The sequence below is a fragment of the Haliotis cracherodii genome, unplaced genomic scaffold (genome assembly GCF_022045235.1).
Source record: "Haliotis cracherodii isolate W230 unplaced genomic scaffold, xgHalCrac1.p SCAF_9, whole genome shotgun sequence".
Classification (NCBI taxonomy): Eukaryota; Metazoa; Mollusca; class Gastropoda; order Lepetellida; family Haliotidae; genus Haliotis; species Haliotis cracherodii.
This window is the reverse complement of record NW_027266343.1, coordinates 14,314,722-14,436,617: the sequence shown is the minus strand read 5'-3', so window position 1 is coordinate 14,436,617 and position 121,896 is coordinate 14,314,722. Positions and strand designations below refer to the sequence as shown.

The following is a 121,896-nucleotide window of genomic DNA, read 5'->3' as shown; positions in this document are numbered from 1 at the left end:
AGAATGTTCCTGGTAACAAGTTAGGGACCGACCATTTGATATTCTAGGAGAAATTTGGGCCTGAGATTTCATCGACAAAAATGCATTATCCCAGAAAATTCTTGAAACAAATAATTTTGCTTGAGACTATTGAAAAAAGACATTGTCTGCCACAAACGTTACATCTTGCAGGGTGATTTTCATAAAAATAACAATTCAGGATCATAGTTTTAATTGTAAAATATCTGGTTTTAAAATGGTTTTGAAAATAATATCTCATCGCCATACATAATCCCTATCGGTCGATCCCTTAGCGGTTCCGACACACAGGCTGCATGGAGTGGAGGTGGTCCTAAATGAAGTGCAGTGGACGATGTCGCATATGTATGTATCTCTGGGTTGATCCCGGCGTCGCCTCAGAGGACAGATGGACATCGGGGTTACAAAGTGCAACAGGTACCTTCTCTACCATCCACACCCCCACGGCGGGGATCGGTGCTCATGCTGTCAACCACTGGTTTACCCGTCCCGGACTCGAGTATTTACAGCCCCCCCCCCCCCCCCCCCCCCCCCCTCACTCACTGATTTAGTGGAACCGTACCCCGACTGTATGGGACGTCATTCTTAATGTCAATCATTGGGTTTTCTGGTCCAGACGCGGTAATTTCCATGCTGGCGTCACATAGCTTGAATATTGTTGGGGCGGGTTAAACAAACAAGTGTTACCAAGACTTTGCAAATCATATATTTTGTAACATCAACAAATCAATCGATTATTACATATACATGGTAGTGGTATGGTAGTGCGTCCACCCGGAGAGCGGAATGTCCGGGGTTCGAACCCCGGCCGCGTCATACCAAAAGATGTTAAAAGATAGTACTTCTTGTTACCCTGCCTGGCGCTCGGAATTAAGGGGCTACAACAAGGACTGGTCGGCTCGGAGTCAGGATACGGTTTCTCATTGGGTTATTCATGTTAAACTGCGGCATGGTATCTCTCAGTTGGCTAGCACTATAAAATCAGCATCAGTCCGGACTAGTACACACACACACACACTAACACTAACACACACTAACACACTAACACACACACTAACACACACACAGACTTGCATGCATCTTGGCCGCGACGTTAAATTAGGTTTGTCAGCACCATACCCGTTCTCATGTGTTTCACCGAAGTGGTAAACGTCTGAGACCTGCATCACTTCGGGCTTTCCTCCCACATCAAGTTGACACGCCGTGATATAACTGGAATACTGTTGAAAGCGGCGTTAAACCCAACTCACTCACTCACTCACTACAACTATAGTGCATGTTTGAGTGCTCTGGCAGTAAAAGCTTTCTTCCGGTAGGCTCATGCCCATGCGCATCGTGCACACTAGCCGTTGCCATGGAGTGTATATTTAATTCCAACGTTAAGAGTGAGTGAGTTAGGTTAAACGGCGCTTTTAGCAATATTCACGACGCGTGCGAATCGAACGCGTGCGTAACGAGCGAATTGTTTAACCACTAGGCAACTCCACCCCACCCCAAACCGTACTGGGGCGGTCGGGTAGCCTAGTGGTTAAAGCGTTTGCTCGTCACGCCGAAGACCCGGGTTCGATTCCCGATATGGGTACAATGTGTGAAGCCCATTTCTGGTGTCCCCCGCCGTGATATTGCTGGAATATTGCTAAAAGCGGCGTAAAACCATACTCGCTCACTCCCAAACCGTACTGAGACCACAAGTGACGATGACGAGGCGGAGACAGACGAAAGAGTGGGTGAGTGAGTGAGTTGGGTTTAAAGCCGTATTTCGGTTATATCACGGTGTGTCACCTTCATGTCTGTTTTTTGTTTAACGCTGCACTCAGCAGTATTCCAACTATATGACGGCGGTCTGTAAATAATCGAGTCTGGACAAGACAATCCAGTGATTGATATCATTAGCATCGATCCACGCAATTGGTATACGGTGACATGCATAAACCAAGTCAGGGAGCCTGACCACCCGATACCGTTAGTCGCCTCTTACGACAAGTACAGTCGCCTTTTACGGCAAGCATGGGTGGCTGAAGACCTATTCTACCCCGGATCTTCACGGGTATCTTTACTGGACTGCTGTTTTTAGAGTTACGTATTTCGAATCGGACTCAAAACGAAATGGGTCGGGGGTATTATCACAATAGATGCAGATGTTTTACCCTGAAATGTCGAGGATGGTAGATGATGGATGTTTTTCTTTTATCTGAGACTAGGTCCATTGGCGTAAACGTCTGAGACGTTATGTCACCTGTGACAAATACTACTGGTTGGTACGTTCTGTTACGCCTTCATATGGCTGAAATGTTACTGAGTGCGTCGAAGTGATCTCGTACGTATACCAATATACCACGGGGATGGGGTTGGCAAACCAAGAATCACGACTGTGATCATTGTAATAACTAACGGTTACCTGTGCTCACCTAACGGTTACCTGCCCACACCTAACGGTTACCTGTAAACACCTAACGGTTACCTGTGCTCATAACGGTTACCTGTTCTCCCAGAGGCGGGGTTACAGTTAATATTTTGCCATAAGCAGGAGGAGGGGGTTTTGAGTGTGTTAAACAACATCGGCGAGTTGCTGAAGTGGCCATCACGTGACCTCCGTAAGAAACACATTGGCCTTTTCAGTCAGTAACAGGCTGGTTCAGCGTATCAAACAAACATTTGCGTTTTCGAAATAAATATTCTTCTTTGTTTCTTTTTCAATTCCAAGGTGCAGTCCTCTTCAATGTGACAATTCCTGTAAGAAATTTTGAGCTTATCTAGGAAAATGTACAACAAATGAATGACCAGACATGTTTTAACATTGGTGATATTCCGGCACCATTACCTCATTATAGCGCGATGCAGAGAAGTCAGAAGATAGGAAGTTTGAGATTAGCGCTTCGCCACATCCCTCCATATACGGCTTCTGTTTAGGCCTGACTTTAATTATGTGAATAACACGTTCAGTGATAAAGAAGTCTCTACATCTGCCATTGTACGTAAGAGTATTAAGAAAGAGTCCAGCAGAGAAGGGCGCCCCACGTGTGACGCGCCAGGTGGTACAGATTGGCGTAAAGAGTATCACCGCCTTATTTCGGGGAGGGATGGTTGAGCCGCTTCTGTCTTCCCGTCACCAGTCTTCCCGAGAAACAAATCGGATGATGAAGATGAACTGTGACAAAGCCACTTACCTTGTTTCGTTAAAGAGGTGATGGTTCAACAGTGATGTAAATATCTTTGTCTGCGCTCTGGTGAAGAATTGCCGGAAATTGTTCTCTGTGTAAGCAGTCGGTCAGCCGCCGCGCGAAATAATCATCTCCAACCTCAACACTGTCGTCTGCTGCAAACGTAAAGCCTCGCTTTCGTTCCAAAGCCTAATGAATGACTTTAGGCATTAATAATCTTGAGTAATTAGTGACCAATATTGCCTCTCACACTGATGAGGTCTTTTCCTGCACCTTTGCCACTTTTGGAGAATCCTTTCGACATTTTTCATTGATCGAAGCCATAATTACGGCACTGTCGCTTCCCTCGCTTATCGATCTTCTTAGGAACAAACGCTAGATGGATGATGCTCTCCCTCATACGTCATAGATCAGCACATTGCAGCAATGCCACCAAACTGAGCTATCTGAACACGACTTACCAAGAACATCTTTACGCAGTCTCGCGCACATGACCTTGACCCGAGGTTACAGTTAAGACTGAGACCGTCAAAATGAGCGGGGTTTACACTGCTGTGCACAGATTGCTCGTGCAATGGGTTTAACGTTTGAGGAAGTGATGCAGACGGTATGCCATTTAGCAGAAACCCACAACGAGGCACGGCGTGGACCTGACAGGGTTTCGAACCCGCGAACGGTCAAAGCGCCTCAATAACCCCTTTGCCACCCATGCCCCTATCAAATCCCAAAACAACAAAACATTATAAACATCAGTTATTAACATACCTTAACTCCCTTGTTCATCATACCAAATCCAAATACCACTTTAAGAAACATTTGGTTGTGTCACATTCCGACAATGTTTATATATCATACATAAAAGTTTTAACATACAAGTGGTCACCCCACAATGTGTCATATCAAATTGTTATAACATGCCCGTGGTCACCCGACCAAGCGTCATATCAAATTGTTATAACATGTCCGTGGTCACTCTACAATGTGTCATATCAACATGTTATAACATGCCCGTATTCACCCCACAATGTGTCATTTCAAATTGTTATAACGTACCTGTGGTCACCCCACAATGTGTCATATCAACATGTTATAACGTGCCCGTAGCCACCCTATAATGTGTCACATTCTGATGTTATAACATTCCTGTGTTTAACAATGATGAACTTATTGACGTAGCTTGAACAGTGGCATGAATGAATATTTTTATCAGCAAAAACATGACGTATTAGTTTTTAAAGGCGTGCTCCTCCCATTGAACGACGGTCCGCCAGTTTCATGTCCCGCACATATATATGATCATCTCGTGTCCGTCCGGAGGCAAGCCTTATGTCGGTTACGGAGACGCGCGAGTGGATACATACGGCTTGTTATGACACCACTAGTGTTCCAATTACTGTGAATCGAATCCGCGCACTTACAAATATCACAGGTCGCCATGTACGATTCATTATCCCATTAGAAATCACTATTTGTGCTCTTACCGACTGCACGCAGTGCATCATGGGACACGCGCTGTTTCCGTCAGCTTATCAACATCGACATAAAGAGCTATTCAAACAATTTAAAGGGCAAGTTCACACGATAGCTAAACCTATTTTTCTTGTACTGTTTCATCAAGACAAGTATATACCTAGTAGTTTCAGAGGCAAAACAATACAAATATCACAAGTATCTAAGTTATTTTATTCATTAAATCGGTTAATAATTTTCACATTTACCGAGTTATATTTCCATAATAAACACACCATGGCCTGTACCCCTTGCGATATGACGTCATTGGTGCCAATTGATAAAGGAATGACGTCATAAGACTATATTACTCGTTTCACGTGGTGTAGGTACATGTGTGCGACACTTATTGTGAGTTTCCTACTTTCACTGTGAGAAAAATGAGTATATTTTCAAACACTGAAACTAAATAAATTTATTCTAAAATTGCGTTTGGTATAAAATAAGAAAGAACGTGATTTATTGTGTGTACACTTCCCATTGATTTGACAAACAAGGACTGGTCGGCTCAGAGTCTGTGTACTGTGTCTGAGTGGGGCACCCATGTTAAACCGCCCCATGGTATCTCTGTGGGCTAGCACATAACCCGCAAGAAATGTCTATTCGATCGACAGGTTTGTTTGTTGTTTAACGCCGCACTCAGCAATATTACAGCTATATAATGGCGGTCGATCGATAGGTACCTCACAGTCGTGTTTGGGCCTTGCGTTTGCGATGTTTCAGCGACTATTTTCTGCCGAGTAAAATCCAATTTCAAGTGTACACTTTCATTTGCCCGGCATCCTTACAACAGTGCGGGGGCACGGGTGGCCCAGTCGTCTAAGGCGCCGCGATTCGCTGTACAGAGTTGCGTCCCTTGGGCACGCCAGAAACCTATGATTGTGGGTTCGAATCCCGATTCGCCCCGATTATGTTTCTAGGTTTGTCAGCACCATACCCGTGCTCGTGGGTTTCACCCAAGTGGTAAACGTCTCAGACCTGCACCACTTCGGGCTTTCCTCCCACATGAAGCTGACACGCCGTGATATAACTGGAATACTGTTAAAAGCGGCGTTAAACCCAACTCACTCACTCACTACAACAGTGCAACAATATATTCAAATGAGAGAGAGAGAGAGAGAGAGAGAGAGAGAGAGAGAGAGAGAGAGAGAGAGAGAGAGAGAGAGAGAGAGAGAGAGAGAGATTGTATTCTCCCGCTCAGAAATGTATTTCTCTCCCAGATGCGGTACGTAGTGTTTTATCAAGACCACGTGAAGCAATCACTCTGTCCACTCTGAGGTAACACGAAAAGCTTTAGCACTGCACGCAGCTCTAACTGTCGAGGATAAAGGTTGAATTCGGCTTTCAGTATGAGGCGCACCTAAAATCTCTCTTCAGGACACAAGTTTCGTGGAACAGACACATGCCTCTTCTCAATAAACGGTCCCACCCGTGAAGATCCCATGTTTGTCGTAAGAGGCGACTAACGGTGCCACTAATTAATATCATCTTAGAATCCTGAACCCGACCTGGTACTTTTCAGAGTTATCTTTCCAGATTTGTGATATTATAAGAAGTTAATGAACACCCGATTCTTTCATATTACTATAGTTAATCAATTATGCCATGACAAATTTTGTTCGTCTGTTATATATTAGTCTGATATGACCTTTTCCAAACGAGGAACTGCTGGGTTTTTCATCAATATGTGTTCAGTTTAAACGTAGTCTTGTATGACACCCGGGTCATTTTAATTTATTTATTAGGAAGCAGTTCAAGATGATTGTATTCGCATACAAGGAATCTTGTGTTAAAGTCTTTGAATCAATGTTACTTCACACACAGGAGCTGACACGGGCTGTAAAGTTTGCTGTGCAGAGTTGCGTCCCTTAGGCATGCCAGTATCCTATCATCACACCCTGGTTATGTTTTGGTATATAAGTATCATACCAAAATGGTAAACGTATAAGACTTGCATCACGCCGACTATCCACGCCGTGATATAACTGAAATATTGTAAACTGAGTGAGTGAGTGAGTGAGTTTGGTTTTACGTCGCTTTTAGCAATATTCCAGCAATATCACGGCGGGGGACACCAGAAATGGGCTTCACACATTGTACCCATGTCGGGAATCGAACCCGGGTCTTCGGCGTGACGAGCGAACGCTTTAACCACTAGGCTACCCGGCCGCCCCTATTGTAAACTGGTCAGTGGTGGTGGTTTGAGGGCAAGTCGCAGTCCCCTTTGTGCAACAGGATACCGATCGTGTGTCCGTGACTTTAGGAATTGGTTACGTGTCGATTCCCAAATTGAAACAATGTTATTCCAGAATTCTGTAGTAAATGAACTTGAAGTGAAATATTTAAACAATGGGCTGGAATATAAAATGGCTGTCCCCAATTTTAATTTTGTTGCACTTTTTGTGAAATTAAGAGACGGGAAATTCGTTGACCAAGGAATAAATCCACCTGAAATCGATTTAGGTTCCGTCGGATAATTAGCATCACCCTCCACAGTGGATGGAGAGACACACAGTCAACATGTCCGACATTTCATCGACTGGAGCAAATCGGTACCACCCGTTTTCACACTCTGTGACGAGTCTAGTCTGTCTTGTTTAGAAGTCGTACATTGAGGATGGGCTTGAAGGTTAGTAAATGTATGTGAGTATAAATCTGGTTTTGTGTTCGATCCGAAAGACCAATCACTCCGTGACTGCAATGTCCTTGGTTTACCAGGAGAGTGTGGAGTCGTAGCTTACGTTGAGCGTGACAGCGCGGGAAGACAATACGTTAGGTAACTGTAGTAGGGTCCAAATAAACCCCAAACGCTGTTACGACACCGGTTCCTGTAAAAATACAATTTCCTTACAAACAAACAAACAACACCAACAACCTCGTCGTGTGCGAGAGCAATCATATGATAAGTTAGATTTACTTTTGAAGGTATCCCGACTACAAAGCATTGGTTGCAAATGGGTCCGAGGTATTTATCCTACTCGAATGGAGCTATAGTACCCTGGAAAATCGAGGATGAGATTATTGGTCAAGTATTGATAATAAATATCAAACAAATTACTGAAATAACGGTGGAATATGAAAACAAAGAGAACTTTCAAAATATGTTATCGAATACTTTACTCTCACGCGAGCATGTTGTCTTTCATTTTTTAATTCACCTTACACAAAAGTACTTGCAAACATAAACGCGATAATTCAAATTATTTCCATTTCCATCTTCCTGAGGCAATGGAGTTAGCTGACTATAAAAGTCCAGTTTCCTCCCTTGCCGAACTAGGCTGGTATTTTTTAGATACATTGTGGCTGGACTAACGAGTCTATGCATAGTCCAATCAAAATAGCGCAATGACATCGAATTCCGGCTCGTAAACTGTCGTACAGATTTCGGTCGATTGCAGGATTTGCAAAGCATGTGTACCGCCAACTTGGCATCAACAGATATTTTCATTTTCTTTATGTTTTGAATCAAGGTGCTCACGTGATTTGATGCACTTCGCGATGTAAGACCCGTTTTATCACAATATAGATCTTGATAATCGATCAGACCGTCTTGACTTGGCGCCTCTATTTTGTTTGAATCAAATGCAAGTGATACGAGAGGTTGAATCTGATTAGTCTATAGAATAGGCATGGCAGGGACATAACTCGTCATAGCCACAGGTGGCGCTACGATCGAGCCCAGGAATTCCAGCCTAGTTCGGCAAGGGTGGAAAATGGACTTTTAAAGTCAGTTAACTCTCTTGCCTCGGGAAGATGTTCCATTTCTGACTTGAATCAATATTTGGAAAAGCATGGAGATAAAACTAAGACGTCTCAGGTCCGAGAGTAACATTGATGTATGCCTTCAACGCGTCATTTGTAAATGGCGCTCTAAGTGAAATATACGTGGTAAAGGCCAAGCGGTTACATGTATGACCAAGGACCGAATATTTTGTTCTTTGTTTGCTTGTTTGTTTGCACAACTCACACGGCAGTATTTCAGTTATATGACGGCGGTCAGTAAATAATCGAGTCTACGCAATTGGGATACGATGACATATATAAACCAAGTCAGCGAGCCTGAACACCCGATCCCGTTAGTCGCCTTTTACGACAAGCAAAAACCAATTCTACCCCGGATAGTCCCGGGATTAATCATCACGTATTAAGAATTATAACTACACATAGAAATATATAACGTAGGGAATCTCCTGCTAAAACACTATAAATGATAAAATATGAGCATAAAAAATGTTTGTTTGATTATTGTTTAAAGCCGCGCTCAGCAATATTCCAGCAATATGACGGCGGTATGGAATGTTGCGTTGTGGAAGCTGTCTTCTAATATAATTATTCTTGTGAACTATTCCTTGATATCCCAGACAACTAAAGGCAGACGTCGTTTTCTTACCGTCATTTTTATTATCTCCAACCTTCACCTTTCCCCAAGGGCAGATAATCCCAAACGTCATTTCATTTCAAACCGCCAGAAAATAAATATAACATGTTTTTCTCTTTGTGAAATTCACATTGAAATTTACTACTAAATGTACTCCCTTTTGGTACACTAAAGTAAATAATCGAGTCTGGCCCATACAATTCAGTGATTGACATCAAGAGCATCGATCCAGGCAATTGAGATACGAGTCAGAGAGCCTAATGGCCACCCGATTCCGTTAGTCGCCACTAACGGAATAAACAGTAGTCGCCTTTTACGAAAAGCATGGGTAACTGAAGACCTATTCCACCCCGGATCTTCACGGTTCAGCATAAAAACTGAACAAATAATCAACCGAAATGAAAATGTAGAATAATACTTGAACACTAACTCAAATATTAACATCAAAACTAAATATAATATCTGGCTGTTGACATTACCACGAAGACCGTCATTATCAGAGATGAATCCCAATGTTTTTACAGAGGCACTGTGTGCAGCTGGATATTTGTCTATTATTTGTCGCTTCTGAAAATCGGTTTGTCTATCCAGTCCAACACAGCCCGACATGACCACCGCTAGGCCGCGCATGCGCCATGACTATTCTTTTCCACAACGGATTGCCCAGAGACGAAAACTAAACATATTGAACTGAACATATTTTGGCGTGGCCAGTGTTTACAAACAAACTTTAGGAAACAATACAACACACACGACACCTGCTTCGAGACCTTCAACTAAGGGGCAGGTATTCAGGGGACCAATACGTAATAATTTAATTACGTTCACACTTCCCTTGACCTTTGCTGGTACAACAGCGGACTTAATGAAGTAGCGGGTTTTAAGAACAATTTACACATACTACCGAGGTTTGTGCTAACATCAAGGAGTGTACACAGCACGAGGGGCGATGGAGTCCATCCACGACGTTGATTTACCGTTATCTAAGCTGATCATCCGGGGCTATTTGCTTCACGAAAACACACGAATCACTGGTTCCCCGGAGTCGGCACGTTCCGGCTGGTCATTTTGTCGGCGGCGGGATTAAAGCAGCATCGACCATCAGCCTCCCGTGAGAGACTTAACACTATGTCATGAGCGGCCTTCGAGTGAACCATAGTACACTTATGTAACCGGAAACAGAAATATTTTAGTTAAAATTGATGAAATTTCATTCGATTGAACAGAGTGAATTAGACTTAAATTGGTTTCTCTTGAAGGTAAAGCCAAATATAAAGGGAGGTTATTCAAGGTAGAGGGCGCTAACGGAAGAGGTATATATAGGAGTTGTAAAGCCCGGGTAGTTTATCTATCCTGTGGTGTCGCCGTTACAGTGCGGTCTGTTTATTAAATGTTTATGTCCCGTGCATTATGGTTATGCTCATTTTCTGTTGTCAGGTGTTGGCAGTCTTGCTGCAAGACAGATGTCGTCACAGTGACGACTATGGTTCTGAACCACAAGGGGGGACGGGTGGCCCAGTCGCCTAAGGCGCCGCGATTCGCTGTGCAGAGTTGCATCCCTTGGGCGCGCCAGAAACCTATGGTTGGGGGTTCGAATCCCGCTTCGCCCCGATTATGTTTCTAGGTTTGTCAGCACCATACCTGTGATCGTTGGTTTCACCGAAGCGGTAAACGTCTGAGACCTGCATCACTTCGGGCATTCCTCCCACATTAAGCTGACACGCCGCGATATAACTGGAATACTGTTAAAAGCGGCGGGGTGGGGGTGTTTGGACCTGTGACGCCAATTGGTTCTTCTGGATATGCTTCCGAGTATGACCGTGTCCTCTCCGGAGTGTAGGTTGGACGAGTTGGGCGAGTCGGGAGTCTTGATAGGGCGAGTCGGGAGTCTTGATAGGCCGAGTGTGGGTCTTGATAGGGCGAAATTAATGTGAAAAGAGGGTATGACGTACTTGAATTTGAGCATTGAAGTTCACGAACCTGTGGAAAACTGTAAAACATGACATTCTAACATCTCATTGATGCCTCACTGTTGTTATTTTTCCGAAAACGGATCAGGTATCTGTGTCATTTTGATGATAGGTGGGCAGGTTCTGCAGTGTAGTGAGGAATGAATGTTATCATCTTTTGGTGAATTGACACAGTAAATATTGAATGTAAGCAAAACTCTATGAAACAATAATTCTTATCTGAAAAACACGGAAAGTTGACGGTTCACGTCTGATGTCAACTGTTTTGTCCTGCTGGTTCAGATGAAGCCCATCGAAGGCGTTGACGTCTCGAATGAGTGAGTTTGGTTTTACGCCGCTTTTAGCAATATTCCAACAATACAACAGCGAGGGACACCAGAAATTAGCTTCACACATTGTCGTGACGAGCGATCGTTTTCACCACTGGAAACCCTACGCCCCGGGCTGCATGTAGTCAGGATGGCCTATGTACACTAGTCCTTCCGTTGCAGTTGAAAGGTACCCGAACTCTCGATTCAGTGGTAATCATTCTTGTTCAGGGTATCGTGGTTGAAAAGGCCCTGGTTCCGATCTCACGGAGTGATTCCCGAAAGGATCATAGCTCAATGCAAACATAAAGCTCTAAGACACTATTTACACCCAATTATAGCTAAAATGGATAGAATTATCATAAAAACGCCCGCATGTTATCAGAAATGAGCGGGCCACTGTAACTTGATAATGCCTTCATATAACTTGACGACGGGCCATTATCACGCCCGTTGTTAGGTGACGTCATAGGATAGGGATAGGTGACGTAACGTGCAATAGTGACGTCATCTTGTTTGTTCTATGACGTTTCCATATTTGTGAAAGTGGGTCAGTGACATTCGTGTTGATTGCAGTAAATGTTTCAAAATCGACATTGTTGTTTCTTTTTATTTGATAACAAATTCCATCCATTTTAGCTATAATAACGGTAACGCTATTTTTCAGGGCATTATCATTTGCAGAAGCCCTCGGTCTTTTCAACTGCCCTCCTTCGTCGGGCAGTTAATGAAAGACCTCGGGCTTCTGCAAATGATAATGCCCTGAAAAATAGCGTTACCCTTATAGTAGTACTGTTGCCGATGTGGCGGTCAAACAAATCGGACTACGTCAACAGGTTGGCGTCAACTGACAACGCTTTGGACCATGTGTGACGCTACATGAGGAGGGGCTGTCGGGTAGCCTAGTGGTTAAAGCGTTCGCTCGTCACCCCTGAAGACCAGGGTTCGATTCCCGACATGGGTACAATGTGTGAAGCCCATTTCTGGTGTCCCTCGCCGTAATATTGCTGGAATATTGCTAAAAGCGGCGTAAAACCATACTCACTCACCCTCTACATGAGGAATACACTCTCAGAGCCGTTATCACATATGCAAATATCGGATTGTGCATGACAGGTGATAATATTAAAAATTAAATTTGTTGACAAACCGTGGGCCCCGTTCCGTTACCTCGGACAATAGGGCGTCAAAGGCTTGTTTCTGCATCCTTGGCATGTAGGCGAGGCCATTGATCGATACGTGGACAATGACGAACTGAAAACAATGTTTAAATACCGCTCACCCCGTGTTGTTTTTGTCATACATGTCTCCTTGACTGTAACAGCGGATACGATTTTTTGGAAATATACAGTTTACCTTACAAAAGGTACCCGGTGTCCGGACCCCTGTGTCCCAGTCGTCTAAGGCTTCGCCATTGTGGTGCCTCTATGATTGCGGGTTCGAATCCCTGTTCGACCCGATCATGTTTCTAGGTTTGTCAGCACCATACCCGTGCACGTGGGTTTCACCGAAGTGGTAAACGTCTGAGACCTGCATCACTTCGGGCTTTCCTCCCACAACAAGCTGATCCCGTGATATACTAGTAACTGGAATAAACATTTGAATGTAACGTTTGCATCAAACAGAAAATGGTCCTGTCACGTAGATAACATAATTCAATCAACATCAAAAATGATAAATTTAATGAGAAAATTAAGATTCATATTGAACAGAAATACATTAAACAAAGTATATACAGTTTTCATAAAACCCCATTTCGAATATGCGTGTGTGGGATGGGTGTAATGTAGAATTATCAACTCAGTTAGAAAATCTCCAACTAGAAGCTGCAAGAATGGGCTCCCAAAGTATACTTCGCACAAACATCTGTATTATGAAACAGGATGGGAAACGTTAATAGAACGAAGGAGGAAACGTAAGCTATGTTTGTTCTACAAAATACAAAGTAATATTGACCCAACGTATTGAAACAGTCTGTTTTAACCTACATTCGGCTTGTCCCGGAATGGGACGAGTTGGTAACGAATGCTCGCGATGCCGCAGAGGAGACTGATATTTGACTGACGAGTGCTTGTTACATGTTCCCTGTTGAATGGAATTCTCGTGTTCATGTGATATTTCGAGGGGCGTTACTCGTTTCTGATTCCAGTAACAAATAACACATATTAAAGCTACACCATAGCGATCTGTGGTCCGCAATATAACACCTACATGAACAATGTATGTAACGTACATGACGCTGGTGGTGTCGGACGATGTATGTAACGTGCATGACGCTAGTGGTGTCGGACAATGCATGTAGCGTGCATGACGCTGGTGGTGTCGGACAAGGTATGTAACGTGCATGACGCTGGTGGTGTCGGACAATGCACGTAACGTGCATGACGCTGGTGGTGTCGGACGATGTATGTAACGTACATGACGATGGTGGTGTCACACAACGTATGTAGCGTGCATGACGCTGGTGGTGTCGGACGATGTATGTAACGTGCATGACGCTGGTGGTGTCGGACGATGCATGTAACGTGCATGACGCTGGTGGTGTCACACAACGTATATAGCGTGCATGACGCTGGTGGTGTCGGACGATGTATGTAACGTGCATGACGCTGGTGGTGTCGGACAATGCATGTAGCGTGCATGACGACGGTGGTGTCGGACAATGTATGTAGCGTGCATGACACTGATTGTGTCGGACGATGTATGTAACGTGCATGACGCTGGTGGTGTCGGACAATGTATGTAACGTGCATGACGCTGGTGGTGTCGGACGATGTATGTGACGTGCATGACGCTAGTGGTGTCGGACAATGTATATAACGTGCATGACGACGGTGGTGTCGGACAATGCATGTAACGTGCATGACGCTGGTGGTGTGGGACAATGTATGTAACGTGCATGACGCTGGTGGTGTCGGACAATGCATGTAAAGTGCATGACGCTGGTGGTGTCGGACAGTGCATGTAACGTGCATGACGCTGGTGGTGTCGGACGATGCATGTAACGTGCATGACGCTGGTGGTGTCGGACAGTGCATGTAACGTGCATGACGCTGGTGGTGTCGGACGATGCATGTAACGTGCATGACGCTGGTGGTGTCGGACAGTGCATGTAACGTGCATGACGCTGGTGGTGTCGGACGATGCATGTAACGTGCATGACGCTGGTGGCTGTACGTTGTATGTATATAACGTTCATGGTATCCAAACTGCACTTGAAAAATAGATTAGAAACCACTTGAATAAGTAATCAAATCGACCTGTTTTCGCTTTTATATAGATACAACCAGCCGTTCCATCCACAAGCTTCAAGAACGATCAAGTTTGCCATGTACATGTACCCAACAAGGGCCGGTAACTCTAAGTGTGGTACAAAACCATTCCGGAAAGCTTCATGCTGTGACTGCTGTTCAACTAATGATGCCGGCACTAGTCGTTCAATCGTTTGCTGCCACTGACAATTGCCACAAATATAGACCGCCTCCATGGTCTTGTGGTAGAGCGTCCGACCTGAGAGCGGAAGGTCCGGGGTTCCAACCCCGGTCGCGTCATACCGAGATACGGTAAAAGATGGTACTTGTTGCTACCTGTCTGGCGCTCGGCATTAAGGGGATAAAACAAGGACTTGTCGGCTCGGTGTGTTGTCTCAGTGACCTAGTATTATAAAATTGGCATCAGTCCGGACTAGTACAAGCAGTCACACACACACAGACACACACACACACACACACACACTTGGAGGCATGTCGATATATAAGTGCAATAATCTTGGACGCGACGTTAAATCCCATTTCACCTCACCTAACTAAAAATATACTACCAACAGATTCTAGCACCACTAGATTTACTTACATGAAACAAATGAAACATTAGAAATTGTTAACTTGTCTACACACTCACACAACTCACACAAACAAACCTAGCATAGGCACGCACGCACACATACACAAACAGGCATACATGCATATACAGGCACACAGACACGCATACATACACATGAACGCACACGCAAGCATACTCACGCACACACACCTCACCCTTGGAATATTGCTAACCATGGCAAGAAACACCCCTCACTCGTTCAGCCTTTGTTACGAATGACATATGTATGAACGTTGGATGTCATTGTCAATGTATGACAGTTGATCAAGAAACTGCCCTGGTTGATTTACGGAGGTAGTGGCGGGTGGGGAGGTGGGTGGGCATGGGGCTGGGGGTAGTAGGGGACTGTGATTTTATCGAAAAATATAAATTGACCCCGATAATTCTTGATTCTGGTTTTGCAGCTATAGCTAATAATTATATTCCCGATCCCCGATACAAAATCCACAACTAAAAATAAACTCACCTTTCTGATACTCTGGTCATTAAACCTCACCCGACTAATTTGAAACTCCACCTGTCTGATATTCGAAACTCCATGTTTCTGATATTCTGTTGATTAAACTTCACCTGTTTGATGTTCTTATATTTGAAACTCCACCCCTGTGATATTCTGATATTTATTGGGTATGAATGTATTTTGCTTCCTCTGCCCGGGCATTCGCGAATAAATATGTCTGCACATTGTTGACATGGGAGCCATCGTTGTAACCCCCTTTAAATGTCGGGGGTGTTTGTCCTCCTACAGCTTCCGCCACTCGGCAAACACCTCTCCGCGTCCAGGGCCGTCAACGAGGGAGATGGGAATGTTGTAGAGATGATGACCGCATCGACATCTCCACCACCGGTGTCGACTTGACCGACAGCTCTCGGTGCAGCAGGGGACTAGCAGAAGGAAGACCTATTTGCTTCAAGCGCAGTCTGGGCAGGTGTGTCCTTCGGGCCTCACTAACTAACTGAATCCAGTGCTACGCTGCGAGGTGCTCTGGACACCACGTGTTTACAATGCATTAACAGACCGATTGTGTTATTGTATCCCGATGACGTAAATCGGTGCTCATGCAGTCAACCATTGGCTTCCCAGATTCTATTATTCAACGCCGACGATATATAACAAAACTACCAGGCAAAAGGAAGTATACAGCCATGTTTGAAGGTGAATAGAAGAAAGTATACACCCATGTTTGATGGTGAATAGAAGAAACTACACACCCATGCTTGATGGTGAATAGAAGAGAGTATACACCCATGTTCGATGGTGTATAGAAGAAACTACACACCCATGCTTGATGGCGAATAGAAGAAAGTATACACCCATGTTTGATGGTGAATAGAAGAAAGTATACACCCACGCTGGATGGCAAATAGAAGAAAGTATACACCCGTGTTTGATGGTGAATAGATGAAAGTTAACACCCATGTTTGATGGTGAATAGAAGAAAGTATACACCAATGTTTGATGGTGTTTAGAAGAAAGTTAACACTCGTGTTTGATGGTGAATAGAAGAAAGTATACACCCATACCTGATGGTGAATAGAAGAAAGTATACACCCATGTTTGATGGTGAATAGAAGAAAGTATACACCCACGCTGGATGGCAAATAGAAGAAAGTATACAACCGTGTTTGATGGTGAATAGATGAAAGTTAACACCCATGTTTAAAGGTGTATAGAAGAAAGCATACACCCCGATTTGATGGTGAATAGAAGAAAGCATACACCCCGATTAGATGGTGAACAGAAGAAACTATTCACCCATGTTTGATGGTGAATAAAAAAAATGTATACACCAATGTTTGATGGTGAATAGAAGAAAGCATACGCCCATGTTTGATGGTGAATAGAAGAAAGTATACACCCATGCTTGATGGTGAATAGAAAACTATACACCCATGTTTGATGGTGAATAGAAAAAAAACATACACCCATGTTTAAAGGTGTATAGAAGAAAGCATACATCCCGATTTGATGGTGAATAGAAGAAAGCATACACCCCGATTTGATGGTGAACAGACGAAACTATTCACCCATGTTTGATGGTGAATAGAACAAAGTATACACCTATGATTGATGGTGTTTAGAAGAAAGTATACACCTATGATTGATGGTGAATAGAAAAAAGCATACACCCCGATTTGATGGTGAATAGAAGAAACTATACACCCATGTTTGATGGTGAATAGAAAAAAACATACACCCATGTTTGATAGTGAATAGAAGAAAGCATTCACCCCGATTTGATGATGAATAGAAGAAAGCATACACCCCGATTTGATGGTGAATAGAAGAAACTATTCACCCATGTTTGATGGTGAATAGAAAAAAGTATACACCTATGATTGATGGTGTTTAGAAGAATGTATACACCTATGATTGATGGTGAATAAAAAAAAGTATACACCTATGATTGATGGTGTTTAGAAGAAAGCATACACCCATGTTTGATGGTGAATAGAAGAAAGCATACACCCATGTTTGATGGTGAATAGAAGAAAGTATACACCCATGTTTGATGGTGAATAAAAAAATGTATACACTCATGGTTGATAGTTAATAAATGAAAGTATACACCCATGCTTGATGGTGAATAGAAGAAAGTATACACCCATGTTTGATGGTGAATAGAAGAAAGTATACACCTATGTTTGATGGTGTTTAGAAGAAAGTATACACCCATGTTTGATGGTGAATAGAAGACAGTATACACCCATGTTTGATGGTGAATAAAAAAAGGTATACACTCATGGTTGATGGTTAATAAATGAAAGTATACACCCATGCTTGATGGTGAATAGAAAAAAAATATACACCAATGTTTGATGGTGAATAGAAAAAAGCATACAACCCGATTTGATGGTGAATAGAAGAAAGTATACACCCATGTTTGATGGTGAATAGAAAAAAACATACACCCATGTTTAAAGGTGTATAGAAGAAAGCATACACCCCGATTTGATGGTGAATAGAAGAAAGCATACACCCCGATTTGATGGTGAATAGAAGAAACTATTCACCCATGTTTGATGGTGAATAGAAAAAAGTATACACCTATGATTGATGGTGTTTAGAAGAAAGTATACACCTATGATTGATGGTGAATAAAAAAAATGTATACACCAATGTTTGATGGTGAATAGAAGAAAGCATACGCCCATGTTTGATGGTGAATAGAAGAAAGTATACACCCATGCTTGATGGTGAATAGAAAAAAAATAGACACCAATGTTTGATGGTGAATAGAAAAAAGCATACACCCCGATTTGATGGTGAACAGAAGAAACTATACACCCATGTTTGATGGTGAATAGAAAAAACATACACCCATGTTTGATAGTGAATAGAAGAAAGCATACGCCCATGTTTGATGGTGAATAGAAGAAAGTATACACCCATGCTTGATGGTGAATAGAAAACTATACACCCATGTTTGATGGTGAATAGAAAAAACATACACCCATGTTTAAAGGTGTATAGAAGAAAGCATACACCCCGATTTGATGGTGAATAGAAGAAAGCATACACCCCGATTTGATGGTGAACAGACGAAACTATTCACCCATGTTTGATGGTGAATAGAAAAAAGTATACACCTATGATTGATGGTGTTTAGAAGAAAGTATACACCTATGATTGATGATGAATAGAAAAAAGCATACACCCCGATTTGATGGTGAATAGAAGAAACTATACACCCATGTTTGATGGTGAATAGAAAAAAACATACACCCATGTTTGATAGTGAATAGAAGAAAGCATTCATCCCGATTTGATGGTGAATAGAAGAAACTATTCACCCATGTTTGATGGTGAATAGAAAAAAGTATACACCTATGATTGATGGTGTTTAGAAGAATGTATACACCTATGATTGATGGTGAATAAAAAAAAATTATACACCAATGTTTGATGGTGAATAGAAGAAAGCATACGCCCATGTTTTATGATGAATAGAAGAAAGCATACACCCCGATTTGATGGTGAATAGAAGAAAGCATACACCCGAAGTAGACACACTTGAGTGTATGAGTGGAGGGTTGGGGAAACTGAACATAGTCACGTGATAAACCCATCATTTCACGAACATAAATACGAAAAATATTGCCGTATCAGTATTTGTAAAAGGCGTATTTGCCTTTAAAGCCTGGTTCTGGAACTCTGCGGATTGAGTCGGTACCGTTGCGACTCTGCGTGAAAACGGCACTTTGACAGATAGGCAAAATTGAATCGATTTTTTTCGGTTTCAGAGATAATTTTACTCCGAACAAAATGGCATTTGAACTAAATACTAAGATTAAAGTTGTCAGGTTGACGGAAGGTAATGCTGCCTGAAGGGAGCAACGGAGAAGCGGTTAACGATTTTTGATTAAATTATGGCAGACTTTTGTTTCCATTAATTTTGATATGTCCACGTGACTCCTTTATCAGCTGTACTGAGAGAGGCGGCCGCCATTACGCGGGGAGGCGGAGAGTCTGATCACCCCCACATGTATCCCGCTCTCGGCTGAAGGTGCGTTCATGCGAGCCACTCTCAAAACAGTAATAACCGTTCTTCTATTACATGCATACCCCAAGATTATGGTGAGCTTAAATAGCTTGTTAATTTTGTGAGTTACAGGCAACATTGATATTAATTTTAGCAGAAGTAATAAAACTAAGATGTGTCAAGCAGGTCGTTTATCAATCGTTTGAAATAATTTTCACGCTTGAATCTAATCTTGAACCAGAGACAATTTGTCCTCTGATTAAGCCTATAGCTTTCTGTTATAATGTGTTCAATATTTCCTGTCATGATATATTTCCTCAAATGAAATCATCCATAACACCTTAATTACTAAATTAAAGTTAAAATGATTCAATATTTAAAATTTATTCTCAGACTCATCACAACAGGAAACGTCAACCAACAAAGCTCAGTTTGAGTCGCTATGGCAACCCAGAGATCCGACACCAGATTTTGGCGTATATGGTTTCTGAGCAAGCCCAAGAGAAAACATGGAGAATTCTCCCAAACGCAACCTCCACCAGAAGTCTCCAGTTCTTGAGGGAGGCAGGGTTGAGTGGAAACAATACAGTTAGCAGCTTGAGTGATGCTCAGGGCTGAGAAGGAAACGGTAGCGGGGTCGGGATGCCGATGGTATGACGGTCAAGCGCGGATACACGCTATGGATGGAGTGCAGGTAAGACCAAAAACGTGCAATATCAGACAGATGGAAGATGGGGTTGTGTAATCTGGCTAGACTATTCTTTAAAGAGTAAGTGAGCCGAATATGTGCTGTCTTATCTCATAGACGGCGCTCCATACAAGAGGAGACTTTTAATTTAGGTATAATGCTGATTAGAGTCCAAATCGTTACTTGTTAGTAGATCGGTGCTTATGTTTGAGGTGGCCGCACATGTACTGGCTCGACCTATGTCGCTTGGCAGAGCAATGTAGACATATTTGTGCGTTGATGGTAATTTAATAAGATCTGGAACCGCTTGAATTTAAGCAGGGGGATTCGCGTTATAACGGGGAGCCATTGGAACTGATGCTTTGATATGTAAACACAGCGTTAAGAGCATCTGTTGGTGTCGTCTGCGTCTGAAGCTACTTCTCTCAGAGATTGCTCTTGCCTTATAACATTTGTCAGTCAATATGTTTCCCTAAAAAATATCTTGGCAAAAAGCTCCCGCGATCTCGCACATGATACGATGTAGCAGCGCTCTGTAGTGAGGTCAAGTCGGATGGTGCTGGGGGGTTATGTGTACTGTTGGCTCACTGGTTAACACGTGCCCTGAAGTAGACGGTCAGCACCTGTACGCCCTCTCGGCCTACTGTGAAACAAGATCGTGCTACCAGGCGTCGACGCCACGTTGCTTCCAGATGGGCGATATAGCTCGCCTGCAGTGAAGTGCAGCCTCCGACATGCTCTTCATTCTCTTGCACCATGACCGCTGTCAGACATTATCTAGCTTACTTCTCAATGACATAACCCAGACTGTATTAAGACTCAAGTAGGAATATAGAAACCACGTCAACATGGTGAAATGTCAGAATGAGGTCACATAACATCTTGGGAGTAATTGGTTGAACAAAACGTTTGTATTAGCCTGAATTGAAATAACAACCATTCATTGGAAAATGCGGCAAGCATTGGCTTGTGAACCTAGTGCTTTGTTTGCGCGTGAAATCATTTCCGCACATGCGTTGTCTGGGTATTTGTTTAAATATTTGTTCGCTTAACAAGCAGTGATGGTAAACATGTGTGAGTCGCCCTGCGGTTTGGGACAAAGTGTTATATAAGTTTGTGATACCGGCACACACACCGTCTACGCTTCAGTAAGACCGTTTCTTGAGGTAACACTAGCCTTGCTCCAATGCTGTATTGAAAGATAAGTGTTGTAATTCTATCCTCCTGACAGGCAAGTCTAGATATGTGGTCTATGGACACCAGTCTCTTATAGGGACAACTTGTTCTTATTATTTACATAATCTAGAAATTTTGATTTAAACTAATAATTATTGCCATAGAATCTTGTGCAAGTCTAAGATAACACTTACAGTAAACAGTCTAACTGATTTAGTAGAGAATTGCATCATTTCAAATTGTAAGCGTACTGGTAGACTAACTTAGTCTCTGAAATAAACATATTTTACAGAAAAAAAACATTGTTTAATTATAGTTATAAAATATAATAAAAAGGAGCATAGAGACTTCCTTCGCGACACTGCAGTAATCTAGACTTGCCAACTATATTCTAGACTTGCATGGGCTGTATTGGATATATTTGTTTCAGGGTTTTGTATGACTGACTAGTGTACTGGCAATGTCACATGATAGTACTTGTATGTTTGACGTACGTTGTGCGTTTTTCATTTTACTTTGTGAGTTTAAATTGTGTTACAGTATTAAATGAGTGTATTATTCTCATGACGTATCAATCATGTGATCACCAGTCTACCATTCCTCCCATGTACATACCGGTCTCTAACCTGAGTGTATGCGATAGACATCTAAACTGACCAAGAGTACCTCCATGTTTAAACTCTTCTATATTGTTGATGTAGGATTCCACGCCCCAAAATGGTTGAACATTGCGAAGGCAATCTGATTTAACAATTTCAGAGATGTTCTAAAAACTCCATGGTGCGTGTTTTTACAAAAATGTAACGCACGATTAAAACGTGTTTTTTTAAGTTATTAGTTTATTTCACATTAGGTGCCACGATTTTACACCAGACCCTACAGGATCACGTAGCTGGCCTAACGGGTCGCAGTATGTGCAGATTTAGTAGACTTTGTTTGAGCAGAGGTTCAGATTTTCGCTGTCAATAGACGGTCCATTTTCTGATGTTTGTTTATTATTTGTACATGAAACTCAAAGTCCTTAACATAGTTATTAAATGTAGAGATCTTTTCAAGAATGTTACATGTATACACAAACTATTTTGCCGCAAGTAGAAGATCAGTGAGAATCGTTTCATCAGTTGACACTCTTTTTCACTCCAAATAATACTGTATCTCTAATTTTCAAATATCTTATAATTTATGTTCAGTTTCATCCATTTAAAAACATGTGACCCAAAATGGAAAGGCTGTTGTACAGTAAAACAAATGATGTTGTATTGTGTCCGACACCCACATCTGTCACTGGTTTGAAGACAAGTTACCTTAGCTGGAGACTTAACTTACTTCGCGGAGAAAACAAGCACGTGCAAAACGAGGCAAATCGGACTTACTTGAGTTAAGTTCAGTTTGGTTTGATATCTCGGCTCGATAGGACGTACATTCGTCAAATTGGCATGTTATGTTGTAGCGATAGGACGTATAATTCAACAATTTTGTTTTATAGCTCGTCAAGGCTGGACGTTGTAGAACATGTTAGTTAAGGCTGTCGCGATAGGACGCAACAATGCTAGCCAAAATAGGGCTAGACTGATAGGTTGATAGCAATAGATTTTGAGAACCATATTTAGTAAATTTTTCACATTTTTTCATCATTTTTAAGAAGAGATTCACGTTTTGTTCCTCGAATTTATCATATAAGGGGACACGGGTGGCCCAGTCGTCTAAGGCGCCGCGATTCGCTGTGGAGAGTTGCGTACCTTGGGCACGCCAGAAACCTATGGTTGGGGGTTCGAATCCCGGTTCGCCCCGATTATGTTTCTAGGTTTGTCATCACCATACCCGGGCTCGTGGGTTTCACCGAAGTGCTAAACGTCTGAGACCTGCATCACTTCGGGCTTTCCTCACACATTAAGCCGTGATATAACTGGAATACTGTTAACAGCGGCGTATAAACCCAAATCACTCACTCATCATATCAAGAGAGTCATGTTTAGTTTAGTCAGTAAGGGAATTCGCATTTTGGTAATAGTTTATATTCCACTGCGCAAAAGTCAAATTTATTACTGGTGTTGATACTATTTTTTGTAAATATATTGAAAATATAGCTGCAAGCAGCGATTTCGGGCTTCGTGCGTTACTGCTTTGTAGTAGCGGATCCTGGTTTACATTCCAGGAAGTCCATTCACAATATCCCACTTGGGATACACAGAGAACTAGAACAATGAAACCGAGTTCTTAATGGCCGTAGGTAATGAAGCATTTCCAGTTGTCTTATAAGTCACTTCTGGTATCAGGGAGGATATGTGCACTACTGTATCTGATTATTATATGGTTTTTATTAGCAAAATCATATTTAAGTGGTCCGTTTTGAGTGAGAAAAAAATTGTCCGTTTTGGCGATGTTCCATGTTTGGCATTTTTAAATGTGGTAACTCTATTTGCCCCCTTGACAATTGAAGACCGCACTGACCGACAGTATCAACAGCTGTAGCCGAGAATAGTGTGTGGGCTGTTATGCACTACATGGGCAACAACGTTATGTACCCGGCGCAGTCTGTTTCTAGTCATGAATCTTTGTATACACATCAGGAATACTCTAAATTAGTGCCTAATGCTATAGAGGGAGTTTCTATGTTTGTATTTGTTTCCGTTTCCACGGTCATATGTTGTATTTGTGATTCAATATTCCAAGATGGAAATGTATAAGCATATCACATACCATACAGCCCTTTTTGGATTCGTGGTTAAAATAAGTTCCCCTGAAACCTATGCTTTTTAGCAGGGTTGACTAAATCAGAACTGGGTGACAAAGTAACAATACAGTCATGATAAACAAACAAAGCCACATATATAAGTTCAGGCATTGTTCATATATTCTATTTTCTCATGGAATAAGAATTGAGGGTTTTGCAAATATAATATGTAACATTGCTATCAAATGCAAGTTAATGTATTGAAAAGTACCATCATTTCCAACTCACGTCATTGGATTTGTGTTTGTTCGTTGTTTACATATATACTATGTTGTGAATTTATGCATATATTGAAAATGGCGGGGCTATTGACGACTTTGTGTTCTCGTTAAAGTCAAGCTCCACACTGTCTCGAAAATATTGACAGCTATTACTATCTTGACCTTATTATGTTCACTACTTGTAAAGCCAAAGCTGACAGATATCAACCAGAAAGGTGCATATACTATCTTACAGAACTGAATCATTCAACGGGCCACAATTAAACTTAAAAGGTAATTCAACTTTGGGACCTGATCGGCTTATCACTAAATACTACCTTCAGAATTACATGTTGCAATCATTATCAAACGAGATGGACATTGTTTCCAATATATACTTAACACAATTAGTTACAATACTAGTGCCGTTAAGATAATAGTGTATTATATTTAAATAAAGTAGGATTGGAAGAGTAATAAATAGGTAATATTTATTTCTTAAATATCTGTAACATGGACAGAAAAGCATAAAATAAAACTCATCTTATATTTCCTGTAAATTAGAAAATCTGCACTGCCTATTACAGTACTGTATACCGCATCTTCTACCTAAGTTTACCATCAATGGTAACTCACCAACTCTTAACAATCAAAACATAAACAGATCAGACATTGCTGATCCGAGTTTGGTTGAAATGGCCCATGGGTAAACTGTTTATACATGGAAATACTGCATTAGATCCATGCATTCTGTTGTACAAGTTATCTGGTTCTGTTATGCGTTTTTCACACAACTGGAAAGTCCATACAGAAACAGACTATAGAAATTGCTTACGTCGAAACATGAAGTGAACGTAAAATCGGTCTGTTGTTGCCTTAAGTCGTTGTAATGAAATTATGACAAGTACGTGAAAAGATAGAAAAATTATCGGAGAGTACAGCGATATCAAACTTTTAGTCACAAACTCACCTCAAATCCTAGAGTCTGAAAATGATTTATGAAGGAGATGTTCTCCGGCGAGATGTAGGTCATGTTTTGCCTGTAGGACGGACCCCCACGCGCAAAATCATTAACCCGCTACAGCGCTTCTGCTGTCTCACTTTTCCCTTACCGTGGCTCAAGCTCCAATATGCACTCGACTGACCCATCCACATGGGTCAAAGGCAAACTGACACGCTGCGAAGTCAATCACATGCATGCGCTATTCTTGGTTTATTTCACGATGCTTCCCTATTGAGAGTGTGTATTGTGAATTCGCGCCAATTTCTAAAATGCAGATATGATATGACATGATCAAGCTACTTCTGTCGCGCGCGAGACAATCACCTTGTCGCCATGCCGAGAATATTACGTTCAGCGATAGCCGAATCCGACAAAATGCGGGCACGTGATTTCTATAGTCCGTTTCTCCATGTTGGGCGCTTTGCACTATATATTCACAGTTTGTATCGGTCGAGAGGATGATGGGCCACACAGCCAATACACGACCTGGGAAACAATACAGTTTACTAAGGATATCGCCTGATGTCAGTTTCCGCGCTATAGCGCTACCATTGCCTCGCCATATCGTTACCGTGACTCGCGCACCAGTGTACCCCAATTTACCCATCCCTATTCAATTAGGGAAGCAGATAGACTATATCGTCAAGGTGTGTATTGCCAAATGGGGTCAGGCAGTCAGCGCACGACCTTGCATTAGTGCCGGGATTTCAACTTTTAAGGACAACCGAATCAGTATGTTGACACGTGATTTCTATAGTCCGTTTCTGCAAACGTTAACTTCTGGCCTTAGGCAGTAAGTCTCTGCTGACATCCGTAAACCATAGCGATAGAACACAGTTGCAGTTCACCAGGAAACAGGGCACAACAATCACATCACAGACCGCACGGGGTCGGTATTAATTCAAGAAATAAGTATGCCTATTGGAATAGGCCCTTCCTAGCACGTTCATTAATATTGATTGAAATGCGGTGAACGGGGCTTATGCCGATATTTTACTGCAGCTTCTTTCACTTCTTTCTTAAAATATATTTCTATAGTCCGTTTCTGCTTGCGTTGTTTATCCTCAGTATGTGCACTCTATTTCACTGAGAATGACAAGTGATCTCGGTAGTCGATAGCGGATAAACACATTCGCAGTTCACTGAAAATTATACCCAAAGACCACGTACTTATTTATGAAATCGACAAACCTACACCACAGGTTTACAGACAATGCTATATTATAGCGTATAGCGCGAAGAGCAAGGACGGTTCTTTCATCGTCTTTCCTGAACATGTTTGAAGTGTCGTAAAATATCACTGTTTTCCCCACAAAATGACATTCGCAGAGTCAGATCACAGTTTGGTGTATTGTGATTTTGTGAATGCATATCAATATCGAACTGCATGTATACTAAAGAGTGCCTCGTTTGACAGCTATTGGATGGTCCGGTGAGGTACAATAGGTTTAAGTATGTTGTTATAGATGAATTCTGTTTCATTTATCTTTCCGTAGCCTTCAATTCTATGTCGCTAGAATTAAACGTGGCCATGGACAAGCCCAGTGTATACAAACACACGAAGTTTGGTCGAAATCGGACCAGTTTTAGCCGAGTTACAAGTGTTTAAAGTTCTGCTATATGGCAAGCTTATGGACGGGTGTCAAAGAGTTCCCTCTTTAAAATGTTGTAACATCCTTCTCAATTGAGCTACAGTCAAACAGTTTAGTGTTCTGTATTCGTCAGGAGATAGGCTACCAGAATAGCACATGATAATGCATGTGTAAAAGCTTGAATCCAATATGGCTGCCAAACGGTGCGTTTTAGCGACATTGTCCGTCGAGGCAAAATTGATGGGCATCTGATTGGGCTGCCGCATGCCAAATTTGGTAGTCATTGGACTTTAAGTTTCGGAGATATTTGCTGCTGAAATTGAAATTTTTGAAATTGTTTTGAGTTGTCTGCCCTTTGCCATTGCGCCTATGGCCTTGCATTTTTGCTGGTATCTGCGTCACGTTGGTGCCGATGTTGCTGTCGATTTTGGAGCGATTCTGCCCACTGGTTCTCTTTGCAGTTCTGGTACAAAAAACGGCGGAATAATAAATAATAATAATAATAATAATAATATTTGCAATTACAATAGGGCTTCTGCTTTGCAGGCACGAAGCCCTAATTAAAAATCGTTATTTGAGCGATTTTGGCAGTTTTGACACCGGAATCGGGTAGCAAGACAAAAAACATTTCGAAAAAACCAAGGTCACCATGGTGACGGGGTCAAGGTCATTTGTGTACTTTTTTATGCCTTTTGGGGGCGAGCTGAAACGTGACTGTAGTTGAATGTATGGTGGTGGCGATTGGTGTTTGTGCTTAACCCCGACTTGATGTATCATTCGTATTATTCAGATTTGGAGAATATTATGTCCGCCGTCCGTCCGCGTGTCTGTCCGCCAAAAACGTTTTTTTAGCATTACTCATAAACCGTTCAATGTACAGTGCTGTAACTTTGTAGAATTCTTTATATGGTCTGTATCTACTCATGCTGTGAAAATCAAGCCATTTGGTTTTCAAGTTGTGTTTCCATGGCAACCTGAAAGAAAAAATCTTAAATCCAAGATGGCGGCCAAACGGTTGAATTTATCAATTTTTAGTCTAGGGGGTAAAATGATCAGTATCATATGACGGTGTCGCATGTAAAATTTGAAAGCTATTGGGTCCATAGTGTCTGAGATATATGCTGTTTTATGCCGTTTTTAATCAATTGATGCATTCAATCCAATATGGCCGCCAAATGGCTCAACTTTTGACAAGCCACTAAGAACAAAACTTGTTCGGCTTGCTATGCTGATGCGTCATGTCACTTTTCAACGTTGATTCACGAAGAACTTGGGCAGATGTGCTGTGTGCAGATAAATTTCCAGAATCCAATATGGCCGCTAAACTAATTACATTTTGACATGCATGTAAGAACAAAATATGTGCGACAAAAAACAGTTATTATATACTGCCAATTTACAACTATGTCTATGCGAAACCAATGACGATATATTCTTTTTTAAAAAATATTTAGGACAGTATTTTCATCAGAAGCAAACTCTTATATTTCCGTAACAAATTGAGATATGTCAAAACGGTTCTAGAGTGTTGACGTTTGAACTATGGACAAAATATGTGCAAATTTTGAAAGTACTGTGGCTGATACAGGCAGAGAAAATGATTGCGGAAGAGGCGAACCCAGCACAAAATGACAAATCCGCTATCAACATGTTCAATCCAATATGGCCACCAAACCACGTGACTTTTGCCATGTGTTCAAGAACAGAAAATGTTCAGCGGCCAATGGCAAGATAGGAAGCAGTTGCTGCAACTACTTTGCATGATAAGATTCCATGTAAACACGTAATTGCAAAGTCATGCATTATGTTGGTGACAAATTTCGGCCGGAAGTAGCATTCAATATGGCGGCTATTAAAGCAGATATCAAAATTTCGCTAAGAAAATTTGTAGTGTGGTGCATAGAGACCAAGCATGCAAAGTTTTGAAGCCTTTGCTCTGGTAGTTTCAGAGGAGATAGATTTGGCGGCCAAGTGGTGAGAAAGTGCTAAAATGCATGTGTAAAAGCTTGAATCCAATATGGCTGCCAAACGGTGCGTTTCAGCGACATTGTCCGTCGAGGCAAAATTGATGGGCATCTGATTGGGCTGCCGCATGCCAAATTTGGTAGTCATTGGACTTTAAGTTTCGGAGATATTTGCTGCTGAAATTGAAATTTTTGAAATTGTTTTGAGTTGTCTGCCCTTTGCCATTGCGCCTATGGCCTTGCATTTTTGCTGGTATCTGCGTCACGTTGGTGCCGATGTTGCTGTCGATTTTGGAGCGATTCTGCCCACTGGTTCTCTTTGCAGTTCTGGTACAAAAAACGGCGGAATAATAAATAATAATAATAATAATAATAATATTTGCAATTACAATAGGGCTTCTGCTTTGCAGGCACGAAGCCCTAATTAAAAATCGTTATTTGAGCGATTTTGGCAGTTTTGACACCGGAATCGGGTAGCAAGACAAAAAACATTTCGAAAAAACCAAGGTCACCATGGTGACGGGGTCAAGGTCATTTGTGTACTTTTTTATGCCTTTTGGGGGCGAGCTGAAACGTGACTGTAGTTGAATGTATGGTGGTGGCGATTGGTGTTTGTGCTTAACCCCGACTTGATGTATCATTCGTATTATTCAGATTTGGAGAATATTATGTCCGCCGTCCGTCCGCGTGTCTGTCCGCCAAAAACGTTTTTTTAGCATTACTCATAAACCGTTCAATGTACAGTGCTGTAACTTTGTAGAATTCTTTATATGGTCTGTATCTACTCATGCTGTGAAAATCAAGCCATTTGGTTTTCAAGTTGTGTTTCCATGGCAACCTGAAAGAAAAAATCTTAAATCCAAGATGGCGGCCAAACGGTTGAATTTATCAATTTTTAGTCTAGGGGGTAAAATGATCAGTATCATATGACGGTGTCGCATGTAAAATTTGAAAGCTATTGGGTCCATAGTGTCTGAGATATATGCTGTTTTATGCCGTTTTTAATCAATTGATGCATTCAATCCAATATGGCCGCCAAATGGCTCAACTTTTGACAAGCCACTAAGAACAAAACTTGTTCGGCTTGCTATGCTGATGCGTCATGTCACTTTTCAACGTTGATTCACGAAGAACTTGGGCAGATGTGCTGTGTGCAGATAAATTTCCAGAATCCAATATGGCCGCTAAACTAATTACATTTTGACATGCATGTAAGAACAAAATATGTGCGACAAAAAACAGTTATTATATACTGCCAATTTACAACTATGTCTATGCGAAACCAATGACGATATATTCTTTTTTAAAAAATATTTAGGACAGTATTTTCATCAGAAGCAAACTCTTATATTTCCGTAACAAATTGAGATATGTCAAAACGGTTCTAGAGTGTTGACGTTTGAACTATGGACAAAATATGTGCAAATTTTGAAAGTACTGTGGCTGATACAGGCAGAGAAAATGATTGCGGAAGAGGCGAACCCAGCACAAAATGACAAATCCGCTATCAACATGTTCAATCCAATATGGCCACCAAACCACGTGACTTTTGCCATGTGTTCAAGAACAGAAAATGTTCAGCGGCCAATGGCAAGATAGGAAGCAGTTGCTGCAACTACTTTGCATGATAAGATTCCATGTAAACACGTAATTGCAAAGTCATGCATTATGTTGGTGACAAATTTCGGCCGGAAGTAGCATTCAATATGGCGGCTATTAAAGCAGATATCAAAATTTCGCTAAGAAAATTTGTAGTGTGGTGCATAGAGACCAAGCATGCAAAGTTTTGAAGCCTTTGCTCTGGTAGTTTCAGAGGAGATAGATTTGGCGGCCAAGTGGTGAGAAAGTGCTAAAATGCATGTGTAAAAGCTTGAATCCAATATGGCTGCCAAACGGTGCGTTTCAGCGACATTGTCCGTCGAGGCAAAATTGATGGGCATCTGATTGGGCTGCCGCATGCCAAATTTGGTAGTCATTGGACTTTAAGTTTCGGAGATATTTGCTGCTGAAATTGAAATTTTTGAAATTGTTTTGAGTTGTCTGCCCTTTGCCATTGCGCCTATGGCCTTGCATTTTTGCTGGTATCTGCGTCACGTTGGTGCCGATGTTGCTGTCGATTTTGGAGCGATTCTGCCCACTGGTTCTCTTTGCAGTTCTGGTACAAAAAACGGCGGAATAATAAATAATAATAATAATAATAATAATATTTGCAATTACAATAGGGCTTCTGCTTTGCAGGCACGAAGCCCTAATTAAAAATCGTTATTTGAGCGATTTTGGCAGTTTTGACACCGGAATCGGGTAGCAAGACAAAAAACATTTCGAAAAAACCAAGGTCACCATGGTGACGGGGTCAAGGTCATTTGTGTACTTTTTTATGCCTTTTGGGGGCGAGCTGAAACGTGACTGTAGTTGAATGTATGGTGGTGGCGATTGGTGTTTGTGCTTAACCCCGACTTGATGTATCATTCGTATTATTCAGATTTGGAGAATATTATGTCCGCCGTCCGTCCGCGTGTCTGTCCGCCAAAAACGTTTTTTTAGCATTACTCATAAACCGTTCAATGTACAGTGCTGTAACTTTGTAGAATTCTTTATATGGTCTGTATCTACTCATGCTGTGAAAATCAAGCCATTTGGTTTTCAAGTTGTGTTTCCATGGCAACCTGAAAGAAAAAATCTTAAATCCAAGATGGCGGCCAAACGGTTGAATTTATCAATTTTTAGTCTAGGGGGTAAAATGATCAGTATCATATGACGGTGTCGCATGTAAAATTTGAAAGCTATTGGGTCCATAGTGTCTGAGATATATGCTGTTTTATGCCGTTTTTAATCAATTGATGCATTCAATCCAATATGGCCGCCAAATGGCTCAACTTTTGACAAGCCACTAAGAACAAAACTTGTTCGGCTTGCTATGCTGATGCGTCATGTCACTTTTCAACGTTGATTCACGAAGAACTTGGGCAGATGTGCTGTGTGCAGATAAATTTCCAGAATCCAATATGGCCGCTAAACTAATTACATTTTGACATGCATGTAAGAACAAAATATGTGCGACAAAAAACAGTTATTATATACTGCCAATTTACAACTATGTCTATGCGAAACCAATGACGATATATTCTTTTTTAAAAAATATTTAGGACAGTATTTTCATCAGAAGCAAACTCTTATATTTCCGTAACAAATTGAGATATGTCAAAACGGTTCTAGAGTGTTGACGTTTGAACTATGGACAAAATATGTGCAAATTTTGAAAGTACTGTGGCTGATACAGGCAGAGAAAATGATTGCGGAAGAGGCGAACCCAGCACAAAATGACAAATCCGCTATCAACATGTTCAATCCAATATGGCCACCAAACCACGTGACTTTTGCCATGTGTTCAAGAACAGAAAATGTTCAGCGGCCAATGGCAAGATAGGAAGCAGTTGCTGCAACTACTTTGCATGATAAGATTCCATGTAAACACGTAATTGCAAAGTCATGCATTATGTTGGTGACAAATTTCGGCCGGAAGTAGCATTCAATATGGCGGCTATTAAAGCAGATATCAAAATTTCGCTAAGAAAATTTGTAGTGTGGTGCATAGAGACCAAGCATGCAAAGTTTTGAAGCCTTTGCTCTGGTAGTTTCAGAGGAGATAGATTTGGCGGCCAAGTGGTGAGAAAGTGCTAAAATGCATGTGTAAAAGCTTGAATCCAATATGGCTGCCAAACGGTGCGTTTCAGCGACATTGTCCGTCGAGGCAAAATTGATGGGCATCTGATTGGGCTGCCGCATGCCAAATTTGGTAGTCATTGGACTTTAAGTTTCGGAGATATTTGCTGCTGAAATTGAAATTTTTGAAATTGTTTTGAGTTGTCTGCCCTTTGCCATTGCGCCTATGGCCTTGCATTTTTGCTGGTATCTGCGTCACGTTGGTGCCGATGTTGCTGTCGATTTTGGAGCGATTCTGCCCACTGGTTCTCTTTGCAGTTCTGGTACAAAAAACGGCGGAATAATAAATAATAATAATAATAATAATAATATTTGCAATTACAATAGGGCTTCTGCTTTGCAGGCACGAAGCCCTAATTAAAAATCGTTATTTGAGCGATTTTGGCAGTTTTGACACCGGAATCGGGTAGCAAGACAAAAAACATTTCGAAAAAACCAAGGTCACCATGGTGACGGGGTCAAGGTCATTTGTGTACTTTTTTATGCCTTTTGGGGGCGAGCTGAAACGTGACTGTAGTTGAATGTATGGTGGTGGCGATTGGTGTTTGTGCTTAACCCCGACTTGATGTATCATTCGTATTATTCAGATTTGGAGAATATTATGTCCGCCGTCCGTCCGCGTGTCTGTCCGCCAAAAACGTTTTTTTAGCATTACTCATAAACCGTTCAATGTACAGTGCTGTAACTTTGTAGAATTCTTTATATGGTCTGTATCTACTCATGCTGTGAAAATCAAGCCATTTGGTTTTCAAGTTGTGTTTCCATGGCAACCTGAAAGAAAAAATCTTAAATCCAAGATGGCGGCCAAACGGTTGAATTTATCAATTTTTAGTCTAGGGGGTAAAATGATCAGTATCATATGACGGTGTCGCATGTAAAATTTGAAAGCTATTGGGTCCATAGTGTCTGAGATATATGCTGTTTTATGCCGTTTTTAATCAATTGATGCATTCAATCCAATATGGCCGCCAAATGGCTCAACTTTTGACAAGCCACTAAGAACAAAACTTGTTCGGCTTGCTATGCTGATGCGTCATGTCACTTTTCAACGTTGATTCACGAAGAACTTGGGCAGATGTGCTGTGTGCAGATAAATTTCCAGAATCCAATATGGCCGCTAAACTAATTACATTTTGACATGCATGTAAGAACAAAATATGTGCGACAAAAAACAGTTATTATATACTGCCAATTTACAACTATGTCTATGCGAAACCAATGACGATATATTCTTTTTTAAAAAATATTTAGGACAGTATTTTCATCAGAAGCAAACTCTTATATTTCCGTAACAAATTGAGATATGTCAAAACGGTTCTAGAGTGTTGACGTTTGAACTATGGACAAAATATGTGCAAATTTTGAAAGTACTGTGGCTGATACAGGCAGAGAAAATGATTGCGGAAGAGGCGAACCCAGCACAAAATGACAAATCCGCTATCAACATGTTCAATCCAATATGGCCACCAAACCACGTGACTTTTGCCATGTGTTCAAGAACAGAAAATGTTCAGCGGCCAATGGCAAGATAGGAAGCAGTTGCTGCAACTACTTTGCATGATAAGATTCCATGTAAACACGTAATTGCAAAGTCATGCATTATGTTGGTGACAAATTTCGGCCGGAAGTAGCATTCAATATGGCGGCTATTAAAGCAGATATCAAAATTTCGCTAAGAAAATTTGTAGTGTGGTGCATAGAGACCAAGCATGCAAAGTTTTGAAGCCTTTGCTCTGGTAGTTTCAGAGGAGATAGATTTGGCGGCCAAGTGGTGAGAAAGTGCTAAAATGCATGTGTAAAAGCTTGAATCCAATATGGCTGCCAAACGGTGCGTTTCAGCGACATTGTCCGTCGAGGCAAAATTGATGGGCATCTGATTGGGCTGCCGCATGCCAAATTTGGTAGTCATTGGACTTTAAGTTTCGGAGATATTTGCTGCTGAAATTGAAATTTTTGAAATTGTTTTGAGTTGTCTGCCCTTTGCCATTGCGCCTATGGCCTTGCATTTTTGCTGGTATCTGCGTCACGTTGGTGCCGATGTTGCTGTCGATTTTGGAGCGATTCTGCCCACTGGTTCTCTTTGCAGTTCTGGTACAAAAAACGGCGGAATAATAAATAATAATAATAATAATAATAATATTTGCAATTACAATAGGGCTTCTGCTTTGCAGGCACGAAGCCCTAATTAAAAATCGTTATTTGAGCGATTTTGGCAGTTTTGACACCGGAATCGGGTAGCAAGACAAAAAACATTTCGAAAAAACCAAGGTCACCATGGTGACGGGGTCAAGGTCATTTGTGTACTTTTTTATGCCTTTTGGGGGCGAGCTGAAACGTGACTGTAGTTGAATGTATGGTGGTGGCGATTGGTGTTTGTGCTTAACCCCGACTTGATGTATCATTCGTATTATTCAGATTTGGAGAATATTATGTCCGCCGTCCGTCCGCGTGTCTGTCCGCCAAAAACGTTTTTTTAGCATTACTCATAAACCGTTCAATGTACAGTGCTGTAACTTTGTAGAATTCTTTATATGGTCTGTATCTACTCATGCTGTGAAAATCAAGCCATTTGGTTTTCAAGTTGTGTTTCCATGGCAACCTGAAAGAAAAAATCTTAAATCCAAGATGGCGGCCAAACGGTTGAATTTATCAATTTTTAGTCTAGGGGGTAAAATGATCAGTATCATATGACGGTGTCGCATGTAAAATTTGAAAGCTATTGGGTCCATAGTGTCTGAGATATATGCTGTTTTATGCCGTTTTTAATCAATTGATGCATTCAATCCAATATGGCCGCCAAATGGCTCAACTTTTGACAAGCCACTAAGAACAAAACTTGTTCGGCTTGCTATGCTGATGCGTCATGTCACTTTTCAACGTTGATTCACGAAGAACTTGGGCAGATGTGCTGTGTGCAGATAAATTTCCAGAATCCAATATGGCCGCTAAACTAATTACATTTTGACATGCATGTAAGAACAAAATATGTGCGACAAAAAACAGTTATTATATACTGCCAATTTACAACTATGTCTATGCGAAACCAATGACGATATATTCTTTTTTAAAAAATATTTAGGACAGTATTTTCATCAGAAGCAAACTCTTATATTTCCGTAACAAATTGAGATATGTCAAAACGGTTCTAGAGTGTTGACGTTTGAACTATGGACAAAATATGTGCAAATTTTGAAAGTACTGTGGCTGATACAGGCAGAGAAAATGATTGCGGAAGAGGCGAACCCAGCACAAAATGACAAATCCGCTATCAACATGTTCAATCCAATATGGCCACCAAACCACGTGACTTTTGCCATGTGTTCAAGAACAGAAAATGTTCAGCGGCCAATGGCAAGATAGGAAGCAGTTGCTGCAACTACTTTGCATGATAAGATTCCATGTAAACACGTAATTGCAAAGTCATGCATTATGTTGGTGACAAATTTCGGCCGGAAGTAGCATTCAATATGGCGGCTATTAAAGCAGATATCAAAATTTCGCTAAGAAAATTTGTAGTGTGGTGCATAGAGACCAAGCATGCAAAGTTTTGAAGCCTTTGCTCTGGTAGTTTCAGAGGAGATAGATTTGGCGGCCAAGTGGTGAGAAAGTGCTAAAATGCATGTGTAAAAGCTTGAATCCAATATGGCTGCCAAACGGTGCGTTTCAGCGACATTGTCCGTCGAGGCAAAATTGATGGGCATCTGATTGGGCTGCCGCATGCCAAATTTGGTAGTCATTGGACTTTAAGTTTCGGAGATATTTGCTGCTGAAATTGAAATTTTTGAAATTGTTTTGAGTTGTCTGCCCTTTGCCATTGCGCCTATGGCCTTGCATTTTTGCTGGTATCTGCGTCACGTTGGTGCCGATGTTGCTGTCGATTTTGGAGCGATTCTGCCCACTGGTTCTCTTTGCAGTTCTGGTACAAAAAACGGCGGAATAATAAATAATAATAATAATAATAATAATATTTGCAATTACAATAGGGCTTCTGCTTTGCAGGCACGAAGCCCTAATTAAAAATCGTTATTTGAGCGATTTTGGCAGTTTTGACACCGGAATCGGGTAGCAAGACAAAAAACATTTCGAAAAAACCAAGGTCACCATGGTGACGGGGTCAAGGTCATTTGTGTACTTTTTATGCCTTTTGGGGGCGAGCTGAAACGTGACTGTAGTTGAATGTATGGTGGTGGCGATTGGTGTTTGTGCTTAACCCCGACTTGATGTATCATTCGTATTATTCAGATTTGGAGAATATTATGTCCGCCGTCCGTCCGCGTGTCTGTCCGCCAAAAACGTTTTTTTAGCATTACTCATAAACCGTTCAATGTACAGTGCTGTAACTTTGTAGAATTCTTTATATGGTCTGTATCTACTCATGCTGTGAAAATCAAGCATTTGGTTTTCAAGTTGTGTTTCCATGGCAACCTGAAAGAAAAAATCTTAAATCCAAGATGGCGGCCAAACGGTTGAATTTATCAATTTTTAGTCTAGGGGGTAAAATGATCAGTATCATATGACGGTGTCGCATGTAAAATTTGAAAGCTATTGGGTCCATAGTGTCTGAGATATATGCTGTTTTATGCCGTTTTTAATCAATTGATGCATTCAATCCAATATGGCCGCCAAATGGCTCAACTTTTGACAAGCCACTAAGAACAAAACTTGTTCGGCTTGCTATGCTGATGCGTCATGTCACTTTTCAACGTTGATTCACGAAGAACTTGGGCAGATGTGCTGTGTGCAGATAAATTTCCAGAATCCAATATGGCCGCTAAACTAATTACATTTTGACATGCATGTAAGAACAAAATATGTGCGACAAAAAACAGTTATTATATACTGCCAATTTACAACTATGTCTATGCGAAACCAATGACGATATATTCTTTTTTAAAAAATATTTAGGACAGTATTTTCATCAGAAGCAAACTCTTATATTTCCGTAACAAATTGAGATATGTCAAAACGGTTCTAGAGTGTTGACGTTTGAACTATGGACAAAATATGTGCAAATTTTGAAAGTACTGTGGCTGATACAGGCAGAGAAAATGATTGCGGAAGAGGCGAACCAGCACAAAATGACAAATCCGCTATCAACATGTTCAATCCAATATGGCCACCAAACCACGTGACTTTTGCCATGTGTTCAAGAACAGAAAATGTTCAGCGGCCAATGGCAAGATAGGAAGCAGTTGCTGCAACTACTTTGCATGATAAGATTCCATGTAAACACGTAATTGCAAAGTCATGCATTATGTTGGTGACAAATTTCGGCCGGAAGTAGCATTCAATATGGCGGCTATTAAAGCAGATATCAAAATTTCGCTAAGAAAATTTGTAGTGTGGTGCATAGAGACCAAGCATGCAAAGTTTTGAAGCCTTTGCTCTGGTAGTTTCAGAGGAGATAGATTTGGCGGCCAAGTGGTGAGAAAGTGCTAAAATGCATGTGTAAAAGCTTGAATCCAATATGGCTGCCAAACGGTGCGTTTTCAGCGACATTGTCCGTCGAGGCAAAATTGATGGGCATCTGATTGGGCTGCCGCATGCCAAATTTGGTAGTCATTGGACTTTAAGTTTCGGAGATATTTGCTGCTGAAATTGAAATTTTTGAAATTGTTTTGAGTTGTCTGCCCTTTGCCATTGCGCCTATGGCCTTGCATTTTTGCTGGTATCTGCGTCACGTTGGTGCCGATGTTGCTGTCGATTTTGGAGCGATTCTGCCCACTGGTTCTCTTGCAGTTCTGGTACAAAAAACGGCGGAATAATAAATAATAATAATAATAATAATAATATTTGCAATTACAATAGGGCTTCTGCTTTGCAGGCACGAAGCCCTAATTAAAAATCGTTATTTGAGCGATTTTGGCAGTTTTGACACCGGAATCGGGTAGCAAGACAAAAAAACATTTCGAAAAAAACCAAGGTCACCATGGTGACGGGGTCAAGGTCATTTGTGTACTTTTTTATGCCTTTTGGGGCGAGCTGAAACGTGACTGTAGTTGAATGTATGGTGGTGGCGATTGGTGTTTGTGCTTAACCCCGACTTGATGTATCATTCGTATTATTCAGATTTGGAGAATATTATGTCCGCCGTCCGTCCGCGTGTCTGTCCGCCAAAAACGTTTTTTTTAGCATTACTCATAAACCGTTCAATGTACAGTGCTGTAACTTTGTAGAATTCTTTATATGGTCTGTATCTACTCATGCTGTGAAAATCAAGCCATTTGGTTTTCAAGTTGTGTTTCCATGGCAACCTGAAAGAAAAAATCTTAAATCCAAGATGGCGGCCAAACGGTTGAATTTATCAATTTTTAGTCTAGGGGGTAAAATGATCAGTATCATATGACGGTGTCGCATGTAAAATTTGAAAGCTATTGGGTCCATAGTGTCTGAGATATATGCTGTTTTATGCCGTTTTTAATCAATTGATGCATTCAATCCAATATGGCCGCCAAATGGCTCAACTTTTGACAAGCCACTAAGAACAAAACTTGTTCGGCTTGCTATGCTGATGCGTCATGTCACTTTTCAACGTTGATTCACGAAGAACTTGGGCAGATGTGCTGTGTGCAGATAAATTTCCAGAATCCAATATGGCCGCTAAAACTAATTACATTTTGACATGCATGTAAGAACAAAATATGTGCGACAAAAAACAGTTATTATATACTGCCAATTTACAACTATGTCTATGCGAAACCAATGACGATATATTCTTTTTTAAAAAATATTTAGGACAGTATTTTCATCAGAAGCAAACTCTTATATTTCCGTAACAAATTGAGATATGTCAAAACGGTTCTAGAGTGTTGACGTTTTGAACTTATGGACAAAATATGTGCAAATTTTGAAAGTACTGTGGCTGATACAGGCAGAGAAAATGATTGCGGAAGAGGCGAACCCAGCACAAAATGACAAATCCGCTATCAACATGTTCAATCCAATATGGCCACCAAACCACGTGACTTTTGCCATGTGTTCAAGAACAGAAAATGTTCAGCGGCCAATGGCAAGATAGGGAAGCAGTTGCTGCAACTACTTTGCATGATAAGATTCCATGTAAACACGTAATTGCAAAGTCATGCATTATGTTGGTGACAAATTTCGGCCGGAAGTAGCATTCAATATGGCGGCTATTAAAGCAGATATCAAAATTTCGCTAAGAAAATTTGTAGTGTGGTGCATAGAGACCAAGCATGCAAAGTTTTGAAGCCTTTGCTCTGGTAGTTTCAGAGGAGATAGATTTGGCGGCCAAGTGGTGAGAAAGTGCTAAAATGCATGTGTAAAAGCTTGAATCCAATATGGCTGCCAAACGGTGCGTTTCAGCGACATTGTCCGTCGAGGCAAAATTGATGGGCATCTGATTGGGCTGCCGCATGCCAAATTTGGTAGTCATTGGACTTTAATCGGAGATATTTGCTGCTGAAATTGAAATTTTTGAAATTGTTTTGAGTTGTCTGCCCTTTGCCATTGCGCCTATGGCCTTGCATTTTTGCTGGTATCTGCGTCACGTTGGTGCCGATGTTGCTGTCGATTTTGGAGCGATTCTGCCCACTGGTTCTCTTTGCAGTTCTGGTACAAAAAACGGCGGAATAATAAATAATAATAATAATAATTAAAGCTGCAAGCAGCAATGGCGGGCTCCAAGTGACACTGTGCCCAAACGTCCCTGTTCGAATCCTCAAACGGTTTCCTTGAACCAAATCCGTCAAATGTAGGCACCACTTGCAGGGTATTGTTGCAAGGAAAATGGCGTGTGCCAGGGTGTCCAGGTCTGTTCTAAAACCATTTCCGACCTCGAACATGTTCGAATCCATAAAAGGCTGGCTTGTTCCAACTCTGTCAAAAGATAGTCACCAGAAATCGCCGCTACGAAATTGGCGTGTTCCAGGGGTGTCCCAAATATAAATCAAATATTACCACCAAGCGGTGTTACTTTTAGCATACAACCAACAACAATAAATGAGATGCATATTGCACACTAACTTCATGTAAACTTGCAATAGTTTCTGTGGAGAACCTTACAAAATTTCGTTGAAAAAAATGATCAAAATCAAAATTCAATACTTCCGTAACAAAAAAAGAATTCCAAAATCGGCTATTAAAGTTTGATGTGTTATGTATGGAGACAATTATCAAAAAGTTTGAAAGCATTTCATGCAGTGGACTCGGAGTTGTTTGCGTTTAAAGACAGGTACCCAATAAACACTGCGGAAACCTTGAATCCAAAATGGCTGCCAAACCATGTGACCAATGACCAAAGTCAAAGAACAAAAAATGAGGTACATATAGCACACTTACTTCATGTAAAACAATCAATAGTTTCTGTGGAGAACCTTACAAGATGTGATATTTATAGTAAAATTTCAATGAAAAAAAATGATCAAAATCAAAATTCAATACGGCCGTAACTAAAAAGAATTCCAAAATCGGCTACTAAAGTTTGATGTGTTATGTATGGAGACAATTATCAAAAAGTTTGAAAGCATTTCATGCAGTGGACTCGGAGTTGTTTGCGTTTAAAGACAGGTACCCCAAAAACACTCTGGAAACCTTGAATCCATAATGGCTGCCAAACCACGAGACCAATGACCCAAGTCAAAGAACAAAAAATGTCAAGCAGCTCAAGCATCAGATACATGCAAGGTTTCAAAGTAATCGGATAAGCGGTTGCTGAGCAATAGGGCGAAATACATCTTCAAAATATTCTGTTCTTTTAGTTATCTGCCCTTGGCTTTTGGGCCTACGGCCTTGGATTTTTGGCGGGCACTAGTACCCAAAGGTCCACATACACACACAAAATGTGAACAAAATCGAGCCAGTGGTTATTTTTCTAGCCCTGGTACAAAAATCAGCGGAATAATAATAATATTAAATCAAACGCTGACACTGGGACTCTTCAGCCTTTCGGCTTGGTGACTCTTTAACAGGCCGTAACTTCTTTGTCAGTTGGGCTCCAGTCAAACGGATTAGCGTTCTGCGTTCGTCCGGGCCCCGGGTTCCTGTCGCATTGCTGAGGTAAAGTGCTAAATCTGTTTCCCACCTCGTTCATATATTCGAATCCTCAAAGGGTTTACCTGTACCAACGCCGTCAAATGTAAAGAACCTCTTGTGAGACATCACCACTACTAAATTGACCTGGGTGTCCCAGGATGTTTTAACCAATTTCCAACTTCGACCATGTTCGAATCCTGAAATGGTTTGTTAGTACAAACGCCCTCAAATGTAATGAACCGCTTGTGAGACATCGCAACATGTGTCCCAGTGTGTTCTTAACCCATGTTTGACTTCGACCATGTTCGAATCCGCATATGGTTTGTTTGTACCAACGCCATCAAATGTAATGAACCGCTTGTGAGACATCACCACACGTGTCCCAGTGTGTTCTTAACCCATGTTTGACTTCGACCATGTTCGAATCCGCATATGGTTTGCTTGTACCAACGCCATCAAATGTAAGGAACCGCTTGCAAGACATCACCACACGTGTCCTAGTGTGTTCTTAACCCATGTTTGACTTCGACCATGTTCGAATCCGCATATGGTTTGCTTGTACCAACTCCATCAAATGTAATGAACCGCTTGTGAGACATCACCACACGTGTCCCAGCGTGTTCTTAACCCATGTTTGACTTCGGCCATGTTCGAATCCCCAAATGGTTTGCTTGTACCAATGCCGTTAAATGTAACTAACCGCTTGTGAGACATCATGACATGTGTCCCAGTGTATTCTTAACCCAAGTTTGACTTCGACCATGTTCGAATTCGCACATGGTTTGGTTGTACCAACTCCGTCAAAAGATAGTCACCGTTTGCAGGACATTGCCGCTACCAAATTGGCGTGTGCCACAGTTTCCCATAATCTAATCCGCAATTGGTTTGCTTTTAACAACGCCGTCAAAAATAAGGTACTGTAGTAATTGGCAATTGAGAAATGAAGAATCAAGTCAGCAAGTCTGACCACCCGATCCGATTAGTCGCCTCCTGTGACAAGCATAATTGCCTCTTAGGACAAGCATCGGTTGAAAAAGGCCAATTCTAACTCTGGTCGTCAAGGGTAGTACACATAATATTGAACAAGACTGTGGAGAACGCTTGAGTATCTGCAAAGCCAGTGAATGGGGGTTTATAGTAGATTTATGAGGCGCTTCCTTCAGTATTTGTACTCAAGTCAATTTGTACTCAATAACTTTTACTAAAATGAAGTAATACCACCAAGCGGTGGTGCTTTCAGTATGCAACCCAGAAAAAAAATGAGGTACATATAGTATCAAAACTTCATGCAAACTTTCAATAGTTTCTGTGGAGAACCTTACAAGATATGATCTTTTAAGTAAAATTTTGGTGAAAAAATTTATCAAAATCAAAATCCAATATGGCCGCAACTAAAAAAGATATAAAAAAACGGCTATGCTAATTTGTTGTGTTCTGTATGGAGACAATTCTCAGAAAGTTTGAAATCATTTCATGCAGTGGATTCAGAGGAGATAGTATTTGAAGACAGGTGCCCAAAAAACCTTGGCAAAACCTTGAATCCAATATTGCTGCCAAACCACGTGACCAATGACCAAAGTCAAAGAACAAAAAATATTAAAGAACTGAAGCAGCAGATACATGCAAGGTTTGAAAGTAAACGGACATACGGTTGTGGAGCAGCAGGGCAAAATATATCGTCAAAAAATACTTGTTTTTCAGTTATCCGCCCTTGGCCTTTGGGCCTATGGCCTTGGATTTTTGGCGGGCACTAGTACCCAACGGTCCACATACACATACAAAATTTGAACACAATCAGGCAAGTGGTTATTTTGCTAGGCCTGGTACAAAAATCGGCGGAATAATAAATAATAATAATAATAATAATAATAATAAATAATAATAATAAATCGAACGATTACAATAGGGCTCTACAGCCTTTCGGCTTGGAGCCCTAATAATAATATTTGCAATTACAATAGGGCTTCTGCTTTGCAGGCACGAAGCCCTAATTAAAAATCGTTATTTGAGCGATTTTGGCAGTTTTGACACCGGAATCGGGTAGCAAGACAAAAAACATTTCGAAAAAACCAAGGTCACCATGGTGACGGGGTCAAGGTCATTTGTGTACTTTTTTATGCCTTTTGGGGGCGAGCTGAAACGTGACTGTAGTTGAATGTATGGTGGTGGCGATTGGTGTTTGTGCTTAACCCCGACTTGATGTATCATTCGTATTATTCAGATTTGGAGAATATTATGTCCGCCGTCCGTCCGCGTGTCTGTCCGCCAAAAACGTTTTTTTAGCATTACTCATAAACCGTTCAATGTACAGTGCTGTAACTTTGTAGAATTCTTTATATGGTCTGTATCTACTCATGCTGTGAAAATCAAGCCATTTGGTTTTCAAGTTGTGTTTCCATGGCAACCTGAAAGAAAAAATCTTAAATCCAAGATGGCGGCCAAACGGTTGAATTTATCAATTTTTAGTCTAGGGGGTAAAATGATCAGTATCATATGACGGTGTCGCATGTAAAATTTGAAAGCTATTGGGTCCATAGTGTCTGAGATATATGCTGTTTTATGCCGTTTTTAATCAATTGATGCATTCAATCCAATATGGCCGCCAAATGGCTCAACTTTTGACAAGCCACTAAGAACAAAACTTGTTCGGCTTGCTATGCTGATGCGTCATGTCACTTTTCAACGTTGATTCACGAAGAACTTGGGCAGATGTGCTGTGTGCAGATAAATTTCCAGAATCCAATATGGCCGCTAAACTAATTACATTTTGACATGCATGTAAGAACAAAATATGTGCGACAAAAAACAGTTATTATATACTGCCAATTTACAACTATGTCTATGCGAAACCAATGACGATATATTCTTTTTTAAAAAATATTTAGGACAGTATTTTCATCAGAAGCAAACTCTTATATTTCCGTAACAAATTGAGATATGTCAAAACGGTTCTAGAGTGTTGACGTTTGAACTATGGACAAAATATGTGCAAATTTTGAAAGTACTGTGGCTGATACAGGCAGAGAAAATGATTGCGGAAGAGGCGAACCCAGCACAAAATGACAAATCCGCTATCAACATGTTCAATCCAATATGGCCACCAAACCACGTGACTTTTGCCATGTGTTCAAGAACAGAAAATGTTCAGCGGCCAATGGCAAGATAGGAAGCAGTTGCTGCAACTACTTTGCATGATAAGATTCCATGTAAACACGTAATTGCAAAGTCATGCATTATGTTGGTGACAAATTTCGGCCGGAAGTAGCATTCAATATGGCGGCTATTAAAGCAGATATCAAAATTTCGCTAAGAAAATTTGTAGTGTGGTGCATAGAGACCAAGCATGCAAAGTTTTGAAGCCTTTGCTCTGGTAGTTTCAGAGGAGATAGATTTGGCGGCCAAGTGGTGAGAAAGTGCTAAAATGCATGTGTAAAAGCTTGAATCCAATATGGCTGCCAAACGGTGCGTTTCAGCGACATTGTCCGTCGAGGCAAAATTGATGGGCATCTGATTGGGCTGCCGCATGCCAAATTTGGTAGTCATTGGACTTTAAGTTTCGGAGATATTTGCTGCTGAAATTGAAATTTTTGAAATTGTTTTGAGTTGTCTGCCCTTTGCCATTGCGCCTATGGCCTTGCATTTTTGCTGGTATCTGCGTCACGTTGGTGCCGATGTTGCTGTCGATTTTGGAGCGATTCTGCCCACTGGTTCTCTTTGCAGTTCTGGTACAAAAAACGGCGGAATAATAAATAATAATAATAATAATAATAATATTTGCAATTACAATAGGGCTTCTGCTTTGCAGGCACGAAGCCCTAATTAAAAATCGTTATTTGAGCGATTTTGGCAGTTTTGACACCGGAATCGGGTAGCAAGACAAAAAACATTTCGAAAAAACCAAGGTCACCATGGTGACGGGGTCAAGGTCATTTGTGTACTTTTTTATGCCTTTTGGGGGCGAGCTGAAACGTGACTGTAGTTGAATGTATGGTGGTGGCGATTGGTGTTTGTGCTTAACCCCGACTTGATGTATCATTCGTATTATTCAGATTTGGAGAATATTATGTCCGCCGTCCGTCCGCGTGTCTGTCCGCCAAAAACGTTTTTTTAGCATTACTCATAAACCGTTCAATGTACAGTGCTGTAACTTTGTAGAATTCTTTATATGGTCTGTATCTACTCATGCTGTGAAAATCAAGCCATTTGGTTTTCAAGTTGTGTTTCCATGGCAACCTGAAAGAAAAAATCTTAAATCCAAGATGGCGGCCAAACGGTTGAATTTATCAATTTTTAGTCTAGGGGGTAAAATGATCAGTATCATATGACGGTGTCGCATGTAAAATTTGAAAGCTATTGGGTCCATAGTGTCTGAGATATATGCTGTTTTATGCCGTTTTTAATCAATTGATGCATTCAATCCAATATGGCCGCCAAATGGCTCAACTTTTGACAAGCCACTAAGAACAAAACTTGTTCGGCTTGCTATGCTGATGCGTCATGTCACTTTTCAACGTTGATTCACGAAGAACTTGGGCAGATGTGCTGTGTGCAGATAAATTTCCAGAATCCAATATGGCCGCTAAACTAATTACATTTTGACATGCATGTAAGAACAAAATATGTGCGACAAAAAACAGTTATTATATACTGCCAATTTACAACTATGTCTATGCGAAACCAATGACGATATATTCTTTTTTAAAAAATATTTAGGACAGTATTTTCATCAGAAGCAAACTCTTATATTTCCGTAACAAATTGAGATATGTCAAAACGGTTCTAGAGTGTTGACGTTTGAACTATGGACAAAATATGTGCAAATTTTGAAAGTACTGTGGCTGATACAGGCAGAGAAAATGATTGCGGAAGAGGCGAACCCAGCACAAAATGACAAATCCGCTATCAACATGTTCAATCCAATATGGCCACCAAACCACGTGACTTTTGCCATGTGTTCAAGAACAGAAAATGTTCAGCGGCCAATGGCAAGATAGGAAGCAGTTGCTGCAACTACTTTGCATGATAAGATTCCATGTAAACACGTAATTGCAAAGTCATGCATTATGTTGGTGACAAATTTCGGCCGGAAGTAGCATTCAATATGGCGGCTATTAAAGCAGATATCAAAATTTCGCTAAGAAAATTTGTAGTGTGGTGCATAGAGACCAAGCATGCAAAGTTTTGAAGCCTTTGCTCTGGTAGTTTCAGAGGAGATAGATTTGGCGGCCAAGTGGTGAGAAAGTGCTAAAATGCATGTGTAAAAGCTTGAATCCAATATGGCTGCCAAACGGTGCGTTTCAGCGACATTGTCCGTCGAGGCAAAATTGATGGGCATCTGATTGGGCTGCCGCATGCCAAATTTGGTAGTCATTGGACTTTAAGTTTCGGAGATATTTGCTGCTGAAATTGAAATTTTTGAAATTGTTTTGAGTTGTCTGCCCTTTGCCATTGCGCCTATGGCCTTGCATTTTTGCTGGTATCTGCGTCACGTTGGTGCCGATGTTGCTGTCGATTTTGGAGCGATTCTGCCCACTGGTTCTCTTTGCAGTTCTGGTACAAAAAACGGCGGAATAATAAATAATAATAATAATAATAATAATATTTGCAATTACAATAGGGCTTCTGCTTTGCAGGCACGAAGCCCTAATTAAAAATCGTTATTTGAGCGATTTTGGCAGTTTTGACACCGGAATCGGGTAGCAAGACAAAAAACATTTCGAAAAAACCAAGGTCACCATGGTGACGGGGTCAAGGTCATTTGTGTACTTTTTTATGCCTTTTGGGGGCGAGCTGAAACGTGACTGTAGTTGAATGTATGGTGGTGGCGATTGGTGTTTGTGCTTAACCCCGACTTGATGTATCATTCGTATTATTCAGATTTGGAGAATATTATGTCCGCCGTCCGTCCGCGTGTCTGTCCGCCAAAAACGTTTTTTTAGCATTACTCATAAACCGTTCAATGTACAGTGCTGTAACTTTGTAGAATTCTTTATATGGTCTGTATCTACTCATGCTGTGAAAATCAAGCCATTTGGTTTTCAAGTTGTGTTTCCATGGCAACCTGAAAGAAAAAATCTTAAATCCAAGATGGCGGCCAAACGGTTGAATTTATCAATTTTTAGTCTAGGGGGTAAAATGATCAGTATCATATGACGGTGTCGCATGTAAAATTTGAAAGCTATTGGGTCCATAGTGTCTGAGATATATGCTGTTTTATGCCGTTTTTAATCAATTGATGCATTCAATCCAATATGGCCGCCAAATGGCTCAACTTTTGACAAGCCACTAAGAACAAAACTTGTTCGGCTTGCTATGCTGATGCGTCATGTCACTTTTCAACGTTGATTCACGAAGAACTTGGGCAGATGTGCTGTGTGCAGATAAATTTCCAGAATCCAATATGGCCGCTAAACTAATTACATTTTGACATGCATGTAAGAACAAAATATGTGCGACAAAAAACAGTTATTATATACTGCCAATTTACAACTATGTCTATGCGAAACCAATGACGATATATTCTTTTTTAAAAAATATTTAGGACAGTATTTTCATCAGAAGCAAACTCTTATATTTCCGTAACAAATTGAGATATGTCAAAACGGTTCTAGAGTGTTGACGTTTGAACTATGGACAAAATATGTGCAAATTTTGAAAGTACTGTGGCTGATACAGGCAGAGAAAATGATTGCGGAAGAGGCGAACCCAGCACAAAATGACAAATCCGCTATCAACATGTTCAATCCAATATGGCCACCAAACCACGTGACTTTTGCCATGTGTTCAAGAACAGAAAATGTTCAGCGGCCAATGGCAAGATAGGAAGCAGTTGCTGCAACTACTTTGCATGATAAGATTCCATGTAAACACGTAATTGCAAAGTCATGCATTATGTTGGTGACAAATTTCGGCCGGAAGTAGCATTCAATATGGCGGCTATTAAAGCAGATATCAAAATTTCGCTAAGAAAATTTGTAGTGTGGTGCATAGAGACCAAGCATGCAAAGTTTTGAAGCCTTTGCTCTGGTAGTTTCAGAGGAGATAGATTTGGCGGCCAAGTGGTGAGAAAGTGCTAAAATGCATGTGTAAAAGCTTGAATCCAATATGGCTGCCAAACGGTGCGTTTCAGCGACATTGTCCGTCGAGGCAAAATTGATGGGCATCTGATTGGGCTGCCGCATGCCAAATTTGGTAGTCATTGGACTTTAAGTTTCGGAGATATTTGCTGCTGAAATTGAAATTTTTGAAATTGTTTTGAGTTGTCTGCCCTTTGCCATTGCGCCTATGGCCTTGCATTTTTGCTGGTATCTGCGTCACGTTGGTGCCGATGTTGCTGTCGATTTTGGAGCGATTCTGCCCACTGGTTCTCTTTGCAGTTCTGGTACAAAAAACGGCGGAATAATAAATAATAATAATAATAATAATAATATTTGCAATTACAATAGGGCTTCTGCTTTGCAGGCACGAAGCCCTAATTAAAAATCGTTATTTGAGCGATTTTGGCAGTTTTGACACCGGAATCGGGTAGCAAGACAAAAAACATTTCGAAAAAACCAAGGTCACCATGGTGACGGGGTCAAGGTCATTTGTGTACTTTTTTATGCCTTTTGGGGGCGAGCTGAAACGTGACTGTAGTTGAATGTATGGTGGTGGCGATTGGTGTTTGTGCTTAACCCCGACTTGATGTATCATTCGTATTATTCAGATTTGGAGAATATTATGTCCGCCGTCCGTCCGCGTGTCTGTCCGCCAAAAACGTTTTTTTAGCATTACTCATAAACCGTTCAATGTACAGTGCTGTAACTTTGTAGAATTCTTTATATGGTCTGTATCTACTCATGCTGTGAAAATCAAGCCATTTGGTTTTCAAGTTGTGTTTCCATGGCAACCTGAAAGAAAAAATCTTAAATCCAAGATGGCGGCCAAACGGTTGAATTTATCAATTTTTAGTCTAGGGGGTAAAATGATCAGTATCATATGACGGTGTCGCATGTAAAATTTGAAAGCTATTGGGTCCATAGTGTCTGAGATATATGCTGTTTTATGCCGTTTTTAATCAATTGATGCATTCAATCCAATATGGCCGCCAAATGGCTCAACTTTTGACAAGCCACTAAGAACAAAACTTGTTCGGCTTGCTATGCTGATGCGTCATGTCACTTTTCAACGTTGATTCACGAAGAACTTGGGCAGATGTGCTGTGTGCAGATAAATTTCCAGAATCCAATATGGCCGCTAAACTAATTACATTTTGACATGCATGTAAGAACAAAATATGTGCGACAAAAAACAGTTATTATATACTGCCAATTTACAACTATGTCTATGCGAAACCAATGACGATATATTCTTTTTTAAAAAATATTTAGGACAGTATTTTCATCAGAAGCAAACTCTTATATTTCCGTAACAAATTGAGATATGTCAAAACGGTTCTAGAGTGTTGACGTTTGAACTATGGACAAAATATGTGCAAATTTTGAAAGTACTGTGGCTGATACAGGCAGAGAAAATGATTGCGGAAGAGGCGAACCCAGCACAAAATGACAAATCCGCTATCAACATGTTCAATCCAATATGGCCACCAAACCACGTGACTTTTGCCATGTGTTCAAGAACAGAAAATGTTCAGCGGCCAATGGCAAGATAGGAAGCAGTTGCTGCAACTACTTTGCATGATAAGATTCCATGTAAACACGTAATTGCAAAGTCATGCATTATGTTGGTGACAAATTTCGGCCGGAAGTAGCATTCAATATGGCGGCTATTAAAGCAGATATCAAAATTTCGCTAAGAAAATTTGTAGTGTGGTGCATAGAGACCAAGCATGCAAAGTTTTGAAGCCTTTGCTCTGGTAGTTTCAGAGGAGATAGATTTGGCGGCCAAGTGGTGAGAAAGTGCTAAAATGCATGTGTAAAAGCTTGAATCCAATATGGCTGCCAAACGGTGCGTTTCAGCGACATTGTCCGTCGAGGCAAAATTGATGGGCATCTGATTGGGCTGCCGCATGCCAAATTTGGTAGTCATTGGACTTTAAGTTTCGGAGATATTTGCTGCTGAAATTGAAATTTTTGAAATTGTTTTGAGTTGTCTGCCCTTTGCCATTGCGCCTATGGCCTTGCATTTTTGCTGGTATCTGCGTCACGTTGGTGCCGATGTTGCTGTCGATTTTGGAGCGATTCTGCCCACTGGTTCTCTTTGCAGTTCTGGTACAAAAAACGGCGGAATAATAAATAATAATAATAATAATAAATATAGCTGCAAAGCAGCAATGGCGGGCTCCAAGTTACACTGTGCACAAACGTCCATGTTCGAATCCTTAAAGGGTTTCCTTGTACCAAATCCGTCACATGTAGGCACAACTTGCAGGGTATAGCCGCTACGAAATTGGCGTGTGCTAAGTCTGTTCTAAACCCATTTCTGACATCAAACATGTTCGAATCCTCAAAGAGTTTGTTTGTACCAACTCTGTCAAAAATTAGTCACCGTGTTCAGGACATTGGCGTGTTCCAGGGGTGTCCCAAATTTTAATCAAATATTACCACCAAGTGTTGTTACTTTTTCCATGCACCCAAGAACAGAAAATAAGATGCATATGATACACTAACTTCATGTAAACTTGCAATAGTTTCTGTCAACAAGCGAACAAGATATGATCGTTAAAGTACAATTTCGGTATTTTTTTTTATCAAAATCAAAATCCAATACAACCGCAACTAAAACAGATATCCAAAAACGGCTATTAGAATTTGCTGTGTTGTGTGTGGAGACAATTCTCCAAAAATTTGGAAGCATTTCATGCAGTGGACTCGGAGTTGTTTGCGTTTGAACACACGTACCCAAAAGACACTGTGAAAACCTTGAATCTAATATGGCTGCCAAACCATGTGACCAATGACCAAAGTAAAAGAACAAAAAATGTCAAGCAGCTCAAGCAGCAGATACATGCAAGTTTTCAAAGTAATCGGATAAGCGGTTGCGGAGCAATAGGGCGAAATACATCTTTTAAAAAGTCTTGATTTGTAGTTATCTGCCCTTGGCCTTTGGGCCTACGGCCTTGGGTTTTTAGAGGGCACTAGTACCCAACGGTCTTCATACACATACACAATTTGAACAAAATCGAGCCAGTGGTTATTTTGCTAGCTCTGGTACAAAAATCGGCGGAATAATAATAATATTAAATCAAACGATAACACTGGGGCTCTTTAGCCTTTCGGCTTGGTGACTCTTAAACAGGCTGTAACTTCTTTGTCAATTGGGCTCCAGTCAAACGGATTAGCGTTCTGCGTTTGTCCGGACCCCGGGTTCCTGTCGCATTGCTGAGATAAAGTGCTAAACTTGTTTCCGACCTCGTTCATATTCGAATCCTCAAAGGGTTTACCTGTACCAACGCCGTCAAATGTAAGGAACCTCTTATGAGACATCACCACTACTAAATTGACATGTGCCTGGGTGTCCCAGGATGTTTTAACCAATTTCCAACTTCGACCATGTTCGAATCCTGAAATGGTTTGCTTGTACCAACGCCATCAAATGTAAGGAACCGCTTGCGAGACATCACCACACGTGTCCTAGTGTGTTCTTAACCCATGTTTGACTTCGACCATGTTCGAATCCGCATATGGTTTGCTTGTACCAACTCCATCAAATGTAATGAACCGCTTGTGAGACATCACCACACGTGTCCCAGCGTGTTCTTAACCCATGTTTGACTTCGGCCATGTTCGAATCCCCAAATGGTTTGGTTGTACCAATGCCGTTAAATGTAATTAACCGCTTGTGAGACATCATGACATGTGTCCCAGTGTATTCTTAACCCAAGTTTGACTTCGACCATGTTCGAATCCGCACATGGTTTGGTTGTACCAACTCCGTCAAAAGATAGTCACTGTTTGCAGGACATTGCCGCTACCAAATTGGCGTGTGCCACAGTTTCCCATATTCTAATCCGCAAATGGTTTGCTTTTAACAACGCCGTCAAAAATAAGGTACTGTAGTAATTGGCAATTGAGAAATGAAGAATCAAGTCAGCAAGTCTGACCACCCGATCCGATTAGTCGCCTCCTGTGACAAGCATAGTTGCCTCTTAGGACAAGCATCGGTTGAAAAAGGCCAATTCTAACTCTGGTCGTCAAGGGTAGTACACATAATATTGAACAAGACTGTGGAGAACGCTTGAGTATCTGCAAAGCCAGTGAATGGGGGTTTATAGTAGATTTATGAGGCGCTTCCTTCAGTATTTGTACTCAAGTCAATTTGTACTCAATAACTTTTACTAAAATCAAGTAATACCACCAAGCGGTGGTGCTTTCAGTATGCAACCCAGAAAAAAAATGAGGTACATATAGTATCAAAACTTCATGCAAACTTTCAATAGTTTCTGTGGAGAACCTTACAAGATATGATCTTTAAAGTAAAATTTTGGTGAAAAAAATTATCAAAATCAAAATCCAATATGGCCGCAACTAAAAAAGATATAAAAAAACGGCTATGCTAATTTGTTGTGTTCTGTATGGAGACAATTCTCAGAAAGTTTGAAATCATTTCATGCAGTGGATTCAGAGGAGATAGTATTTGAAGACAGGTGCCCAAAAAACCTTGGCAAAACCTTGAATCCAATATTGCTGCCAAACCACGTGACCAATGACCAAAGTCAAAGAACAAAAAATATCAAAGAACTGAAGCAGCAGATACATGCAAGGTTTGAAAGTAAACGGACAAACGGTTGTGGAGCAGCAGGGCAAAATATATCGTCAAAAAATACTTGTTTTTCAGTTATCTGCCCTTGGCCTTTGGGCCTATGGCCTTGGATTTTTGGCGGGCACTAGTACCCAACGGTCCACATACACATACAAAATTTGAACACAATCAGGCAAGTGGTTATTTTGCTAGGCCTGGTACAAAAATCGGCGGAATAATAAATAATAATAATAATAATAATAATAATAAATAATAATAATAAATCGAACGATTACAATAGGGCTCTACAGCCTTTCGGCTTGGAGCCCTAATAATATTTGCAATTACAATAGGGCTTCTGCTTTGCAGGCACGAAGCCCTAATTAAAAATCGTTATTTGAGCGATTTTGGCAGTTTTGACACCGGAATCGGGTAGCAAGACAAAAAACATTTCGAAAAAACCAAGGTCACCATGGTGACGGGGTCAAGGTCATTTGTGTACTTTTTTATGCCTTTTGGGGGCGAGCTGAAACGTGACTGTAGTTGAATGTATGGTGGTGGCGATTGGTGTTTGTGCTTAACCCCGACTTGATGTATCATTCGTATTATTCAGATTTGGAGAATATTATGTCCGCCGTCCGTCCGCGTGTCTGTCCGCCAAAAACGTTTTTTTAGCATTACTCATAAACCGTTCAATGTACAGTGCTGTAACTTTGTAGAATTCTTTATATGGTCTGTATCTACTCATGCTGTGAAAATCAAGCCATTTGGTTTTCAAGTTGTGTTTCCATGGCAACCTGAAAGAAAAAATCTTAAATCCAAGATGGCGGCCAAACGGTTGAATTTATCAATTTTTAGTCTAGGGGGTAAAATGATCAGTATCATATGACGGTGTCGCATGTAAAATTTGAAAGCTATTGGGTCCATAGTGTCTGAGATATATGCTGTTTTATGCCGTTTTTAATCAATTGATGCATTCAATCCAATATGGCCGCCAAATGGCTCAACTTTTGACAAGCCACTAAGAACAAAACTTGTTCGGCTTGCTATGCTGATGCGTCATGTCACTTTTCAACGTTGATTCACGAAGAACTTGGGCAGATGTGCTGTGTGCAGATAAATTTCCAGAATCCAATATGGCCGCTAAACTAATTACATTTTGACATGCATGTAAGAACAAAATATGTGCGACAAAAAACAGTTATTATATACTGCCAATTTACAACTATGTCTATGCGAAACCAATGACGATATATTCTTTTTTAAAAAATATTTAGGACAGTATTTTCATCAGAAGCAAACTCTTATATTTCCGTAACAAATTGAGATATGTCAAAACGGTTCTAGAGTGTTGACGTTTGAACTATGGACAAAATATGTGCAAATTTTGAAAGTACTGTGGCTGATACAGGCAGAGAAAATGATTGCGGAAGAGGCGAACCCAGCACAAAATGACAAATCCGCTATCAACATGTTCAATCCAATATGGCCACCAAACCACGTGACTTTTGCCATGTGTTCAAGAACAGAAAATGTTCAGCGGCCAATGGCAAGATAGGAAGCAGTTGCTGCAACTACTTTGCATGATAAGATTCCATGTAAACACGTAATTGCAAAGTCATGCATTATGTTGGTGACAAATTTCGGCCGGAAGTAGCATTCAATATGGCGGCTATTAAAGCAGATATCAAAATTTCGCTAAGAAAATTTGTAGTGTGGTGCATAGAGACCAAGCATGCAAAGTTTTGAAGCCTTTGCTCTGGTAGTTTCAGAGGAGATAGATTTGGCGGCCAAGTGGTGAGAAAGTGCTAAAATGCATGTGTAAAAGCTTGAATCCAATATGGCTGCCAAACGGTGCGTTTCAGCGACATTGTCCGTCGAGGCAAAATTGATGGGCATCTGATTGGGCTGCCGCATGCCAAATTTGGTAGTCATTGGACTTTAAGTTTCGGAGATATTTGCTGCTGAAATTGAAATTTTTGAAATTGTTTTGAGTTGTCTGCCCTTTGCCATTGCGCCTATGGCCTTGCATTTTTGCTGGTATCTGCGTCACGTTGGTGCCGATGTTGCTGTCGATTTTGGAGCGATTCTGCCCACTGGTTCTCTTTGCAGTTCTGGTACAAAAAACGGCGGAATAATAAATAATAATAATAATAATAATAATATTTGCAATTACAATAGGGCTTCTGCTTTGCAGGCACGAAGCCCTAATTAAAAATCGTTATTTGAGCGATTTTGGCAGTTTTGACACCGGAATCGGGTAGCAAGACAAAAAACATTTCGAAAAAACCAAGGTCACCATGGTGACGGGGTCAAGGTCATTTGTGTACTTTTTTATGCCTTTTGGGGGCGAGCTGAAACGTGACTGTAGTTGAATGTATGGTGGTGGCGATTGGTGTTTGTGCTTAACCCCGACTTGATGTATCATTCGTATTATTCAGATTTGGAGAATATTATGTCCGCCGTCCGTCCGCGTGTCTGTCCGCCAAAAACGTTTTTTTAGCATTACTCATAAACCGTTCAATGTACAGTGCTGTAACTTTGTAGAATTCTTTATATGGTCTGTATCTACTCATGCTGTGAAAATCAAGCCATTTGGTTTTCAAGTTGTGTTTCCATGGCAACCTGAAAGAAAAAATCTTAAATCCAAGATGGCGGCCAAACGGTTGAATTTATCAATTTTTAGTCTAGGGGGTAAAATGATCAGTATCATATGACGGTGTCGCATGTAAAATTTGAAAGCTATTGGGTCCATAGTGTCTGAGATATATGCTGTTTTATGCCGTTTTTAATCAATTGATGCATTCAATCCAATATGGCCGCCAAATGGCTCAACTTTTGACAAGCCACTAAGAACAAAACTTGTTCGGCTTGCTATGCTGATGCGTCATGTCACTTTTCAACGTTGATTCACGAAGAACTTGGGCAGATGTGCTGTGTGCAGATAAATTTCCAGAATCCAATATGGCCGCTAAACTAATTACATTTTGACATGCATGTAAGAACAAAATATGTGCGACAAAAAACAGTTATTATATACTGCCAATTTACAACTATGTCTATGCGAAACCAATGACGATATATTCTTTTTTAAAAAATATTTAGGACAGTATTTTCATCAGAAGCAAACTCTTATATTTCCGTAACAAATTGAGATATGTCAAAACGGTTCTAGAGTGTTGACGTTTGAACTATGGACAAAATATGTGCAAATTTTGAAAGTACTGTGGCTGATACAGGCAGAGAAAATGATTGCGGAAGAGGCGAACCCAGCACAAAATGACAAATCCGCTATCAACATGTTCAATCCAATATGGCCACCAAACCACGTGACTTTTGCCATGTGTTCAAGAACAGAAAATGTTCAGCGGCCAATGGCAAGATAGGAAGCAGTTGCTGCAACTACTTTGCATGATAAGATTCCATGTAAACACGTAATTGCAAAGTCATGCATTATGTTGGTGACAAATTTCGGCCGGAAGTAGCATTCAATATGGCGGCTATTAAAGCAGATATCAAAATTTCGCTAAGAAAATTTGTAGTGTGGTGCATAGAGACCAAGCATGCAAAGTTTTGAAGCCTTTGCTCTGGTAGTTTCAGAGGAGATAGATTTGGCGGCCAAGTGGTGAGAAAGTGCTAAAATGCATGTGTAAAAGCTTGAATCCAATATGGCTGCCAAACGGTGCGTTTCAGCGACATTGTCCGTCGAGGCAAAATTGATGGGCATCTGATTGGGCTGCCGCATGCCAAATTTGGTAGTCATTGGACTTTAAGTTTCGGAGATATTTGCTGCTGAAATTGAAATTTTTGAAATTGTTTTGAGTTGTCTGCCCTTTGCCATTGCGCCTATGGCCTTGCATTTTTGCTGGTATCTGCGTCACGTTGGTGCCGATGTTGCTGTCGATTTTGGAGCGATTCTGCCCACTGGTTCTCTTTGCAGTTCTGGTACAAAAAACGGCGGAATAATAAATAATAATAATAATAATAATAATATTTGCAATTACAATAGGGCTTCTGCTTTGCAGGCACGAAGCCCTAATTAAAAATCGTTATTTGAGCGATTTTGGCAGTTTTGACACCGGAATCGGGTAGCAAGACAAAAAACATTTCGAAAAAACCAAGGTCACCATGGTGACGGGGTCAAGGTCATTTGTGTACTTTTTTATGCCTTTTGGGGGCGAGCTGAAACGTGACTGTAGTTGAATGTATGGTGGTGGCGATTGGTGTTTGTGCTTAACCCCGACTTGATGTATCATTCGTATTATTCAGATTTGGAGAATATTATGTCCGCCGTCCGTCCGCGTGTCTGTCCGCCAAAAACGTTTTTTTAGCATTACTCATAAACCGTTCAATGTACAGTGCTGTAACTTTGTAGAATTCTTTATATGGTCTGTATCTACTCATGCTGTGAAAATCAAGCCATTTGGTTTTCAAGTTGTGTTTCCATGGCAACCTGAAAGAAAAAATCTTAAATCCAAGATGGCGGCCAAACGGTTGAATTTATCAATTTTTAGTCTAGGGGGTAAAATGATCAGTATCATATGACGGTGTCGCATGTAAAATTTGAAAGCTATTGGGTCCATAGTGTCTGAGATATATGCTGTTTTATGCCGTTTTTAATCAATTGATGCATTCAATCCAATATGGCCGCCAAATGGCTCAACTTTTGACAAGCCACTAAGAACAAAACTTGTTCGGCTTGCTATGCTGATGCGTCATGTCACTTTTCAACGTTGATTCACGAAGAACTTGGGCAGATGTGCTGTGTGCAGATAAATTTCCAGAATCCAATATGGCCGCTAAACTAATTACATTTTGACATGCATGTAAGAACAAAATATGTGCGACAAAAAACAGTTATTATATACTGCCAATTTACAACTATGTCTATGCGAAACCAATGACGATATATTCTTTTTTAAAAAATATTTAGGACAGTATTTTCATCAGAAGCAAACTCTTATATTTCCGTAACAAATTGAGATATGTCAAAACGGTTCTAGAGTGTTGACGTTTGAACTATGGACAAAATATGTGCAAATTTTGAAAGTACTGTGGCTGATACAGGCAGAGAAAATGATTGCGGAAGAGGCGAACCCAGCACAAAATGACAAATCCGCTATCAACATGTTCAATCCAATATGGCCACCAAACCACGTGACTTTTGCCATGTGTTCAAGAACAGAAAATGTTCAGCGGCCAATGGCAAGATAGGAAGCAGTTGCTGCAACTACTTTGCATGATAAGATTCCATGTAAACACGTAATTGCAAAGTCATGCATTATGTTGGTGACAAATTTCGGCCGGAAGTAGCATTCAATATGGCGGCTATTAAAGCAGATATCAAAATTTCGCTAAGAAAATTTGTAGTGTGGTGCATAGAGACCAAGCATGCAAAGTTTTGAAGCCTTTGCTCTGGTAGTTTCAGAGGAGATAGATTTGGCGGCCAAGTGGTGAGAAAGTGCTAAAATGCATGTGTAAAAGCTTGAATCCAATATGGCTGCCAAACGGTGCGTTTCAGCGACATTGTCCGTCGAGGCAAAATTGATGGGCATCTGATTGGGCTGCCGCATGCCAAATTTGGTAGTCATTGGACTTTAAGTTTCGGAGATATTTGCTGCTGAAATTGAAATTTTTGAAATTGTTTTGAGTTGTCTGCCCTTTGCCATTGCGCCTATGGCCTTGCATTTTTGCTGGTATCTGCGTCACGTTGGTGCCGATGTTGCTGTCGATTTTGGAGCGATTCTGCCCACTGGTTCTCTTTGCAGTTCTGGTACAAAAAACGGCGGAATAATAAATAATAATAATAATAATAAATATAGCTGCAAAGCAGCAATGGCGGGCTCCAAGCTATACTGTGCACAAACATCTATGTTCGAATCCTCAAAGGGTTTCCTTGTACCAAATCCCTCAAATGTAGGCACCACTTGTAGGGTATCACCGTTACAAAATTGTCGTGTGCCGGGGTGTCCAAGTTTGTTCTTACCCCATTTCCGACCTCGGACATGTTCGAATCCATTAAGGGTTTGCTTATACCAATTCCGTAACAACATAGTCACCGGAAATCGCCACAACGAAATTGGCGTGTTCCAGGGGTGTCCCAAATATTAATAAAATATTACCACCAAAGGTGTTACTTTTAGCATGCAACCAAGAACAAACAATAAGATGCATATGGCACACTAACTTCATGAAAACTTTCAATAGTTTCTGTGGAGAACCTTACAAGATATGATCTTCAAAGGTGAAAAAAATGATCAAAATCAAAATCCAATAGGTCCGTCGATATAAAAGATATCCAAAATCGGCTAACAGAGTTTGATGTGCTATGTAAGGAGACCATTCTCAGAAAGTTCGAAAACATTTCATGCAATGGATTCAGAAGAGTATGCATTTAAAAACAGGTACCCAAAAGACACTGTGAAAACCTTGAATCCAATATGGCTGCCAAACCACGTGACCAATGACCAAAGTCAAAGAACATAAAATGTCAAGCATCCAAAGCAGCAGACACATCTAAAGTTTGAAAGTAATTGGACAAGCGGTTGCGGAGCAATAGGGCTAAATATAGCTTTAAAAATTGTTTATTTTTCAGTTATCTGCCCTTGGTCTTTGGGCCTACGGCCTTGGAATTTGTGTGGTATCTGGTACATAAGTATCTGGATACACATACAAAATTTGAACGGAATCGAGACAATGGTTATTATGTTAGCTCTGGTACAAAAATCGGCGGAATAATAATAATATTAAATCGAACGATAGCACTGGGACTCTTCAGCTTTTCGGCTTGGTGACTCTTTAACAGGCTGTAACTTCTTTGTCAGTTGAGCTCCAGTCAAATGGATGAGCGTTCTGAGTTCGTCGGGGCCCCGGGTTTATGTCGTATTGCTGAGATAAAGTGCTAAACCTGTTTCCGGCCTCGTCCATGTTCGAATCCTGATATGGTTTGCCTGTACCAACGCCGTCAAATGTAATGAACCGCTTGTCAGATATCCCCACATGTGTCCCAGTGTGTTCTTAACCCATGTTTGACTTCGACCATGTTCGAATCCTCAAATGGTTTGCCTGTACCATCGCCGTCAAATGTAATGAACCGCTTGTCAGACATCCCCACATGTGTCCCAGTGTGTTCTTAACCCATGTTTGACTTCGACCATGTTTGAATCCTCAAATGGTTTGCCTGTACCAACGCCGTCAAATGTAATGAACTGCTTGTCAGACATCCCCACATGTGTCCCAGTGTGTTCTTAACCCATGTTTGACATCGACCATGTTCGAATCCTCAAATGGTTTGCCTGTACCAACGCCGTCAAATGTAATGAACTGCTTGTCAGACATCCCCACATGTGTCCCAGTGTGTTCTTAATCCATGTTTGACATCGACCATGTTCGAATCCTCAAATGGTTTGCCTGTACCAACGCCGTCAAATGTAATGAACTGCTTGTTAGACATCACCACATATGTCCCAGTGTGTTCTTAACCCATGTTTGACATCGACCATGTTCGAATCCGCATATGGTTTGCTTGTACCAACTCATGCAAATGATAGTCACCGTTTGCAGGACATCACCGCTACGAAATTGGTATGTGCAAGAGTTAACCAGTGTGTTCTATACCCATTTACCACCAAGACAATGTTCGAATCCCGATAATCGCCTCTTAAGACAAGCATGGGTTGCCGAAGACCAATTCCAACCCTCATCTTCCAGGGTAATATACATACTGCAAAAGACACTTGACGGTCCAAGGGAAATAACCCTAGGTGTTCTGAGCGATGTATTCGGTATTTTGTCAATATTACCACCAAGCGGTGTTACTTTTAGCATGCAACCAAGAACAAAATATGATGTACATATGTCCGACTAACTTCATGTGAACTTTCAATAGTTTCTGTGGAGAACCTTACAAGATATGATCTTTGTATAAAGTAAATATTCGGTGAAAAAAATCATCAAAATCAAAATCCAGTAGCGCCGTCACCAAGAAAGATATCCAAAAACGGCTATGCCTATTTGTTGTGTTCTGTATGGAGACAATTCTCAGAAAGATTGAAAGCATTTCATGCAGTGGATTCAGAGGAGATAGTATTTGAAGACAGGTACCCAAAAAACCCTGTGAAAACCTTAAATCCAATATGGCCGCAACTAAAAAAGATATCCAAAAACGGCTATGCCTATTTGTTGTGTTCTGTATGGAGACCATTCTCAGAAAGTTTGAAAGCATTTCATGCAGTGGATTCAGAGGAGATAGTATTTGAAGACAGGTACCCCAAAAACCCTGTTAAAACCTTTAATCCAATATGGCTGCCAAACCATGTGACCAATGACCAAAGTCAAAGAACAAACAATGTCAAGAAACTGAAGCAGCAGATACATACAACGTTTGAAAGTAAACGGACAAACGGTTGTGGAGCAGCAGGGCAAAATATATCGTCAAAAAATACTTGTTTTTCAGTTATCTTCCCTTGTCCTTTGAGCCTATGGCCTTGTGTTTTTGGGGGAATCTAGTACTCAAAGGTCTCCATACACACACAATATTTGAACAAAATCGGGCCAGTGGTTATTGTGCTAGCGCTGGTACAAAAATCGGCGGAATAATAAATAATAATAATAATAATAATAATAAATAATAAATCGAACGATTACAATAGGGCTTCCAGCCTTTCGGCTTGGAGCCCTAATAATATTTGCAATTACAATAGGGCTTCTGCTTTGCAGGCACGAAGCCCTAATTAAAAATCGTTATTTGAGCGATTTTGGCAGTTTTGACACCGGAATCGGGTAGCAAGACAAAAAACATTTCGAAAAAACCAAGGTCACCATGGTGACGGGGTCAAGGTCATTTGTGTACTTTTTTATGCCTTTTGGGGGCGAGCTGAAACGTGACTGTAGTTGAATGTATGGTGGTGGCGATTGGTGTTTGTGCTTAACCCCGACTTGATGTATCATTCGTATTATTCAGATTTGGAGAATATTATGTCCGCCGTCCGTCCGCGTGTCTGTCCGCCAAAAACGTTTTTTTAGCATTACTCATAAACCGTTCAATGTACAGTGCTGTAACTTTGTAGAATTCTTTATATGGTCTGTATCTACTCATGCTGTGAAAATCAAGCCATTTGGTTTTCAAGTTGTGTTTCCATGGCAACCTGAAAGAAAAAATCTTAAATCCAAGATGGCGGCCAAACGGTTGAATTTATCAATTTTTAGTCTAGGGGGTAAAATGATCAGTATCATATGACGGTGTCGCATGTAAAATTTGAAAGCTATTGGGTCCATAGTGTCTGAGATATATGCTGTTTTATGCCGTTTTTAATCAATTGATGCATTCAATCCAATATGGCCGCCAAATGGCTCAACTTTTGACAAGCCACTAAGAACAAAACTTGTTCGGCTTGCTATGCTGATGCGTCATGTCACTTTTCAACGTTGATTCACGAAGAACTTGGGCAGATGTGCTGTGTGCAGATAAATTTCCAGAATCCAATATGGCCGCTAAACTAATTACATTTTGACATGCATGTAAGAACAAAATATGTGCGACAAAAAACAGTTATTATATACTGCCAATTTACAACTATGTCTATGCGAAACCAATGACGATATATTCTTTTTTAAAAAATATTTAGGACAGTATTTTCATCAGAAGCAAACTCTTATATTTCCGTAACAAATTGAGATATGTCAAAACGGTTCTAGAGTGTTGACGTTTGAACTATGGACAAAATATGTGCAAATTTTGAAAGTACTGTGGCTGATACAGGCAGAGAAAATGATTGCGGAAGAGGCGAACCCAGCACAAAATGACAAATCCGCTATCAACATGTTCAATCCAATATGGCCACCAAACCACGTGACTTTTGCCATGTGTTCAAGAACAGAAAATGTTCAGCGGCCAATGGCAAGATAGGAAGCAGTTGCTGCAACTACTTTGCATGATAAGATTCCATGTAAACACGTAATTGCAAAGTCATGCATTATGTTGGTGACAAATTTCGGCCGGAAGTAGCATTCAATATGGCGGCTATTAAAGCAGATATCAAAATTTCGCTAAGAAAATTTGTAGTGTGGTGCATAGAGACCAAGCATGCAAAGTTTTGAAGCCTTTGCTCTGGTAGTTTCAGAGGAGATAGATTTGGCGGCCAAGTGGTGAGAAAGTGCTAAAATGCATGTGTAAAAGCTTGAATCCAATATGGCTGCCAAACGGTGCGTTTCAGCGACATTGTCCGTCGAGGCAAAATTGATGGGCATCTGATTGGGCTGCCGCATGCCAAATTTGGTAGTCATTGGACTTTAAGTTTCGGAGATATTTGCTGCTGAAATTGAAATTTTTGAAATTGTTTTGAGTTGTCTGCCCTTTGCCATTGCGCCTATGGCCTTGCATTTTTGCTGGTATCTGCGTCACGTTGGTGCCGATGTTGCTGTCGATTTTGGAGCGATTCTGCCCACTGGTTCTCTTTGCAGTTCTGGTACAAAAAACGGCGGAATAATAAATAATAATAATAATAATAATAATAATATTTGCAATTACAATAGGGCTTCTGCTTTGCAGGCACGAAGCCCTAATGATTAAAATGTTCACAAGTCTATTGTTTGGAGAGAGGCTTGGGATCGAGTTGTTTGGGAAGGGTTGGGGTGATATTGGTGGGGGGTCTATCGGAGGGAGGGGGATTATCAGCGCTCAGCTATGCTTACGCTGGTAACCTGCCTGCCTCGACTGGCAATGACAGCATCGTGTGAGACATCAAAAGATATTTGTTGAACGTTCCTCCCGCGTTTAAACAATACGACCTTTGCTTGGAGATCGATGCCGAATTAGGAGATTGTGGCTGTAGCGAACAGTGGTTTTGTTTTAAGATGTCCGACAGACTCGCATGGCTGTGTTGATGTTGGGCAATGGTGGATTCCACCTGTGTTCATATTCCTTAGAGAGAAATGCAATTACAGACCTGCCCAATACCATAACCATCTGCTCAGTTTAAAAGCAGATTGAGAGTTTGGTTACAAAGGTTTGACGTCACGGGATCTGTGAAACAATCTACAAGCGACCAACCGGTCTGTGGTTTACTGGGATCATTGAGGCGGATTGCCTGGAGGTGAGTGGGCGATATTATACGCCATCAGTGACTAAACTTGTCTCAGTGACGGCGAGGACTGAGAATTTCGGATGTGAATCATATTCGTAGATATTGTTACCAGTTTGGTCATATATTTCTAACTTCTGCAAATTATAGGCGGCAGGGATCGAATATGAAGCTGTGATCATAAGTGTTTTCATTTCAGCAATTCATTAAGGCTATGAACCGAATTTGCAAAGCGACTCTGAAATGGACAAAAATGTCAAACGACCATGAAGACCATAAACTGTGTAACAACATTTATTTGTTACATTTGCTTCACATGATCAGGACGGTAAAAGAACACGTTGTTTACTTGACATCTACCTGGATGGTTTAGCCGGGATGAGTTCTCTGCCTTAATTACATCAGTTCGCGAGCGTCTAGCACCTGAGTGTCGTCAACTAACGCGGACATACCACTTATAAGGGTAAATCTACATCTTGCCATGCAGCTAAACATAGAACTGTTTTTCATTTCAACACACACCTGTCTGAATGTCAATGTTGCCTCGTGCCGTCTGAGCCAGGTGTAGAGTGTTTTTGGTTTCAACGCGGGTCGATGGTTCGCAGCGCCACCTAGTGGTGTCATCACCATCAACCACCCCAGAACGAGGCTGACACTAACCAATAGGCATGTCGACATGGGGTGATTGATGTGATTGCTGTAGTACAGTACAGTATACTCTTTGTGGATGACAGGTTCGTGGAGTGGGTGGCACAGGACTTTTAAAACTGATGCTGCAACCAAACTATGTTTTGGGTGAGTTTTAAAGCCGCGTTAGTTTGTTTTGTTTGTTTGGTTTTTAACGCCGCACTCAGCAACCTTCCAGCTATATGACGGCGGTCTGTAAATAATCGAGTCTGGACCAGTCAATTCCAGTGATTGACATCATGAGCATCGATCTACGCAATTGGGATACGATGACATGCATCAACCAAGTCAGCGAGCCTGACCACCCGATCCCGTTAGTCGCCTCTTACGACAAGCATAGTCGCCTTTTACGGCAAGCATGGGTTGCTGAAGACCTATTCTACCCCGGATCTTTCATTATTTCAATGATATAACGGCACGTCAGCTTCATGTCGAAGGAAGTGCTTACATGACGCAGGTCGCAGACTTACACAACTTTGGTGAATGGCAGCAAGAGTAATGATAAATACTCAGCCTACCCTCACGTTCATAAACGCGGGGACCGCCTCCGTGGTCTAGTGGCAGAGCGTCCGCCCGGAGAGCGGAAGGTCCGGGGTTCGATCCACGGCCGCGTCATACCAAAAGACGTTAAAAGATGGTACTTGTTGTTACCCTGTCTGGCGCTCGGTATTAAGGGGCAAAAACTAGGACTGGTCGGCTCGGAGTCAGTATACTGTGTATGAGTGGGGTATTCATGTTAAACTGCGGCATGGTATCTCAGTGTGCTAGCACTATAAATCGGCATCAGTCCGCACTAGTACAAGCAGACACACACACACACACACACACACACACACACACACGTCGCTATATAAGAGCAGTAATCTGTGACGCTGCGTAAAACCCCATTTCACCTCACCTCACCTCATAAACGCGGGTATTGTGGTGAGACCAAAGTCATAATCTGGACGGGCAGCGGATCCTGACAACAACAAGGGGAGCGATTTTGACCACAGAGCCTGCTGTTATCCTTTCTTTCCATCACAAGATTGAACAGTGTATGTGACTTTGATGATGCTTATTTCTGTTACAGACGCTGCCGAGAGTCTCGACGCTGAGAGTGGTGACGATGAAACGGTACGTAGGTTACTGTGTAAATCTATATACATAGACCAGGGACTCGAACCCAGAACAGTCCAACATCTGTTGAGTTGACTGCTAACTGAGTGTAATGATACGAGTATTTAAGAAGTTTCCAAATAGTTCCTTTTCTGTTGCATGTACAATTTTCGATACGAAAATATTACCGATTTTGACATGCGGTTCCGAGATTTGGGGATCCATATATAACGATAAAATAGGTTTATCTAAATATTCTTCCAGCAATGCGGTTCTCGGAGACTGTGGAAGAAATTATATATATCTGTTGCGTGTTTTACAAAAGTTATTAAATATTGGTGTAAACTTTTAACCTTAGATTATGGTAGATATCCTAGGGCTTGTTATGCCATGTTGAAATCACATGATGAGTTAGGAAGAGTAAACTAAGTCAGTCACGTTCGGGAACTTTTGTTCATTACAGGTTTTTCATATGTTTGGATTATGCAATCGTATGGGGATGTGGGTGCATTTCTGCAGCAGTTCAAACAACGGTGTAAGGATATTGGAATTCAAACTTTGCATAGTAAAATAGAAAATTCTCTTTTTTTAGAAAGTTATTCTAGTTTTAAGACACTGTTAACTCCCGAATCCTATATTCTACATTTAGAACACAAGGATTTGATTAGAATTTTGTGTAAATTTAGATGCTCTTCTCACCACTTGAATATTCAAAAATACGGTCCTCAAATGATTTTAATTCCTCAAATGTATTAGAAAGTTTATGTGAAAAATGTGATTTGGCAGTTAAAGAAGATGAGTATCATTTTTAATTGGTATGCCCGGCATACAGAAATAGTCGCCAACAATTTATTCCATCATATTTTCATAAATTTCCTTCAGAGGATAAGTTTAAATTGTTAATGGCAATTAGTGATGTACATGTAAAAAAAAATTGCTCTGTTCCTTAAGAGGAATTTATTTTCTTTATAGTTTGAAACTGAACAAACAAATCATTGTATGACATTTTGTTCCACGCATGCATGCATGTTGTAATTGGATGAAATTTCACATTTGTTCTATAAAATATGAATGGATCTTTTGTACTGTAGGCCACGAGGCCCATAATACAGAAATAAACACACTGTGTTTAATGAGTGTAATGATAGAAGGGCAACGCTATTTTTCAGGACATTATCATTGGCAGAAGCTCGATTAAAAAAAGGCTAAAATGGATAAAAGTTATGAAATAAAAATAAATAGAGGTTATCACGCGAGTGTGTTTGGGTATGGTAATTATCCTGTATTAGGAATAAACATTGTATTTAGCGTATATGTACAAGCGTGATAACCTCTTTATCATATAGTGTCATTCTTCAATTCTGTGCTCGAAAATCTCTTTCCATCACTCACAAACAGATCTACCTAAACATTGCAATTTCCCTGGAATGTTGCGCATGAATATATATTACATCAGAGGGTAAGTGATGTGTCAGTCGGACAGTGACAGTTGCCAATATAGTTCCAACAGAAACCTTTTTCTTATATAGTGGCGTAACTACATATATGCAAAGCAATTGCCTACACAAATTGTTTTTACCTGCCTTTCGCGGCAATGCATCGGTTTTTCCGATAGAGTAACTCCCCTTTATCAAAGGGAAGCTACTCTAACCCTGGTTTATGAAACGTCACAGCCACAGTCAGACGTTGTTGACAGTTGGCCTGCACTGTCATACCGTTACGAATTGCAGTCAGATGTACACAAAGCGACAAAACGAAACAAGGTAACAATTCGAACATAAATTTCGGCCAAATCCAACTGTATTAATTTGTAAAAAGGTTCCAAGCCGCAGAGGTCTACAAGAACAGATATGTAAAGTGATCCCGCTTGGATAGTGCCCTCGCTAAATTGTTTCTCAAATTATATCTCCAAAGTTGCCAAAACTTGTAAAATGCCTTAGCTACGTCACAGTAAGACACTGATTTTCAGTATATTAGACTATTCTTTTCATAATGATAGCAATTATCCCTGTAGTTTCTCCACATTCCCGATGGTTAATTCTTACTCGATCGCCGAATGACAAGGGCTTGGCCATGTTTGTTTATAAACAGTGAAAGTAGTCCCTACTTGAACTTTGATATTTGCATCTCTATCCGCATATGACCCCAACGGATATCGTTTTTATCCGTTGGCTTTATCCTGCCGAGAAACCCACCCATTGTATGAAAAAAAAACAATATCGGTTTTGAAACATTTACTGCAGTCAAAACACAACGAATGTCACTGATCCACTTGTTCAAATATGAAAACGTCATAGAACAAACCAGATGACGTCACGTTTGAACATCAATATGACGTCGCCTAACAACGGGCGTGATAATGGCCCGTCGTCAAGCACCATGAGGGCATTATCAAGTTACAGTGTCCCTAAAACTCAAATGTAAAAAAACAGCTCGCGTAAATACACAAAGAAGCCTTTTTCAGCATGCATACAAGGGAGCTAATTTCATTAGCTAACACAATTATATATATTTAGAACAGTTATATAAATCTGAAACATTATTTCACTTTTTTTTAAATCTTAAAATGTTAACTAGTTTTGGGGAAAACCCCAAAAAGTGATGAATAGATGAGTGAATAATATTGGTTACCCCATGAAAAATGTAATAACCCAATTAAAATAGAAACCCTAGAGTAAAAACTCAATTGCTCAAAAGTTATCTAGAGCTCTGCATACGTTACCGATTCATACGTTACTGTTAATAAGGCGGAGATTGAAGCTTGACACAAAATGCAACAAAGAACCTTTGCTGCCTAATGGCAAGTCAGGGAAGTTCTCCAAGCTGCGGCAGGGAAGCAGTAGACATAGCGAGATATGTGACCAGTGTCTGATACGTAACTTACAGCACCTGCAAATACATAATATGCTGTGACTCTAATGGTGATTTTATGGGAGGAAAGGCGAGCCTGTGCTGTGCTTCAGTAGTTAATAGACTGATTTCGAGACCCGTGAAGATCCGGGGTAGAATAAGTCTTCAGCAACCCATGCTTGTCGTAAAAGGCGACTATGCGTGTCGTAACAGGCGACTAACGGGATCGGGTGGTTGATGCACGTCATCGCTCCCAATTGCGTGGATCGATGCTCATGATGTCAATCACTGGATTGTCTGGTCCAGACTCGATTATTTACAGACCGCCGTCATATAGCTGGAATATTGCTGAGTGCGGCGTTAAACGACAAACAAAAAAAACCCAAAAGACCGATTTCGATTTGGCAATTAAGATTCTAAGGGGTTTTCATTATAGATAGACACGTTACTCTGATACTGCTTTGTAGATGAAGCTATGTAGAATGCTATGATAATATAATAGTTTATTTTATATTGATCCTGATTAGTATTTATGTTATTTGGAATTTCTAAAAATCAAAGTGTAACTTTTATCTATTACTTCACAAGAGTAACTCATATTGAAATTGTAATAAAATCAGAATGTTTATATGTCTTAGCATAAATGTTCATATAACAATATGGATAAAAATAACTATCATTCATTAACGTGTAACTGTTAGTCAGTAGTAAGATGCATGTTACCCAATCATACGTAACTGTTCCTAACTGCCAAAATAGTTTCATTTAAGTCAGAGACATTTGATCTTCTGTGTGAATAGATTAGAATTGTTGTTTCCTTTTCAAAGTTCTTGCTGTTAAATTATTTGTTTTTTGATATCGCAAAATAGACTATTAAAAAGGAACATTTAGTTAAAGTAATCACTAAAAAAGTTAATTATTTTTATTAATATTGTTAATGTTATTATTTGTCAATATTAAGTTTAGAGCTACGATTATCAGATTATTAATACTTTTAGTGTAATCATAAGTCAACATACGGCTTGGAGCTACGGTAATCATTTTGTTATTGTTGCTGCTAGTCTAACCTTTGGTGTTAACATTAATTCAGCTAATATCGCGGTGTGGACAGCGATAATTGTTTGTTTTTATTGGTCTGTTAGTGTTATTGTTAGTCAGTGTCTGCGCGTAGAGCTGCAGTAATCGGTATTATTAATGCTGCTGCTGTTATGAGTACTCGGTGTTATGTTTAAAACTACCGACACCGTTTTCTTATTGATACTGCTAGTGTTCAAAGTGCTAAAGTTCACAGCCACGATAATCGTTTTGTTTTATCATTTCAATAATTGTTGTTAGTCAGTAAGTTTAGAGGCTCGATATTCGTTTTGTCATTGATAGAGCTAGTCTAAAGTTATTCAATTTTAAGATTAGAATCACGATATTCTTTGTATTATTAGTGTCAGACAATGTTGCGTTTAGAGCCATGATAATCGTATTCTTTTATTACTATTGTGCGTCAAGCTTGCGTTAAAAGCTAGAATAGTATTTCATGATATGGCGTGCTCAGAACTACGATATTTATAGTGTTATTGTTATTTGAAGTTGCAATCTCATTAAAATCAGATCTTAGTTCTCGGTACCGCATAACAAAGATCTGAGGACATCCCATTACGGGTCTCGTCAGACCGACCTTGCGCGAACTTGGACCGACCAATGGAATGACCAATCAGGAAGCAGCTTTCTCGTGCTTTACGGCACTAATTTCAAATTGGCGAGTAGGCTTCGAAACATATTTTGACAAATTCTCGATTACAAATTTGAAACCTGGACAAAAGAACATTCTGGAATGGCTAATAGATGGTCTAGATTGTATGGATTCAGTCGTTAAACCCGTTACTATCGTTCGGAAAACCCCGTGTTAAAGTTTTCGAGGTTGTATGATTAGAAATCACATTCCGACTCTCACTTTCATGATCTGGTAAGCGACGCTCTGATTGGTCGAATGAAAGGTCGTTCTGACGTGACCCCTAATGGGATGTCTTCAGATTTTTGTTTAGCGGTAGCGAGAACTAAGGTCTGATTTTAATGCGATTGTTTGAAGTTGCCGAGTGCTGATACCACTTATCACAGATTCTTAGAACTGCTTTTGATTTTACATTTACAGATTCCAACGTTGCAAGGCTGTGTCTTTCTTGGCTATCTTCATCTGCGGCATCATCGCCATCAACATGTACACTGACAGTGTCGGGTACCAGTTTGCCAGACCAAGCTGGCTATTGGCCGGAAACACGACCGCATGGCAGCATGTCGTTCCAAAAACAAACGTACGGCATGTCGTATTTCTTAAAGTACACAAGGCAGCAAGCACGACTTTGATGAATATTTTTGTCAGATATGGATTAAAAATGAATCTAACGATGATGATTCCATTACGGAAGAATATTCTGAACGAACATGGCCGCTTTAATGGTAGAAATGTCCTACCTCCAATGCGAAACAGAACTTACGACATGATGTTTAATCACGTCATATTTAATAAGACATTCCTAAAACCACTCTTTCCTCCCGACACTAAATATATCGCCATATTGCGAGAACCCTTTGACCAAACTGTGTCGGCATTTATGTACTATAAATATGTGTACCCAATGCCTTATCTGTGGACAATCAATGGCGAGAATCCAGTTACAGAATACTTAAAGGACCCCCGGAAGTACGAACCCCCAAATGCATCAACATCTTTCACAAATAACCGGATGTCGGTCGATCTCGGTTTCCCCAATGTGTGGTCTCGTAATCTCACACAGGCGCGGGATTTCATCAGAGACTTAGAAAACACATTCCACTTGATACTTATTGCTGAGTATTTTGATGAATCCATTGTCCTCATGAAACGTTTACTGAAATGGGAATTTCAGGATATCTTGTACATATCAAGTAATTCTTTGAAGAAAGGACATGATCTCAAATTCACACCCAAAGATCGTGAACGACATAGGCGGTGGGCGTGGCTTGATCACATGCTATATGATCATTTTTACCAGCTTTTCTGGGACAAAATTCACGCTGAAGGCAAAAGCTTCTTCAGAGAGGTTCAGACGTATAAGGAGATTCGCCATATGTGGCAGACATTTTGTTCACAGAACCTCAACCACACGGACACCTTGAAACTTGAAGCCACGCAGTGGAGTTCAGCCTTTGAGGTCTCGTCACGTGACTGTAGCCTAGCAACGACCGATGAAATTCCTCTTATGGAAAAAGTGAGATTAAATTACTACAGGAAGTCGAAAGAACGGGTCATGTCTTTACCAGATAGGATGTTTGGTGTCAGTCGTGTAAGTAAAAGTAAATACCATAAAACACCAAGATCTCACCATTTAATAGAGACAAAGAGCGGTCGTTGGATTAAAGTGAGCAGTTCCTCCATGAACAAGGCCTCAGTCAAACACAACAATAACCATGACAATAGGGCGACAACGTGATGTATTTTAATGGAAATAAACATATTCTTGTAATTGTTTGTTTTGTTCTATGTGCTGTATTTTCTTATAAAAAAGTCACGAGGCGGGGTGGGGTAGATCAAATGTGGGGAGGGTGGCGTGTGTGTGTGTGTGTGTGTTGGGGGGGGGGGGGGGGGGTGTCAACCCATGGGATAGCCTTGCTTCAAGGCTGTACTGAAAGAAAATTCCATGGAAGTGTCGTAATTCTATCCTTATAATGGACAGGACCCCAGGGTCTAGATTTTGGAAACGATCTTGGCTACGATTGGTCTTTTGGTTGCCAAGAGGTTGCATAGCGGTCGCATTGTCTGTGTGACTGAGGCTGAAGTGCCATAATCTTGTGCAATAAACCCACTTTCACCCCACCTCACCTTCTTGCGATCCAAGGTCTCAACCAATACTGCCTTCGCCTTGTCCTTCTCATTCCTCATTCCTCATTCCTATTCCTCATCATCATGGTCTCAGACGTTTACTACTTCGGTGAAACCCACGAGCACGGGTATGGTGCTGACAAACCTAGAACACGGGTATGGTGCTGACAAACCTAGAAACATAATCGGGGCGAAACCGGGATTCGAACCCACAATCATAGGTTTCTGGCATGCCCAAGGGACGCAACTCTGCACAGCGAATCGCGGCGCCTTAGACGACTGGGCCACCCGTGTCTCCCCCCCCCCCCCCCCCCCACACACACACACACACCACACACCCCAATACAAGTGGTGTCTATGAAATAAGATATAGCAGTTTTCTGCAGCTTTATTATTACATAATTTAATTTGTAAATTATGTAATAATAAAGCTATAGAAAATACATTTTCTCATTAACTGTCCATTTTATTCTGACTTAAGATATGATTTATGGTCGAGAACTATTAAGTCTGATCCTATATTTATTTCATTTTCTCCTGTGGACCAGACGTAAAGGCGTGATAGGTTTCAAATCTACCAATTTCAACTTCTAAGGGTAATGTGCCGCAGCGTAACTTGCTTAGGATACTACGATGAAACCTGTTCATAATACATGTAACATAGGGTTCAGCAGAGAGCAAGTGTTTGAACAATCGATAAGTACAAAGCTTATTTCCATTTTGTAAACCCCTATCATTCCACAATTCTGAATACCAATTATGCTCATCTGACGCTAATAACTTATAATTTTAGACGGATAAAATCGAATTGGGTTAAATGCAGATCGTCAGAGACAGTTAGATCTAAACTATTAAGCAAATCCAAAACATTGTTTACCCAGGATTTACGGAATTTTGTAGACCATTTACTAATCGAACAAAGAAGTCTATTGGGATCGACCGCTTGAATTCGCCGCCAAAAACGAAATATTTCAATATGCTGTTTTGTAAGTAGGCTTGTCCATCCTGATTCGCCACGGACTGATAGATTTGGAGTTTTGTTATTAACCGCAAGGAAGAAACGAGCAGCTCTGTTTTGAACAGAATCAATACAGCTGAATTGCTTGAGGCCCCTGATAGCCGAACCGTACGAAAGTATTGGCTGAACAAGGTTATCATACAGTTTATTAAAAACTGAAAATGACATACCACCCGCTAATCTAAATTTACAGATAAGAACACCAAGAGCTCTATTTGCTGATTTTGCCAATTCCTTAACAGAATAATGAGGAAGAGAGTGAATATGGTTTTACGCCGCTTTTAGCAATATCATATCATGGCGGGGGACACCAAAAATGGGCTTCACGCAATGTAACACACACACACACACACACACACACACACACACACACACACACACACACACCCATCCCTTTAACAGAATAAGTAATATCCAAATGATATGGCCTGCACCTTTTTTCCTTTGAGAGAGTCTGAGTCTGTAAGGCTGTTTTTGGTCCTTGTCTATTCGGTGTTTACTCGCTGGAACACAAATATTGGATATTAGCATTGTATTGTGATTTTGAGCATCCGGGTGCATATATGACATGTAAATGTATTTCCGATTATAGTACTTGTTGTTTTTGCATATGTTCTAGCAATAATCAATTTGATAAATATTCGGTTTGCTTAATTTCTACTTTGAAAAGCTTCGTTGGTCTGTATACTTTAGCACGCGCATGGTTGGGTGCAAACCAAAATATGTTTATTTCTCATAAATTAAATCACCAGCGGCGGTACTGGAGCATATATCTAATGTCATACAATAGAGAATAGTACATCAAGGATGCAGTTTCTGAAGCTTTGTACAATATATCTTGATAACTGTTTTTAATCTTAAATCTTTTGTGAAAATAATACTGGAAATGGTTGAGTACATGAACTGGTTGAGTGGCGTATTTTACGTGATTAACATCATTACAATATAAAAGAATCTACACAGTGATACAAGTATAAATGTCGAGTTGTGATTTATTTAAGAACGAAGCCATTAATTGGGGATTTAACTTGCGCTTTCCGACATTATGGGTATTTCGCACACGGTTAAGAACGAATTGTAATTCATCTATTCATACCAAGTACGAATGCATCAATCCACCCGTGTTGTATCTACTTACATGTTCATTAATGCCAAAGGACACCAATATCACAGGACTAAGTACATACTTTGTTGAATGTTGTTTCGTGAATACACATATTGCGTAACACATTCCCAGAGCACAAGAGGGCACGGGTGGCCCAGTCGTCTAAGGCGCCGCGATTCGCTGTGCAGAGTTGCGTCCCCTGGGCACGCCAGAAACCTATGGTTGTGGGTTCGAATCCCGGTTCGCCCCGATTATGTTTCTAGGTTTGTCAGCACCATACCCGTGCTCGTTGGTTTCACCGAAGTGGTAAACGTCTGAGACTTCCTCCCACATTAAGCTGACACGCCGTGATATAACTGGAATACTGTTAAAAGCGGCGTTAAACCCAACTCACACACACCCACCCAGAGCACAAATGGGCCGTCCCTTTGTGACAGGTATTACTTAGAGAATGTCTACTCTGACAGCATGGCAGTCAGTATTCATTCATCCCAAAAGCCACCTACCAAACTACCTCTTATTAATTCTCACAAAAATTGGTATTTTGGGTGATGTCATACGGTGAATGGGAAATTGTTCATGCTTTTCAAATATTTTTTATTCAGTAAATGAATCGGGATTGCTTAAAACTGCTCCAGAGACAAAATTATATTTATCAAGTAATATTGGTATGTGTTGGTTAAGATATATATATACATACATATTATAAAACATAATATATATATACATTAAAACAGAACACAAACGAGTGGCCAACAGTTTGGTGCGGTTGATGGAAAGGTATTCAATTATTAAGAAAAACTATTTAACTCTTAAGAACGTAGGATGTACATATGGACTAAATTCAAAATAGCTAAACTGACAGATTTTGTTTCCCATAAAGCACTGAATTCAAACTCTAACCTTTAGAATAGAAAGATGAATCTTTTCTTAAAATATTGTAGTAAGGGCATATGAAAAAAATGCAGTATATGGGATAGCCACAAGAGCATGCATGATGGCGTTATCTGAGATGTGTCTTTCAAGCCGATGGAAGTTTATCACTACAACCCAGTCCGGGGCGATAAATGATTATGTGACAAAATGTGGTATAACTGAATATTAGTAACATTGTCCAATTATAATAATAGTTTAATAATCCTCTATATCAGGTGACTATTCCAATTATTAATGGTATCAGGAAGGAATGACTTGGCTTAGCATTCTGTTCAGCAACTTGTAGCCTGTAAATTGGTTCGATTTCTTTAAAAGTAATCACTGACAGAAGAGGTGTTTTCAATCTTGTGAAATAGTGTTTTCTTTTGGCTATGTTAGTTTCTCTATAAAGTTCCTCATGACTTGTACGCCTTGTCGCCCCACAAATAGTCCGTAATGAATCTAAGTGTAAACTTTCAAGGATTGATTCTTGTTCTTTGGTACAATTATCCCAAATATGGGAGAAAACATATGGGCAATATATGCGTGTACATAACTTCTAACGACTTTGACTTGAAATTGAATAGTTTATGTTTTCTTTGGATTTAATTTTACTTGCTTTAATCCAATTGGTAATTTTCTCCAAATTGGCATTAATATTTTACGCAGTATTATTTGGAATTGTCTGTTTGGGGAATTGCCTGGACCCCACCGCAAACAAATTAAACAGAAATTCTAAGGGTGAAAATATATACAATAGTTTGTTGGCTCGAAATGCTAAGCTCAATAGTTTTAGTTGTAATGTAAAAATAATAGTGATTTTGAATTATATTAAAATATTTTTATACATTTTTGTATTTGACGTGAGAGGGATAGCGACACACATATATAAGCATGTTGTATTTTATCATAATGATTGTACAATTTGGATTGCTTTAAACCTGTTTCATCAAACAAATATAGGATTTGATGTTGTCATATCGTGAATCAATCTATTCAATATTCACTTAATGACTTTGTTGTGTACTAGTCTTGTAATTAAATTTTATTTCTTCCAAATGTAGCCATTGCTAGTGAATGATGCGTTTAGAGCTTTGTTAGCCACAACTACTTGCCATTGCAAGTAAATGATGCGTTTAGTAGTGAATGATGCGTTTAGAGCTTTGTTAGCCACAACTACGATGTCATTGCAAGTAAATGATGCGTTTAGTAGTGGATGATGCGTTTAAAGCTTTGTTAGCCACAGCGAAGGTGTCATTGCAAGTAAATGATGTGTTTAATAGTGGATGATGCGTTTAAAGCTTTGTTAGCCACAGCGAAGGTGTCATTGCAAGTAAATGATGTGTTTAATAGTGAATGATGCGTTTGATAGTTGAAGATGCGTTCAGTAGTGAAATGTGCGTTTTGAGCTATGATATTCCCTACAGCAGATAAGATATATTGATGAACATTTGTCAGTTTTACATTTCCTATCTTCACCTGCAGCAGCATCACCATCAACATGTACACTGGCAGTGTCGGGTACCAGTTGTCCGACCTAGTTGGCTGTAGGCCGGAAACACGACCGCATGGCAGCATGTCGTTCCAAATACGGGGCGGTCGGGTAGCCTAGTGGTTAAAGCGTTCGCTCGTCACGCCGAAGACCCGGGTTCGATTCCCGACATGGGTACAATATGTGAAGCCCATTTCTGGTGTCCCCCGCCGTGATATTGCTGGAATATTGCTAAAAGCGGCGTAAAACCATACTCACTCACTCACTCGTTCCAAATACAAATGTACGGCATGTCGTATTTCTTAAAGTACACAAGGCAGCAAGCACGACTTTGATGAATATTTTTGTCAGACATGGATTAAAAATGAATCTGACGATGATGATTCCATTACGGAAGAATATTCTGAACGAACATGGTCACTTTAATGGTAGAAATGTCCTACCTCCTATGCGAAACAGAACTTACGACATGATGTTTAATCACATCATATTTAATAAGACATTCCTGAAACCACTCTTTCCTCCCGACACTAAATATATCGCCATATTGCGAGAACCCTTTGACCAAACTGTGTCGGCATTCATGTACTATAAATATGTGTACCCAATGCCTTATCTATGGACAATCAATGGCGAGAATCCAGTTACAGAATACTTAAAGGACCCCCGGAAGTACGAACCCCCAAATGCATCAACATCTTTCACAAATAACCGGATGTCGGTCGATCTCGGTTTCCCCAATATGTGGTCTCGCAATCTCTCACAGGCGCGGGATTTCATCAGAGACTTAGAAAACACATTCCACTTGATACTTATTGCTGTGTATTTTGATGAATCCATTGTCCTCATGAAACTATTACTGAAATGAACGACATAGACATGTTATATGATCACTTTTACCAGCTTTTCTGGGACAAAATTCACGCTGAAGACAAAAGCTTCTTCAGAGAGGTTCAGACAGGTATAAGGAGATTCGCCATATGTGGCAGACATTTTGTTCACAGAACCTAAACCACACGGACACTTTTAAATTTGAAGCCACGCAATGGAGCTTAGCCGTTGGGATCTCATCACGTGACTGTAACCTAGCAACGCTCGATGAAATTCCTCTTATGGATGAAATCAGAATGCCCAAAGGGGTTTCGGAAATGTCCAAAGTCAAGATGAATATTAAATCAATGGTATAAACTACAACTTTGATTTGTTAATTTACTGGTATTCTTATAGGTCATACTTATACAATAAAATATTTTATTTAATATCACAAAACCACATTCGTTGTTAATGAAGATAACATATAACAGGTTGTTTTTCGAGCAATTTTACAGTTTAGGCATACACAGGAAATATGTTTCTTTCCTTAAAACTTCTTTCAAAGTTTAATGTGGTTGTCCGTCCGCATCCCGTGGAGCCGATAGCTTGGACTACAGAATTGTATTGTATTGTACAAGTAGCCGGTGTCACGAAATATATTCGCCCCCAGAAATAAATTAACACGTGATTTTGTGTTCACGTGGATGACAAATGTCTGTTGGAAATATATAGGTATTCTTAATGATATTTGTAATTGTAGCTGAACCAGGAGTACCGCACATTTAGTTGATATGTTGATTTATTTTATTTCTGTCAATCAATCAAAACTATTAATTTTTCTTCAGAATCTCATTATTAGCTATTTCCTTTCCGGTACTTTCAAACTGAAATGACACCAGCGAGTGCATCTAAGCCTCATTTATCGACCACTCAATCCTCATTTGTCGGCCATCCAGTTCCCATTTATCGGCCACCCAATCCTCTTTTGTCGGCACGCGGTACTCGGGACCACTCTGTCCCCAACTTCGTGAAACGTGTTAAAAAAGGCCTGAAACAGCCGTGAAGCATCAATAAAATCTGTCTCCATGCGTATAATATCTGACATCTCCTGACCACTACTGCCGTCATATACACCCGCTTCTAACACTGCCGTCTGTTTAAACTGTAATATTTGAAACACATGGTTCTCCAGAGATTTAATATACTATATATCTTAGGGAGTGAGTGAGTTGGGTTTAACGCCGCTTTGGGCAGTATTCCAGTTATATCACTGCATGTTAGCTTAATGTTTATCACTTTATTGGCCATCCGTGCCCCAATTTGCTTCAGTTATCGATGTGGTTCAAGATAGAAGTGTTAGTATACATTCATAAGAGGCACTCGTGCTTGAAGGCGTTATAGGTCAAGACCCGTGAAGATCCGGGTTAGAATTGGTCTTCAGCAACCCATGCTTGTTGTAAGAGGCGACTAACGGGATCGGATGGTCAGGCTTGTTGACTTGGTTGATGCATATCATATCACTGGTGGACACATGATATCACTGGTTTGTCTGGTCCAGACTCGATTATTTACAGACCGCCGCCATATTGCCGGAATACAAGCAAACAAACGTTATACGGCATGGCAGTCATCACAGGCACAGTGTGCAGAACGTGCCGCCATGTTTCTGGATATAGAGGTCATCACAGTCACCTCGTACAAAAACAACGGTGAAAACGCACGTTGCAGCATTCACTACCGTAAGTAATGCTTGATGTTAATACATTATCTAGAAGAAATTCAGGGTGTATTTGTTTGTAGTTAAACGCCACACTCAGCAATATTCCAGCCATGTGACGGCGGTCTATGAATAATCCGAGCCTGGGCCCCGTTGCACAAAGCAGTCTTAGCACTAAGACTGTCCCATACTGTTAACATAGACTTCTGATGCAACGGGCCCCAAGACTATTGTAAGCCTATGTTAAAGTATCTGGTCGTTACGATCACCTTTGCGCTAAGATCGCTTTGGTCAAGTGGACCCTGGTAACATCCAGGGAACAGGAAATACAAACGTCAATCAAAGAATTATTTATTTTAAATCGAAAACATATGGAATGAAACAGAAAAAACAACTACGGGCAAACAGGCATATATATATATATATATAATGCTAAGTTGGACATGTTGCTGACACGGCTGTAACTTTGTCATCAAGTGGAAGATGTTGCTGACTCTCAACGAAGGGAACACCAGGTCATGGTATATATTCAGGCTCATAGGTTTAATTAGAAAAATATCTGGCTCGCAGCAGTAGCTGAAAAATATCTATTCTCCATACAAAATTCCTACCCTACTCACCCCCAGTGTATAATGGCCTGTCCCTTACCCACAATGCATCATATGATACCGGGAAGGAGTAAGTGAATTTGATAGGTTTAAAGCTGAGTAGTAAAGTCACGGTTTCAAGCAACGTTTACCACATTACGAACACGGGTATAATGCCAGCAAAATAAGAATCAAAATCGGGGCAAAACCCTTATTCCAAGATTCTGACACGCCTAAGGGAGGCAACTCGCAAAGAACTTCGGCATCCTAGACGACAGAGTCACCTGGGCTGACAGTTGTGAAATGCTAATGTTGACCGTCAATAATGACATAATTTGGCGTCTCTGAGATCATGCGATTACAGCTGACTGTATTCCAGTCTAACTTCACAAACTGTATTCCAGTCTAACTTCACAAACCGATGATCGCCACACATTTGCTAATGCATCACACATTGACATTAATACGATACTGACGGTACACCTGACGATTACAAACGCCCTAGACTCTATATTTAACAACATATGTAACGTTACTTTTACTGATCAGTATACGTGTACTTCCAGCTATAGCACTTTGACTGGGGCAATGGCGTTGACCTAACACATATCAGATAGGCCGATCAAACATAATCATAGCATCATTACATGTATAACTGTATTCATATATCTAAATTATTTGTTACAAGGTGATAGGAGTGAGTGGGTTGGGTTTAACGCCGCTTTTAACAATATTCCAGTTATATCACGGTGTGTCAGCTTAATGTGGGAGGAAAGTTCAAAGTGATGCAGGTCTCAGACGTTTACCACTTCTGGCGTGTCCAAGGGACGCAACTCTGCACATCGAGTCGCGGCGCCTAAGACGCCTGGGCCACCCGTGCCCCCACAAAGCGATAAGGACGCGGGATTCATGTCAAGTTGTGATAGTTAGAATGACAGTCTGTATCCTGCTGTACCTGTACAATACATACTCACCGACAACAGAAACGCGAATACCATGATATATGTTGGGTAACATATGATGAATTACTCATATTCAAGAGATATTAGATTGGTTTGATGTACAAACGAACATACTGGTATGTTGTGTGAACCGACGCTCATGAACGCATCACATATAACGCTATAGATCCACGACTCGAGATGCACATTTGTCTCGTGCAGGATTAGGGTTTAAAGTTTGGAAATCACGTGCAGCATATCAGGATAAGAATAAAGACACTGTGGTACCACTTGACTGATTGTTAGTTTTGTCATTAATTGGAACACATTGGAAACATCTCCTCTTGACGTACACACTTCTCTATATGTTTCCATGGTTCGCGTTTCTTTCGACGGTGAGTATATTCTCTTTCGAGGGGCACATCAAAGAATGTGTCTGTCATGAAACCACAATGTCTCAGATCTTTGGTAATGCACATCACGTGACATCTTCGAGAAGGCTTGAACTTCCTCGTCTACCAATCCGAATGTTGGGTATTTATATATCTGAGTAATGCAAGACCTTGTCGATGTTCAATACTTTACATAAACATCTGTAAATCAAACCAACACTTACGGAACAGCATATAATGATATAAGGCTCAGAAATGAACACACCACTACAAATACCCAGTCACACAGACACGCACAGACACACAGACACGCACAGACACACAGACACGCACAGATACACAGACACACACAGACGCACAGACACACAGACACACACAGACACGCACAGACACACAGAGACACACACAGCCACACAGCCACACACAGACACACACAGACAAACACAGACACGCACAGATACACACAGACACACACAGACACGCACGGACACACACGGACACACACAGACACACACAGACACACAGACACGCACAGACACACACAATATATATCCGTTGCATCGTGCTTGGTCCAAGAATTGTGAACAACGTCACAACGGTCGACGGTAGAAAGACATCTCAGTGGACGCCAGCTGTGCTCACAATATCAGAAATATTACGCTTCAAAAATACTTCGTATAAATACGCTATGTAAACTTCAATACCAGGAACACCCGTATTATATTGTCTGGCTTACACACTCAACAATCCAGTGGAACATGGCGTTCTTGTTCTCGATTTGATACTAAATGGTTTAAAGAAGTATGCAGTTATTGTAGGCGTAGCTTGCACACTGAATGATTCAGAGGAAGGATACGTACTTGTAGAAAATGCTTCAACACTTCATGCTTCAATGTCCATGCGGTTCTTAAACTGGCTTCAATGTATTGTGGTTGACAAAACAGGAAGTTGTTGCAGGTTTTTGTTTAATATCAGGAGCTTTTTCTGAAGCATTCCTCCTTGGCTGACTTCAATGCTGTTGAGTTCAACTGTGGCTTCAATGCTGTTGAGTTCAACTGTGGCTTCAATGCTGTTGAGTTCAACTGTGGCTTCAATGATGTATAGTTCAACTGTGGCTTCAATGCTGTTGAGTTCAACTGTGGCTTCAATGCTGTTGAGTTCAACTGAGGCTTCAATGCAGTTGAGTTCAACTGTGGCTTCAATGCTGTTGAGTTCAACTGTGGCTTCAATGCTGTTGAGTTCAACTGTGGCTTCAATGATGTATAGTTCAACTGTGGCTTCAATGCTGTTGAGTTCAACTGTGGCTTCAATGCTGTTGAGTTCAACTGAGGCTTCAATGCAGTTGAGTTCAACTGTGGCTTCAATGCTGCTGAGTTCAACTGTGGCTTCAATGCTGTTGAGTTCAACTGTGGCTTCAATGCTGTGGGACTCAATGGAACACGAACTTCTTGCAGATCGTGAATTCCATACTAAATCATAAAATTCCTGAACACCTGTTCAAATTATAAATACTTCGCAGGAACGTAAAGTAGCAATACTCTATGTCATAAAACAATACAGGTTTCTTGTGTGCAACGCGTTTCTTTCTTCAGTCATACAAGCTCTACCTACATCTTTAAAATATATACTCCTTACCCTCCTCCGGAATGTACCATACAACTTTCGACCCGATAAGGGTTAGGATCGGTCTTCAGCAACCCATACTTGTCGTAAGAGTAACGCTTTGTCACCGAATCCCGTATCCCGTATTAATCACTGGATTGTCTGGTCCAGACTCGATTATTTACAGACCGCCGCCATATAGCTGGAATATTGGGGAGTGCGGCGCCAAACAACAAACAAGCACGGCTTTCACTCCAGTGTCCCAATGCCGACTCCGTAGTGCGCATGACGGAAGTGTTAGCTGGGCTGCTTGAAGTGGGTGTTGACGTAGCACATGTCAGCCTGGGAGTTCCAGTACCGATAGTGGTGGTACCTGCTGCCGCTGTTCTTGTGGTAGAACTTCAGTCCGCCCGTCTTCAGGCTCATGTAGGCCTCGTAGATGTCCCTGAAGTGCTCCCTGGATGGTTCGTTCGGGAAGATGTGCCATTCCACGAGAAACTGGCGGATTTGGGGAAACAGCCCGTCCTTCATGATGTTGGCTGTGACAGCCCACTCGTACACCTCGATATCGATCTTCAATACATCGATCACGCGCTGCCAATTGAAAACAGAAACGAGATCACGTGACATATTCAGAATGAGAAAACTGACGTGAACAGATTTATTAAATTTATTGCATTTGATATGCTCCTACTTTCACGTTAGTCTCAGACCTATGGGACAATATTATAAAGGACGAAACCTTTCACGTAATCATGAGAAATCTCTGCTAAAGGCAGAGGCCTTTGTGTGATTCGGACTAGATCCTAAGCATTTGTAAGATATACATTGTTTAGTTATGGTTTCGGTTATGTATGCAAGATGTCGGAGACTGATTTGTTAAGACAAGAGATTTGCTTATGCAAGAATGGTCAGATAGAAGCTAGATTTATATTGCACTTACAAATCCTTACTACAACCTGAAAAATATCTATCATCCATTAAGACTGTAAATTTAAGAAGATCTTTATCAAAATTTAGTTTGATTTTAAAATACATAAATTTAGAATGTCTAGTGACCATGACTTTGCTGACAGTCTATGTACTTTCTGTAGAGAAGACATAGATGATGAATACCATGCACTATTTATATGTCCAGCTTATTCTAACTTAAGGATAAGGTATTTGCCCTCCTATTATTATTAATATCCTACCCTGCACAAATTTGTATTGTTACTCACAACAAATGACGACCACATTTATTTCAGCTAGCTCTTTATTTAGATAAAATGTTTAAACTTAGAAATTCCAAAGCCAATATTAACTAAAGCGCTCTGTCACAATATGTCAAATATTATCCAACCATCTGTACTATTGGCCTCATGGCCAGACTATACGAAATATATTCTGCTCTGTTTATGAATCTCTTTTAAAAAAGTGATGACACCAGGGCCCACTTGCACAAAGCGATCTTAGCGCTAACACTATTGTAAGCCTATGTTAAAGTATGGGAGTTACGATCATCTTAGCGCTAAGATCGCTTTGTGCAAGTGGGCCCAGGTGTGCGTGACACGGTAAGCGTATCCTGTCCCATCGGTGGCACCCGTCATAAGTATTGCATAAGTGAGTGAGTGAGTATGGTTTTTACGCCGCTTTTAGCAATATTCCAGCAATATCACTGCGGGGGACACCAGAAATGGCTTCACACATTGTACCCATGTCGGGAATCGAACCCGGGTCTTCGGCGTGACGAGCGAACGCTTTAACCACTAGGCTACCCGACCGCCCCAGTATTGCATAAGAAGTTGTTTGGAGATGCGATTACATGTGGATTATGAAAGCTTTTTAATATTTTTGACTCCAGAAGTGAGAAATAATTTCTGCAGCTACAGATGCCCCGCCTCAAGCATTACATTACATAATCTTCCTCCTAGGACAGTGAACTTTATGCCTCTGCTAGGTATGTGAATACTTCCACGGCGAGTGAGTTGAGCTTAGTGCCGTTTTCCACAGTATTTCAGTTACATTTAGTATATCACGGATATCAGTTATTGCTGGAAGTGATGTATGTCATAGCTGTATACCACTCAGTGAAACCGTAGACTATGGTCCTGACAAACCAAGGTGCATAACGATGGATCGTAGGATTCTGAAGCCACTAGGGGCCACAACTCTACCTAGCAAACAGGGGTGCCCGTGCCCACCCCCTCCGCCCCCCCCCCCCCCCCCCCCCCCCCCCTCAGTCTCAGAGAATGCGAAAACACGCGAGACCTTGCTATTACGTGTGTGTGTGCGTGCGTGCGTGCGTGCGTGCGTGCGTGCGTGTGTGTGTTAGCGCCACATTCAACAATATTCCAGCTGTGTGACGGCCGTCTGTATCTAATCGAGTCTGGACCAGACAATCCAGTGATTGACATCATGAGCATCGATCCACGCAATTGGGATACGATGAAATGGCATCAACCAAGTCAGCAAGTCTGACCACCCGTTCCCGTCAGTCACCTCTGACGACAAGCATAGTCGCCTTTTCACGGCAAGCATGGGTTGCTGAAGACCTGTTCTGACCCGGATCTTCACGGTCCATGTCATACAGACTATCCAGTGATTGATATTGTGAGCAACGATCCAGGCAGTCCGGGTACGATGACACGCCATCACCAAAGACACCGAGTCTGACCACCCAAACCCTTAAGTCGCCTCTTACGACCAGCATAGGTTGCTTGGGGCCAATTCAAACCCGGAATCCCAAAGGGCCGTTATAAATCCTATCGACATCGCCACCATTGAACTACAAACCTTCTCGTGGCCTAGCATCTTCATGATGGACTTGAGCGTTCGGATCTTCCAGCTGGTAGAATGTCGGACGTACCCGTCAAAGTGGGGGTGGAAGGAGTCGGTGTCGGCCGCACCCAGGCCCAGGTTTTTGAAGAACACCCGCTCGGAATGTTTGTGATCCGTTACCCCCATACTGAAACAATGAGTGAGTGAGTTGGTTTGCGTTGCTTTGAACAGCATGTCAATGGCATCAGGGCGTGTGAGCTAGTGTGGGAGAAAAGCCTGCATTGGACCCTTGCCGTCTAAAAGACATAATAGGTATTTCCTGCACATGTGCCTCGATATTAAGATACGACAGTATTGGCCTTAGGTTTCAACTGACAAATGTCCTGTGATATGACTATATCAGCAGCAGGTTTCCAAACACCATGTCTTTGGATATGGCCGTGTCATACGTTTGTTTTTTTGTTGTTGGTTGTTTGTGGTTTAACTCCGCACTCGGCGGTCTGTAAATAATCGAGTCTGGACCAGATAATCTAGTGATTGACGACATGAGCATCGATCCACGCAATGGGGATACGATGACATGCATCAACCAAGTCAGCGAGCCTGGCAACCCAATCCCGTCAGTCACCTCTTACGACAAGAATAGTCGCCTTTTACAGCAAGCATGGGTAACTGAAGACCTATTCTACCCCGGATCTTCACGGGTCCGTGTCATACGGAGTTTCAAATGATTCGTCTGGTTAGTAGAATGAGCGTCAGTGTGTAGCTTTCTAGATTGAGGCAGGACATTCATTGGTTTGTTATATGAGTAGCCATCTCAGCCTTCATCCACATCTAAAAATGTTCTGACCACATCAGCCGCACGGAGGGTTCAGTCTAGTCCGCATGTGATGGTTTAAGAATCATACAAAAACATGACGGTTTTTTATCAGCAAATTGTGAATCACATTGAACTGATAATATTGTTAATTTTTAAGCTGACAAAAATAAGTTATAGCGATGAATTCATATTACAATCCTATTCATCACCTTACAAACACAGGAGGGGGCACGGGTGGCCCAGTCATCTAAGGCGCCGCGATTCGCTGTGCAGAGTTGCGTCCCTTGGGCACGCCAGAAACCTATGATTTCGGTTCAAATCCCGATTCGCCCCGATTATGTTTCTAGGTTTGTTAGCACCATGCCCGTGCTCATGGCTTTCACCGAAGTGGTAAACGTCTGAGACCTGCATCATTTCGGGCTTTCCTCCCACATTATGCTGACAGGCCGTGATGTAACTGGAATACTGTTAAAAGCGGCGTTAAATCCAACTCACAAACTCACTCACTCACTCACTACAAACACAGGAAGACCTACCTTGGGTCAAAGCTGTAAACAGTGCATCCTCGCTTTGCCATTGCGTCATCGAAACTGAAGTCATTGTCTATACTGAAACGATAAAAATCAAATTCAAAGACGAGGATGTATGTGGAATAAAGGCATAATTGACATGACGTCATACTTTTATTTCAACGAGTAACTTTTTTTATTATGAGAAAGAATGGATTAGTTATTGCCTGTTGAAGAGCATATTTCTGAACAATCATTCATAATAAAATTATACACAGCACAACGTGTGCAATAGAACCCGGGACATTGGTTTGACGAGCGAATTCGTTAACCACCATGCTGGGAAAGCAGTTAAGCACTGTGTTTTTAGATTGCGACAGTGTTTCCAATTAAGGTTTTCTAGTTTTGCCTCTGTTTGCCCTCAACCCTTATAACTAGGCGGCAGTGGTGACTGAGCCCGTCTCTGGGGGAGATTAAGGGCGGTGAGGTGGCCTAGTTGTACGCGCCCACGTCACGTGGAAGAACCAGGTTCGATTGTCGTGAGAGACATGTTTGGTCTCCCCGCTTTGATATTGCTGGGATATTTCTTCCTATTTTTATATAAAACGCCATCCTGCCCCTCACTCATTTAAACCATCCATTTACTCACTCACCAACTCACTCATTTAAACCATCCATTTACTCACTCACCCACTCACTCATTTAAACCATCCATTAACTCACTCACCCACTCACTCATTTACCCACCTACTCACTCACTCACACTCACCCACCAATCAACTCAATCACTCACACAACATAAACAACTTCACTCACTCACTCATCTACCCACTCTCACCCCCACACATACTCACTCACTCAACCACCGACCCACCAGCACTCCTTCACTCACTCCGTCACTCACCCACTAACTCGCCCACTTTCGCACTCACTCACCAACCCACCGCCCCATCCATTGACTCATTCACATCCTCACTCACTCACACACACACCACCCACCCAACCACCCGCCCTCTCACATACACATCCAAACCATTCACACACACACCCATCCACTCATTCACTTACTTACTCACACACAAATACACATTCACTCACTAACTCACTCACTCACTCACACACCAACCACCCATCAACTCACTCACTCACATCCTCACTCACTCCTGCACCGCGCGCACGCACCGCGCGCGCACGCACGCACGCACGCACGCACGCACGCACACACACACACACACAGCCTTGTCACCCACTCAATGACTCACCCGAAGGAGTAAACGAGACAGGGGTCCCTGGGTCTGTGGTCGTGGTCCCAGCACACAGGCCAGTTCCCCATTAACTCCTTGTTCTGACACTGGTAGCCGTTTCCGCTGTCCATGTCCCTGCAACACACAGCCATACATGAGTTGGGCCGACCACCACATAAAACTGGCTTATAAATGTATTCTCAGCGTAATAAATTGCTTTTGACAATAAAACCCTCCCCACCCCCAGAATGTCTCCAAGAAAATCAGCCTGGTTCCCTGTGTACGCTGCGCTGGCGCTACACTAAAGCGCCAGCGCAGCATACCCAGGGAACCAGACTGCAAGTAAATCTGACTCACCATTCTATTAGACACGCCCACTGCCACCATAGTGTTGCGTTGGTTCGAGGTGTTTCACCTGAAATCAGAAACAACAATATAAACAACACGTGGAAATACATCAAAAGGCAGTGGGGAAATCAGTTAAGTTGTTGATGTTTCTTTTTTTCTTGATTGTTGATTTCTTGTGATTAATGTTTTGATCCCCATCTAAAGATGTAGAAGTCATATAATGCAACACAAGAGAAGGGTCTTAAAATTGTATCCGTGTACGAATTCGAAGCCGGACATGTGGTTTAATGAGCGAACACCAACCGCTAGGCTATCCACACGTCTCCCACCCAAGACACCCTCATTGTCCAGTCCATTATGATTGAGGTGAGGTGAGGTGAGGTGAGGTGAGGTGAGGTGAGGTGAAATGGGGTTTAACGTCGCGTCCAAGATTATTGCACTTATATAGCGACGTGCATCTACGTGTGTGTGTTTGTGTGACTGCTTGTACTAGTGCGGACTGATGCCGATTTATAGTGCTAGCTCACTGAACTACCATGCCGCAGTTTAACATCAATACCCCACTCAGACACAGTAAACTGACTCCGAGCCGACCAGTCCTTGTTTTAGCCTCTTAATGCCGAGCGCCAGACAGGGTAACAACAAGTACCATCTTTTAACGTCTTTTGGTATGACGCGGCCGGGGATCGAACCCCGGACCTTCCGCTCTCCGGGCGGACGCTCTACCACAAGACCGCGGAGGCGGTCCCATTATGATTGAGTTACGAAGTCTCTCATAGACAATATGAATTAGGATCTTCGTAGCAGTACCGCCATTGAAAGTCTCTGTAGAACTATTGGAGTAACGGTGTTCGAACCTACGACTATCGTTAGTTGTTGATAAAGCAGCACGACTATTGAAAGTCACTGTAGAACTATTAGAGTTACGATGTTCGTAGCTACGACTGTCGTAAGTCGTTGTTACGCAATAGGTGTTACGCTGTTCGTTGCGGTACTACTATTGATATTATCTGTAGAACTATTGGAGTTACGATGTTGGTAGCTACGACTACCGTAAGTCGCTGTTAGACAGTGAGTGGGTGAGTTTGGTTTAACGCCGCTTTTAACAGTATTCCAGTTATATCGCGGCGTGTCAGCTTAATGTGGGAGGAAAGCCTGAAGTGATGCAGGTCTCAGGCGTTTACCACTTCGGTGAAACCCATGAACATGGGTATGGTGTTGACAAACCTAGAAACATAATTGGGGCGAATCGGGATTCGAACCAACAATCATAGGTTTCTGGCGAACACAAGGGACGCAACTCTGTACAGCGAATCGCGGCGCCTCAGACGACTGGGCCACCCGTGCCCCCTGTTAGACAATGGAAGTTGAACGGAGGCAGCAAAACACTTGGGCCCCGTTCCTCAAAGCGACTTCAACTGGTCAAATTGTGATAAATAAGCAAATAATTAAGTCGGGACCACGAAGTTACATGTACATCAGTTACATCCATATTATCGCCGTTAACAGAACTTGATTCTGGTGCGGCATTAAACAACATTCACTAACTCACCTTTCCATATCTCACACAGGTCGGGGGAGGTAGGGATCCTGTCACAGCCATTGTGCAGCAGGTAGATCGCTATGGTTACGAAGCACACGAGACTGAGTGGGAGCAGGATCCGGAGACTCTGACGTGCCTTGACCCCATTCCAAGCGCTTGTGGCCATGTGGACGACTGGTCGGGACTTATCTAACATTCTTCGACAAAACACCTGTAATACAAAAATAACTACAATCACCCTTCACGCCTACACAACTCTTGGTAATACATGATAGATCCTTCGCTAAAGGATCAAACGCGGCGATTGTACTTTATCCTGATATAAGATAGCTCCGAAATAAATCCCAAAGAACATGGAAGAACGAAATGTGTTTTATTTCATGATAAAACATTTTTCTTTTATGACGTCATTTCTGGAGATTCGAATATGCGCTCGCAAGGTGATGACGTCGTAAATTGGACGACGTTGTTTTTGAGAGGGAAGTGTCTAGTGAGTTGTTCCCCATAGATGTAACTGGGCAACATAGGTTAAAGTAATGGCCGATCGATCGCATGCAAAAGTGGGCGAGATATGTTTAGAATCCGTATTGGGAGGAAAGGTACAGATAATTGACTTAAAATTGTGAGAAGATACCACAATTTACCCCCCTTTTTCATAAAATGGACTTGTCGGATTGTATTCCGGGAGTCATCATTATTTACATACGGGCAAATATTTCTAAAGCTTGCACATTTTATTAGAACCCTCATAAAGAGGCTGTACATAATGTTGATATCTCATAAAAGTAATAAACGACTCGTGGTTGTTGTTTATCGTACATTAAAACACTGCAGCAAGAATTCCCACTCGTCGTGTATTTCTATAATAAACTACGTAGGCTGGTCAAAAAGTTCTAAGCCTGACTAACTTTCAGCTGTGGGCTATAACAAAGTGGTGTATGGAGAATGTGGAAGATTCCCTCTCTATGTAGATTCAAATATAAAAGTTATTAAATACTGGCTGAGACTTACTGACATGCCCTCATATAGATTGCCCAAAAAGTGTTATAATATGATGATAGTTTATGATAATAATGGGAAAAGAAACTGGGTTACAGGTGTTAGAGAATTACTTTTCAGTTGTGGCTTTGGTGATATTTGGCAAAACCAAAATGTGTATTCCAAATCAATGTTTATACTTTCATTAACCCAGAGATTAAAGGATATTTATTTACAATCTTGGACTGCATCATTGACTCTAACAAACAAATGCTCTTATTACAAAATGATTAAATCAGAAATAATTATGGAAGATTATTTATCAAAAGTTAATGTTAAAAAATTTCGAACGGCTCTTTCACGTTTTAGATGTTCTTCTCACGACCTTTTAATAGAAACAAGGCGCTATGCAAACATTCCTCGTGAAGAAAGAATCTGTAATCTATGTAGTTTAAACTCGAACTAGAAGATGAATTTCATTTCTTACTTGTATGTCCAGTGTATTTACACCTTAGAGAAAAATACCTGCAAGCTTATTATTACAGGTACCCTAATATTATTAAATTTGTTACACTGCTGTCAAACACAAAAAGAAGTCTCTTACAAAATGTTTCCATGTACATATATTATGCCTCTTTATACCGACAGAACCTTATGAAAGAATAATCTTAGCTGCTTGGTATTAGGAAAATATTGTGTATATACATTAAGTACACTTTTATAGATACTTGCCATTTGAATAAACTACAAACAAAAGAGTTAGAAATGGTATTAAACTATTAGGCTGTCATATGATATTGTGGGACGTGATATTACAAATGGTTTAGTATAGTTATATGCATATGAAATGATATGATGTGACATGACATGATGTGATATGATATGATAAGTGTTGTGGTGTGATATGATACATGAGGGGATATGATGCAATATGTTATGTGTATTATAGAAATTGGGTAAATACTGTTTTTTTAGTGTATATACTATATGGCTCGCGGTCTTCCAGTGCTGAATAAATATTGATTGATTGATATGATATAAATTGGCATGGAATGACATGGCATTATATGGTATGATATGATAAGATATGATGGGACAAGCTATGAAATTGCTAATGTGTTGTGTGATATGACATGTTGAAATGTGATATAATATAGGTGTGATATATGGTACGAAGGTATGTATGGTATGTTATGATATGATAATGGTATATGAATTATATACTATATAGTATGATCTTATAATAATGATACAATATGATATGTTATAGAATATGTTGTATGATATAACAAGTTGTGATATGGTAAAATAGAAATGAAATTACAGGGTATGGTACTGTATGTGTGAAATAATGTGACTGCGTTGAGATGCGAGGTGGAATGACGTGAGGTGATATGGTGAGATATGTACATAAATTGTATAAAATTGTATATTCTTCAAATTGTACTATAAGCCTGTGGCCTCTTCAGTACGTGAAATAAAGATTGAACAAAGTGACCTAGTCTATGAAGTACATTGTTTAAGTAGTTCACTGCAAGGGTATCTGGTCCGTTGAGGCCGATGAACGTGATAGGGGTCCAAATGGACACAGAAATGGAAAAGAACGAGTGCCGAGCAGTCATCAAGCTTTTGACTTAAGAGAAAAATACTAAAGAAGTTCAAAACCGCATGTCACAAGTGTATGGTGATAAGTGTCCTAGTTATTCTACTGTTAAACGTTGGGCGGCTATGTTTAAGGCTGGGTGAACAAGCCTTTATGATGACCTTAAGCCTGAACGTCCCTCAATTTCCATCAATGAAGATTCAATCAAGGAGATAGAGAACGCTTATACTGACAGATAGACGTATTACCATTGCTGAACTTGAGGAAGACAGGCCTTAGCCATGGATCCACTAAAACTATTATTCTTGAACATTTACAGATGAATAAAATATCTGCTCGTTTGGTGCCAAAGTTTCTAAATTCTGATCTTAAGGAAAAAAGAACTGACATTCAATTGCAGGTGACTTTGAACATAAATCACCACCAAACACCTGCCAGACGAAACAACCTTTGTATCGTTCAACCCCATGTGTACTGATTCTGGCATTCTGATTGTCTTTCGTAAGGTGACTAGCCATGCTGACAGACCAAATGGCCGTGGTGACGATGATAGTAAACTTTATCTTCAAAAGTAACAAAACAGGAACAGAATTACCATAGTTGTTTTTTCATCTGTCAGATTCAAGTTTGCCTAACAAGGATTAGTGTGTGATACACTAACTCAGTTAGCAAATGTTGTCCGTTTGTCACAAAAGACAACAGGGTAATATTGAGGTGATAACGCTGCGCATGACCAAACTCGCCAGATCATCAAAAACCTGTTTCAACTGATGTTGAGATAAATAAAATTATGATGGAGGAAATGGTGACATTATTTCAGCATTGTACAATGTTTGTGTTGAAGAATATCATTATTATGACAATCTCATATCGGGTCAAAAACAGTGGGTACAATCAGAAATTTAAAAAAAAGTATCGTTCTGTTGTCACAACATTATTACAGAAAATAGTAACAGATATCAGTAATGTGCCAAGAAAGTTATATTGAAATAAAATGTTTTGTTCCATTTCAAATGAAATTGTTGTTGTTTATTATATTTTAATGGATGTTTTCCAAGTCAAATGCTGAAGCATTTAATAATATCTCATTATACAGTGCATTAATCTAGAGGGGATAGGTGGGTGGTTAATTCTATATGAAAGTTCTTTTTTAATCTAGTGGGTGACTGTGCACTTTCGAGACGGTCCCTATGCTTAGCGCACTATTTCATGGCTTACAGTTTCTTTTAACAGTCTGCTATAAACATAAGTGGCGGAAATAAAGTTACAACTTTAACGACACCGATTGTCGGCTATGTTTACTTGTGTTGGTTCGGCCCGAAATTGCACTTGTGGAATGTTTCGAGTCAGGTGATTAAACTGAAGAAAATTATTATGAAAAATTAAATATATATTCTTTTTATTGCTGCATTGGATTAAGGACCATCACATACAAAACAGATAATAAAAAGTGACTTAGTTAAACTATAAACTAACAATTTTAGTCGAGTTTTATTATGTTCAAAACGTATTTGTCTCTTAACGTCTGGGTACAGGCAGTCAGGTGGAACAGCACGTCAGTTAGCCCTGCTCGAGTATTTTTCAATTAAGGTACCACTTATAGCAGGATACTTTTTTAACTCATCTCTAATATAACACAAGGTTAGTCTTAAATTCGTGATCTTAGAACAGTGATACAGTTTGCACTACTACAAGTGTAGTGGAGTAAACTATAGTTTTGCCCTGAACTATAATAACGTCAAAGCACTCCGGACCAAGTGCCATGCTTAACTATAATAGTTCAGGGCAAAAATATACTTTATTATTGCACTTCACGTGGGGGTAGAGCAAACCTTTATTTTTAAATACATGTTAAATTAACACCTAAACGAATCAGTGAATTGACATATATGTTTAAGTCGTCTGTTTCATCGCAATTTCGTTACAACATTAAACTAGAAAAACAAAATGCATCCCAAAAGAATTAAAACATTGTTACAAACATGTTTTATACACCGGGATGTAGGGATAAATGTATCTCTGGCTGGGTTAGGTTATCGCACAACACACACATTAATACTCCTAAAATCGGGTCAATACTAAGGTTCCCCCACGAAGGGACATCGTGCGTGGATGTGTTACTCCCTTAAATGGGCGCTACCCTTCAGTCAAGGGCTATTTGATGCTAGGTAATACATGACATCGATTCTGTGTAACGAGAGCCACCGTAACGGCAGTTGAGGGTACTTCATTAACTTCAATCAGACAACGTAATGGTTTTAAAGAAATATATCAAACTTGGACTATAAAAGTTAGACGGAGCCCAGTCATGTATGGACGCGAGTCAGTGTCCGATGGACTGTTAACTGCGGGACGTGACAGTATGCACTATTCAAAGATACATGTCTGTCTGCCTGTACAATTGCAGGTGACTTTGAACATATATCACCACCAAACACCTGCCAGACGAAACAACCTTTGTATCGTTCAACCCCATGTGTACTGATTCTGGCATTCTGATTGTCTTTCGTAAGGTGACTAGCCATGCTGACAGACCAAATGGCCGTGGTGACGATGATAGTAAACTATATCTTCAAAAGTAACAAAACAGGGACAGAATTACCATAGTTGTTTTCTCTTCTCTCAGATTCACGTTTGCCTAACAAGGATTAGTGTGTGATACACTAATTCAGTTAGCAAATGTTGTCCGTTTGTCACAAAAGACAACAGGGTAATATTGAGGTGATAACACTGCGCATGACCAAACTCGCCAGATCATCAAAAACCTGTTTCAACTGATGTTGAGATAAATAAAATTATGATGGAGGAAATGGTGACATTATTTCAGCATTGTACAATGTTTATGTTGAAGAATATCATTATAATGACGTGATCAGGACGTGACAGTATGCACTATTCAAAGAAACATGCCTGTCTGCTTGTACAATTGCAGGTGACTTTGAACATATATCACCACCAAACACCTGCCAGACTAAACAACCTTTGTAACATTCAACCCCATTTGTACATGCTCGGAATATCTGAGTCATAATTCAACGAGATTGTGGGTAGAGATTGTGGTTGGTTAGTTGGTTTTTTGTTCGTTAGTCGCCTCTTACGACAAGCATAGTCGCCTTTTACGGCAAGCATGGGTTGCCGAAGAGCTATTCTGACCCGGATCTTCACGGATTGGTAGAGATTGTGAAACTGCACTAATTGTATGATTATTATTATTATTATTATTATTATGGAATAAACCCTCAGGTCGTGGTTATCATGACTGGTAACATATTGATAGATCTTTGTATCGATTGTTGTATGACCGCGATAGATTGATCAAGACATATACCTGTATATGAACACCGACAACGAATACTTACATGAAATGAATGTTTTAAAACTCTCCTCTGGTAACTCGACCTACCTGGCAAGAATTGACAGTATACCTGCCGCATGGCGTCATACCAGGTTGTCGTCTTAAAGCTCTCTTATATGAACACTGGTTATATGGGCGAATAATAGATGTCAGTTTTAAACAGAGATTGTGTCAGATGTACAATTATCACCTCACCTGTCCTGCTTGTTACCCTGGTAACCTCGCGCTGATAAGTCAATCTGTGACAAACTGACGCTCAGGTGTGTAATATCCCCATGATTCGACTCTCTGCGCATGCACAAGTCGAACAGGAAAAAGTTATATCAATGCGTTAGGTCAAGTGACGTTGTAATTTTTTTTTACCTGAACTGTCAGATATGTAGCGCACAACGATTGGAGGTTGTAATGCCATTCTAAAGTGACACATAGAGACCCAACTATGCCGAGGTTAAGGCAAAATGATTTACGAGATACGGGTGCAATTGTATATGGAGGGGAGGGGAGAGGAGGGGAGGAGGCAGGGTGTGTATTAGCATACCATACATTTCATATCAAATAGAAAAATATGATTTCATCTTGTTCCCATATTAATTTGTTCCCATATGTTCCCATATTAATTTGTTCCCATATGTTCCCATATTAATTTGTTCCCATATGTTCCCATATTAATTTATTCCCATATGTTCCCATATTAATTTATTCCCATATGTTCCCATATTAATTTGTTCCCATATGTTCCCATATTAATTTGTTCCCATATGTTCCCATTTAATTTATTCCCATATGTTCCCATATTAATTTGTTCCCATATGTTCCCATATTAATTTGTTCCCATATGTTCCCATATTAATTTGTTCCCATATGTTCCCATCTTAATTTAATCCCATATGTTCCCATATTAATTTGTTCCCATATGTTCCCATATTAATTTGTTCCCATATGTTCCCATATTAATTTGTTCCCATATGTTCCCATCTTAATTTAATCCCATATGTTCCCATATTAATTTGTTCCCATATGTTCCCATATTAATTTGTTCCCATATGTTCCCATCTTAATTTGTTCCCATATGTTCCCATATTAATTTCTGTATTTCCCTTTTAAAAAGCATCTTTGGAACATGAGAAATAATATAACATGATATATACAGATATAAAGTGTCAACAGGGTATCAATGAATCAAGAAGACAGGAAATAAACATTTATATCTAACAACGGATGTACACAATGAGTACATGCGACTTCAGATTGTATTCTGTATACGTGTATATGACTACTTAATTCTGGAATTATGCTGAGTGTGGCGTTAAACAACAAACAAACTTAATTCTGTCTAACAGATGTTAAGAACCTAACAAGTTGCTTTAAATCTGACATTTAGGAGTACATCAGAGGCGTTTTAGAATCGAAATGTTTGGGCAATTTAGGTATTTTCTATCGATATATGTTATTCTTTGTTTTCCCAGAGCCTCACAACGAAATAAACAGTGAAATTCATCTGAAATGCCTGGTGAGTTATATAATTTACATAAGCGATCTGATCTAGGAGTAGTGCTCCATCTTCCGGTCTCAGTGGGAATGGTTTGATGTTCTACATTTTTGGAGTTGGCATGAGACTGATTTAGGTAGGTATATGCTTAAAATATAAGTACTAAAATACTTTTGAACTTGTTGCAACTGTACCACGCCAAGTTTGATAAAATTGATATTTCATTGTTCTCCCAACAGCTGCTTAATCCCGTCTCTATTGAAATGTTGGGGTGAATAAAATACGGCAGTTAGTCCACATGAGTTCAGTATATTTTCAACGCATCTAGGCCAATGGTATTGTTGTATAAAGGCATTTATACAATCTAGGCCAATGGTATATTATTTATAAAGGCATTTTACACAACTAAAGATGACTTGTGATAACTTAGGGGGATCACTTGGGTTACTTAATTTATCCACAATCTGAAAAGACTTTTACACATGTGTACACCGAGTGGGGCCTTCCAAGTTCACCATATACAAAAAGGTTTGTGATTGACGTCCTCAGACCAGTAGCATTTTATTTTTAAAAATGGATTCATTTTGAGACAACAATACATTGCGGTATTTATCAAATTTTAAAACCGTCTCTTTGTATGACATTTTATTCCTAATTATAACTATCAACTATAACCAACTTCTCTTCTCAAAAGAAGAAGGATAATTTTGATTTAACTATACCTCCGCGAAATACAACTTTTCATTTTGCAATTGACATCAAGTTTCCATTTGCCACAATCACAGTAGAAAGCATTTGATGAGTTTTGCAATGATATCGATCATTCCCAAACAATACTGTGTCATCTGCTAATAGAAGTAACAAAAATTGAAGGCATAACGTTGCAGTGAATTCGTCAGTAGTTCCTATTGAAATTGCGATGCTTTTATTTGATACCAGGTAAGATTCCACATTATCTTGAAATATTGAAAAGAGCAGAGGTGATAAATTTTCGCCTTTAAGGACACCAGGTCTTATCTTTCATAAGTTATCTTTCATAAGATCTGCAGTATTTCATTGTAAAGTGTCATTACAAGATGGATCTATGAAACAGGCAGGGGTAAGATCTACAGTATTTCATTGTAAAGTTTTATTACAAGATGCATCTATAAGACAGGCAGGGGTAAGATCTTCAGTACTTCATTGTTAAGTTTCATTACAAGATGGATCTGTAAGACAGGAAGGGGTAAAATCTACAGTATTTCATTGTAAAGTGTCATCAAAAGATGGATCTATGAAACAGGCCGGGGTAAGATCTTCAGTCTTTCATTGTAAAGTGTCATTACAAGATGGATCTATGAAACAGGCAGGGGTAAGATCTACAGTATTTCTTTGTAAAGTGTCATCGTAAGATGGATCTATGAAACAGGCAGGGGTAAGATCTACAGTATTTCATTGTAAAGTGTCACAACAAGATGGATCTATGAAACAGGCAGGTGTAAGATCTACAGTATTTCATTGTAAAGTTTTATTACAAGATGGATCTATAAGACAGGCATTGGTAAGATCTACAGTATTTCATTGTAAAGTGTCATCAAAAGATGGATCTATAAAACAGGCAGGGGTAAGATGTTCAGTCTTTCATTGTAAAGTGTCATTACAAGATGGATCTATAAGACAGGCAGGGGTAAGATCTACAGTCTTTCATTGTAAAGTGTCATTACAAGATGAATCTATAAGACAGGCAGGGGTAAGATCTGCAGTATTTCATTGTAAAGTTTCATAACAAGATGGATCTATAAGACAGGCAGGGGTAAGATCTGCAGTATGTCATTGTAAAGTTTCATTACAAGATGGATCTATAAGACAGGAAGGGGTAAGATCTACAGTCTTTCATTGTAAAGTTTCATTACAAGATGGATCTATAAGACAGGCAGGGGTAAGATCTACAGTCTTTCATTGTAAAGTTTCATTACAAGATGGATCTATAAGACAGGCAGGGGTAAGATCTGCAGTATTTCATTGTAAAGTGTCATTACAAGATGGATCTATGAAACAGGCAGGGGTAAGATCTTCAGTATTTCATTGTAAAGTTTCATTACAAGATGGATCTATAAGACAGGCAGGGGTAAGATCTGCAGTATTTCATTGTAAAGTGTCATTACAAGATGGATCTATAAGACAGGCAGGGGTAAGATCTACAGTCTTTCATTGTCAAGTTTCATTTCAAGATGAATCTATAAGACAGGCAGGGGTAAGATCTGCAGTATTTCATTGTAAAGTTTCATTACAAGATGGATCTATAAGACAGGTAGGGGTAAGATCTACAGTCTTTCATTGTAAAGTTTCATTACAAGATGGATCTATAAGACAGGCAAGGGTAAGATCTGCAGTATTGCATTGTACAGGCACAGGCTACAGCAGCCATTGGCGCCCACGGATATACACAATCGGCTTAGTATGCTGGACCTTAACGTTAAGCTGCCGGGATTCCGAGCAGCAGCCGTGGAATGAGGCACCAGGAATTGTGTTGCACCACACAGGGAATGTAAACTGCCGGGCAAACGAAAGTATACGGTTGAAAATTGGATTTGATTTTACAAACTATAGCCTATAACGCTATAACCTGAAAACAGTCGCCGAAACACTGCAAATGTAAGGTCCAAACACAACGGTCATACCCGTATCAAATACATCACCATCGTATAACCATATTTTGTTTCATTGTTTTGTTATCATCAAACGTGGGTGTGGCCTTTCTTTTGCAGTTGAGGTAGGTGGTGAGGTGAGGTGAGGTGAGGTCAGGTTTAACGTCGCGTCCAAGATTATTGCACTTACATAGCAACGTGCATGCACATGTGTGTACTAGACCGGACTGATGCCGATTTATAGTGCTAGCTCACTGAGACCATGCCGCGGTTTAACATAAATACCCAACTCAGACACAGTATACTGACTCCGAGCCGACCAGTCTTTGTTTTAGCACCATAATGCCGAGCGCCAGACAGGGTAACAAGAAGTACCATCTTTTACCGTCTTTTGGAATGACGCGGCCGGGGATCGAACCCCTGACCTTCCCCTCTCCGGGCGGACGCTCTACCACTAGACCACGGAGGCGGCCCAGTTGAGGTAGGTATCATAGTGACCAGGTCCTCGTGACTACCGTTGTTTATCCCAACACAGAATTGATTTGGCCCAACTGCAATGGGTGTCAGACAAGGGAGAAGATTTTGTCCCTGTACACAGAATGTCTCGTCGGGGCCGGTAAGTCGAATTTGCGCTATGAAACTCAAGGTTTAAGCATATACAAACTGTGACGTGATTTTTTCAAATTTATTGAGTGTGCCTAAGAAGTTATCCAGATTTGTTACATAAAAAATAACTGAAAAGCACTAAAACAAAAAATATCTGAATACCCGTCCTAAAGAAAATGGCATAAATTTGGTTAAGTTTTAAACTCATTTCTTAGTTTGTGTATTAATATTTATATGAATATACCATCATCATCACTATTATTATTATTATTATTATTATTATTGGTACAATCTGGTACAAATTTCTCCTGATGCTGGAAAGATTCTGTCGCTTTTGTGTTTATCATGCATGCATAGAGGTTCAGCAGATGTCAAAGCATATATGATAACGTTATTGAATATACCACCATCAGTGACAGCATGGTCCACCTGCACAAAGCGATCTTAGCATAACGACTGCTTTAAGTATATGTTGTGGGAGGTACGATCATCTTAGTGCTAAGATTGTTTTGTGCAAATGTGCCAAGTACGTCGTGGAACAGATATATTGTTCCTTCTCCATCAACTAGTTTTCATATTATCGCGGATTTAGTGTCATTTCGTCAGGTACAGATTACAGAAGATTTCTAACAGAATCCCCACCACTTATAATGCCTTTTATAACAGATACAAATGTTACGACAGCAGAAAAATCTAAGAAGCGGAATTCATCCTTTGCATACGGAAATACCTATCTCAAATTTACGAGCATCCTCGATTATTGAGTGTTATTATCTCCATTCTCCTCTGATAACTTCCCTGGAGTTCCCACGATAATCCATCTGAAGCGCACGTAAAATCCTTTACTTCGCCCACCCATTGCTTGAGTGAGTGAGTGAGTTTGGTTTTACGCCGCTTTTAGCAATATTCCAGCAATATCAGGGCGGAGGACACCAGAAATAGGCTTCACACATTGTACCCATGTCGGGAATCGAACCCGGGCCTTCGGCGTGACGAGCGAACGCTTTAACCACCCATTGCTTGAGTTGAGGTGAAATAGTGTGTGTGCGTACCTATAATAGTCCAGAATAATGCCTATTTTGTTAGATTTTGCCGAACGTAGATACCATACCGCAGTTCAACATGGGTTTCCCGCTCACACAGTATACTGGCGCTGAGTCTACTAGTCTCTGTTATATCCCGTTACTGCCGAACACCATCTGGCATCTGGGCGATGTTGTGCATTCATCTAGCTTTTATAGGACGTTCTTCATTCATCTAGCATTTATAGGACTTACTTCATTAATCCAGCATTTATGGGACGTACTTCATTAATCTAGCAGTTATAGGACGTAATCATTCATCAAGCTGTTATAGGACGTACATCATTCATCTAGCATTTATATGACGTACTTCATTAATCCAGCATTTATGGGACGTACTTAATTAATCTAGCATTTATAGGACGTACTTCATTCATCTAGCATTTATAGGACCTACTTCATTCATCTAGCATTTGGGGGCACGGGTGGCCCAGTCGTCTAAGGCGCCTCGATTCGCTGTGCAGAGTTGCGTCCCTTGGGCATGCCAGAAACCTATGATCGTGGGTTCTAATCCCGGTTCGCCCCGATTATGTTTCTAGGTTTGTCAGCACCATACCCGTGCTCGTGGGTTTCACCGAAGAGGTAAACGTCTGAGACCTGCATCACTTCGGGCTTTCCTCCCACATCAAGCTGACTCGCCCCGATATAACTGGAATACTGTTAAAACGCGGCGTTAAACCCAACTCACTCACTTACTCACTCATCTAGCATTTATAGGACGTACTTCATTAATCTAGCATTTATAGGACGTACTTCATTCATCTAGCAGTTATAGGACGTACTTCATTCATCTAGCAGTTATAGGACGTACTTCATTCATCTAGCATTTATAGGACGTACTTCATTCATCTAGCAGTTATAGGACGTACTTCATTCATCTAGCATTTGGAGGATGTACTTCATTCATCTAGCATTTATAGGATGTACTTCATTCATCTAGCATTTATAGGACGTACTTCATTCATCCAGCATTTATAGGACGTACTTCATTCATCTAGCATTTGTAGGACGTACTTCATTCATCTAGCATTTATAGGACGTACTTCATTCATCTAGCATTTATAGGACGTACTTCATTCACCTAGCATTTGTAGGACGTAGTTCATTCATCTAGCATTTGTAGGACGTACTTCATTCATCTAGCATTTATAGGACTTAGTTCATTAATCTAGCATTTATAGGACGTACTTTATTCATCTAGCATTTGTAGGACGTACTTCATTTATCTAGCATTTATAGGACGTACTTCATTCATCTAGCATTTATAGGACGTACTTCATTCATCCAGCATTTATAGGACGTACTTCATTCATCTAGCATTTATAGGACGTACTTCATTCATCTAGCATTTATAGGACGTACTTCATTCACCCAGCATTTATAGGACGTACTTCATTCACCCAGCATTTGTAGGACGTAGTTCATTCATCTAGCATTTGTAGGACGTAGTTCATTAATCTAGCATTTATAGGACGTACTTTATTCATCTAGCATTTGTAGGACGTACTTCATCCAACATTTATAGGACGTACTTCATTCATCTAGTATTTGTAGGACGTACTTCATCCAACATTTATAGGACGTACTTCATCCAACATATATAGGTCTAACATTTATCTAAAATTTGTAGGACGTACTTCATTCATCAAGCAGTTACAGGACGTACTTCATTCATCAAGCAGTTATATTATGTTGTACATTCATCTAACATCTGAATGTAAACCTGTGGCCACAAAACGTATCCCTCCTTTACAAGAGCTGTACCCACGCTTGCCTGAGTGGCTGGCAAGTGCTGGCGTGTTCTGCCGCAAACAAAACCAAACAAATTGATTGGTAGACATAAAATGATGTACTTACATAACGTCTCATTCATCACCCAGATGACCACGACTGCAGACCTGAGAGTAATCATCACTTTACATCACATGTAGTGATAAAACTTGACACATATCGATTTGCAACGTCGGATATAGTATAGCAAGTTAGCATTGTTAATATGCCATATTGCATATTCACAGATGATGCAGTCTGCAGTTGATGAATGAGACCTACATAGATTACATGAACAAGGCGTTGCCTCCTTTTGTCAATTGATCATTCAAACATCTCCTGGTCGAAACAATTATGTCACAATGACACAAACCTTTGTATCGGCATATCCCAATAACTACACCGAGAGAGGATGTGCGCTCGCCATATGCAACATCTGGGATATCAAAAATCAATATTTTATATGTGACAGAAACCGCTCACATGCGTAACATGTATATATACATTAAATGAAATATTCTGCTTGCAACACATGTAAGCTTAACTCAAATTGTGACACGGCCTATGGTAGACATAATTGGTCAGCACTGAGCTGGACACACTTGCACAAAGCGACCTTAGCGATAAGACTATTGTAAGCCTATGTTAAAGTATGGGAGTTACAATCATCTTAGCGCTAAGATCGCTTTGTGCAAGTGGGCCCCGGTCCGTGGCCCGCTGTTGCACGCCGCTGGGTGAAATATGCCAGCAATATCACCGGGGCATGTACATGATCGAGTCTGGACCAGGCAAACCAGTGAGTGAAAGCATGAGCTCCGATCCAAGAGAACGGGGTATGAAGTCACCGATTCTGGCCACCTGCTTCTCTTGAGTGGACTCATGCTACAACACAAGTACACGACCTGGGCCCAGTTGCACAAAGCCACCAGGGCCCCGTTCCTCGAAGCGATCTTAGCGCTAAGATGATCGTAAGCCTATATTAAAGTATGGGACTTACGATCACCTGAGCGCTAAGATCGCTTTGAGGAATGGGGCCCTGTGCGTTAAGATTATCGTAAGCCTATGTTAAAGTATGGGAGTAACGATCATCTTAGAGTTAAGATCGCTTTGTGCAAGGGGACCCTTAATCAGTGGGATCTGTTTTATCGCATTGCAGGACCCCTCATTTAGACCTATGACCTATCAGACGCTATCATACTACTGGGCCTGCTATGCGTACTGGGCCTGCTATGCGATATACACTTATCAATATTCATAAACGCAGGAGCGGTCGGGTAGCCTAGTGGTTAGAGCGTTCGATCGTCGAGCCGAAGACCCGGGTTCGATTCCCGACATGGGTACACATAACATGAGTGAAGCCCATTTCTGGTGTCCCCCGCCGTGATATTGCTTGAATATTACTAAACCGTAAAACCACACTCACTCACTCACTCACAAACGCAGCGCACATTGGTCATAGTACCGTTAGCACGACGGACATTACATATCGCTATGGCTCTACAGCTCAATTAAGACGTCAACGCGTTGTAAATTTGAAAGAACGACCACGAATCCTCCACAAAGGGTGACAAAATCTCTTAAAGAAATTAAATATTGTTGTTGTTGTTGGTGGTGGTGGTGGTGGTGGTGGTTGTTTAACGCCGCACAGCAATATTCCAGCTTTACGACGGCGGTCTGTTAATAATCGATACATCATAACCATCGATGGACGCAATTGGCACACGATGACATGCTTCAAACCAAGTATAGTCGCCTTTTACGGCAAGCATGGGTTGCTGAGATCTATTTTACCCCGCATCTTCAGGGGTCAGAAATGAAATATGTATGATGGAGCCACCGTGCCTGTCTTAAACCTGTCTTGGTGAAAGCCACAAGCAAGAATATGGAGTTGACAAACTTAATCGGGGCGAACTGGAATTCAAACCCACAATCATAGGTTTCTGGCGTGTCCAAGGGACGCAACTCTGCCCTTCCCCCACCGCCACCCCCCACCCCCACCCTCACCCATCACCGTTTTCTGTTAAAAACACGTGATGACATGTTTGTGTTTTTCTCACAAAACATTTCACAAGTACCATCCCATGTCTTTAACGTCTCCAATTGTTTTAATGTCTGCTTACCTAAATCAGTGTCTGGATCATTTCCCGGATCTGTCAGTCAGGCAGAGTTGCCGGCGGCGCGGTGTGTAACTGACGAGACAAGTATTTACAACGCCATATGGCACAACGGGGCTACGTCGCAAAATATACCTTTGTTGTAAAAGTATCCGTTTCACAGACTTCACGTGACTAAAAAGCCTACCTTTAATTTAAATGTAATGAAATACCCCTCCACGACTTCAGAGCATATCGTATTCAAAACATCAATGCACCCACACAATTACATTTTGAGCCACGAGGAAACCCGACCGGCTGGTAGTGACATTGAGATTAATTTATTGGCGTTTATTGAAAGTCAGGTTTAGCTGCGATGGTGCATCTTTTACAGACATTACTGAACTCAGTATGCCGTATATTCTGCAAAATATAGGTTGCAGGTTGCACGTCAATTACAAGCAAGCGCCCATTGATTATAAAGTCGTATGGATCAGAAGCCGCGAAAAGTGACTTCGAAATCGGTTAATTGGTCAATTATTGAAATTTATCCTCCTCCTCCCGAATGAGAGACAGCATCAGAAGAACTTATGGCAGTTGGGATCTATACAGGGATGCTCTACGCTAGGATTTAACGGTCTTGTTGCATATTCCAACGCCTGTACATGTATTCCTATTGTGCTATGTCAGTAAACTCTAAGCATTCAGCCTGCAGTTTGTTAATAACAGTATGAGGACAACGACGTGGCTGGCTCTGATATACACTGCTCTGAATATAAAATTACCCCCATTACTGCTCCTATTATGTGTTAATACGAGCGCAAACTAAATGGTAGTGATATGTGTTAGTAATCTCCAGGTTTCCGGCGGGAGAATGTATCGGCCGACGGTTATGGCTACAGCTTTGGATCTACTGCTCCGCTCGTGAGCGGAATAACCCGGATATGTCTTGACTGTTACTCACGTGGTTAGGATGTGGTCTGGCAACAACTCTGCAAGATTCTGCCTCCACCGTAGACGACCTCTACGTCGTAGTGAACTGGTCGCCGACATTTACTGCAGACCATAACATCAACGACTCATCGTCTGGTTGCCGGTTTCCGCTGAAAATAGATGACAATCGTCGTGTTGCCATGGAAACGGGCATTCGTATAATTTTTCCGTTATCGATCTCTTGCGTTCCCCTCTCCCGATACTGACAACCCTATGGCGCCTAAGTTGTTGTGAGAGGCTTAAACCTCTCGACTGCCAAGACGTGGTATAACGAGGTATCGCTGAAGAATCAGATATCCCTTGTCCTTCTGTAAACTGCGCGTGCGCTGCTAGGGCCGAGGAAGGGTGCATCAAAATAAGTGGCCATTAATCTCACAAGAAGCAGCCTACTGGGAACAGGGTGCTTTCGGTCGGCCAGCAGCGTTCCAGCTATATGAGAGCGGTTTGTTAATTGAGTCTGGGCCAGACAAACCATTGGATGGCATCATGAGCAGCTCGCCGTTATTCGGGTTATGATGACATACACTCAACCTGTGGTTGATAGCATGAGCAACGGTTCAAGGATACCATGAAATATCACGTGTTGTCCCAAGCCGGTCCACACAGATGGCCTCATGCCCATCATTGGGTATGAAGGGCCTTTTCTGTTCCGGGATCCTCAGACGTGACTAGTGAGTGAGTGGGTGAGTGAGTTGGGTTTAACACCGCTTTTAACGGTATTCCAGTTATATCGCGGCGTGCCAGCTTAATGTGTTAGGAAAGCCCGAAGTGATGCAGGTCTCAGACGTTTACCACTTCGGTGAAACCCACGAGCACGGGTATGGTGCTGACAAACCTAGAAACATAATCGGGGCGAACCGGGATTCGAACCCACAATCATAGGTTTCTGGCGTGCCCAAGGGACGCAACTCCGCACAGCGAATCGCGGCGCCTTAGACGACTGGGCCATCGGACGTGACTAACATGCGTGAGTAAATAAAGGTTATATTTACAGAAGGTGTACAATGGATCCACTCACTCACTCTCACTGAGGTGCCCGCGGCCTGGTAACGATGTTGAGGCTAGGTGTAGACCTTGTAATTAGTTTGTTGTTTGTTTGTTGTTTAACGCCGCACTCAGCAATATTCCAGCTGTATGACGGCAGTCTGTAAATAATCGAGTCTGGACCAGACAATCCAGTGGTTGACATCATGAGCATCGATCCTTGCAATTGGGATACGATGACGTGCAACTAACTGTTTAACCCGTGACTACTACAATGAGTAATTACCAGGCCAGTGCTTATTGCCCTGTTAATCTCTGATCCAGAATGAGTTAACATGGAGTTCATAATGTGTTGCCGTTCGCGTAACGAGGTAATAAACATGTGTTCTGGACAAGAGATGATTAAAACTATTTAATGTTTATTCGACCGCCTCCGTGGTCTAATGGCAGAGCGTCCGCCCGGAGAGCGGAAGGTCCGCGTTCGTTCCCCGACCGCGTCATACAAAAAGACATTAAAAGATGGTACTTGTTGTTACCCTGTCTTGCGCTCGGCATTAAGGGGCTAAAACAAGGACTGGTCGGCTCGGAGTCAGTGTACTGTGTCTGAGTGGGGTATTGATGTTAAACTGTGGCATGGAATCTCAGTGAGCTAGCACTATAAATCGGCATCAGTTCGGACTAGTACAAGCAGCCACACACACACACACGTGCATGCACGTCGCTATATAAGTGCTATAATCTTGGACGCGACGTTAAACCCCATTTCACCTCACCTCATGTTTATTCAGGATTAGATTTTAACATGAAATAGAGATTGTAAACTTCACGGCTATTATTTTAGTTTTTATATGAGTCATATCAGTGTACGTGAGTAGTATAGAACGGGTCCGCAGAAGGTAGTTTTGGTTGAGGGAGGTTGAGTGAAAATAGCGAAGGTGATTGGTTGATCCAAGTCACGTGATCGGATAGGATGACTCATGCATCAACAACGCGTCACAGGTGAGGGGGAATGAAAGGTGTGTGTTTATAAGGCAGAAAAGAATTCATAAGAAAACAAAAGTAAAAGGTTATGAATAGAGCTATGTGTATAGCGTGTTGCCCTAAATAGACAAGCAGCCCAGTTTGAATTGAGCGCGCTTGACAACTCACGTTATATATTCAAATAACCCGCGCTCGCTAGAGCGTGCGACCTGGTTTGATGAATACAGGGTGTGTGTTGAAAGTACGACCATACCACAATAGAGACGGGTTATGTCAACACGATATACGCCGGATAATGTAAGGAAAAAATAAATAAAAATGTACGTCTAGCTGGAACAAATTCATCTTGTACGGTCTACACGTTGTACACCACGAACGTTAGACAACCTGTATGGAAAAAAATATAGACAAAATAGATAAAACTACGCAATCAGTAAGCTAGCAGTGTCGTTTAATTACATTTAGCGCGCAAGAACGAGGTAGTCACGTCACCCTGCATTGACTATAACGCTGAAGGCAGCCGGATTTCGAATCACCCCGCGCTGCGTAATATTGTGAACCATTTGTATAGAGGGCGTTCACTTATTCAGCCCTGTCCCGACTTGCATAGTTGATGTTTCAACAGCTAGCGTTTCCATTTAACGCGATGACAAATAAACCGTGCGGTTTGAGTTTTAACCGTGTAACATGATGTGCACAGTTTTACTTCAGAACGTGCTATTTTGAAAATAAATAGACAACTTATAAGTGCCAAGACAATCCAGTGATCAACAGCATGAGCAGCGATCTGTGCAACTAGGAACCGATGGCACGTGTCATCCGAGTCGGCGAGACTGACCAACCGATCCCCGTCAGTCGCCGATAAGCATGGGTTACTGAAGGTCGATTCTATAACCCGGGACCTTCACGGGTGTAGTATGACGAAGACTATATACTAATATGATCGAAAACTGAGAAAAACCAAACCAATTCATTCGTATCATTTATTGATTCGAGTCAATCGGTTCCATACAAAGCCGTGATAAACGAATGGACAATAGTATTCACTCTGGAACATTATTTAGTCACTCATATACACATGCTGCTGCTGCTGCTGAAGGCCCTATTGTTTAAACAGCCAGTCCATGTTTTGAAACACATTTCGCACTGTTGAATGTTTTAAGGTTGAATGGTTGTCTATAGTCTATGCTTAATCCATTGCTTGTAACGATTTCCGTCCAGGAGGTCCCAGTTTCACAATTCCTCTCACGTAGAGGGAAATTCGGCGTTTCTTATCGTTCAAACGCCTCAGTTTACGAGGTGTTTTCAAAATATGAATCAAACTAGACGAGTGGCGTTGACTCGGCATTCTCTTCTGACTGTTAGACTGATACAGTAGTGATGGGTATTGATGCCTAATCGTTCTGCTCACGATCATCATCCTCCTCCTCGTCATCACCGTCGTTATCCTCGGCAACGCTATCAGATTCAGTCTCACTTTCTATTTCCGGCATATCCATCAAAGGCAGGATCTCTTTCATCTTGGGTTTTAGGAGGAGTTTGATTTTATTTTTGAGAACGGATTGTTCCGTGGAAGGATTCATGTCTCCCAGGTTGTATAGCATGTTTTGAAACAGAGGTGCCTCTTTAAAGTACGTGGTGTATTCCATCGCATAGTTGAGAGTACTACGCACTAGATCCTCCCACCTCAGTTTCAATCTTCTCTCAATCCATTCTTGTGTTCGTCCCTGTCGCTTGTACTGTTTTTTCTGCAGTTTCATCTTGTCATGAAACGTATCGTACGCCTGCTTCCAGATGCGTTGTAAGCCTACATTTTGCCACTCCTCGGCTTCCATATTAGTGAATGTTGACTTCCCACGTGGAGGTTTGACGACAAGGCCACTGCCTTTCTGGGAAGAGGCTAGGTCGTCAAAGTCACTGTCATCGTCATCACTCTCGAGTCTGGCACGCTTTCTCTTAGGTTGAAGGCTATTGGCCGGACACCAGTGTTTGATATGTCGCTGTAGATCGTGCATGTTATCTATCAGCACCCCGCAATCTGCGCAAGCCGTGGCCATAGTCGATGATGTCTCACTACTCGTGTCTGAATCGGTTTCAATTGGAGTGAGCTGATGTTGGGGCAATCTCTCTTCTTGTGTCAGAGGACGATCCAGAGATTCTGTTGTAGTCAACTTCTCCCTACGCAGATCAGGTTCAGACTGTGCTGTTGTTCTCCTGTTTTCCTCATTTATGAGGTTAACATGCAGTCGATCCTTATCTTTGGTGGTAGGTTTTAGATCGATGGTGAGTTGTCCATAGGGTGTTTCAGCAACCTTTTCATACATAGCCATAAAGTAATCCATATGTTCGGGGAAAATTCTACGAGCGAAGAGTTTGATTTGCTGTTTATCTATGGGGGAATGAAACAAGGTGACATAATGCGCGTTCAAAGCAATGTCTTTCGATTCCTTACCTCTCGGAAACAGATTTTGTATCAAGAGAAAGATCAATACATTCTTGTGATGTGAGGTTTGAGTAAACAGCCGCGAAATACGCTTGTCGTGCTTTGCTTCGGCCAGGAAATCATCCAGGACCAACACGTTCTGTTGACGAGCATCAAAGTAATCCTCGTCCAAGATATCGTGGGGAATTCCTTTAACAAAGGTCAGCTGAGGCAGCTGCTCACCGAGGTCCTGATATAATGGCTGCCATTGAGTATAACACCAAACGATGCGGGTAGGTTGGGGTTGGATCAGGCCATGCCGGAGTACATGAGAGGTAAACACAGACTTTCCACAACCACTGGGTCCCACAACTAGCGCATTTGAGGGAATCAGGAACTTGAATTGTTCTCGAAGATCAGATATACATGGTAAATGAAGCAGCCACGAGTGGACTTGCGATGGCGGCGGCGGCGGCGGATGTGCTTGTAACGGCGGGTTGGCTTGACGCAGCGGCGGCGGTGGGTGGACTTGCGGCGGCGGCGGCGGCGTTAGCGAGTGGGCTTGTAATGGCGGGTGGATTTGCGGCGGCGGTAGCGGATGGGCTTGCGGCGGCGGCGTTAGCGGGTGGGCTTGTAATGGCGAGTGGACTTGCGGCGGCGGGTGGGCTTGTAACGGCGGCGGTATGCTATGTTTATTTCTCCTGTGTCGTAACATGACATCTCTCCTTGAAAACATTTTTTCACAGTCCGGACAGGTGGCAACCCCCATGGTGATCCAAATACGGTGTGCGATTAGAGGGTATGAAGCTTTCTTTTATACCCTTGACTCTGTTGACGCTTCAAGGCAGCAAGTGCCCGTTCCGCCACAGCCTTCACCTCCGACACATGTTGTATTTTCACGGGTTGGGGTGTTGTCTTCGATCCCTGTTTGGTTGTCATCGTTTTCATTTTAGGTGTTACCTATCTCTTCTTTGTCTTCAGCGTCGACTTCTTGGCTGCTTGTGGTTTCTTTCTCTGTTGCGATTTTCTCAACGTAGTCTTCCTAAATATATCTCTAGGGTCAAGTCTAATCTCTAATGCTTTCTTCATGTTGTTCACGTCCAATCCGTTTGCTGGCGAGAGTAAAACTGTTTATCGGGCTACACTACTGTAGAGTTTATACTGTCTTACACGTGCAGGGAATCTTGGAAGACACTCTTTTCTTCACAGCACGCTTGTGAGTATGTTAAAAAAGTGATCATATTAGTATATAGTCTTCGTCATACTACACCCGTGAAGGTCCCGGGTTATAGAATCGACCTTCAGTAACCCATGCTTATCGGCGACTGACGGGGATCGATTGGTCAGTCTCGCCGACTCGGATGACACGTGCCATCGGTTCCTATTTGCACAGATCGATGCTCATGCCGTTGATCACTGGATTGTCTGGCCCAAGCTCGTTTATTGACAGACCACCACCCTAGAGCTGGAATAATGCCGAGTGTGGCGTAAAACTAACTTCACTCACTCACTGATACCAATACATCTAAAAAAGTAATGTCATCATTTAAATGGTGAGTTTAAACGCGTATTTTACCCTTACAAGGACGTGTGCATTCCACGCACCCTTCCTGTTATCAATGTGTCACTGTTTACAGTTCTGGCGAACATAACCCTATAGACATGTGTGCGGGCGAGTTCATTCATCAGAAATCTGTCATTTACGATGTGTTTATAAATATGAACTGCTAACCACGCTCATAGTCATGTTGCGTGTCGTGGTTAGAACCGTAATTGATCTATTGAAAGGTGTCATACATTCGTGTTCGGATATAGGTACAACATCTACACGCACATACTTTCCTACATCATTCAAATGTATTAAATACCGGATACGTTTAATAGACACCAACGAAAGAAAGGTTTAATGAGGGGAATACCCATATATATCCTCTCTGAAATAACTCCCTTTTAAAATAACAAATGTACAACACATCTTCCCTAACATATCATAAATACGGGACACTGGTCACACAATTTATGAATGGGAAGCTTCAGGCGAGGCTGGTATGTAGACATTAATTGTAAGGCCGGGGTATGTTGACATTGTTATGGGCGGTCGGTCGCTTAGTCTCTCTGCTATACATTAGCTATGAATAAACCTACTTCGACATATTTCCAATAAAACATTTTCCTCGTCAAACAATTTTCCATGATAAACTCTGTTCTCTCTTCGAATTAAGGGTGAGTATTGTAAACATGAAAATGTCCTATAGATTGCTTCCATCACTTTCCCAACAAACCTAGCTTCGTGCCGTCACACTGGTACATGTACTTATAAGTTGTCTATTTATTTTCAAAATAGCACGTTCTGAAGTAAAACTGTGCACATCATGTTACACGGTTAAAACTCAAACCACACGGTTTATTTGTAATCGCGTTAAATGGAAACGCTAGCGTTGAAACATCAACTATGCAAGTCGGGACAGGGCTGAATAAGTGAACGCCCTTTATACAAATGGTTCACAATAGTACGCAGCGCGGGGTGATTCGAAATCCGGATGCCTTCAGCGTTATAGTCAATGCAGGGTGACGTGACAACCTCGTTCTTGCGCGCTAAATGTAATTAAACGACACTGCTAGCTTACTGATTGCGTAGTTTTATCTATTTTGTCTATATTTTTTTCCATACAGGTTGTCTAACGTTCGTGGTGTACAACGTGTAGACCGTACAAGATGAATTTGTTCCAGCTAGACGTACATTTTTATTTATTTTTTTTCCTTACATTATCCGGCGTATATCGTGTTGACATAACCCGTCTCTATTGTGGTATGGTCGTACTTTCAACACACACCCTGTATTCATCAAACCAGGTCGCACGCTCTAGCGAGCGCGGGTTATTTGAATATATAACGTGAGTTGTCAAGCGCGCTCAATTCAAACTGGGCTGCTTGTCTATTTAGGGCAACACGCTATACACATAGCTCTATTCATAACCTTTTACTTTTGTTTTCTTATGAATTCTTTTCTGCCTTATAAACACACACCTTTCATTCCCCCTCACCTGTGACGCGTTGTTGATGCATGAGTCATCCTATCCGATCACGTGACTTGGATCAACCAATCACCTTCGCTATTTTCACTCAACCTCCCTCAACCAAAACTACCTTCTGCGGACCCGTTCTATACTACTTACGTGTGGGTAGCAATGCAGAAAGAACGTCAGGTAGATGATTCAATATTGGCAGGCAGGTCGCAGTTGGTTGACTAGAAAACTTCATTCTCTACTTATCAGGGTTTAACCGTATTTCTTCAGCAGTGGTCGGCACGAGTGCAAATTGTGGGGAAAACCTTTTAACACACAGGTAAGTCTCAACAGAACGTCGTCACGCCGAAGACCCGGGTTCGATTCCCCACACGGGTACAATGTGTGAAGCCCATTTCTGGTGTCCCCCTCCGTGATATTGCTGGAATATTGCTAAAATCGGCGTAAAACCAAACTCACTCACTCACTCACTCAAAACAACGCCTGGACAACGGACTACAGGCGTGCGTGCGAGCGTGGGTGCGTATTTCTGGGAAAATGGGTCGATCAGGATTTTATGAGTGATTCAATCCGTATGCCAGGAAGAGTAATTTCCCTTTATAAAATCAATGTCGCAAAGTATAACTTGGACAATGTTTCGATCTAATTAATGACACCTATAAGTATAAGGATTCATGAAACCGTTCTCGAAAGGATCGCTAAGAAACAGATTACAGTACAAAGAGATAAACTATAGATGCAACTGTCGCAAAACAATGGAACCGGAAATGAGATTTGCTGGTGAGTGTGCATCGCCGTTGTCAATGAAAACGCCACTAGAGCTGAAAATGTATCACATTTCTAATCTTTTCAAAGTAATATCTACATTGTTGTAATATTATTTGATAATGAAGTAGATATGTGGAGACATGCAGATATTGCTAAAACTGAAACCCACAACGTTGTGAGTGCGTTTGTTATGTTTAACCATTAACAAAACTTCTCCATGAGGGTTACCTCGGTGGTATTTTTACTCCTGTAGCCTGACACGCCAATTATTCACACTGTACAAAAGTGCTAATATTTCAGTACGCGGAAACTGGGTCAACGTCTCCCGCATTGCGATATGCCGTACGCCTGTCCCTGACCCTCTCGACAGGCAGAACCGATGCACGGAAACCGGGTCAACGTTTCCAGCATAGCGATATACCGTACGCCTGTCCCTGAGCCTCTCTACAGGCAGAACTCGCTGCACGGAAATGGTTCAACGTTTCACGGCAGGGAAATGCTGTATGGGTAAAAGGGGGGTGGGGGGAGGGGGGGGGGTTGAAGAGCAGTGCCTCCTAGCGGCGAGGAGTGCAAGCGCTCTAGGGCAGGTAAACCAGTCTGGGACAGGGCGTGCCTTCCTCTTATAATATAAACAAGTTTAGTGTAACAATTTACAGTGAGGAATCTTTTAAAAAAATGTTTTCATAAATATGTATGTATTTCGTATGTATGCATATCATTATTCATATGTGCGACAAGAATAAAGCTCATTATTCCAACGTTTACTCATCTTCCTGTAATGTTCTCCCTCCGATTATTTCCGCAACAAACGCAAACGATTTTAGTGTAATAATTTACAGTTAAGTTCGTTTGAAAAAGTATTCTCGTAATTATTTATCTATTTCGTATGTTGGTTGGTTGGTTGGTTGTTTTACGCCGCACATAGCAATATTCCAGCTATATGACGGCGGTCTGTAAATAATCGAGTCTGGACCAGACAATTCAGTGATTAATATCATGAACATCGATCCACGCAATTGGGATTGATGACATGCATCAACTAAGTCAGCGAGCCTGACCACCCGATCCCGTTAGTCGCCTCCTTCGACAAGCAGGTACACATACTCTTCTACGTGTGTGTGACAGAGACAGAGGTTCTTTTAAAGTTGTATCTATTTCTCTCCAACGATTACTCATCCCCATGTCCCCATGCACTCCCCTACCCAGAGTTCCTTGCGGTCGGCAGCCAGCATAGTACCTCTGCCACAGCAGGCCAGCGCCATGTGACGATTCGTCACATCTTTCACAGTCCATTCAAGATATTGCATATGCTTTTCATCCGTTTCATGTTTGACAAGTTTCTACATTTTGATGAAAAAAATTAACGTCAAAGAATGGTTACAGTTGATTAAGAAAGTATCCCAAAACGTGAAAATCAACTTACATTTGCGTAGTTATCCTATGTTTACATTGGTTGTTCGGCTCCACGTGCTGTCATCCAAGCCCCACGTAGAGCTAGCGATACGGCCACTTTGATAAAGACATGTACCTCACTGTTGTAGTTGTAGTTACATATCCCTATAATCATGTAAAACAATATGCAAAGCTCACCGAAAGGCTTTCATTTGGCCAGTCTGTTCTGTTTTCAGAATAAGCGCGCATGTTTACAAACAAGAGAAAAGTCCGGTCACGTGATATGCAAATTAGCTTGTGGCAGTGGCGTTATGCTTCGTCACTGTTAAGTGTTTGATGCTACCAGACTTCATAACTACCAAGTTATAACAGATAGAAGTGGTTGGTCATTGGATTTACTTCTCAGCTTCTAGAACGCCATCAGACGACGCTAACAGTGACGTGTCCATATATGCGTCAAGCTCCTCACAGCGATAGTACGTTCCCGGAGCTCTCTATACTATCGCTGCCACCAGTCAAAACTCCCCACTGTGAATAGGTGGCCACAACCATGCTTGGAGTTGGACTCGCAACCGAATGACCGTTATGTTTACAAACAAGTGACGACTGTCGTGACGCCGAATACACTTACCCCTGCTAAATTACTTTCTTTATTTGTCAAGTTGAATTTCTGTTTCATTAAAACTGTCATGTAATTGATATAGTAAGAACGTAAGGGAGAAGTTGGTTGATTTTCCGTTAGTCTGCAATCTCGAACCAATCTGATTATCAAAACAACAAAGTAAATTCATCTGGAAAACATGGTCAGTCGTAAACCTTTTCAAACTGAAATAGGATGGCATTCCCAAAGACATAAACAAAAATATAAACGTTACTACATATGGGGTTAGAGGGCAAATTTCAAGATTCTTGAAATGGCCGCGCCCACACTGGTGGCAGCGATGTTACCGAGAGTGTAACGAAGGTGTCACGCGCTGGGAAGGAGCTTGTATATGCGTACAGTAAGGGAGGTAACTCTCAAGCCATCAATACGTAACAGTCACCACTGCGCCGGAGTGTGGTCCCCATTTAATTTGGTCAAACCCATAACAAATATTGTCATGCACCTCGCTGTCGCAGTTGTAGTAGCATATCAATATTATTATGCAACAAAATATGGAAAGCGCACCGAATGGCTTGCATTTGGCCCGTCTGTTCAGATTTTAAAAATAAGCGAGTTTGGTTTGCACACAAACAAATTACCCTGTGGCAGTGGTGTAATGCTAGGTCACCGCTCCGGAGTGTGGTTATTGTGCTGAGCGATGGCACTGATTTTGCAATGATGTCAAGAATATTTTTGTTTCAATCATTAAATAAGCACAGTCTGTGAAGTTATTATTGTTGACGTATATATTTACCGCGGATAAGCCGGGAGATACATGTACAAACGAGTGTTCGCAAGACGACGTCATAGTAGAACATTACCGACTATGACGTCACAACGCCAAAGGTTAATTACGTCATCAAATGTGTCAAAGACGTTACCAGTCAGTGCTCCATTTCCGACTTTTCTGAATGAGAAGATTATTCTTGTGAGTATGTTACACAGTTTTATGATAAACGCACTTTTTGCGAACGCGAATGAAATTGGATTATCTTTTTTATCTTTATTTACTTTCTTCAAATCGTCAATCTGGCACCTAGTCCTTCGAATATCCTTTTGAAAGTCTAAACGAATTTTCGGTTTTTGGACTAATGTTTGAGGAATTATTTGTGTTTGTTTTAAAAGAACTAACGTCTTTTCGTGTAAATTAGCTGATGCTTCTTCATAAGTTAGAATTACCTATCTGAAAAAGATTATTACAAGAAAATAGGAACGACTCCATACAAGATAACCTTATTGCGAACTATGCAAAAGGACAATATAGCCTGCAACCTCGGGGTATCGCGGTACTTGTCATGTACGCTAAACGGAACAAAATGCACTCACTAACCTTTATGATTATTCGTGTTCTCTGTATCAGATATCATTCATTTTATCAAACAATGCATATTTTACTGATAAAAGTTCATTATTTACATTAGTAGCTCCGAGTAAAAGCCGGGCCTCGCGCTCTGTTTGACAAGGGAGAGAACTCCATCGTATCGCGGTACAGAGAAAAGTTGTGTATGGAGGTCCGAATTGGACAAAAAGAGGAAATAGTTCTACCAACCGCTTGGTATGATCATGCCAGACATCAGTGATTTGTCCAGACAAGTGCAAAGACAGCACAAGTAAAATTCTAAATGTGTTATCAGCAATAGGTATTCAATGCATTTTTACCGAAAAGTAAGAGAAAAATATGTTTATAAGTCAACAACAAAATATCAGAAAGGATATTTTAAGATTGTCTAAAAAAAATTGGATGACAATAATTTGTCAGAAAATGTAAAAATGTTAAAAGTCAACAATAAATATATAAAAATCACCCCTAGTCTGCCCAAAGTAGGTATTTATCTTTTGATTACTAGTGAAGAACGTATTTCTAAGTATGGCATTATGGCCCTTATGATCTCCCATTAGATTCTGGGCACAGAGCGGGAAAAAATGTGCGGACTACGTAACTTCCGTTACCTCATTAGTCGCCATGGATATGCAGATGATCTAGTTCAGGTCCATAGAGAAAGTTTACTTGGGGAACTGCGGGTTATATCGTTGGCCATTGATAGATGGGGGTAAGGCAATATTACAACAGATGCCAGAAATATGTATCAACGGATTAATAACTCCTTACTTACAGCAGACGGAACACTCCGAGGAAATTGAAATTGTTTACGAAGTGAGCACTTCCTGGTTACCGATTTGCATTAATAGACAGCCGCTAAGAGGCGTGTCCCGCGTGAACTACCGAAAATAACAAATGCCGCGATACGATGAATGCCGCGGTACCATGGGGTCCGAGTATACTATATGTCATGATATACATAGACACATTCTGAACACAAATCGTTAGGGATCATGATTATTTTTAGGATATTTTATGGAATTGTGTGCTCGGTTTTCACTACCAAAAATATCCCCACAAATATTCATGATCCCTAACATGCGTGCGTGCGTGGGTTAGTCTGGATCAGACAATCAGTGACTGATATCATGAGCAACAATCCTCCCATTCAGGGCACGCTGACACGGAGCCTGATCATCGGATCCTTTAGGTCGCCTCGCACGGCAAACATAGGTTGCTGTGGAACAATTCTGACTCAGATTCCCCGCGGGGATTTGATGCCATTAAATACACGAGGTGGTGATATTCAGGACCACACTCTTCTGTGGTCCACTTTGCATTCTGGGTACACGTTGACAAATCGAGCGTACTTGGCTGCTTCTGGTTTGTTTTTTCAATTACGTGTTAAGCCATGTTTGTCTAATGTTAATCAACTGATAGTTTATGATATTAGAATAGGTCTTCAGCAAGCGACTATGCTTGAGGCGACTAACGGGATCGGGTGGTCAGGCTCGCTGACTTGGTTGATGCACGTCATCGTTTTCCAATTGCGTGGATCGATGCTCATGATCACTGGATTGTCTAGTCCAGACTCGATTATTTAAAGACCGTCGTCACGTTGCTGGAATATGGCTTAGTGTGGCGTTAAACAACAAACCAACAAACAAACATCATGATAAACCCTATACTTACAGATACACATACAAGGGATGTCAGCGGCAAACGGCGACTCACGTGACTGTACCACGTGGTCAAGGTCTCCGTCGAGCAGCAACTCAAAACGTTCTTACACTGCCGGTGTCTCCGACTACGAGGTGGATGCCATGAGCCTAACTGCAGCTGTTTGCCGAACAGTCAATGGGCGCATGCGCAAAAGCTATCGGAAGCAATCGGGGAAACAGAATTTACTTGATTACCGCAACAGCATGAAGGCGAATGACGCTTTTTTCATCAAGACTGGACACATGCGTTTTTACGGAACGTCACTGGCGTTTTCCCATGATCTTAACTTGACCCCGACGTCATTATGCCCTGACGCTGACGCCCACAACGCGCTCGTCCGTGACTACGACCTCCCACTGGCCTGCCCTACGTGCTGGAGTGCGCAGAGAAACAGGCAGCCAACTCATTCAAAGGTCAAGGTCGAGAAGAAGAAGGCTAAGAAATCGCCTATATGTAAATGAATGGTTGGAATGCGAACCACTCCAGGCAATGTATATCTTCCAATAAAAGGTATATCAAAGGAGCATAAGGCAACGAAGAGACAGTTTCCAAGATTGTTTATACAGGATTATATAATCAATCCATACCTGGGCCAACTTGCACAAAGCGATCTTAGCGCTAAGATGATCGTAACTCTGGAGGGCACAGGTGCGCCAGTCGTCAATACCGGTGTATTTTGCTGTGAAGAGTTGCGTCCCTTAAGTTAGCGTGACAGATACCATGGTTTAGAATCCCAGCTTCGAATGATTATGTTTCTAGGTCTGTTAGCTCCATACCCATGCCCGTGGGTTTCATGAAGGTGGTACACATCCGTGACCTGCATCTCTTGGCGCTGTCCCCCAACATCAAGCTGGCACGCCGTGACATAACTGAAATACATACTCATTTGGCGTTTAACCAACTGACTCACTCATTCCAAAGGTCATACGTTGAGCGTGTTGTCTCTAGGAGTGGCTGATACAGCGTGTTTAATGCCCTACTACTTGCCTGTCCGTTTGTCTTGCTTGTTAGCGGCTAGCCGAGAGCCGTGATGTAGGGTCATGTCTAAGCTGGTTCCCGGCTCCCTATGCGCGTCGTCAACTTGCGCCAAGCCTAGATTGTGATATTGGAGACGGGGCCCAGCTTAGGTCATGTCTTGACTGTCGGACCCCATCGCGTGACGTCAGTCAGGAGTGTATTGCGTTTTGTCGACTGGTTTCACAACCC

At 41.1% G+C, this 121,896-nt stretch overlaps 4 protein-coding genes and 1 pseudogene across 6 annotated transcripts; 3 read left to right on the top strand and 2 right to left on the bottom strand.

The window, feature by feature from the left end:
• Nucleotides 1–20,279: 20,279 nt before the first annotated feature.
• On the top strand, nt 20,280–72,640 carry LOC139452835 (galactose-3-O-sulfotransferase 2-like). The gene is made up of 3 exons (XM_071234461.1): nt 20,280–20,404; nt 66,304–66,347; nt 71,323–72,640. Exons 1-3 carry the CDS (start codon nt 20,315–20,317, stop codon nt 72,638–72,640), a joined length of 1,452 nt encoding a protein of 483 aa, XP_071090562.1. The 5' UTR covers nt 20,280–20,314.
• A 4,786-nt stretch (nt 72,641–77,426) lies between these two features.
• LOC139451757 (galactosylceramide sulfotransferase-like) lies at nt 77,427–78,746 on the top strand (annotated as a pseudogene).
• Nucleotides 78,747–82,526: 3,780 nt separating this feature from the next.
• Nucleotides 82,527–107,529, bottom strand: LOC139452537 (uncharacterized). Of its 3 annotated transcripts, none has more exons than XM_071234051.1 (7): nt 107,403–107,529; nt 90,845–91,046; nt 89,302–89,359; nt 88,963–89,079; nt 87,728–87,799; nt 86,387–86,558; nt 82,527–84,205 (listed from the first exon to the last, which is right to left on the bottom strand). In XM_071234051.1, the coding sequence occupies exons 2-7, from the start codon at nt 91,029–91,031 to the stop codon at nt 83,909–83,911; spliced, it is 903 nt and encodes a 300-aa protein (XP_071090152.1). In that variant the 5' UTR covers nt 91,032–91,046; nt 107,403–107,529; the 3' UTR covers nt 82,527–83,908. The 3 variants fall into 3 exon arrangements, with proteins under 3 accessions (XP_071090152.1, XP_071090153.1, XP_071090151.1); XM_071234052.1 differs by lacking the exon at nt 107,403–107,529 and adding an exon at nt 106,466–106,539; XM_071234050.1 differs by lacking the exon at nt 107,403–107,529 and adding an exon at nt 104,433–104,481.
• LOC139451756 (homeobox-like protein HDP1) lies at nt 82,928–83,664 on the bottom strand. Its single transcript, XM_071233069.1, has 2 exons — nt 83,645–83,664; nt 82,928–83,453 (listed from the first exon to the last, which is right to left on the bottom strand). The coding sequence occupies exons 1-2, from the start codon at nt 83,662–83,664 to the stop codon at nt 82,928–82,930; spliced, it is 546 nt and encodes a 181-aa protein (XP_071089170.1).
• Nucleotides 107,530–120,677: 13,148 nt separating the features above from the next.
• Nucleotides 120,678–121,151, top strand: LOC139452944 (uncharacterized). Its single transcript, XM_071234564.1, has one exon. It carries the CDS (start codon nt 120,678–120,680, stop codon nt 121,149–121,151), a length of 474 nt encoding a protein of 157 aa, XP_071090665.1.
• Nucleotides 121,152–121,896: the final 745 nt, after the last annotated feature.

Coding starts and splice junctions, on each gene's coding strand:
- LOC139451756 (XM_071233069.1), bottom strand. CDS start 83,664: ATGGTACATTCCGGAGGAGG. Junction 83,454..83,644: donor ATGGTACATTCCGGAGGAGG/GTAAGGAGTATA, acceptor ATCTGCAAGAAG/TTCGTGTTCCATTGAGTCCC.
- LOC139452537 (XM_071234050.1), bottom strand. Junction 89,080..89,301: donor TGGGCGTGTCTAATAGAATG/GTGAGTCAGATT, acceptor TGTGTGTTGCAG/GGACATGGACAGCGGAAACG. Junction 84,206..86,386: donor AGATGCTAGGCCACGAGAAG/GTTTGTAGTTCA, acceptor TTCAATTGGCAG/CGCGTGATCGATGTATTGAA.
- LOC139452835 (XM_071234461.1), top strand. CDS start 20,315: ATGCTCAGGGCTGAGAAGGAAACGGTAGCGGGGTCGGGATGCCGATGG. Junction 20,405..66,303: donor ACGCTATGGATGGAGTGCAG/GTAAGACCAAAA, acceptor TTTCTGTTACAG/ACGCTGCCGAGAGTCTCGAC. Junction 66,348..71,322: donor AGAGTGGTGACGATGAAACG/GTACGTAGGTTA, acceptor TTACATTTACAG/ATTCCAACGTTGCAAGGCTG.
- LOC139452944 (XM_071234564.1), top strand. CDS start 120,678: ATGTCAGCGGCAAACGGCGACTCACGTGACTGTACCACGTGGTCAAGG.